We start from the raw sequence: 113,772 nt of genomic DNA on the forward strand, positions 1-113,772 counted from the left end.
TGACCTCATTTATGTACAAAACCTGGATATATTCAAAGGCCAGTACATATAGATAGCTTTAAGGTCATCATTTGGTGGTAGCAGAATTCCTGAGCCTTCAGACTTCCACTCTGGGTTACTTGCCACTGCTCTTGGCTTCCATGTTTGTTAGGCCAGATAGAAAGCACAGAGCCTCATTGTCCTTGTTTCCGGCCCACTCTCTGCTCTTTCAGGGTGGCCCCGCCTGGCATTACAGTAGCAGTAGGGAGTTTTCGCGGTACAGGCTGAGGTGACAGGCAGTGATGGGATAATTTTCTTGCTGATCTCTAATTCTGTTTGCTCACAACATTGGACAATGTGAGGTAGCATCATAGGCATATACCTTGTGCAGCATTGCAGCCCAACTTCTTGCATGAATGAGGCATACAGAATATGTGGCACATGCTTATGTACTCCTGCATCCACACATTCCTGCACATCATCCTCAGGGGGTTTATTTTTCCTTCCATTAAGTCGTACCTGAAATCTCTTTGCCAGGCTTCTCTTCCAGTAAAAAGAATATATCCTTCTTTAAAGGAAAATGGAAAAGGTGATTGAGAATTGAGCATCTGTTGGAACCATTTTTCTCAATTTCCATGTTACCTGATCCAGAGACGATGTAAATGATGCAGAGACACTGAGAGGAAGCTCTCTGTTTGCTCCACGTCATTACAGCTCAAGCCTGAGGTGGTGTGTATTGTGTGGTGGACTTCTAGTACTGCAGTCCTTCCATGACCTCCCTCAATTGTTGACTCATTTTGTGGAGTTGGGAACTGTTGAGACATACCAGACCTAATTCAATGAATTAGCAGGAAATGACACCAAGGAGGCCTAAAGAAAGTCAAAGTACAGGCACAGATAGGTAGGTGCTTATGGCAGAACCAGCCAGGGATCACCAATTGTCCATGAGCTTGTCTACATTTCCCAGTCTCCTTTGCAGTTAAGATGGGACATGTGACTAGTTCTGGCCCACAGACTATGAGCAGAAGTCATGTATGGCACCTCTGGGCTGAGGAACTTAAGAGTGTGGGCTTCCTCCACAATCTCTCTTCTCCTATTCCAATGTACTTGAGGACCACAGGTTCAAAGTGATGAAGCAACAAAATGGATAAACACCATTCAAGCTGCATTAAATATCTTTTCTCTTCCTGCCTTCCTTGGTTCCTAGAGCCTCCTTGAGCTTTCTCTTCTTTGTGCACCCCAACTCCCTCTTCCTCACCTTACATCTTTCCTTGGTAAAGAGGCCAGGAGTAGCACTTTACAAAACAATATATGTGAGTAATATAAGACTCAGAGGCATACCGCCCCATGTGGAATTTGTCTATGCCACAATAATTTCATGTTTGCCTATGTTGCCTGTGTCTCTGTGAGGCTCATGATGTCACAGCAGAACCCCATCATGCATATTTTTATTATTGCTTCTACAACTAATGCTTTAACATGATTCTTTTAACTAGGACTCATCTAATTTTAACTTTTCTCCAGGAGAATGCCCACTTGGTCGGATTTCATACATACTTAGTCTTTACTCTTTATTATCTGCAATTAACAATAGGATATATTTACATGTCAATGATTTTAAGAACAATTTATTTACTCTTGTTTTTTTCAAGCTAATAAAATTTTATTTCCATTTGATGATGTTTATTGTAACTGAGCAAATACTCAATCTTTTCTAAATCAGGATAAAAATAAACACAGTAAGTTACTACATTATATAGGTATCATCAAAAGAGTTACTGTTTAATCCACTGACTATGAAAAATCAGCTTTTCATACTCTTTTATCAATATTCCAGATTGAAATTCTGTCACAGGCTAGCAAAAGTAGAGACCTTTATATATGACATCTGAACAAATAAGAGCCTCAGGGCCCAGCTGCAGATATTCAGTGTTATATAAAATATGGATCTAAGTCCTAGCTCTGTTTCCAACATGAATTCCCTCATGGAGCCTGGTGTATTCTTCTGGCTGCTTCTGCCCCTGCTGACTCCACAACAAGGACATCAGGACTCCAAGGACACCATGCCTCCTGGATTCGACAAAGGACCCTGCAGAGCCTGGCTTCCCCATGGTGTTCACATCAGTCATTGTCCTCTTCTCTCATTCCACCCCACCCCCTTTTCCAGCTGTCATGTATGAATACTTGCCAGCTCCTTGTTATTATTGCTTTTTGGAGTCTTTTCGGTTTAAGGATTGGGCAAGTTTGCAATTTAAACCTTATGGGTTTGAATTTTCAAGTGTGAACTTTGGTGATTACTCTTGTCCAAATGCAGCTTCCTGCCCTCGTGGAAAAAAAAAGTCTCCAGAGACATTTGGACATCTATTGCAAAAGATATTTGGACACCTATTGCAAAAGAACATATTGCTGATGATCTAAGTATAATGGAACCAGAAGTATATGGATTATATTTCCTCTTAAATGAGCATGATTTTCAAAATGAAGGAAGTGAGTGAATTATTTGGCAATATTGAGTTTGGAGATGGTCAATTTTTAAGTATTGGAAAAGTGAGACAGAAAACCAGGCCTGCTTTTAGGATTCTTCCTCCTTGGGTGGCAGGGAGTTACTATATTTGGTTCTGTTGCGGCCACTCCCCAGCTGTGAGAACTGTTGCACAGCCATCTCCTAGCATGGATTGGAGACTGCCACCATTCAAGGGCATTATTAAGTGATGGCCCATCACTCAAATGCATTTAACACTTGTAAATAAGTGGTTCATAATTGTAGGATATAACACTAATGGGAGTATTAAGCAGTTGAAGCCTTTGTAACAGATCAGCTACCAGCCTAGTCTTTTTTTTTTTTTTTAAATAGATTTCATTTTTTGGAACAATTTTAAGTTCATAGCAAAGTTGAGTGGAAGGTATGGAGATTTCTCATATACCCCCTACCTCCATTTGTAGCTTCTATCATTATGAACCTAACATTGACACACCACGATCATCCAAAGTTCATAGTTTATATCAGGGTTCACACTTGGTATGGTCTGTTCCATGGGTTTGGACAAACGTATAATGCTGTGTGTCCACCAATATAGTATCATACAGAGTTGTTTCACTGCCCTAAAATTTTTCTGTGCTCCACCTATTCATCTGTCCCTCCCCACATCCCCTAGAAACCACTGATCTTTTTACTGTCTCCATGGTTTTGCCCTTTCCAGGATGTCATCAAATTGGAATGAGAGTATGTAGCCTTTTCAGATTTAGTCAAGTCTTTGTAAACAGGAAGATCTGGTTTCAAATCCTGGCTAAGTGACCTTGGACAAGTTCTTTTGCTTTTCTGAGACTGTTTCCTTATCTTTGAGAATTAAATAAGACAATGTTTATCAAGTGCCAGGTTCAGACCTTGAAACATTCATTACTGTGCAGATTTACTTGATTCCTCAATAGAGAGAGAGGTGATTTTTTTGATTAAGGAGCACAACTATAGTAGGAAAAATCATTATAGCACTCCTTATGTCGGACCCAATATGACATAGATGTGTGTTTCCAAAATTTACACAATATGTAGAGATTGGTCAATGACCTGATTTAACAAGCATCTTCAGATCACCAAGTGGGGCTTCCCGCCTTTTCTCTTTAGGCACCATTAATTATTGGTTTCCCTTGGAATTTTGTCACAAAGAAGGAAAACCAGATAGAAGAAGGCCAGAAATGCCGCAAACACACAGGATGAAGTCATCCAATATGTGTGATATTGTTCCACAAATATAAATGTCTTAGAATTAACAAGAACAATTATACAGATCGTGCAAAGTCACAAAAAAGCAAGCTAAATGTCTGTGCAGAGTTGTAGGGCAATGCTGATGGGGCTGGGTAGGCATGAGCTGATGGTACAACTATCTTTGTGTTTCAAACATTTGGTAAAATAGTAAAAGTGAAAATCTACATTTGAAATTACTACAAGAATTATTGAGCAGAACTTATGTGCAACACAGGGAGTTAACTCGGTGGGAATGCAGATATTGAGGTGAGCCAGCCGGGACCTGCATTCAACAGACAGAAGCCAAGAAAGTCCTGCAGCAACAAAAACATCATATTATAAATAAACTGCCATTTAGCCCTCTGAGGAAAGTGGAAACTTTCCTTCTACTTCTAAATTTCTGTGGAGTTGTAGCAGCCTCTGAAATCTGGTCCCTGATGTGTTCTGTCATTCTAAAATAAGCCCAGGTCCCCAAGAAGCAGGGACCCCACCTGGCCTTCTGTGGGAAGAGCAGTCTCACATCACTGTTTTCTGATCACTTCATTAAACATGTGTCTCCTTCACTGTCACTAAAGAGACAACACGTTTAAAGCTGCCTTCTCCCACTGGCCCAAATAGGTTGCCTTGGAAATATCTTGGACCCATTCCTTTACTTCATTTCCCATTGCACCAAACTGCCACACCTTGTTAACTTTTTTTTTTTTTTTTTTTTTGAGACAGAGTCTTGCTCCCATCCATGTTGGAATGCAGTGGTGTGATTACAGCTCACTGTAATCACAGTAATCACAGCTCACTGTAATCACAGTAATCACAGCTCAAGAGATCCTCCCACCTCAGCCTCCCAAGAAGCTGAGATTACAGGCACATGCCACCATGCCCAGCTAATTTTTAAATGTTTTGCAGAGACAGTGTCTCATTATGTTGCCCATGCTGGTCTCAAACTCCTGGGCTGAAGAGATTCTCCTGCCTCGGCTTCCCAAAGTGCTGGGATTACAGATGTAAGCCACTGCGCACAGCCCTGTTGACTTAAAAAAAAAAAAAAAACTTTATTGAGATATAATTTATGTATCCTACAACTCCCCCATTTAAGTTATACAGTTTAACAGTTTTTAGTATAATCACAGATAGGTGCGATCATCACCATAGTTAATTTTACAACATTTTCATCACCTCAAAAAAAAACCTCCATATTTTTAGCTCTATGCTCTCCTGTCCCCTATATCCCAGCCTAAGCAACAACTAACCTATGTGCTGTATCTATAATTTGCCTATTCTGAATTTTCATATGAATGTAATTATGCAATGTGTGGTGTTTCATAACTGGCCTCTTTCACTTGGCCTAATGTTTTTGAGGTTCGTCCATGTTATAGAACATATCAGTACTCATTTCTTTCTATGGCCAAATAATATTCCATTGTATAGATACACCACATTTTGTCTATTCATGCATCAGTTGATGGACATTTGGGTTGTTTCCAATTTTTGGCTATCATAAATAATGCTGCCATAAACACTAGTGTACAAATTTGTGTGTGGATATATGTTTTTATTTTTCTTGCGCATATACCTAGGGGTGGCATTGCTGGATCATATAGTAACTCTAAGTTTAATCATTTGAGGAACTACCTGTTTTCCAAGGCAGCTGCACCATTTTACATTCCCATGAATAGTGTATGAGAGTTCCAATTTCTCCACATCTTCTTCAACACTTGTTATTGTTTGATATTTTGATTCTGTCTATGCTGTTGCCTTTTACAAAATTATTTTCCTCTGAAAAAAGGCAACATCTCTCTTACCTAGACAGTTTTCTCCTTTCCTGATGTCGTTACCTCAGTCTAGCTCTTCATCATCTCACACAGAATTCTGAAGTCAAATCTGCTTTTTATTTTTCCCCTTTCCAGGTCATGTTGCAGCCCTGCCAAACTCTATATGAGAAATATATTTTCATCTCCATTTAGTCTTCCTCAGATCTCTCCAGTGGCTTCTAACTTGTTATCACTCCATCACTGAACAACTCTTGTTAGCTTTCCAGGTACCCCTGGAAAATTTGCCCCCACTCATCCTACTCAGCACAGATCCTCCTCCCTGACGAATCTTCCAGATGGCGCTCACCCTCCTCACTTTTTCCTGCTCACTTTTGCAGTGATGCTGCCTGTTTACTTTTGCCTCTTCAGCATTAGACTCCTCAACCATGAATGTCCCGTTTTCTGTTTCCCTTGATCAGAAAACACCACAGCATTCAAGAAGATTTCTCTGACTTTTTGCCCCTTCCTTTCCATGTCCAAGGGGTGGATAGAGCCAATCATGTGTTAAAGGTGTAGGCCAATCTTGTACTTTTTCCCCGGATTGTAAATCTGAGACAAGTGATACAGGATTGAAAAGTGGTGACATTGGTCTCCCAAAGAGACTCCCCATTAATTTTATATATATCTACAAGGACATCTGCCCAGCAACTGCCTGTCCAACCTCAGACTGGCATCACCCTTGTTATTGATCTTCGTAGACAAGGATAATTATTTTAAAACAATTGTGTAATCCTTCTCATTTTTTCCTTTAAAAATCTTTGTCTTCCTTTACCTTCCTAAATATGCACATGGTTTCTTATGGCATGCATATTCCCATTACAACGCTCTATTCCCAAATAAATATCTTTTCTATTAGAAAGCCCCTCTCTGTTATTTGGTTGACAGTACCAATCAATTCCTTTTTATTTGTTTGTTTGCTTATATTAGCCAAAGTCAGTCTCTATTGATTAAACCAGATAATCCTAACAGATACATCAAGCTCAGTAATACTAGTAGGACTATTTCTTTAGCACTGCTGTGGACAAGGCACCATCTAGATTATTTTAGTTAATCTTCATAAGCACCCTGTGAAGTAAGCAGCATTTTGTCTCCCTTTTATGAATGAGGCAATTATATCTTTGAGAAGGCAATAAACCTGTCCCAGACAACACAACTGATTAATGGCAGACAGGTTGAATCCAGGTTTGCCCAGTTCCCAGGTCTACGCGCTTAGCTATTATGCAGTGAGGCCTCCCCTGGCATCTGTCTGACAGCCAGTGAAGGTTCCTTTCTAGAGAGTGCCTCGTACTTCTTGGTATTGTAATTCAATACCGAGAGTTATATTCTTGGTATTGAATATAGCTCACAGTCTTCTGATCACAATTGCATTTCATCATGTATTATAATTATTTGTGTACATGTCTCAACTTCCCTAGCCCAGAATCTGGCATATATATAACAAATATTTTGGAATAGATAATTGTGTCTAAAGAAAACCAAATGAAATTCCAATTATAATTGAAGTAAGTTGCTTTGTCGGAGCAAGTAGAGGGAACTCACGGTGGCAAATATGGCAGCAGGTACCCTTTTCCCATGAATGCTTTTATTGTTTCTTTTTTAAAAAGCTTGTCATGGTTATTAGAAAATACAGATCTCATTTCCAGTGCTTTTCACACAAACATTTAATAGTGGATTGTGGTTTTGGTCAACAAGGCTACTTTAATTAAATTCAGTACTTAGCAAATACTTGCGGCAAAATTTTCCCCAAGCTACATCATTGGCCAGTGTAGCAAACTGCTTTTCACCAGCATCTCTCTGCTGGGAGGTTTTCCTCCTTTGTTTCGTCATTTAATTTTCTTTCTTTTCGTCTTGCTTCTCCTGGACTTTTATGATGACCCAGCTGAACTAGCTGCTTCTGTCTTCATAACTTTAATGTTGAACCCTGGAGGGATTGAAGGAGAAACAGTTCCCCAAGTGACTATTGGTAAACATACTAATAAATGAAGGGGAGTGGCCCTGTTGGAATGAGTGATGCCAGGCTAGCTGGCTAGTCCTAGGTGGAATTAAGCAAGGTGGCACAGGCCAGCACAGATGATGTCAGTAATAACATTGTAATGTTTCCACAAAGTGCATGAGTTGTCTAACTGAGGTGATTTTTTAAAACTTCCATGGAAAACATGCAAAATCTAACTTTTCCTTTTACATTTCCCCAGCTGCTACTATTTATTCTTCAGGCTTTGGTGTTTTAGGGATTTATGTCCCTCTTATTAAGGCCATGGGATACAACATTTGTGTTTCATAACCCCTTTGGTAATATAGAATGCTTTAAACTGCTCCATCAGATTAACTGTGTGATACAAAACCAATATAGAATGCTGCCGTTATGAGAAAGTGGAACTGATAGTGTAACTGGAGATGGAGATTGGCTGAGGCAGAGCCTGGAATCAGGTAACTTCAAGGAAAAAGGAAGCCAGTCAAAGAAGGTCAATAAGAATAATGAAACTTGAAGATATCGAAAAATTTCCTTTCTTTTTTAATAAATATATTCTGCACATTTTAAATGTTTCTTTTTGCTTCATTTAAATGCCATTTTCAAACATTAGTGAATAAACAGAAAGATTCTTAAGATTAGTGAATAAACAGAAAGATTCTAAACATCACACATGCTGAGTGATGGAAGTAGCATGGACTTCAGGCAGGGCTCAGAGACCTGGGTTTAAATGCTGACTCTGCCTGTTATCAGCTCTGTATTTTTAAGCAAATTGCTGAAGCTCATTGAGCCCCAGTTTCCATTCTTGTTCAATGGAGATAAAAACAAAGGCCTGTAGAACTGTTTTAAGGAGTAAATGAAATGCATATACATTAAAGTGCTTGCTAGAGTGAGTGGCACATAAGAGCTCCACATGAGATAGCAATATATATGCTCTTCTGCTACATACATTGGTAGAACCAGCACATTGGTTACAATTTGTCAAGCTGATCACCAGCCTCTTTTTCCATGATTAATGAAGTGGGCACGATAGATTTAGCATTTCTTCTGCAAAGAAAGGAAGAAAGTTAAAAGATTAGGTAGAAACGCTTCTGTAACAAAGAACATTTTTAAGAACATATTTTTCTAGTTTATAATGTTCATGGCACTATAGAAGTGTCCAAACATCTCTTATGTAGCAATTGATGCAATTGCACCTTTCGAGCAGAACTGCAGACTAAGTAGATCAAGTAAAGTGGAGCTGCCTAGTTTGTAGGGACTTTATGACCTCAATATAGTTGTAACAATTATAATTCTTGCTAATTCAAGCCTGTGTGAACACTTAGAAAAGCTAACCTGAGTCCTAGGAAGAAAAAAAATGTATGAAGCAGTGGTGTTGTGCTGAAAATAAAAACAGTGGGGTAAAATTAGCCATATATATATATGGGTATATATATAAATATACATGCTTTAATAACCCGTGATATAAATCAACAATCAGCCTTATGAGTTATAAAGCCATTGGATAATAATTGGAAAATGGATTACATAATCACAGCCAAAAAGCACGGGAAATCATAGACCTTTTGATTTTATCTTCGAAGATAGATTTAATTTGGATTTAAACATTTTAATTATATGCATTAATCTTATCTTCTCCAGTCCTCTAGTTTTTGAAAGTGATTCTTGGCCTTAGTAATAACATTCTTGAAGCTGAATCTATGCTAGTAGATATAACTTCCATGGTAATAAATAGAGTTGGAACAAAGAGGAGAAAGTGGACTGTCAAAACTTGTTCATTGAATTTGTAACTTTTTCCATTAAACAATAACTTGTAGTTTATCAGGTATTCCCAGGAAAAATGAACTGCTCTACCTAAATAAATTTTGTAGGCAAGAACCCTACCCCACCTCCAATTTTTTATGTTAACTATTTCTGTGAGAAAATCTTACATTTTTCATTCTCCTAAAACAGGGTAGGCAGAATATAACCAAATACCTCTGTTGATTTTGTCCTGGACAACTCAGGGTAACCTCATTACTACTCAGTGTGCTAGTTTCTACTCCCACTTCTACCTGTTTATAGCCTGCTGCTCCTGGTGAATGATAGTTATAACCTAGGCAGAATTCCAGGATTTCCAGGGGAAGCTAAATAAAGTTCTTAGGACAGTAAGATTAATTTTGTGTATATTGCTGCATTAATAGGTCCTATCTGTGACAATGAGGGAAAAAGGGACTGGAATGGGAGCGGGAAGCCTGGAGTTCTAGATACTACTCTTCCACCAAACAGCTGTGTGATAGGAGCAAGCAACATGATTTCCCCATCCATATCCCTCCTGTGCTCCAAGGTTCTGAAGATATCTTCATAGGACTGCAGTAATGCAAAGTACATAAATTTGTGACATCTTTTGCTCTCATTATTGGGAAGATTTTTTTCTTGCTTTTGGATTTGGGGCTAAGTAAAAGATGTGTTCGCTTAAAGTGAAATCGTAGTTAATTGGAATTCAGGAATCTTATATTCTTTCCCAAATTTTATAAAAGACTAATTAGGCATATACTATGCCAAGCAGTGTAACAGGAACAGTAAATAAAGTGATGAATAGGACAGCCCTTATCTTTGCCTTCATGGAGTAAACAGTCCTGTTGATAAGATGGGCCTCGAAATTAGCAATCCTATATCAGGAGAAAAGTTAAGAGGCTTCTGCAGGGCACGAAGTCAGGGGTGATGTTAGCGTGGCAGGGGAGTGTGTTGAGGCACTGAGGGGAGAGAATATTAAAGAGATATCTTGGAGGTAAAACTGATAAACTTGGCAATTGATTCCATGTGAGGAGTGAAGAAGAGGGAGGAAACATGGCTAACTCCCAACTTTCTGGCTTGAGCAACTGGGGGTGGGAAGGGAGATACCATTTCCCAAGAAAGAAAATATTGGAGGAATTGGAAGAGCAGCAGATATTGCGGGGTGAAAGGTTGAGAGAAAGAACTGAGTCCAGTTCAGACCGAGGAGCCTGTGACACAGTCAACACCAATGCCAAGGAGCCAGTGGATACAGGGGTTGAGGTTGCAGACATAAACACAGGATTCATCAGCATATGTGTGGTTTCTGAACCTATGGGACAGGATGGCATCACTCAGGGAAAGAGCACAGAGTCAGAAGAAAATATGACCCAAGACCAGGCCTTGAAGAACTCCGATATTTAATGTTTGGGTAGAAGAAAAGGCAAACGAAAGTATCTGAAAAGATGGGCCAGAGAAGAGAGAATCAACCAAGGGGAGATGGTCCCAGAAGTCAAACAGAAGGGAGTGATTCGCTGTGATGAATGCTGCAGAGGCCAAATAAGGTGGGAACTTTGGCTTTAGACATGTGGACATTAGAGTGATCTTAGACTGAGAAGTTTTAAGAGATGATAGGGTTGGAATTTCATTGGGAATAATTTGAAGAGTAACAGGGGAGAAAATAGAGACAACAAAAGCACATACTCTTTAAAGAAGTTTTGCTATACAGGAGATAGAATAATGGATGGGCAGGCATAGGAGATCAAGGAAGCATCTTTTTAAAAACTACAGACGTCAGCATGTTTAAACAAGAAGAGAGAGTGTGACAGAGAGGGAGAGGAAAGAAAGTTGGAGTAAGAGTGAGAAAGAGTAAGATTAATAGATAGCAAAATATAGCTGGGCGAGGTGGCTCATGCCTGTAATCTCAGCACTTTGGGAGGCCGGGCGGGGGGAAAATGTTTCACGAGGTCAGGAGTTCGAGACCACCCTGGCCAACATGGTGAAACCCCGTCTGTACTAAAAATACAAAAATTAGCCGAGTGTGGTGGCTCATGCCTGTAATCTCAGCTACTTGGCTGGCTGAGACAGGAGAAGAATCCCTTGAACCTAGGGAGGCAGAGGTTGTAGTGAGCCAAGATCGTGCCACTGCACTCTAGCCTGGGTGACAGAGAGAGACTCCGTCTCAAAAAAGAAGAAGAAGAAAAAAAGCATAAGATATCCAAGAAAATTAGAGAGAATAAGATTCAGAACCTAAGTGAGTGAACTGACCTTGGACAAGAAGCACATGTTATTTGTTGTGTCCAGAGAGAAGAAAAGATGGGTGTGGATGAAGATAGGTCTGGTATGGAAAGTTGAAGTGGTTCCCAATTACTGACTTCTGTGTGCTCTGTGAAGTAGGAGGCAAGGGGGAAGGAGGAGGAAATTATAAGTGAGGAAGGTGGTGAAGGTGTGAAAATAGTGGCAGATAGTGAAAAAGCAAGACATTAGAGAAAAGTGGTAGGACTGGAGGCACAGCAGGGGCTGGTCACTGGTCATTATGAATCCATGGCGTTACCAGCCTGCCTTCTGGACTTATGGGTTTGAAACTGCAACTGGACTTACTAGTAATTTCACCTTTTGATACTGCCTTTGCAAAAATTATAACAGTGGGAAAATTATGACAGTGAAAGCGATCTGACCTAACCAACTCCATCTTGCTTCTAACCTCCAATCTGTCCTTGTTTATTCCAGAGCATAGGCCAAACTAGCTTTGAGAGAAACTTAGTTTATAGGTTAACATTGAAACAAAGATGATAATAACTCCCTCATGAAATAAACCTCCTTCTTACCTAGAGAGCACACTGTCTTTGTAAGACTAACAAATTAGCCATAATACAAGAAATTCTGGTTTAGGGAGTCATGGAGCTAGAGGCCATAAGATTCTGAACCTCCCCAGTTGCTCCTAGGCATAACATCACTATTGTAACATCTAAAATTGGTGCTTGAGATGTTTTTTGGACCCTGAGTTCTGATATACCAGCTGGTGCCACCCAGACTGATAATCTGGCCTAACCAGTTTTGCAATCCCACCCAGGAAAAGAAGACAGCAAGAAGAAGCCACTTTGAGCCCCTATGATTTCATCTTTGATCCACTCATCCAGCACTCCATACTCCTTGATCCCTACCCACCAAATTCTCCTTAAAAGCCCTGGTCTCCAAATGTTCAAGGCGACCGATTTGAGTAATAAAACTCTAGTCTCCCATTTAGCTGGCTGTCTGTGAATTAAATTCTTTCTCTATAGCAGTTCTCCTGTCTTGATACATTAGCTGTATCTGGGCAGTGGGCAAGGCGAACCCGTTGGGCCATTTCACTATAACGTCTTTCTAGAAAAGATTTCTCTCACAGACATCAGTAGCTCAAGCTGGTGACACAGCATGGCCATTTGTGCAAATAAAGGCTCTTCTTTCTTTGCACATTGGATGTCTCTCTGACCTCCAGTGCTCGCCTGTACTCTCTTTCTCTTGCTATACCATATCCTTTGCCTTTAAGTAAATGCCTATATGAATATACTCTGTGGAATCTGGTGAATCCATGCAAATAACCAAACTGGGGAAGTCTTTGCAATGGTGTAACTATACAATATAATACTATACAGCTGCAGAAAAGTATGTGAAATGTATCTGTGGACTGATATGAAAAGATATCTAGAATATATTGTTAAATGAAAATGCAGGTGAGGAACTGCAATATAGTATACTGTTTTTCTTGTACAAAAGAGAGAAATACAAGGGCATATAATTGTATTCACTTGATTTGCATGAGGAAACACTGGAAGGTTACACACACAAAAAACTATTTAAAATGATTAACTATGGAAGTGATGGAAGCAAGATATCTTAACATATAAATTTTCATATTGAAGATACTTGCACACACATGTTTATAGCAGCACAATTCACAGTTGCAAAATCATGGAAGCAACCCAAATGCCAATCAATCAACGAGTGGATAAAGAAACTGTGGTGTATATATACAATGGAATACTACTCAGCCATAAAAAGGAATGAACTAACAGCATTTGGAATGACCTGGATGAGATTGGAGGCTATTATTCTAGTGAAGGAACTCAGGAATGGAAAACCAAACATCGTATGTTCCCACTGATACGTGGGAGCTAAGCTATGAGGATGCAAAGGCATAAGAACGATATAATGGACTCTGGGAACTTGGGGGGAAGAGTGGGAGGGAGTGAGGCATAAAAGAGTGGAAGGGAGCAAGGAATAAAACAAATATGGTGCAGTGTATACCACTTGGGTGATAGGTGCACCAGGATCTCACAAATCACCACCAAAGAACTATCCATGTAACCAAATACCACCTGTACCCCCAATAATTTATGGAAAAATAATAATTAAAAAGTAAAAAAAAAAATTCATATTGTTTTGATTTTTGAAACAAATTACCCACTCAAAAAATTAAAATTTCAGGGTAAACAAAAAAGAAAAGAAAAATCAAGTTATGTGGTCTAAGAGATATAATAAAATATTATAGGGTTTTATACTAAGTACCAAGAAATTAAGATGGAAAAATAATAGACATGCCAAAGTATAAACATAAACAACAAAAATAAATAGCAGCACAAGATACAAAGCTGAAGTTCTACCTGGGTAGCATGTAAAAAACTGGGATTGTTGCTTTAGTTCAGGATTTCTGAACAGCAGCACTAATGACATTTTTGGCAGGATACTTCTTTGTTGTGGCAGGATACTTCTTTGTTGTGGCAGGATACTTCTTTGTTGTGGCAGGCTGTCCAGTGCATTGTTGGAGGACAGCTTGCCTCTACCCACTTAATACCAGTAGTACTTGCTTCCTTGAGTTGTGACAACCAAAAATATGTCCAAACATTGTCAAATGAGGTGCTGGTCATGGCAAGGGCACAAAAATTATGCCCAGTTGAGAATCACCGCTTCCATTGCTCTGAATAAGCAGATTTTCTGAGCAGCTCTAGAAAATGTTTTCCTAGCAACTGGTCTATATTCCCGAACTACTTTTTCATTGAGATGTCAAATATTTCATATAATACTTTTCCAGTTCTTTATTATTAAAATCTTGACTCAGCCAGTATGTTATTTTGCAACGTCTTTGGAGTGACATTAATGATTTATCAGAAATATTTTCCCTTTAATAAGATACTTAAATTGCTGAATCATTTGGTGTGACTTTATTACTTTGAAACTTTTTGTGTGGAAGCCAATCTCTGTTTCTTTAATCATATTAGAAAAATGGAATTAAATGCTAGTGTCCATATATGTACTTAACTGAGGGGAGGAATACCTTTAATATGTTTGAAATAATCATGTTACTGACTTCCTTTCATTTTTACCTTTCCTTGAGTGTCTGGAAATCCTTCGAAATCCTTCAAGAAATTGCCCACGGGTTGTTAAGGCCAGTAATTAGTTAATTAGTGCCACAGCTGTCCCAATCCCAAGCTGAATATGACCTAAACTGAGATGCCCCTGCTAGCGCAGTAGCTCAAATTCTGACAGCACAACTTGTGGTAGGTATATGGAAATAGACAGAGCTTCTCCCTCAGCTCTATCTATGATCTTCTGAGAGTGATGCATGTGGTCATAATTATTTTTAAATATAATCCTTAAGTTTCTGAACAAAGCAAATCCAGAAAAATAAGTCATATGGTCTTAATGTGGACTGGTTCACAGATTATAGCACAACTATCTGCGTGAGCTTAATATATCTCCTTCCACTTTCCTGTCTTATTCCAGAGGGTGATGGTGGTGGTGTTCATTTGATTCACTTCAGTTCAAGGAACAAGAAAGCACTCATTTCCCAGGAGAATCACCGTGGTCTACCCCATCTCTGAACCCAGGCGAAAGGGTTTCCTCATTGCAAGTGAGATACAGCCAAAGCAGTAGTAAAGCGAACACCGTTTTATAGCTGCTATGGAAAAATTATTATATTTTCGCTGTAACACACACACACACACACACACACACACACACACACGCGCGCGAGTCTCAAGACGGGATAGTTTAAAATCTTCAGCCTGCAGTGGGATCTAACTACCTTCCCTTCCGTCCCCAGTGCCTCCTGATGCTTGCAATCTCATTCCCAATTCACCAGCGTGCGTGAATGCAGACTCCAGATCCAGCGCAGACGCCAAGAATTCGCTCAGGGGCACCAGCTAAATAGCAAACAGATGCCATGTCAAACATGTGAAAGCCTCAGCGACTAGGGTACCGCCGGGAAAACCAGTTCCAGCCCAGGAATTTCTGGGTGGAAACACTGGCCGCCGAATTGTTTTATTCTCTTTGCTTGATTCGAGTCGGTTCTGAAAGCAGGTGTCCCCTCTCCCCCGGCTTCAGGAAGGGAAACCCCGGCCCCAGGCAGTTGCAGAGCTAAGAAAAACCATCCCGCCAGGCCCCTTCTTGTGGTAACGCGGTCCTAACCCTGCTCTGCCCCACAACCCCATTTCACCCGGGAGACGCAGACGCCAGGCTCCCTAGCACTTTGTCGCCTCTTCCTCCAGCCTGGCTTCCTGAGCTCTGGAAAAGTTCCGGGCCTCCGGACGTTGTTTCCATCTTCGCCTTCGCTGCCTGGGCCGCATGCCTCCTGGGCTTATTTAGGAAGCGAAGTTAGCGCCACACATTTGGCTCCAGAAATTTGTTCTGACGGCGCGGCCGACGCCCTGCAGGGTCATTTCTGAACGCATTCCCAAATATCCTGGTCCTCAAGCCCTTACCACCCCCTAGCACACGAAGCCCCAGCTGGCGGTGGAGCAGGTGTGTTGCTGGTAGCTCATCGCTGGCTTGGAGATAGAGGTGCTTGGTACCTGTCCCCTTTCCGACAACACCTGAAACCGTATCGGGGCACACCCCTCATCCAAATATCCACGTTTAAGGTGTCCGGATTCGTTTGGCTTGACCACCCCCTCCCCGCGCCAACCCTGGAGGCATCTTCCGTGGGGTCTGTCTCTTCGAACCCAAAGGGGTACGCGTCTGGGTGAGCCAGGTCCGCCTCTTCCCTGGCGCTGGCCGGGGGCGGGGGTGGGTAGGCTGGGACCTGTGTCTGATTAGCTGGGAGGGGGAAGCCATGGTCCCAACCGCTGTCTGCTGAGCTCCAGTCCGTCCAGGCTCTTCCAGGAGGAAGAGGCACGATACAAGAGAGGAGGGGCAGGGGTCGCAGCACTGAACACCCTGGCCGGGGTTTTGACAGCTGCCACAGTCTCTGAGCTCCAGCCTCGCGCCTGAACCCGGTCCCTGCCATGGGGCCCCCTTCCAGCTCAGGCTTCTATGTGAGCCGCGCAGTGGCCCTGCTGCTGGCTGGGCTGGTAGCCGCCCTCCTGCTGGCGCTGGCCGTACTCGCCGCCTTGTACGGCCACTGCGAGCGCGTCCCACCGTCGGAGCTGCCTGGACTCAGGGACTTGGAAGCCGAGTCTTCCCCTCCCCTCAGGCAGAAGCCGACGCCAACCCCGAAACCCAGCAGTGCACGCGAGCTAGCGGTGACGACCACCCCGAGCAACTGGCGACCCCCGGGGCCCTGGGACCAGCTACGCCTGCCGCCCTGGCTCGTGCCGCTGCACTACGATCTGGAGCTGTGGCCGCAGCTGAGGCCCGACGAGCTTCCGGCCGGGTCTTTGCCCTTCACTGGCCGCGTGAACATCACGGTGCGCTGCACGGTGGCCACCTCTCGACTGCTGCTGCATAGCCTCTTCCAGGACTGCGAGCGCGCCGAGGTGCGGGGACCCCTTTCCCCGGGCACTGGGAACGCCACAGTGGGCCGCGTGCCCGTGGACGACGTGTGGTTCGCGCTGGACACGGAATACATGGTGCTGGAGCTCAGTGAGCCCCTGAAACCTGGTAGCAGCTACGAGCTGCAGCTTAGCTTCTCGGGCCTGGTGAAGGAAGACCTCAGGGAGGGACTCTTCCTCAACGTCTACACCGACCAGGGCGAGCGCAGGTAAGGGCTGTACAGCCCGGGGCCCCTCTCGGCCCCCGCCCCTGCGTCCCGGTGCAGGCTGCGGGTCCAGCTGACTACCGTGTCCAGGTGCGCGTCTGCTGCCCTTTCCAAAGAATCCCCTTGCGACGTTTTCTTTTTTCTTTTTATTTATTTATTTTATTATACTTTAAGTTCTAGGGTACATGTGCACAACGTGCAGGTTTGTTACATATGTATACGTGTGCCATATTGGTGTGCTGCACCCATTAAGAAATATACCCATTAGGTATATCTCCCAATGCAAACTATCGCAAGGACAAAAAACCAAACAGCGCATGTTCTCACCCATAGGTAGGAATTGAACAATGAGAACACTTGGACACAGGAAGGGGAACATCACACACCGCGACGTTTTCTTTCAAAGCCAGACAGAGTGCGAGCGCCTCCTTTCTCCCTTTTCCTATAACCTTGCTCCGAATAAAGAGACGGCGGAGACCGCGGTCCTTCCTCTGGCCAGTTTTCAACCCTGTATCTGCTCATCCCGTTTGTTTCTATTGCTGCCCCTTTTTAGGTCGCTGGTACCCCTGAAGCTTATCGTTCTCTTCAGAAAGCACCTTTCCTCTCTAGCCGGAAATTTCTTCACCCCATTCAACAAACCGCTTGCCCCTCAAAGGTTGGTCCTTGGGCCAGCAGCAGCTGTAACCTGGGCGCTTGTTAGAAATGCAGACATGTGTTCTTTTTACACTCATTTGAGATAATATCTCCTACACGGAATGTTTCCTGCCCCTGCACAAGAATTGTCTCTTTCCACGCTCTGAGACCACAATACTGTCCTCCGGCGAACTCCAGGGAAATAGCTTAAGTGGGAGATATCAAAATTTATTTTTTTTCCAACCGGCGATCTCTTTGTCCACTCACACACTGGTGGAGCATTTGCGCCGTACACAACTGCATGTACTTTGCCCTTTATTATTAGAGAAAATGTTCTCAGATGTTCTCTGAGGGAAAGAATCCCACTAAATTACACCCTGCACCATCTCCTGCACTACTTTCAAAATTTCAAAGGTTTCTAAATAAGTTTAAAGAGTTGCTCTAGTGGATGTATAATCTGTAACTTTTGTTTTTAAGGGCAGCGTGCTTGGTTTTTCTTTAAAAAATACATCAATGCTTGAAAAAATAGTTTTGAAATTTTCTTATTTAGATGATGTGTTACTCAACTTGTGAAGAAATCTTTTGAAATTACTGTGTAGGTCAGGGTGCAAAATATTTCAGAGGAAAAAATAGAAACACTTCACCTACATATCTGACTTTTTTTTTTTTCTTGCTGTAGGTCAGTAAATCCTCCTCTGTTCACCTACCTCTTCCTTGGTCCTGTTTCAGTGGGGCTGTGGCCCAGTCAAGCTTGCAAATGTGGGAAAGGGAAGTCCCGTTCAATTTTTCTATTGTGTTGCTAACTCTAGTGTTAACTAGAAACCATATTTTCAGAACATTAAAATTCAAGCAAGAAGAAATCTTAATAAAGTTCTACAGATGTTCATAAACCAAGGTAGAGCTCCAAAATTGTGATGTTTTGGAAGAGTTGTTACCCTTTGGGTCTCTGCTTCTGAAACCACAAGGAAAAGACACCTAAGGTTAAGCTTGAAGCCAGGGTCATGAAGAACCTGCAACAGAAGGATGGCTTGTGGTACGCCAGATTCTGGGAGCCCAGCAGGCCTGAGTTTGAACCTGAGCTGTGTGAATTGAGCTAGTCTCTTAACCTCTCTGAGTCTGTTTCCTCATTCACGGAATAGATATAATAACTGTCAACTATTAGAGTACTGTGAGAATTAAATGAAAAAGGGAGTACACAGTGACACATACAGCCTGGATAGTGGTAACTGCTATCCTTAGGTTGGATTATCATTATGATCAGCTTCCTTGTTATCTAAACGCAGAACCTGCCAAGTTCCTGGTATATATGAGTCTAAGAAGATTCCCAGAGGAGAAGAAGGCAGAAGCTGGGGAGTGGGGAGTTATTGCTTAATGGGTATAGATTTTAGTTTTGTAAGGTGATAAGAGTTCTGGAGATAGGTTGACAACAATGTGAATGTTCTTAACACTACTGAACTATTATACACTTAAAAATGGTTAAAGTGGTAAACTTTATGTTATGTGTATTTTACTAGAATTAAAAATTTTTAATGAGCAAAAATAAATTATAGATCAGGGAGTTTAGAATGGAGTTTAGAAATTTATACGTTTTGACGATTGTCTCAGATAATTCTGATGCCTACTATTGGCACCTCATATGGTTTTGTTGTGTCCCCACGCAAATCTCATCTTGAATTGTAGTTCCCATAACCCAGTGGGAGGTAATTGGAACATGGGGGTGGTTTCCCCCATGCTGTTCTCCTGATAGTGAGTGAATCTCATGAGATCTGATGGTTTTATGAGCCTCTGGCATTTCCCCTGCTTGCATTCACTCTGTCTTGCTGCCCTGTGAAGAAAGTACCTTTCTTCCCCTTTCTTCCCCTTCATCTCCTGCCATGACTATAAGTTTCCTGAGGCCTTCCCAGCCATGCAGAACTGTGAGTCAATTAAACTCCTTTTCTTTATAAATTACCCAGTCTTGGGTATTTCTTCATAGCAGCATGAGTACGGACTAATATGGTATCTCATACTTTTTTCTAACTTTTTATTTTGAAATAATTATAGATTCACCAGAAGTTGCAAAGATAATATAGAGAGGTCCTAGGTACCCTTCATCTAGTTTATCTTACATAATTATAGTACAATATCAAAATCAAGAATTTGACATTGGTACTATGCATATATATGTCTTTGTGTCATTTATCATATGCGTACATTTGCGCAAAAACTACCACAATAAAGATACAGAACTGTTCCACCTTAAAGATCATTCCCATACTTCTCCTTTTTATGCACTCATACCACTCCTAATCATCTCTAACCCCTGACAACCACTAATCCGTTCCATCTTTGTAATTTTGTCATTTTGAGAATGTTCTATAAATGGAATTATATCCTTTAGACCTTTCTGACTCAGCATAATGCCCTTGCGATCCATCCAAGTATGCATCAATAGTTTGAGTCTTTTTATTGCTAAGTACTATTCCATGGTATGGATGTATGAAAGTTTATTTAGTCATTCATCGATTGAGGGTTATTTTAGTTGTTTCCAGTTTTTGGTTTTACAAATAAATCTTCTATGAATAATTGTGTACAAGTTTTTCTCTTTAAGAGGCGGGGTCCCTCTATGTTGCCCAGGCTAGCCTCATACTTCTGGCCCCAAGGGATCCTCCTACCTTTGCCTCCCAAAGCACTTGTACAGGTTTTTGTGTGAACACAGTATTTATTTCACTGGGACAAATGTTCACAAGTGTCATTGCTGCGTCATATGGTAGTTGCATGTTTAGTCCTTAAGAAATTGCCAAATTGTTTTTCAAAGTGGCTATACCATTTTATACTCCTACCAGCAATATATGAGTGATAGATGTTCTCTGTATCATGGCCATCATTTGGTATTGTCACTATATTTTAGCTGTCCTGATAGGTGTATGGTAATATCTCATTGTGGTTTTAATTTGCATGTCTCCAATGACTAATGATGTTAAACATTTTTTTGTGTGCTTATTTGCCATCTGTATATCAGTCAGTGAAATGTCTCTTCACGTCTTTTCTTATTTTCTAATAGATTTTATTTTTTACTGTTGAATTCTGGAAGTTCTTTATATATTCTAGATCTAAGTCTTTTGTGAGATATATATGGTTTGCAAATATGTTCTCCCAGCCTATAGCTTGTCTTTTCATCATCTTAGTAAGGTCTTTCAGAGAATAAAAGTTTTAAATAAAAGTTTTACTTTAATTTTGATGAAGTCCAATTTGTCTATTTTTTAATGGATCATGCTGTTGGTGTCATGCCTGAGAACTCTTCACCAAGCCCTAGGTTCTGCAGATTTTCTATGTTGTCTTCCGAAAGTGTTTTACATTTAAATCTATAATCCACTTTGAGATGATTTTTTAAGATGTTATGTTTAGGTTGAGGTTAATTCTTTTGCCTATGGATATCCATTTTTTCCAGCATCATTTGTTGAAAAGAGTATCCTCCCACTATTGAATTGCTTTTGCACCTTTGTCAAAAATCAGTTGGCCCCACTATTACTGGATTCTCTATTCTGTTCCATCAACATAGGTGTTGATTCCTGTGCCAGTACTACATAGTCTTGCTTACTGCAGCTATACAATAAGTCTTGAAATTGTCTTTTTTTAGAATTGTTTTAACTATTTTAGTTCCTTTGCCTTTCTTTATATATTTTATGATATTCTTATATATAGCTACTAAAAATCTTATTAGGATTTTGATAGGACCTATGTTAAACCTTTATGTAAATTTAGGGAGAATTGCTAGCTTTGCTATCCTTAATATTCCATTCTATGAGCATTAAATGTCCATTTATTTAGATCTTTGATTTCATCAGAATTTTATCATTTTTAGCATACAAATCCTACACATTTTGTTAGATTCACACTTAAATATTTAAGTTTATTTCAGAAATAGTAAATGGTATTATATGTTTAATTTTGGTTTTCTACATGTCTGTTGCTACTATATAGAAATGCTGCTTTGTATGTTGATCTTGTATCCTGTTCTCTTGCTGAACTCATGAGATCTAGAGCTTTGTGTGTTTTATTTTGTAGAGCCCTTGGAATTGTCTACATAGATCATCATGTTGTCAACAAACGGAGACAGTTTTATTTCTTCAATTTCAATCTATCTGCCATTTATTTTCTTTTCCTGCCTGATTGTGTTGGGTAAAACTTCCAGCACTGTGTTAAACATGAGTGGTAAGAATGAACATTCTTGCTTTTTTCTCCTCATCTTAGTGGGAAAGTTTTTAGCCTTTACAACTGAGCATAATATTAAATGTAGGTTTCTGTATATGTTTTTTATCAAGTTGAGAAAGTTGTCTTCTATTCATATTTTTTTCTGAGAGTTTCTTTTGCATGAATGCATGTTGAATTTTTCTAACACTTTTTCTGCATAAATTGATATAATCATGTGATATTTTTTCTTCTTGAGCCTGTTAATATGGGTATTATATTGATTGATTTTTGAAAATATTGAGCCAGCCTTAGTTCCCCACCCTTTTTTTTTTTTTTTTTCAGAGATGGGATCTCACTCTGTCACTGAGGCTGGAATGCAGGGGCACAATCATAGCTCACTGCAGTCCCAAACTCTCAGGCCCAAGTGATCCTCTTGTCTCAGCCTCCTGACTAGCTAGAAGGACAGTTGCCCATCTGGTCCCCCACCCTTTTTGATAAGAGCCCTTGCTGTATAGTAGAGGAGAGTGGACAGTCCTTCTAATGCAGGGAGGAAGGTGGGGGAAGACAGAGAAAAGAACAAATGGAGAAAGCCAGAGTCTTTACTTTCTACCCTCCTCCTTCTGACGGTATAACCCTCAGACAAATTTTTCTATGAAAGTAATTTTTCAGTAAGTATTCCCAGGAAAAATCAGCTGGAGAATGGGCAAGTGTGACTGAGAAAGGAAGGAGGCTAAGCTGGGATATGCAATTAAACAAAGTCCCATGGAGGAAAGTTCTGTAGAGTGTGAGTGGTTATCCAAGATGTGACTTTGAAAGGAATTGCAGCCGGGCTCAGAGGACTGGCCATTCAAGCAATAGCCCAGATGAGGGCCCCCATCCCCAATGGAAACCACTGAGCCTTGACTGTTATGAAGGAATGGTTTACAAGTCATACCATCTGATGAATTCAAAAAGTCTTCTCCTTTCAAGAGGTCTCCTCTTTCTCTCCTCTTTCTCAATATAGCCTTTGTGTACAGGAGGAAGCGTCTTAGTTCTCATGTCTTAAGGAAATAAAAGAGCCCTGGTTTATCCTGTTTTGGGATTCACTGAGCTTCTTGTATCTGCTGGTTTAAGGTTTTCTTCACATTTGGAAAAACTTTCAACCATTATTAATTTTTTTTTCCTGTTTTGTACTTTTTTTCTCCTCTTCTCTGGGACTCCAATTACCTATTAGGCTGCCTGACATTACAGGCAGGTCCTGAGGTTCTTTTCATTGTTTTTTAGTATGTTTTCTCTGTGTGTTTCATTTTGGATAGTTCCCATTGTTTTGTTTTCAATTTCATTAATTATTTTCATCTGCAGTGTTTAGTTTGCTTTTAGTCTCATCCAGTGAAATTGTCATTTAAGATATTGTAATTTTTGGCCTGGTATGGTGGCTCACGCCTGTAATCCCAGCACTTTGGGAGGCCGAGGCAGGTGGATCACGAGGTCAGGAGATCAAGACCATCCTGGCTAACACAGTGAAACCCCGTCTCTACTAAAAATACGAAAAAAAATTATCCAGGTGTGGTGGCATGCACCTGTAGTCCCAGCTACTCATGAGGCTGAGGCAGAAGAATCGCTTGAACTCGGGAGGCAGAGGTTGCAGTGAGCTGAGATCGTGCCACTGCACTCCAGCCTGGGCAACAGAGCGAGACTCGATCTCAAAAAAAAAAAAAAAAAAGATATTATAATTTTTATCTTTAACATTTCTACATTCTTATATCTTTCATACCATTCTTCGTAATGTTCATTTTTAATATCCTTGAGCATATTAGACATATTTATAATAGCTGTTTTAATGTTCTTCTCTGCTAAGTTTAGCATCTCTGTCATTTTTTGTTTTGTTTCTATTAACTTCTTTTTCCTGGGTTATCATGCACATTTTGTTGCTTCTTTATATTTCTAATGATTTTTAAAACAGCTTTATTAAAGTATAACTGACATACAATATACTGCACATATTTAAAGTACAAAACTTGATAAGTTTTGGCATACATATACATATGTGGTGGTGAAACCATCACTACAATCAATATTAATAAACATATTCATCACATCCAAAAGTTTCTTCTGCTCTTTATAATCTCTCCTTTCTACATCACTGTAACCTTCTTATCTTCAGGCAATTATGGATCTGCTTTCTGTAGATTAATTTGCGTTTTGTAGTGTTTTATATGAATAAAATCATACAATATGTACTCTCATGTCTAACTTCTTTCGTTCAGTAGAATTACTTTGAAATACATTCTTTTTTTTTTTTTTTTTGAGACGGAGTCTTGCTCTGTCACCAGGCTGGAGTACAGTGACACAATCTCAGCTCACTGCAACCTCCACCTCATGGGTTCAAGCGATTCCCCTGCCTCAGCCTCCCAAGTAGCTGGGATTACAGGCACGCGCCACCACACCTGGCTAATTTTTTTTTTGTATTTCAGTAGAGATGGGGTTTCACCATGTTGGCCGAGATGGCCTCGATATTCTGACCTTGTGATCCACTCACCTTGGCCTCCCAAAGTGCTGGGATTACAGGTGTGAGCCACCGCACCCATCTGAAATACATGCTTTTTGTATGTATCAGTTATTTTGTATTACTGATAGCATTTCATTGTATTGATATAACACAATTTGTTTATCCAACAAATTACCAAGACATTTGGGTTGTTTTCAGTTTTGAGCTGTTTACAAATAAAGCTTCCAGGAATACTCATATACAAGTCTTTTTATCAATTCATTTTTCTTGAGTAAATACCTAAGAGTGGAGTGGTTAGATCATATGAATATTTAGTTTTTTAAGAAACTGCAAAACTGTTTTCCAAGGAGTTTGGTCATTTAAAATTTTTATCAACGTATGGCAGAATTCTAGTTGTTCCAAATCCTTACCAGCAGTTGGTATTGCCAGACTTTTTCATTTCAGCCATTCTAATAGGTGTATAGTGTTCTTCATTACAGTTTTAATTTATATTTTCCCAATGACTAAAAATGTTGTGCATCATTTTCTGTAACTATTTGTCATCCATCTATTTTAACAAAATGTCTGATAAAATCTTCAGTCCATTTTTCTCTTGGGCTGTTTGTTTTCCTATTGTTGAATTTAGAGAGGATCTTTTCTCAAATACATGATTTGCAAATAATTTTTCAGTTGTGGCTTGTCTTTGTATTCTTTTAATAGTGTCTTTCAAAGAGCAGAAGTTTTACATTTTAATGAAGTTCAGTTTATCAATGTTTCCTTATATATATCAAGCTTTTGTTGTTGTATCTGTGAAAACATTGTCTATCCTAAGCTCATAAAAACTTTCTTCTATGCCTTCTTTCAGAAGTTTTATAGTTAGGTGTATGATCCATTTTGAGTTAATTTTTGCATATGGTGTGAGGTATGGATTAAAGAGTTTTTTTGCCTATGGACATTCAACTGTACCACTGCCATTTGTTAAAGAGTCTATGCTATCTGTACTGAATTGTGTCTGCACTTCTGTAAAAAAATCAGTTTTTCATATATATATGTGGGTATATTTTTTGATTGTCTAGTCTGTTCTATTGATCCATTTGTGTATTTTTATGCCAATTCTGTATTGTCTTGATTCCTGTAGCTTTGTAATACATCTTGAAACTAGGTGTTATTCATCTACCAACTTTTTTCCAGTTATTTAGGATATTCTAGGTCCTTTGCATTTCCATATTAATTTTAGAATTAGCTTGTTAATATCTATTAAATAAAGAAAAAAAAGCACCTGCTGGGATTTTGACTGAGATTATGTTGACTCTATAGAAAAATTTGAGGAGAATTCAAATGTTAAAAATATTGAAGCTTCTAACCCATAAACATGGTATATATCTCTCTACTTATTTAGGTCTTCTTTACTCAGTTTTGAGCTGTTACAAATAAAGCTTCCAGGAATATTCGTGTATAAGCCTTTTTATGAATTCAGTTGTAAATTCAAGTATTTTTATGAATTCAGTTGAAAATTTGTATGAGCTTGGGATAGACAATGTTTTCACAGATACACCACCAAAAGTTTGATATATATAAGGAAACATTGATAAATGAGCTTCATTAAAATGTAAAACTTCTGCTCTTTGAAAGACACTGTTAAAAGAATACAAAGACAAGCCACAACTGAAAAATAGGTTCGCAACTGTTTTATGAATTCAGGTTTTATATGTTTCACTGTATATATCTTGCACATATTTTGTCAGATTCATTCCTAGGTATTTTATATTTTAAATATCTATTGTTAATGATATTTTTAGAAATTCCAATTTCTAATTGTTGCTAATTAATTTTTGCTTGTTGATCTTGTATGCTACAACTTTGCTAAATCACTTCTTCATTTAGCATCTTTTTATTTAAAAAAAAGCTTTTAATTTTCCATTAAATTCTCTACATAGGTTGTCATACTGTCTTGAATAAAGACAGTTTTACTTCTACTTTAGTTTCAACGCCTTTTATTTATTTTTCTTGCCTTATTTCAATGACTAGAGCTTCTAATACAACACTGAATAGAAAAAGTAAGTAAAGATATTCTAGTCTCATTTCTTATTGTAGGGTGAAAGCATTCAGTCTTCCATCATTAATTATTAATTATGATTTTTCCTATAAGGTTTTTTTTGGTAGATTCTTTTCATTAGGTTGAAAACGTTTCCTTTTATTTATAATTTTCCAAGAGCTATGATCAGGAATGGATGTCATATTTTATCAAATGTGTATTCTGCATCTTTTGAGATGATTATATAGTTTTTATTATTTAATTTGTTAATATGGTAAATTACATTGATTTTCTAATGATAAACTAGCCTTGCATTTTTTTTTTTTTCCAGACAGGGTCTCACTTCTGGTGCCCAGGCTGGAGTGCAGTGGTGCAATCACAGCTCACTACAGCCTTGACTTCCAGGGCTCAGGTGATTCTCCCACCTCAGCCTCCTGAGTAGCTGAGACTACAGACACATGCTGCCATGCCTAGCTGATTTTTTGTATTTTTAGTAGGGATAGGGTTTTGCCATGTTGCCCAGGCTGGTCTCAAACTCCTGAGCTCAAGGAATCCATCTCCCTTGGCCTCCCAAAGTGTTGGAATTACAGGCATGAGCCACTGCACCCAGTCAACCTTGAATTCTTGAAATAAATTCCAGTTGTTCTTGATGCATTAGCCTTTTAATATATTATTAGATTTGATTTGCTCAAATTTTGCTTAGAATTTTTGCTCTATGTTCATGAGAGTTATGGACTTGTAGTTGTAGTTTTCTTGCAATGTATTTGTCCAATTTTGATGTCAAAGTAACACTGGCTTCAAATAATGCATTCAGAAGTATTCCCTTTTCCTTGATTTTCAGAAAAATTTATATAAAATTGGTAATATTTCTTCTTTAACCGTCTGATTGAATTTCACCCATGAGGCTCTCTGGGCCTAGAAATTCTTTGTGGGATGGTTTTTAACTATGACTTAAATTTATCTAATAGATACAGGGCTATTTAGGTTATCTATTTCTTCATGAGTAAACTGTGGCAGTTTGTGTCTTTCTAGGAACTTATCCATTTAATCAAAGTTGCCAAATGTGTAAGTACAAAATTGTTCAAAATATTTCGTTATTATTTTAAACATCTATAAAATCTGTAGTGACATCACCTTTTATTCCTGATATTGGAAATTTGTGTCTTCTCTCTTTGGGAGCTGGAGCCCTTATCTAGTACCACTCTACCACTTACTAGTTGTCTAACCAGTTTCTTCAGCTTTCATAGGTTTCTTCTACTTCTAATATTCAATAAGTTTATTTGGTCTGCCTTGAGATTTATCTTTTTTTGAGGCTGGTAAATATGGACTTTTTATTATGGAAAATTCTTTAAACATTTACAGAATATAATAAGCCCCCATTCATAACCCAGCTTTGGGAACACCTTTTTCAAAAATATTTTATCTAGCATTTCTGTTGAGTTTGAAGTAGGAGGTAAGGTTTCCTGTTTTAGCTCAGTCCACCATCATAGTAGAAAGTTCTTTGCTTTTACTACTTCATCTAGTCTCTTTCTAGACATTTCAGTTAGTCTTTTGATACTACAGATATTGCAGACATAGTTGTAGAATGCATTCCTAGAAGAGAAATTGCCAGATCAAAAGGCTTATGTATTTATAATTTATACATTACCAAGTTGTTCATAGGAGGTCATACCAATCTATACACCTACCAACTCTGAAGGTACATTCACTAGAGTTTAGGTAATAGTAAAAGCGTAACACCTAACAGTTTATGATGTTAAAAACTCTTAGTGGTAATGCTGATTGCAATATAAACACTAACAAAACCTAGTTTATGAAAGCAGGCATTTGAAACTATATATGTTATTAAAGTTTTACGTCTGGTAAGCTAGTAACACTTTTCAATAAAAGATCTTAATAAAACTTCTTGGGCGTTCCTTGAAGTCTTCCCATTTCCTTTTTAGTTGTTGATGTGCCTCGTGTCTCTTAGCCATTGATGCAAACTCCTTTGGAACACTCTGGTTTGCTCTTTCCAAAATATTCATCAATTTGGTGGCAACCCTCAAATCATTTCTAGTCACACGTGTAATTGGCACTCCAGTCCTTCCAGCTCTTCCTGTGCACCCTATTCAGTGTACATATTTTTCAGTGTTCCATGGAAAATTGTAATTATAGATATCTGTAATATCATGGACATCAAGACCTCAGGATGTTATGTCAGTAGCAATTAATATTCACTTGACTTATTTTAACATTCTCTAATGCTCTCTCCCGACCAATCTCTCTGTTCTGTATCACCATGCAGAGACTCTACTGATATATTTCCAAGTATTAGGTCACTTGATAAATGATCTGCAACTGCCTTTTGGGAAATGAAGATAATCACTTTGTCTCTGGGTGAAATAAGATCTAGAAAACTTTGGATATAAATTCATTTTTCTTCCTCTGTGGTGATCATTATATTTGCTTCACTAAACTTAATGGCAACCAGATCCAGTGTACCAGCATAGACAAGCATGGGCTCTTTCAAATAAGATTGTATGAGTCAATGAACTGAATATGGCCAAGTTGCCTGGTCATAATATTCTGCCTGTCTGGGCGCACATCTAACAAAATCTTCATTATCTTGGGTTCACACCCCATGTCCAGCATATTGTCTGCTTTATCTAAAACCAAGTAGGTTACACTTCTCAGGCTGACAAAGTTATTCATTTGCAGATCATCCAGTCTTTTGGGAGTTGCCAATATGATATCAACACCTTTCCTAAGGTCTTCTATTTGTTTGTCTCCATCTCCACCACCGTATAACAAATGCTTCTAAACTTTTATTGCATCACTCAGCTTCCACTTAAAGAGTTAGCTCCTGAGTGGGCATAAGGACTAACATGCGGGTCTATTCCTTTTTTCTCTGTGTGTTGGAAGTCCAGATGAATATATCCAGGCATTAAATAGCATAATGTTTTTCCTGTACCAGTTTGGGCTACCCCTGTAAGATCTTTTCCTTGCAGAGCAATTGGCCATGCCTGTGACCGAATAGGTGTTGGTTTTTGAAAACCTGTCTTTTTAATATTTTCCATAACTTCAGAACAACATTGAAAGGCATCGTCAAATGTGCAACTAGGATTGGGGATAGGACGTTTCTTACCATTTTTCACGTCATCACACATTATATTAAAATTTGCCTTCCTCCGGTTGTCTGCTTGCACTTGGGATATTGAACTTGTTGTTGACTCTTTGTAAAAGGTTTTCTCAATTGGTTTTTAAATCAATTCTGTGTTCTGAATTGTAATTTGTTTTTTAAAAAACACATTTATCTATTACTACTTTTGCTTTTGTTTGCATCGCCTTGCTGCCAAAAATGTTGACTAATGATTCCAGATGTCCTTTTCTTTATCTGGATTTTGATGTTTGTTGTGCTTTGGCTATCCTTTATTTTTGACCCACCGTGACTGATCACCACACCAACTAAGTCGTTCTTCAATCCGAAACAGAGCAGTGGCTCCCAGTGACTAGCGGCCACAGCCTCCGGGGTTTAGAGGGGTCTCTTCGGTCCCCACTTCTGCCACCCCTATATCCTTCACAACCTCTTTGATTCAGTTCCTCTGCCAGTCTCCTCTCTGGTGCTCAGGATACTGTTGAGCTTCGCCAGATAGCAATGACCCAGATAATGGCATTGGCTCCTACTTTTTGGTTAGATGAGAGTAAGTGCATCTGACCAGCTCTGCGCTACCTGACCATGCTGTTGTAGGACTGGTGTCAAGATTTATCTATTTTACTAATCTTCTTGTAGAACCAGTTTTTGGCTTCATTGATTTTCTCTATTGATTTTCTGTTTTTTATTTCACCGATTTATATTTTGATCTTTATTATCCACTTTCTTCTTACTTTGGGCTTTATTTTTACTTTTTCTATACTATGGTTGACACAAACTTATTACTTTAAGACCCTTTTATTTCTCATATAGGCATTTAATATTATAAATTTCCCACTAACTATTGCTTTAATGCCATGCCACAAATGATGTTATGTTGTTTTTATCTTTTTTTTGGAAGTTCAGAATACTTTCTAATTTCCATTTGGATTTTATCTTTGACTCCTGTGTTATTTAGAACTGCATTATTTGCTTTCCAAATGTTTCAGCATCTTCTCATTTTTTATTGAATGCCTGACATTTAAATTTTTATGTTGTTGGATGCTGGATTTGGTTATATTGCTTAGAGAATGCTGGCCCTTTTGGATAGTAACTGAAGTTACTTGGTGATCCTGTTGATCCTTGTTTGATTCTCTTGAGCCATGTTTTTAAGCTCTTTGAGAGTGACTCTAAAGAAGCCTTTACTCTAGGGCTACTTTAGGCCACTACTCAGGCATCACCCATCTAGTCTCCCTCTGTTGAATAATCTATATATTCTGAAGATTTCAATACTCTGGCTTGAGAAAATTCCAACAACTCCAAACAGTATGTGAACTCTGGGAAGTGTTCAGCGTACCCTTCCCTGGTACTTATTCTTTCCCCAGCAGCTTCTCTTTGCCTGACCTCATGATGATTACTATTTGTCCAAAGACTTGAGGGGAATCCTATACAGATTTCTGGAAGTCTTTCTTTGCATAGTTACCTCTTCTCTTATACTCTACTCGGCAAATTCTAGCTGTCTAGGTGTCCCTGAACTCTAACGTCTGTCTCTTCAACTCAGTGAGACCACCGAATTGTTTCAGTTTCCCTTTCCTGTGCTGCAGTTTAGAAACTGCTTCGAGGCAGAAAAACAGGGTAATTGTAGCATTTGCTTTGCTTGTTTCTCTTCTCTTGAGGATCACAGTCCTGTGCTTCTGGTTGTCTTATGTCTGAAATAGTTGTTTTATATATTTTGTCAGGTTTTAAAACTGTTTTCAGCAGAAGGCTGATTTGAGCCTATGTTACTCCCTGTGGTGGCAAACAGAAGTCTCATTATCTTTAGATTTGGGAATGCTATTAATTATAAAGTTAATCTCTAGTCGTCTTCATGACATCTCAGTTTAGTTTAGTTTTAGTATTTATTACGTTATGTACTTCAAAGCAGTCAGTGCATTGGAAAGGACCCCAGGCTTGGGACCTGGAGCCCTGATTCTGGTACCACTGTGCACTTGCTGGTCGTCTAATCAGTTGCATAAACTCCTGGGGAGTCAGTTTTCACATCTGTCAATTAAGATGGTGGGACTCTTTAAGGTCTCTTCACTTTTGTAATTTAATGAGAGAACTCATACACTCCCACTTTTGTTCAAAGATTCCCAGAATACTTCTTGCATTTTTGATTCTAGCATTCCCTTGATTAAAGAAAAGAAGGAACTGAAAGATATTTAAAGAAATGAAAATAGAAAGATCAAGATCAAATAAGGAAAGTGTGAAATAGTTGGTGAAAATTAGGATATTTTGGGGGGCCAAATAAAGGTGAAAGCAGCATGATTAAAATCAATGAATTTGTGCAGGTTTAGACAGAGTGAACAGAGAATAGAAACAGACTTTCTTGCAGTTGCTGTTTATGCTAGGAAATCTGGCATGGTGATTAGGGTATGACACACAAGAGAGAAATTTGAGCAGTATCAGGAAAAGAATTTGTAAGTCTCAAAACGAGGTCAGAGAACTTAAGTGCCAGACACATGATGCTGGTGTCACAGAGGAAAATGTCATTTCATTATCCTATAAAGGTGTCAAACCCATATATTTCATGTGGCTGAGCAGTCCTCTCTGGGAGATGGTTTTGCACAGCAAAGATTCAGATCCTGTGTCTTTTGAAAATACGTATAGCTAGCATATTGAAAAAGCATAGCTTACAGATTAGTAAAAACACAACTTCGTTTTTCCATTGTCCTTTTACAGTGGGAAATTTAGTCTGTGGGGTAACTTTTCTGCTCTGCATGAGGACCCCAGCAGCCTATAAGTTCCTGCTTATTCTTAAGTGACAGGTGATCTACAGTAACTAAGTCACAAGTAAGTTAGATGAGAAAATTAGAAAATCCAGTCCTGTGTAATATTCAAACCTTTGAACTTAATTTACTGTTAAACCTCTTTCTCTCCCACCTCCATTTTTCTCCCATCTTCCACTCCCTACTCTTGGGCTAGTTTTTAGGATGGAAGCCTGCATTAAGGTACAGGGTGGTAGTCCTTCTTCTTTTCTTTACCTCACGTTTCTACTCTTCTTTGCCTATCTTGATAGCTGCTATTTTGATTCCACGGGAGTCCATGGGGCTGGGGGTGACAGGGAGAGGTGACACATAGGACTTCTTACTTGAGCTGGCACTGTTGTCATTTGGTCTCATTCTGGTCTTACAGATGCATTTTCCCCTTGAGATGTCATTTTCCTGGATTCTTCAGTGTTTTTCCTCTTTTTTTCTACAATTTCCTTGACTCAGCAACTTCTATTTCTTTGTTCTGATAGTCATCATGACTTCTTCCTCAGCCCCTAGACACCAAGCAGCGTATCTCAAAGCTCCTCCAGCCTCCTCCAGGTGGCTCTACTGGACTAAATCAAGACAGTCCCCATATTGGCTCACTTTGTATGGTAGGGGACACAGCTCTTGCAAGGAATGCTCATGCTTCCCTGGCCTGGGACTGGCATGAGTCCCAAGGCAGCAGCACTCCAAAGAAGTCAGCCATTCTCATGCCTTTTAGATCCCCACCTGGTAGGAGTTAGACCTTGGCCATACCATCAATTTCATCTTTCTCAAAAGTGAGTTGGGCTTCTAAGCCTCTCAGCCTCAGGAAACACTTTCACTGCTCTCTGAGGGATTCTCTCCTCCAAGCCCATAGTTAGAAGGTTGCCCCTCCTCCCAACTCCCTGAGAGCGTGGAAAGCTTGGCAAAGTAATGCTTCCCCCTCCCCTCCATCAAGAGATAGCTTCTCCAATCTCTTTTGTCTCCATTCTCTGACCCTTCTTCTGGGGCCCTCATGTAGCTGAGAAGCCCAACAGGCATACCCAGGTTCTCAAGGCCATTTATTTTGAAAATCTTCATAACATGTTTTGGCACCTTTCTCTGGAATTTTATATCTATTATGTTTTGTTGCCTGGTGAAAACTTCAGTTTTCAGATTCTATTACACAAGTAATAAACAAACGTGATTCATAAGCCAACCCTTGAACCACAGTCCAGTAGTGTAACATCTGGCTCTACTAAACATTTTGATTTCTGAGTGTGTTATTGTGTAAAAAAACTGTGGGAGGACAACTTGCCTAAGAGTTTTATTTAATACTTGACCGGCTATGCTATTCAGCACTTGTTAAGTAGAGCTGTAGACATACAAAGTTCATAAAATAATTTGGAATGAAATAGCTTACTGAGTGGATGTAGTAGATTTTTGTTTATGTTGTAGTAGGTTTATTCTCCAAGGGTGTCATGTGGTTCTTGACCACAAAGAAAGCAGTGAGTCCATGATCCACTTCCAGCACAAGAAAACAGTGAGTCCATGATTCTCTTTCCAGACAAGAGGGCAGGAAAGTTGCTCTGCAATACTGACCCACAAGGAGACAAATTCTCCCAAATTAACTCCCTCACCAGCTGACCATTCTAAACACAGACTTAATGGACACCATAATAGCATGTTTCAGTGAGATTTGAAGGGAGGAGAGGGTGGTGGATGGTTCTATTTTCTGAAGTCAAAATATCGTTACAGGGTAGCTTGAGTCCAAAGCACAGAGAAAAGGGAAGGAAACACCACTGTGAGGTTCTCAGAGGTGGCATAACTAGATCATATGTGCTGCTGGTTAGACTTGACTTTTGCAGTTAAGGTTGAGAGCCAAAGGCTGTGTGTCGTAGGGATTTTCCCCTAACTTTTGGTTTGTTTGCATAAAACTAGGGAGGGAAATAGTTGAATTAAATTTGAGAGACTTTATTTTACTTATTTGGAGACCTGAATCATGGAATTGGAAGATGCTTGCTTGATGTTTGATTTGCTGAAGTGGTGACTCTTTAAGCTGGCGTCTCCACCTGCTTTTACACTCCAGGTTCACTTTTGGAACCTGTAAAATAAAAGTTTCCCACTTCCTTAAGGAGTATAATTTTCTCTCCGCTCCCCACCTTGCAGTCTCTTTGAGATTCATAAGCTTTGTGAGGTCATGGCAGCTGAGAACGTATGATCAAGCTTTACTTCCTATAGTTTCTGTTACAAAGACAATAGGCATTTGTTGGCTTTTAAAAAATACATGAGCATGTATTTTTTAATATGCCACCAGTTGTACAAAATATCCTATAATTTCAGAGGGCTCAAAGACCTCCTGAAGGCCATGCATGAACCTGGAAGGGGGTTGTTTCTCCCAACTTTAGATGACTCATGGGCTCTTTTTCCATCCTGCTGGATATCTTAATCTCTCTTAGAATCACAGTTTTAGAGTTCTGAGTGGCCTTAGAGATCATCTACATTTCATAGAAAATTTAAGTGGTATATTAAGCAACTTTCCCAAAGTTACACAACAGTCTTTACAGATTCCGAGCAAGAATTCAGGTGGCTGAATTTCCTCTTCACGCCTGTTCTTTCCACTATATTGTCAATGGCTTGAATTTTCTCTACTTTGTCCAATCCCCTTAAAGACAGTAACCAAAACCATAAAACAAATGCCATTATAACAAACTCTGCCAAAGTACTTTATATTCTTTTGCATATACTGATATCATGCTGCTTTTATTTTATATTATTTCTTGGCTAAACAAATACTTATACAATTGCTATGAACCCAGATTTTTGCCAACTATTATAAATGATACAGAAGAAAAAGATACATAACCTCTCATTTCTAGCAGTTTCAAATTTACCAGGGCGACGAATATGACTCATGTTTAATCTGTGGTCAGCTGTAGCCCCTAGAACACTTTTTTTCAATTTTTAATTTTTGTGGGTATAATAGTAGGTGTATATATGTGTGGGGGTACATGAGATACTTTGATATAGGCATGGAATGCATAATAATCACATCATGGAGAATGGGGTATCCATCCCCTCAAGCATTTATCCTTTATGTGACAAACTAATTATACCCTAGTTATTTTTAAAAGTACAATTAAATTATTTTGACTGTAGTCACCCTGTTGTGCTATTAAATACTAGTTATTATTCATTCTTTCTAACTGTTTTTCTTTTGGAACCCATTAACCATCCCCACCTCCCCCAACCCTGGGACTTTTAAAGATGCATCTGTAACTAGTGATTTCCAAGCATCCATTCCATCCTGTAACTTATCCCTCTTTGAGTTCTTCTATAGTTCATCTGTATCAAGAATGATTTGTGAGATCGGAAGGGATATAGGAGAATTCAAAGGTGATTTATTGGTAAATGTAATTACCAATAATTTAAAAGTTCAAACAGCAGTACAAGGTAAATAGTGTCATTATTTTCTAGGTGGGGAAACTGGGGCTTAACAAGATTGTGTGACTGTCCTGCGTTGCTCAGTTGGTAGTAGATGGAGTGGAGTAGGGTCTTACAGAGAAAGTAGCTGGTGCCAGAGCCCACAGGGCTCGTTCCAGTCTATGCCAGTAAGCATATAATAATGTGGGCAAGAGCAAGTAAGCCAAAACAGGCCTTACTATAAATTATTGTTTTTGTCAATACAATGAGGTTATGACACCTCAAAATGGCTGACTGAGAGTTGTTTGCACGTGCCAACCGTCCTATGTGTCCTTCCTAAAGCTGTGTGAATTCTTATGCAAGCAGCAGCCTTATGATGGTGAAGGAGGGATCACAAGGGTAAGTAATGGATGGCATATACTCTTGAGATATCTTTGTTGAATTCACCTCTTATTTATCCAAGAATTGGGCCTGATGCAAAAACAAATGTATCAGAGACTTTAAGTCTCAGGATCTTGGTTGAAAAAGGAATTTAGCATCCACAGTTGTCATCTAAAGACGGGTTCCCAGGTAAGCAAGTCTTGGCAAATGGGATAATGAGACTGCAGGGTTTTTTTGTTTTGTTTGTTTTGAGAAGAAAGTTGTTTGCTGGGACCTGTGCTGTCATCAGACTCAGGCAGTGTTTGCAGGGGGTAAACCTGACGTCTTCTCGTCTGCTCGGGGTATTCTTGTCCCTAAGCTTTTCCCTGTAAGTCACCAGTGTGTGGTGGGATAATGTCACTCTTTGTATTTTGCCATGGAGATGGAGGAAGAATCAGCAGGGATTTGATACCTTTACCCATATATAATTGAAAGTTGTTTTGTTCAATCAGCATGTACCCATATTGTTTACTCCCAAGAGTGTCCAAAATAAAACTTTTTGTAAGTTTTTAGCTAGGAAGAAGAGGAGGCATGTGAGAAAAAGAAAAAAAATAGACATTCTTCCCCTGACTTTTACTTTAGTGGAAGATGAAAGCAATGGACCATTCTCAAAGAAGTAATCCTAGCTTTATAAAGAGCTGGTTCTCAAAAGACTGATGTTGCATATTCGCTATATTTGTTTCTATTCTGTTTGTAAAAGGTTTTAAAGGTTTACGATGTAATAAAACAAATATTATTTTGTGGTTTAAAAGTAAAGGGTGTGCTTGTATTTTAGGTCTTAGGAGAATTCTAAGGTGCCATGATAATTGGAGTGTGTTGGTGTGATGGGATGGGCAGTGAGGAAGATGAGAGGAAATTTCCTCTAACACACCAGGCTAACTTACAAGCCATCATCTCTCAATGTTTTTTTATTCCACTGGGTTGAAATAAAAATAAATAAAAATTTCCCCAAAATGTATTTCAGGGCCCTGTTAGCGTCCCAGCTGGAACCAACATTTGCCAGGTATGTTTTCCCTTGTTTTGATGAGCCAGCTCTGAAGGCAACTTTTAATATTACAATGATTCATCATCCAAGTTATGTGGCCCTTTCCAACATGCCAAAGCTAGGTAAGTAATGCTTTCTGTCTATATCTAGCTGTCTATCTATATAAGCTTTGTAATCACATTTATACCAGTAGCTTTTCTAGGCAGTGTATTATGGTGTATTATAATTACAGTCTACTATAATTAGGTAGAGCAGTCACCTGGGATATGTGTCAGCATCCACACCTTGGAGATGGTAAATCCTGATTCCTTTGGTATAAGAAGCTGAGGATATTACACTGTTCTTATAAATGGGCAGTCTGCCTGCCACTTAGTTTGGGCTTCAACTGTTGATCATTAGTGATAACAAGCTGGTGGGCTTAGTCTGAATCTGGTGCACAGCTGTGTTTCAGTTGGCTCATGTGCCTTTTTTTCTTTTGATTAAATCAGTTTCCAACTTAAAAATATCCAGAGATTTTACATAAAAATTTAAATGTGAAAACTTAGAAGTTCTAACAACACTGGACCTACAGCTCTTACGTGGCAGTGATCAGTGACATTTGAGAAGAGCCTTTAAGTCTCAGGACTTTAGTTGAAAAGGGAATTTAGCCTCCACAATTGTCATCTAAAGGCAGGTTCCCAGGTCAACAAGTCTTGCTGTCTCCAGCAGGAGGTTGGCTGCCTCCTGCAGCCGCTTCTCAGATGATCCTCACCACTCCCTATTAGGTACACCAACCCATTTCACATCGAGTGCCTGGCCCTTGTAGGCATTTGAGTTTGTGATTTCAGCTTTAAAGGCCCCAGATTGCTTCCACTAAAGTCTTAGTTTGAAACCTGAGAGGAGTAGAATTGCACCTTGTTGACCTACCGTGGGGCCTAGGCAGCTCTAGATTAAGTGTTGTGAGAAATGGGCTGGACTAGAAAACAATAGAATTAGGTGGGAGAGAAAGGAGGCAGATTGGGGGCTAAGTTTATAGTGCTCGTGGATTTGGCCCTCAATCAAGTCTATATTATTCAAAATGCTGATTCAGGCCCAAGATGCTGTTCTGAGATTTTCCTAATGTGGTTTTGGATAGCTTAGGAGTAGGTGGAGAAATCTGAACTGCTAGACTATGAGGAATAGCTGGAAAGGAGTAGCTGGGTGACAATTGACTTGACAAATTATTTCAAAGACATGTAATTGCTTAGATTTGCTGTGATTTGAACTAAAATAAAATTCTCTAGGTCAGTCTGAAAAAGAAGATGTGAATGGAAGCAAATGGACTGTTACAACCTTTTCCACTACGCCCCACATGCCAACTTACTTAGTCGCATTTGTTATATGTGACTATGACCACGTCAACAGAACAGAAAGGGGCAAGGAGGTGAGTGAGGAAGATTCTGTAGGTAAGGGAGATTGTACTGGCTGCAGATTATTCATCTATTCTTTCTGCATCCAGTGGTTATGGCTGCATATCCCCAAATCGCTTCCTAGTTCTCTCTCCCAAGCCCTGTAAAAGTTCTTAGTGTGGCTTTGCAGAATGGGACATAACATTTCCTACTGCCATTCTTTGGATAGGTTTTCACGGAAAGAGTCCATATTAAGCCCACTCATCAAGGCAAGGTCTGTGCCCCCTCTTCCCAGTGTGTTTCTGCTTTTGCAGAAGACAGGAGAGAATGGGGAGCACTGCTGCACTGGCACCTTGATGTTTGCGTTTAGTATGTGATGTGTACTTAGCCCAGGGTTAATGGTGTCTTGAAGCTTGGGTGATACTCAAAACAGTTAGCAACCAGCATGGCCAGGCATCAACGAGTCAAAACGGACACCAGCCAGGAACAACTGCTATGGCTGAAATGGTGCATGCAGGTTAAAATATTATCCCTATTGTTCTGTGAAATGGCCATATAAACAAAGCGACCCCCAAATGCAGAAGGAGCTGAGAAACTGAGGAAGGAGGCAGACAAATCTAGTTTGTTGGTTTGGAATGTTTTATTAAGGGAACTTAAAGACAGAAGCATGGTCTTGGGTGGCCACAAGACAAGTAGATCTTTGCTCTGTAACTCTCCAGACCCAGGGCTTATATCTTGGGGGAAAAGCATACGTGCCCCGGAAGGAATTTGTAGTTGGCCACATCACAGCCTATGATTTCCAGAACAACAAGGGTGGTTTTGAAGAAAACTTACAATGAATAGGTGTTTCTACATAATGAGTTAACACATTAACTAGACATTTAGAGGCACTCTCAGACTCAAGGTTAGTCAGAAGTTACATAGTGGATTAGCATTTAAAATAAAGTCACTCTTGTCCCCATACCTATCCAGAAGCTGAACTGCCATGTTCTTCAGTTCTGGAGCATGCAACACTTTTTCTGAGTTGTGTAAAGTCAGCACTCTGTCCTGAAATAGCTGGTTTTCACCCAATTACCCCCTTTATAATAATCCTTTAGGAAAATATGGAGGTCGTGCTGGCAGTGCTTTATATGCTTGTTCACTCCCTATTATAGCGGGCCTTAGGCCCAGTTCTTTCTAGACACGTAGACTTCATCAAGCTGAGAAAAATCAGGCCCTATAGCTCGCTAACATACTCTCCTGGGCCCAAGGGGCCCAAGGTCTTCCAGGCTTGCACCATTGACATGTGGAGAAAAGGAAGCTGTGGGTGAGCCAAGCCCCTCATCAGGGGAGAATTACTCAAAGCTACTCCTCCTTTACAACTCCTAACCTAGTGATGAATTAGTAATATTGTGTTGGCTGAGCGATTCTCAAAGCTCCTCCTAACTTAATGAATTAATAATACCGTTTTAGATGCAAATGGCAGCTTGTTATCTTCCTAGGCTGTTGGCTCCAGTCTGATTTTCCTATTGAATAATTACTAGTAGAACCTTGTCATCTACAAATATAACACTGGCCAAGTTAAACGTGCATGGCTTATATTTTTAAATCTGCTCAGGCATGATTTGGAAGCACGTGCTTTGAGCTTGGTAAGGAGGAATGGGCTCCCATAGGTAATGACAGACCAAAGGTGATTCCTTGGCATCCATTATCTCAAGTGCCTTGCTGTGGTCAGTGCTGCTGCACAGTCAACCATTCTTGTAGCGGGATGATATCGATTTATCTGTGAAAGATCACCCCGAAAAGGATGCCAGCTGCCATAGAAACAACAAGGAAATGGAGCATACCTAAGAAAGTCATGTTCTTAGCCAGCACACTGAAGTTTGGCATGAGTCTATCAGTGGAATGTGAACATTTGGCTACAGCTCAGCTTTACAAAGTTAATGGGTCCATTATATACTCTGCAGAGGAACAAAAATGTACACTTGGAATAGAGTCCAGCCCATTTACAAATTTCTCATTAAGTAACAGATAAAGATTTCATGAAATGGAAAGTGTGGTTAATGTGTGGCATGAGAATAAACATAAGAAACATGTAAGTAGTTCAGAATTTACATAATTCTAGAAATACTTTTAAGCAGAAATAAAAGCAAAGTAAGACGAATATGTTCTTGGAGGGCACAAATCTGTAAATACTGTGATTCTTTCATTTCCTTAGCATTTTCTCTAATGTTTTGCAGAGCGTTCTTTCTTAAATTAACGGCATTCACAACAGGACAAATATTTTAATTATCTCACTTGGTAACTTTCATTCCAAGATCTTTAAGTTTTATGCATGTTCTTTAACATTAATGCTGGCAATTCTATTAAAAATTACTTACTTTTTTTTTTTAGAGTTTACAATACTTTCAATTTATAGTAATAATTAATGTTAAAACAATAGGATATTACTCACAAAATCACACAAATAAGCTCCAATTACACAAACAATAGTGTGGTCACACAAAACGGACAAAACATGGCAGAGATTTCCTTTTACTTGCTAAAGTGGAAGTGTCATTTGGCAATAGAAAAACAAGAGAATTATAATTCACTTGCTTTGACAGTTTTAAAATTATGAGACATTTGATGAACTTTTTTAAATTAGGAGAATTAACCTTATTTCAAATTTTGTAAGTAAAGTAGGACTATTAATGTTCTAACTGCTAAACAATTTTAAATGTGCATGATTTAAATATGCTTAATATGTACCATACTATATAACCCCCACTCACAGTGCAATTCTGTTTTGGATCATTAGTAATATATCCTGAAATGGGAAGCAAGGGCCCAAAGTGCACAAAATGCCTATAGAATCTACACTTACTGTAGGGGTAGATGCTGGTACAACCCATTCCAGGGGTTGTTTTATGATTCCAGATTGTACATGCTATTGTCAAAGATTGAAATAACACACTTTCGGGGGAATCACTGTTCATAACTTAGTGAACAGCCTTCAGGGGTTTTCTCAGGACATGTAAGCATGCAAGCATTTTATTATGCAGCTTCTTCTGGAAAGGTAAGACTTTGGTTCAGCAGCAGGGAATTGGAGCAAGCAGACTACCTCTTTCCAAAATCACTACTGGTTTTCCTAATCACTGCTTAACTGTTTTGATTTAGATACGCATCTGGGCCCGGAAAGATGCAATTGCAAATGGAAGTGCAGACTTTGCTTTGAACATCACAGGTCCCATCTTCTCTTTTCTGGAGGATTTGTTTAATATCAGTTACTCTCTTCCAAAAACAGGTGAGGTAATCTTTTCCTTTCAGTGCATTTGGTTTCCTGTTATTTGGGCCCTTGGTTGAGGCCTCAAGATACACAGACAAACCCATAAGGATTCACCATCACCATTTAGCTGCTGGTTTGGAGTTAGCCTCCTGACCTATGCCTTATACCTTCTGAAACACACAGAGGCTCACCTGCTCTTTCTCTGTACAGAGCCATGTGCTCAGCAGCTGCTGAAGAGCTCTCAGACTTTTTAGGTCTCTCCTGGCTACTCAATGGCAGCCTCCCGTCCTCTAGACCCTACTTTCTCTTTTGAGTTCAGGCCTTTTCTCTCATACTGCAAGTCTGCAGTGCTGAGTCTGGATCACTTTAGCTAGCGGGCTTTCAGAAGTTACTTCAGTTCCCTTTAGTAAGTTTTTTTTTTTTTTAAATATCCATTAGCTGTGAATCATTGAATTAGGACTTAGTGGTCCCAACTATGAATTTTCATCATATAAAATTGGAATCATATGTGAATATAATATGATCCTTAAGGAAATATGTAAATATTTAACCTTTCATAGATCTGTGTGGTATGTTCTTAAAATTGTATGAGCCACTCAGCTCAGAAAGTTGTTCATTGTTTTTTCTCTAAATTGAAAGTATCATGTAAATGTATTTTGTTCTTCTGACATGTTAGTTGAAGACTTGGAAAAAGTATGCGCTGCCTATACTGGCAGATAGTGGAAGAAGGTAGGGAGTAAATATTTGGGAGCTTGAGCCTTCTGAACCCCAGGAAGCCAGGGTCTCTGCAGCTTGAGCATTCTGGCTAAGGAGGAATGGGGAATGAAGGGATGGAAACCAGCCTCGGCCCATTCAGAAATCCTGGAGGAAACACCTATCACTCAGGGAGTTGGAGGCAGCAGGAGCTCAGGCATGGAGACCAAGCTCCTGGCATTTCTGGGGCTGGAGGCTCCCAAGACGCCCCTTGTCTTGGCAAGAAAAGTTCTATTTGTATTTATTTAGATGAGAAGTCCAGAGTCATCCTTGACATCCTGTCCCCTTGAAGCACACCCTCTATCTAATTAGTCACCTTATCGTCCCCTACATCCATCCATCCACTCACTTCTTACTGTCCCCCTAGTTCTCCCTAGTTTTCATCATCATCTCCACCACAGCTGTACTCTCATAGCTTCTCCACATTCCCTCCAAGCCATCCTTTATATGAAACCAGAAGGATCTTTCCAGAGAAAATCTGATCATGTTACTGTTCTCTGTAAAACCTCTGTGTGACCTCCCATTTCCCTGAGGGTTAAGTCCGAAGTCAGTACCGTGTCTTTATAAAGGTGCTTCTCTTACCAACCTCTCAGGGCTTTTGGCAGTTCCTGAGTGGGAAGGATGCTCTAGCACTGTCTCTGCTCACTCCTATGCATTCACCTTCCTCTTGTCTCCTCCAGGCTCTTACACATGCAGTTTGCACATCCTGAAATGGCTTCTATCCACTGGTTAATTCAATTCTGTTTCTCAACTCAGTGCCTCCTCATCCAGGAAGCCTTCCCTGACTTCTTTTCTCACACTTCCACAGTATCCTGCATATTCCACCATCTGAACTCTTGACCAATTGTATTTTAATTATCTCCCTCATTAGACCTCGGAGTTAGGATCTGAAGGGTCTTTTTCTTTGTGCCTCTAGAACCTATGGCAGTCAGGTGGTCAACAGTAAACTTTTTGTGGGATGGAGGAAATAAATACATGTGACTAGTTCAGTAATTCCACGTAAATTCTGACCAGATTATTAATTCCTGGACATCAGGGATACATTTGATACTTTCTTTGTAACCTTCATAGCATCTCAACTGATGTTACCCTATGAGCGCCCATAGGAGGTACTCAATGAAAACCTTATTTTTATTGATAGGTGATTAAGATAAAGAGTTCCTCTATTATTGGGTTTTTGGGAGAAAGATAACTAATGTTTCTTAATTGCTTTAACTCTTTGCTGAGTCACAAACAACAAAACAAAACAAAACAAATGCCTCCCCTACCAGCATTTCCCACATATGCCATACTCTTACCCTCCTCTCTGAGGAGGTGAGTTGGGTGAAAAACGATTTGGTTTATTTCTCCTGTGTTGTTCTCTTAGCTAATTTTCTTGTAGCTTGCTCAATGAATTCTAAACTTTAGAATCAAAGATTATATGAACTGTGTTCATGTACCCCTTATATAGAACAGTATTTTTTCTCATGTTGCTATCATTTTAATTCACTCTCAAGTCAAAAGTTGGACTGAATGTCAAAATATTATAGTGACTGGTAGAGCTAGGTGTTTGGGTTATTATTGTGCCAATTGACACTTTCCCTGTAGGCTATATGCCAGATTTCCTATGCCTATACCAATATTAATTATTAGACTCCTATGTATTTTAAAGATATATCATTTTAATTTTCAATTTTTGATAATTAATGATGAACATTTTAAATAAGATTTTTGGCTGTTTGAAGTATTTCTTTGGTGCATTGTTCACGTTTGGCTTTTTCTCTGTTTTGTCAGAGTTGTTTAAATATTGAAAAGTTGTCTAATCGCTTGTGGTATATGCTTTAAATATTTTTCCCTAGATTATTATTTGCCTTTCAAATTTGTTTATAGTGTATTTTGGTGAACTAAAGTATTTATTTTTATGTATTCATTTTTTGAGACGGCATCTCACTCTATCACCCAGCCTAGAGTGCAGTGGTGCAATCCCCCCCTACTGACACCTCCGCCTCCTAAGTTCAAGTGATTCTCCTGCCTCAGTCTCTCCAGTAGCTGGGATTACAGGTGCGCACCACCATGCCCAGCTAATTTTTCTATTTGTAGTAGAGACAGGGTTTCACTATGTTGGCTAGGCTGGTCTTGAACTCCTGATCTCAAGTGATCCGTCCGCCTAGCCCTCCCAAAGTGCTGAGATTACGCGCATAAGCCACCATGCCTGGCTAAAATGTTTAATATAAATAGACTATTTTTAGAGCAGTTTAAGGTTTACAGGAAGATTGTGCAAAAAATACAGAGAGTTCCCATATATTCTCTCTTTCCTTTCTTCTCCCTCCTTTCTCCTGTTGTCAACATCTTGCATTGGTGTGGTACACTTGTTACAATATTGAAACATTATTATTAACTAACCTCCCTAGTTTATCTTAGGGTTCAGTTTTTGCATTGTACAGCAATATGGGTTTTGGCAACTGTATAATGACCAGTATTGACAATTACAGTATCATACAGAATAGTTTCACTGCCATAAAAATCCCCTGTTCTCCATCTATTTATCCTCCCCTGCTTCCCCCGAATCCCTGACAACCACCAATCTTTTTATTATCTTTAGAGTTTTGCCTGTTCCAGAATGTCATATAGTTGGAATTGCATAGTATGTAGCTTTCCCAGACCAGCTTCTTTCACTTAGCAACATGCACTTAAAATTTCCCATAACTTTTCCTAGCATGATACATCATTTCTCATCACTGAATAATACTCTGTTGTATTGATGTACTGCAGTTTGTTTATCTATTAGCCTATTTAAGGGCATCTTGGTTGCTTCCAACTTTTAGCAATTATGAATAAAGCTTCTATAAACATTTGTGTGCAGGTTTTTGGGTGGGCATAAGATTTCTGGTCATTTGGGTTAATTCCAAGGAATGTAATTGTCAGATCTTATGGTCAACCTATAGTGACTGTACCATTTTGCATCCCCACGAGCAATGAATGAGAGTTCCTGTTGCTCCACATCCTCATCTGCATTTGGTGTTGCCAGTATTTTGGATTTTAGCCATTCTAGTAGGTGTGTGGTAATATCTCATTGTTTTAATTTAAAATTCTCTAATGACAATTGATGTTGAGCATCTTTTCATATGTGTATTTGCCATTTATATATCTTCTTTAGTGAGGTGTATGTTCAGATCTTTTGTCCATTTTGTAGTTGGGTTGTCTGTTTCTTTACTGCTAAGTTGTAAGCATTCTTTGTGTATTTGAATACAAGTCCTTTATCAAGAATATTTTATGTTAACATAGTGAAAATAATTTATTTGCTGGCTTTTGTCTTTGGCATTAGTCTTTAAAAAGCCTTCTCTCCGTTCAGGTTATAAATATTCCCTTGAATTTTTTGGTAATTTTATGATTTCATTTTGAGATATTTAAAAAATCCCATTTTTTGGAAAAGATTATTTTATTTTCTCCTCCATTTAAATCCACTTAGATATAATTGCCTTGCCTAGTTTTGACAACCATGCAATGGAAAACTGGGGACTAATGATATTTGATGAATCAGGATTGTTGTTGGAACCAAAAGATCAACTGACAGAAAAAAAGACTCTGATCTCCTATGTTGTCTCCCACGAGATTGGACACCAGGCATGTGGTAAAATGTTCTTTTTATTTCACTTGAAGTTATTCTCCAGGTGCGCTACCAAAATAGCATAAAAACCCCAGTAAGACCCTGCCATATACCATATTTTAAAAAGAAAAACATCTCAAAGTATGACAGTGAGTAAAAATGGGGAAGACTCAGATTCAGGGTGGATTTGAGCTACTGGTGACAGATCATAGGGAGGAGACCGTACAGTTTGGCTGAGGGCTGGGTATTTACATCTAACAATTAAGTTTGCTCCACAAAGTCCTCTTCAGGAAAAGTTAAACCATGCAGACACAGGAGTATTTTATTTTCATTTCACCTAAAATAAGGGCTATTCAAAAGGATCACTGAAAGATACCCACATTTCATCAGCAGATTGTTATAAATTTCTAGTTGTTGTTGCTGTTGTTGGAGAGAGGTTAAATGGATACAGGTAATAGATTAGCAAGGTGGCAATAATTAACCCTTGAGCTGCATTCCCAATGGTTGTGTAAATGACAATTCATTTAATCAGATCTATTTGCTTTTGCATTGGGATTTTAGAAGTTTAGCTGTTTAATTTGATGAAGATTTTCATATCTGCATTTCAGTGTCTGCACCATTAATACAAGTCTGTTAAGAAAGAAATAATTTCAACGATGTTATCTTCGTAATGTGGCTCCATAAGAAGTTTTGGAAAAGAGCAGTTTACTAGGATTGATTAATACCCTGGTGCACAGTAAAACAAACACAATCACAAGTTTTATTAAGTCACCCGAAGTGTCATTTTCTATTATAGCCTAAGTTACACATTGTTTTGCAATACAGGCTATTAGTAATTATAGCTGTTATAAGAATTTGGTGAAATACCAGGGCTTGCGTTTGTTAGTTTGGAAATCATTGTTTTTCTTTCCTAATTCTGTTCATCATCCATTTGACACTGTTTTTTTTTTTCTGTTCAGTTCAAACAGAAAATAATTAACAGCTGAGCCATATTGCATAACGTATGATTACTTGAGTGATTTGTACATGGCACAGATCAAATTATTTTCTTAAAATATAAACAACTGCTTAAAGTAAAATCCAGTTGCAGCCTACTTAGAGTATAAGGTGCTAGAATTAGTAGGTGGCAAGTCAGCATTCAGGGCTTCTGTTTTATGGAACTAAAAACAACTTTTGGGCCAAGTGGACAGTTTAAGAAATGCTATTCTAGCTGACCTTATGTTTAAACATTGCAGTTTTAAAACAAAAATTGCTTTTAATAATTGAACATGGAATATTTCTGAGAAATGCATGACTAATATCTATTTATGTGAAAACAACAACTTGCTTTTTTGGTGTCCTGTCTTCAAGTTTTGTTATTGATGGCAAATAAATTTTAATTATGTCTTTTGACCTTACATTTACTTAACATGCAATTACAACGAATATAACTTAAAAATTAAATTTAAGAAAGCTCTTTTTTTCTTCTCATTTCCAAAAGTGGTTTGGAAACTTGGTTACCATGAATTGGTGGAACAATATCTGGCTCAACGAGGGTTTTGCATCTTATTTTGAGTTTGAAGTAATTAACTACTTTAATCCTAAACTCCCAAGAGTAAGTATGTTTACTAAGTTTATTTAACATTTTTCTCCTAATTATAAAAGTAATGCATATTCATTCTTGAAAATGTATAAAATACAAGAAAATACAAGAAATAATAAATTACCTATAATACCAAAAATAATTTGTGTTAGCTTTTTGATATTTTTTTTTAATTCCAGGCTTTTTATCTATTGTAAATGTTTTTGAAGGTGGGAATTACATAAAATTTTGTATTGCTTTTTTTACTTCATATTCAACTTCATATTTCTACATATTCATATTTCTACTTCATAATCCTGAGTATTTCTACAAATCATTAGATCTTTTTAAAAAAGATTTTAAATGACTGCCTAAGATTATTTTCACTTATTCCTACTACATATATTTCTTAGTCCTGCTATATAGACTATATATATATAGTCTAGGTCTTGCTCTGTCACCTAGGCTGGAGACATGGTCTCGCTCTGTCACCCAAACTGGAGTGTGGTGGCATGATCTTGACTCAATGCAGTCTCGACCTCCTGGGCTCAAGCAGTCCTCCCACCTCAGCCTTCCAAATAGCTGGGACTACAGGCATGTGCCACCATGCCTAGATCATTTTTGTATTGTTTGTAGAGACGGGGTTTCGCCATGTTGCCCAGACTGGTCTCAAACTCCTGGACTCAAGGGATCCACCAGCCTCGGCCTCCCAAAGTGCTGGGATTACAGGCGTGAGCTACCGCGCCCAACCTAGACTGTATTTTAAAGCAACTGTAACAGCAGTGTGTGACTTTTATGATAAGTAATATGCTACTTCATATTTAATTAATATTATTGCTGATATTGTTTTGCTAATTTGAGTAAATAATAATATTGAAAGATAAATACATCAATGTGAAAATCTAATTCTTTCAACTGTAGGTTTTACTTCTGATATTTAATTTATTTAGAGTAATTATGTAGTGCTTTTAGAATGCCATGATAAAACCAAATTGATTTGATTTAGATATCTAAATGTTTAGACTTAATGTTATCTTTTGATATAAACCTTACTTCTGTTATAAACCAGAGGTTCTTTCTTGGTTTGCATCTTCTTCCCCTCCTCTCTTCTGTCTCCTGTAACCTCTCTGGTCCTCAGGATTGCTCCTTCCTGCCTCTCTTTGCTGGTCCCCGTCTCATCTCAGCTCCCAGTTGTTCCAAGGCTGGATTACTGACCTCTTTTCTCCTCCCTACCTTCACTCATTCAAAGGATTTATTAATATTGAAATGCTATCTCTACTTGCTGGATCTTCTTTACAGGCTAAATCTATTCATTCTGAAGGAGATTCTAAGATGATATTCGTCCTATTATTTTGGAAGTAAGCTTTCCTTTTTTTATGAAAATTGATAATCGATGGTAGGTAGATGGTACTTGTTTTGGTCGATAGTTTGGCAGGAAAAAAAAGTTGACAAGCCTATCTTAGTGCCACAGAAACCTTTTAAAAAATCTCTTTTTATCTGTTTGTGACATCACAGCATCTGGCAAGCACTGATGTAGTGCACGCTTTTAACACCCGAGTTCCATGCCACCTCCCCGCCCTTTACAGACATGCTATAAGGTCCCCAGCCCAGTCACTCCGCAGTGCCTCTCTCTTCCTCCCCATGGACTATACACAGGCCCTGCTTGTCCTGGAGGAAAGTTTGGACGTCATTATATAGATCAGGAGACTGAAGTACTGAAAGGTTAAATGACTTGCCAAAGGTAATTTGCCCAACTGGGACAGGCCTGATTTTATAACCAGCTGTCTGGGTCTAGTCTGATGACAAGGATGACGATAACAACAATAATACTGTATTTACCATTCAGTGAGTACTTAGAACTTAAGTGCCAGGCAGTGTGAGCACTACACATACATCATCTTACTCAGTCCTCAAACCAACCATATGAGTGCTGTTGTTATTTCTATTTTACATGTGAGGAAACTGAGGTATAGAAGCATTAAGTAAGTTGCTCAAGCTCTCATAGTTATTAAATGTCAGAAGTGAGATTCAATTCCAGGTCAGGCCAACTGCGAAGCCCATGCTTTTAACCACTGTGCTCTATAGCAAAAACACACTGGAGTGTTCTTATCCTCAAGAAGCTAATCGTGTGTGTGTGTGTGTGTGTGTGTGTCTTTATCTGCATACAGTATGTGTTTATTGTCTTAGCTCTCTCCAACAGTCCTTTCCACTTACTCTATGCCTACAAAATTGTTTGTATCTCTCTTTCATAACTTTTATTCACTCATGGTTAGTGCCATCTTTAACTTCTTTTGAAAGCAGTTGGGTATGTCCTAAATTAACTCTGTGGATAGAGTAAATAAGGGAAGAAGTTTAATTCCCATAAGACAATGAAATTTACTCTATTTTCTTAAGTAGATAGAATACATCATGAGCATCAATTTCAGTTACCTCTTATAATAACTAAAATGGTTATTATCAATATCTTGCAAAACTTGCCAAAAACATATTCCTCATATTTTTGAAGCTAAGATTACAACGTTAGTCTCTTTTTGTACCTTTTAATTATTTCTTTTTATCATTAGTTTCTTAGCCACTCTTTTCTATACCTCTTAGTTGCTTGTGGAGCTGAGTGAAAGCATCAGATCTTGGCAACTGAGGACATTGCCACGTTCTTTGTTTTTAAAAAGCTTAAGCTCTCCTTTCAATGATTTTTGGAGATCAAGAACTTTAACCTCCTTTTAATCTAGTAATGTGATTGAAATTGAGTAACAGAATCATAGACCCTTATGCAGAAACAGATTTACAATTTTTTCTATTTCGAGGTCTAATTTCAGCTGATATGAATGGATTATGCTCAAGGGGTCAGAACATTAGGGACGAAGGCTTTCTGGAACTCTGAAGCTCTGGCCCTGACATTGCCACTCACTGACTTTCCTCCACCTTCCTGCTGCCTGATCTAAGAAAGCAGCAGTCTTGGTGAAGGGAAAAGGTACATATGGGCACTGCAGCCATCATATGTTGCTCTGCCTTTACTATGATGGTAAGCTGAGGCAGGCAGATGAACACCTCTGAGCTTTAGTTCCTCATTTGTAAAATGGGTTCTTGCAGTCATTCAACAGATGATAATTGCATCTGCTAGGTACTGTTGAGACAACTACCACTAACTAGGCACTAGTTTTATGTACTTAAATAGAATTATTTATATTATCTCATTCAATCCTCAGGGCAATTCTGAAGGATAATAATAAAAATAATGATAAGTAATCACCGCAGTGGTTAACCCTTATTGAGCATGTCCTATTTGCTATCCGTTGTGCTTGGAACATCATGAAAATTAATTTAGTACTCATAATAATCCATTGAGGACATTGTTGTTTTACCCATTTTCGGACGGCAACTGAGTTTCAGAGAGATAAAGTTGGTGGTCTTTGATGAGTCACATAACTCCTAAAGGGCCGAGGAAGGATTCGTACACAGGCACTTTAACTCCAAATCCTGCGTTTTTAATCATCATGATATTCTATACCAATTTATTACAATAAATAATGTTATATTTCTAAGGATAAGAGTAGATTTTATGCTATGTGTGGTGGCTCATGCCTGTGATCCCAACACTTTGGGAGGCCAAGGTGGGAGAATCTCTTAAGCTCAGGAGTTTAAGACCAGCCTGGGCAACATAGTGAAATCTCGTCTCTACTAAAATTTTTTTAATTAGCAGGGCATGGTGCTGCACCCTTGTAGTCCTAGCTACTCAGGAGGCTGCAGTGAGAGGATTGATAGAGCCTAGGAAATTGAAGCTGCGGCGAGCTATGACCACACCAGTGCACTCCAGCCTGGGCAACTGAGTGAGACTCTCCAAAAAAAAAAAGGAAGAAATTTTAATAGGCCTTCTCTGACATATTGCAGCTTGTGGGACAAAGTAATGGTGAATATACAGATTCATATTATCTAATCACTATATGCAGTAGCTAGATAGTTTTTTTTAAAGCTGACATCATGTTTTATGTAGTGTTTCCCTGCAATAGAACTGAAACAGGCTACAGACAGCATCACTTTATGGGAGGCCCAGAATAGAAAGACCTCTAGGGTGTTGAGGAAGAGGTGTTTGCCTCATTCATCAATTACCTTGTATGGTTATAGTGATATCACGAAGATTACATAAAACCTTATACCAGGCAGGCAGAAGAAAGAAAGACAATCTGTTCTGATAGGGTTAGGGGAGACTCACAAAATGTGGAGTAGCAATATGTGCAAAAACGTTCATTAAAACTGGTTAAAACAGCAAAAAGCTGAAAGTAACTTAAATGTCTAGCTAATAAAAGGGAAATGATTAAATCAATTATGGGCCATTGACCTGATGGGTTATTATGCAGCTATGTATTTATATATTTTAAGGTTTTTCTTTTGCAAAAGTTTTATCTGCTGTACTTTGAAAAGAAGAAAATCATCTGTGGTTTGATTACCCTGAGATAATCACTATTAAATTTTGGTTTATTTTCTTTCAATTTATGTTTCTGTTTTCTTTATAATGCAGCAGCCATTATAAGGGATAATTATAAAGATGAGGTAGCAAAATTGTAAAATGCTATAACAAGTAAATGAGCAAGATAAAAAGTTTTTACAACTATGGGAATAAATAGTACATAGGAAAAAGGATGAAAAAGAACTACACTAACATTTTAATGGTGGCGACCTTAGGGTGCGATATTATGGGTGATTTTATTTTCTCTATTTTCTACATTGTGCTTATAGGTCACCAGTGAGACACTCTCAAGAAGCCTTGAGTGTTGAGCTAATAAAATCCATGCTTACTGAGTAGGATCAGACCTATGCAGATGACTCCTCCAAATCCTTGCTACTCGGTGTGATTCTTAAACTAGCAGCATCAGCATCATTGGGTAGTTTATTAGAAATACAGGCTCCAACCCAAACCAACTGAATCAGAACATGATTTTGACAAAATCCCCTGGTGATCCTTCTTCATGTTAAAATTTGAGATGTATTGCTCTAAATGATAGGCTTTCTCATTTCCGGAAAAGCAGAGTTTGATAATGGCCTAATCAATGGTATTACTAGCCTAAAAATAATGTGCTAATAGAAAGGGATTGATGAGAACATTGGCAAATGGAAGTGAAACAGATTTTGAAAATCTGACGCTGTCAAAGGGTGAGAGAGTCAACTTGCAGATCCCAAAGATAGTCAGTAGGGACTTGAGGGTTCCCGTGGATCATGAGGGGTTCACCTGGCTCTCCAGGCTGCGAACGTGTGCCGGTATAACTTCTCCACTGGTCTTTGCTCTAGCTCTTCATCACAAGACTCTCTGGCTATAAACTGATTTTTCTTCTAGCTTTACTTCAGGGAGAAATTGCCCTTATCATGTGTCTGAGAGAGAGCTAGTCTTTTAAAGAGTCCTATGGTTTTTATTAAAATATAATAAATTGCCTTATCTTAATGCATGAGCCATAAACTGTAATATCCATTTTATGGATTTATTTTCAATTTTAAATTATTACATCAGCATCTTTGTGAGTTTGTAGATCTGGCATGCTTTTGGTTTGTAAATATTCATGAAAGAGAGACTGATTAATTTTAAGGAGTTATTGATAAAATTACTGATGAAATTTTAGATAATTAAAACCACCTTAAGGAAGGCCCTCTCAGGATGGCCATGGACCTCCTTGTGGGAAATGTAGGTGGCTTTTGGAAACCACATTAACTTTGTAATTGACTTTTTAAAAACTGAAATGAAAAAGGATACAAATGGGAAGGAAACTATCTTATAGTTTTGTTATTCAAGGAATCCTGACTTTATTTGGCATATTTCAACTCAAAGACACTTCTCAATTACTGAATTTTCTCCCTCTTCAATATCAGTTTTTGAAAGTATTTTAGGGCCATAGAATTTTGGTCTTCTGTGACACCTCAGGAGTTAATGTGCCTCCATCTTTTCCTTTATAGAATGAGATCTTTTTTTCTAACATTTTACATAATATCCTCAGAGAAGATCACGCCCTGGTGACTAGAGCTGTGGCCATGAAGGTGGAAAATTTCAAAACAAGTGAAATACAGGAACTCTTTGACATATTTACTTACAGCAAGGTAAAAGCAGTTAGAAATTTCCTTTGGTTTTGTACTCTGGTAGAAAGTTGCATAAAATGGATTCTAAGGGTCCTATATCATCATACAACTTAAAACATTTTATGAAAATAACCTTATTTTAATTCAATACATAGGTATCAGAAAACATGATTAAATTAATTCTCACCTTGCAAATATCCATCAAGCCAATATTAATGCTTGGGTCCATCAACCATAGACTTTAACAACTTGCTACTTTTAAGGTGAACCCTTTTGCTTGGTGGAAATTTATTCTTGCTATGTAAAGATCTCAATTTTTAAAAATTTTATGTACTCTGTACTCTTTACATGTAGGACATCTGCTTACCTTTTACCTCTGAATTAGTGACAGCCTACTATTTTGTTAGCACATTCCAAAATAATTCAAACATTCAACTAAAATGCAAAATGCAATCAGGAGCACAGCTCAGAATATTGCTTATAAATATGGAATGTGTCAGTATGTGGATATTGAATTTTGTTCAAATAATGGACAGCTTCTTTTGTCCTAGGGAGCGTCTATGGCCCGGATGCTTTCTTGTTTCTTGAATGAGCATTTATTTGTCAGTGCACTCAAGGTGAGTTTGCAAAATAGTCGTTACCTGGATGGCAGTAAACATAAATTCCATTGGCATGCTATTTATTTTAACCTTAACTTTTCTATTTTTACAGTCATATTTGAAGACATTTTCCTACTCAAACGCTGAGCAAGATGATCTATGGAGGCATTTTCAAATGGTAATTGTCCTACTTTCTGACACATTCTTGCTGAGTTGTTTTGTATGATACAGGAAAAGACTGGGAGGCCATGGGTGAATGGCAGTTCCACAGGAAAACAGCTTTGTCTTGTTGTAGAACTCCCTTAGGTCATGGGTAGTGTCTTTAGTCTTCACTATATTCCCAGTGCCCAGAACAGAGCATGGAATATGTTAGATCAATAAATATGTGTTCATATTTATTGAATTAATGAATTAAAGAACCATTCATATATAAACAGAGTTCTAAATTTGCCCCAGAGGATCACCCACTGCAGGACTACTACATAAGTGAGGAAGAGAATAGCTACCGAGTTTCTTTTTGGAGATTGCTACTTCAAAATGTTTCACGGATAACCTTACCTGCCTTTGTGGTGATTTTTTAAAACAGGCCATAGATGACCAGAGTACAGTTATTTTGCCAGCAACAATAAAAAACATAATGGACAGTTGGACACACCAGAGTGGTTTTCCAGTGATCACTTTAAATGTGTCTACTGGCGTCATGAAACAGGAGCCATTTTATCTTGAAAACATTAAAAATCGGACTCTTCTAACCAGCAAGTAGGTAGCTTTGCTCCTCTTTGTCTTCACCTTCCTTGGGGTTGAGCTCTGACCCAATGGAATCCAGCCTGTGGGTGAAGAAGCGTTACCCCCGCTGGGCATACACACTTCTGCAATGTGACTGTGTACTAGGGTGAAGCAGAGCCCTTGTGTCCGGGCAACGCCAGAGACCCGCAGTTAGGGATTCAAGACACAGTGCCCCTACCCTGGGATTTAGGGTTACATCAGCGACCCAAGCTGTGGGCTATTGTGTGTTCCTCTTCATCCCTCAGACAGAGGTAATGAATTACTTGGGATTCTGAGTGAGGGGCAGTAAGACAGAGCCATAGATTGCCATATATTAGTAAAGAGGAAAGGAAGTCTTACTGCAGAGTGGTCTTCTCTTCCTTAGAAATGAAACTGAATGGTAACTATTTCCTTGAGGAATAGTTCTGTGCAGGGGTGTGCACGGATGTGTGTGGATGCGTGCGTTTGTGTATTTGTAGCCATACCCACAACATTAGAATTAAGGCCTTTAGATTCAGTTAGACCTGGGTTCAAATATTGACTTCTCAAAAATTCAAACCTTAGGTATTATTTAAGCTCTGTGAGTTTCAGTTGCCTTATCTATAAAATACATGCAATAGCATGTATCCCAATAGATTGTGTAAAAGTGAAATGAGTATAAAATAGCCTAGCCTTTATCCCTTTCTTCTTCTCTTCCCTTTCTTAATCTATTAGCTGATTTTCAACTGTTTTTGATAGTTTTAATCTTCACATTTCATTGCAGTATCAGCACAAATGAGTAATTAATTTTCAAATACAATCACCAAAATTTTCAGATAGTTCTACTCTTTCTTTAAAGCCTCAGGAAAGAGAAATGGGACGCTCAAAGTTTCCTTCTCCCTGTACTACTCTGTGGTTTTTGAGAAGACCTGTGTGTCTTAGCTATGCAGATAAACACAGACCCACAGTTGACAGTCTTCAAGACACCAGGCTTGTGGGAACTTAACAAGATTGGAAATATTGCCCAAACTCTGAGTAGTGTGTCTCTTGCGATGACGAATGTGCTTCCTGTGATCAGCTACTTCATCCAGGTAGCGTCCAGCAATGTGGGAAGAATGCAGACATTGAATAAATGAATGTCATGGCTGATTCCTGTTGAATAGTTTTCAGATGGGGAGAATGCTTGAGGCTGAAAGTATTTTGAAGTGATTGTCAAGCTTTTCCTTCTAAACTACTTTTCACCTCTCTGGGCATGGACGGATTTAGGTCTGTTTGCAGCATTTGAACTACCCTTGAGTGAAGCCAGGTGTCTATAATTTAACATACACACGCCTTGAAGATTTCAGACACAAGAGTTTAGTAGCTACCTAAGTTATAAAAGGAAGTAAATCCGTAAGACACAACAGGAGAGAGGAGTAAACAATAGCCAAAGTAAAACTGGCTTGTAAAAACAGTGGTGAGTAATCCTAAGAGCAAAGGCCTGCATATCTAGAGAGAATGACCAAAGAAACTGAGTTCTGTGTGCTATTTCATCATCTCTTTAATAGTGGCTCAGAGTGTATGTTTTTATGTGTGAAAAGTAACTAATTTTTTTATTTTCTTCCAATAAGTGACACATGGATTGTCCCTATTCTTTGGATAAAAAATGGAACTACACAACCTTTAGTCTGGCTAGATCAAAGCAGCAGTAAGTAACAAATTTTAAAAACATCTTTATATATATGCATATGTAAAGGCAGGGAATAAAATATTGAAAAGTCTAGCTTTTGAAAAGCCATTTCATTTCAAACTAAAATATCATTCTTGTAGAGCATAGAGTTTTAAAGAAAAGTGTCAAATCAAAAGCCATTATATGTGAAAAATATATAATTACCTGGTAAGAGCAATATATATTTTAGAATTCCTTTAATTTTTTGTTTTGTTGGTTTATTGTTTAGAATCGAGTGTGTAGTATTAATAGGTATTAAGATCTTTTTTAAATGTACCATTTCAAATTATTCCCATATTCCTTTATAGAAGTATTCCCAGAAATGCAAGTTTCAGATTCTGACCATGACTGGGTGATTTTGAATTTGAATATGACTGGATATTATAGAGTTAATTATGATAAATTAGGTTGGAAGAAACTAAATCAACAACTTGAAAAGGATCCTAAGGTAAGGTTACTTTTGATACTTTTAATTAAATATAATTTATAATGCCTTCTCTAGTGTTTTAGAAGTTGAACATTCTGGTGGGAAGAGATTCCACCTTCATTCCCGCCCCTCACCTCCAGGCATGCAAAAGATTTTTTTTTCTTATTCTTAACAAGTGGAGATTTTGATTAAATGTGTTGTCTGTGTGGTTTTTTTTTGTTTTTTTTGTTTTTTTTTTTTGAGACGGAGTCTTGCTCTGTCGCCCAGGCTGGAGTGCAGTGACGCGATCTCGGCTCACTGCAAGCTCCGCCTCCCGGGTTCACGCCATTCTCCTGCCTCAGCCTCCGGAGTAGCTGGGACTACAGGCGCCTGCCACCACGCCCGGCTAATTTTTTGTATTTTTAGTAGAGACGGGGTTTCACCGTGTTAGCCAGGATGATCTCAATCTCCTGACCTGGTGATCCACCTGCCTCGGCCTCTCAAAGTGCTGGGATTACAGGCGTGAGCCACCGCGCCGGCCAAATGTGTTGTGTTTTTGAACATTCATTTTGCTTTTCCAAAACAACCTTTCCAGGTAAGAATCAGGATGCATTTTCCTATTAACCATTAGTTTTGTGAGCTTTGGCAAGTTACTTAAATGTCCTGGTTCCATTTCTTCATTTTAAAACGAGAATATTATTATATTTTATTCATCATGAGGATTAGAGATCATGTAAGTGAAAGTATACTTAAAATTTCTAAACTCATAATAGGTAATCAGTAAATGCTAGAAAATACTAATTTTACTTCTAAAAACATATTTCCACTCTCCTTCAGAAGAGAGAAGTTAATTCACAAAACATCAATAGTCCAATATCACTTTATATTATAAAATAACTATAAGTAACTATGCAGTGTATAAACACTAAAATGTTGGCCAGCTCTAATCAATCAGATTTTAACTGGATTAAACTAAATTTCCATGAGTGGAGCTGGACGCCAGCTTAGGAGTCAGTACAGTTGGCTCTGCTGTGACTTGCTGTGAGCCCGTGGGTGGTTCATTTAGACTCCATTTACAAAACTGGAGTGCTGAACTAAAAGATGTCTCTCTGTTAAGTGTCTCTGTGTTTGAAAGTTCTCTGAGGCACACAGCAATCTCTCTAGCATATTGGTTTAGAGCTTAGGTTCTGGATCAGGAAGACTTGTGTTCCTGTTTTGTTCATTGTTTGCCAGATGTATGGCACATTCGAGCCAAATCTCCCCTTTCTAAGAATATGGGGAAAAAAAACCCCCAAAAAACTCCCTTCAGTATTCCTGGAGGTGAGTGGTGGGAATGGAGGTGGAGTCTCTTCCTAACAGAAAGATCAACCATTAAAAGTCTAGAGAAGGCATCCTGGTTGTACCTCAATTTCTTATTTGTGTAATAATGGGGGTAATATACCAAACTTAAAGGGTTATCGTGAAGATTAAATAAGTTGATATATGTATTATGTTTAACAGAGGCCTGACACAATTCAGGGATTCATAACATGTTCAGTAATTAAAACAAATTAATGGGATTTTGAATAAAACTACAAAGGCCACTTACAATAATATTTTCTTTTCAAATATTTTCAGAGTGTCTAAATTCTTATTACATTTCTAAGGGCATTCTAAGCCATGAAAGCACGAGGTTATGTCATTATAGTAATGATTTATTGAAACCATTGTAGATTTACTTATTGAAAAACAGAGGCAAATTATTTCTACGACATAATTGGTGAGCAAATAAAAGAGAATCTTTATGATTAATATTAATCTAGAAAATGTGTTAGTACTGCCAGAAAAGAAATTAAACTATACCAACTGAAGAATTAAACTTGACTTGCTCGGACCCTTAAAGAAATGCTGTGAAGATAAAGTTTTTGAACCAAACATATCACAGTGCTGAGAGGTGCTGAAGGTATGATGTAGGAGGCCTTGGGCCCCCTTAGGGACTGAGCTGACAGCAGAATCCTGTGGCCTGGCAATGCCAGGGAGTTCAAACAGAAGTCTAAAGAATCACACTGGCAATTGGCCCCTGCCATTCCATGGATGTAAAGGGATCTGTTGGTGGCATTCTGTCACGTTAGTAAAATCTTAAGATAAATACCGTGTGAAAAAATATGGTACCTCAATGTTACCAAAATAGCGCTAAATAATATTTATTTAAGGGCTTCTATGCCAAAAACATCCCTGAAAATAATTTGGATGTTGTAATACAACTTGATGTATACTTGTTTTGGGGAGGCCTTTTAAATTTGGTTGCCTGTTTTATTTTTTAACATGGTATGTTTCAGGAGTATTTTGGCAAAACTTTCTGCCATATTTAAACCTTATGATTGATGTCCAGAGGGTTCATTTATTTCAAAAACATATGTATGATAAATAAATTATGGGGACTGTCCTCAGTAATTGTTGTTTCTCTGCAGATGAGATAAGTCACGTGAAGGTGCTTTATAGGCAGCAGTAATCTTTAAATTGTTGTTATTTTGAAAACTTTGCGGAAAAATGTTCTCATCTTCTTCTGGGCATATTTGGGTCTAATTCTGCAGGCGATTCCTGTTATTCACAGACTGCAGTTGATTGATGATGCCTTTTCCTTGTCTAAGTGAGTATATTTTCTTCTCTCATGGTTTCAGAATATACCTTGAGACCTTTATAAAAATAATAGCTTCATCACTATGAATTTGATTATTTAGTCTATACAGGCCATAACTGATTAAGATTAGGATGAAATTCTGTAGCTGCAATGGAATTTTATAATATAATGAGTTGCTGGAAATAAAAAGACTACCAACTAAGATGTGGCAGTGATTTCTGTTTTCCAAGGGTGATGGCTATAATTTTAATGCAATCTTGCCTGTATTTTAATATATTGCAGAATTATTTATTTTATTTATATTAGATTTACTCAGTGTAAGATATGCTGCTAAGTGTTTAACCAGGTAAATTAATAAATGTTCAGAATTTAAATTTTCAGGCAATAAAATTAAGGAATATATGTAATACATTATCTAGTATTTTTTCTCTTTCTTTAGCCAGCCGTATTGTTTGAATAAATGTCTACTTATTTTATCCTTCTTTCCTCCTTTTTCCCTCTGTGACTTACAGTACATTTCCTTGTCTAATACTTGGCTGAAATTCCTCTCTCTGTCTCTAAGATCACCATGACTTTGCTATTATTGACTACATCCACCTGAAAATGTCATTTTGGCTTCCTGAGACTCTGATATGCAAACCTGGTTCTCCTCATGTATCTGACTCCTCTTCTACTGCTGTGAGCTTCTTAGGACCAATCATGGTTACATTACTTTCTTCTATCTTTTCTTTGATAACTCATTCACTCTAGGGTTTTGGTGACCATTTTATTACGTATCTGTAGAGTGCCAGCAGATGTAAGGTCCTCAGTAAATGTTTGCGGAAGGACATGTTGATGACTTCCAAATCTACATTGCTACTTATCTTTCCCCCTGTCTTAGGTTTATCCTGTGGTCATACAAATACAGTGCCTTAAACACTGAACTTCATTTTTGTCTCCACCTTGCTCTTGCTATCAATTTTTCCCTGCATGTCAAAGTTACTCTTCTTTTCATCACCCAAACTTGAAACCTCAGAGATATCCTTGATTCCTCTCTTTGCTTCATCTTACATGCACAGTCACCAAGTCCTATCTCTTCATTCTTAGAAATGTCTTTTGGAGGCTCACTTTACCACTTTCACTGCTCCCACACTAAGCCAAGCTTTCATCATCTCTTGCCTGGCCTATTAAATTAGCCTCCAGCCTTCGGTCCTTTTGAATTTCATTCTGTCTTCTTTAACACTATTGCAATAAAATTGTTAGACATCAATTTCATTATGCTATTCCAATTGTTTAAATACCCAGAGTACCTTTCCACCTAATCTAAACTCTTCATCCTGACATTCAAGGATCTTCACAGGTTTGAGCCAACTTACCTATTAGGCCCCATTTCTCACTATACAAAAAGGAAATCCCCTGCCTCAGTTAGCTTCATCGGCCCATCACACTAATTCCCACCTTATCTTATTTGTCCTGGACTGCCTTCCTCTTTTTCTACCTATTTTAATCCTATGCATCCTTCACTGCTCTTCTCAAGTTTCTCCTCCATGAAGCCTTCCTTGACTTTTCTATCTTATCCCTGACTTTTATATGTGCATATTTTCCTTCTTTGCTACTTTGTAGTATTCACTGCCTTTGGGACCTTTCATTACTGGTTTCTTATGCATAAGTCTCATCTCTTCATTGAAGCTCCTCAATGGTAGGCAAGTGCAGTGTCATATGTACTACAGGCATACCTCGTTTTATTGTACTTTGCTTTAAGACTTCACAGATATTGCATTTGTTACAAATTGAAGATTTGTGATAACTCTGAGTCAAGCAAGTCTATCAGCATCATTTTCCAGCAGCATGTGCTCATGTTATGTCTCTGGGTCACATTTTGGTAATTCTTACAAAATTTCAAACTTTTTCATGATTGTTATATCTGTTACAGTAATCTGTGAACAGGAATTGATGATGTTATGACTGTAATTGTTTTGGGGTGCAATGAATCATGCCTGTATAAGGCAGCAAACTTAATAATTGTGTGTGTTCTGACTGCTGCACTGGCCAGCCATTCCTCCATCTCTCTCCCTCTTCTTTGGCGTTTCCATTCCCTGAGAATCAGTACTATTGAAATTAGGGCCGGGTGTGGTGGCTCATGCCTGTAATCCCAGCACTTTGGGAGGCCGAGGCGGGTGGATCACGAGATCAGGAGATCAAGACCATCCTGGCTAACACAGTGCAAACCCCATCTCTACTAAAAATACAAAAAAAATCAGCCAGGTGTGGTGGTGGGCACCTGTAATCCCAGCTACTCGGGAGGCTGAGGCAGGAGAATGGCATGAACCCAGGAAGCAGAGCTTGCAGTGAGCAGAGATCATGCCGCTGCACTCCAGCCTGGGTGACAGAGCGAGACTCCGTCTAAAAAAATAATAATAATAAATAAATAAAATTAGGCCAATTAATAACCCTACAATGGCCTTTAGGGGTTCAAGTGAAAGGGGGAGTCCTGAATCTTTCACTTTAAATCAAAAGCTAGAAATGATTAAGTTTAGTGAGGAAGGCATGTTGAAATTGAGATAGGCCGAAACTAGGACTCTTGCTCCACATGGCCAAATTGTAGATGCAAAGGATAAGTTCTTGAAGGAAATTAAAAAGTACTGCTCCAGTGAATACATGAATGATTAAAAAAAAAAAAGTGAAACAGCCTTATTGCTGATATGGAGAAAGTTTCATTGATTAGGATAAAAGATCAAACCAGCCACAATATTCCCTTAAACCAAAGCCTAATCCAGAGCAAGGTCCTAACTCTCTTCAATTCTATTCAGGCTAAGAGAGGTGAGGAAGGTGCAGGAAAAGGTGCTAGTTTAAAGCTAGCAGAGGTTAGTTCATGCAGATTAAGGAAAGAAGCCATCTCCATAACAAAGTACAAGGTGAAACAGCAAATGTTGATGTAGAAGTTATAGTAAGTTATCCAGAAGATCTAGCTAAGATAATTGTTAAAATGGCTGCACCAAACAACAGGTTTTTCCATATGAAACAGTCTTATATTGGAAGAAGATGCCCTCTAGGCCTTTTATAGCTAGAGAGGACAAGTCAATGCCTGGCTTCAAAGTTTCAAAGGACAGGCTGACTCTCTTGTTAGGGGCTAATGCAGCTGGTAGCTTTAAGTTGAAGCCAATGCTCATTTACCATTCTGTAAATCCTAGGGTCCTTAAACATTATGCTAAATCAACTCTGCTTGTGCTCTGTAAGTGGAAAAACAAAGCCTGGATGACAGCACATCTGTTTACAGTATGGTTTGCTGAATATTTTAAGCCCATTGCTTAGATCTACTGCTCAGGAAAAAAAAAGATTCCTTCCAAAATATTACTGCTCATTGATGATGCACTTGGTTACACAAGCACTATGATGGAGATGTACAAGGAGATTAATGTTGTTTTCATGCCCACTAACACAATATCAATTCTTCAGCCCAGGGATCAAGGAGTAATTTCTGCTTTTAACTCTTATTATTTAAGAAATACATTTTGTAAGGCTATAGCTTCCATAGATAATGATCCTTCTGATGAATCTGGCCAAAGTAAATTGAAAATCTTCTGGTAGGGATTCATCATTCCAAATGCCATTACGAACATTTGCAATGCATGAAAGGAGGTAAAAAAAATCAATATAAACAGGAGTTTTGAAGAAGTTTTCAATCCTCATTGGTGACTTTAAGGGGTTAAGATTTCAGTAGAGGAAGTCACTTCAGATACAGTGGAAATAGTGATAGAACTAGAATTAGAAGTGAAGCCTGAAGATGCGACTGAATTGCTGCAATCTCATGATCAAACTAGAATGGATGAGAAGTTGCTTCTTATGGATGAGCAAGGAAAGTGGATTCTTGAGAAAGAATCTAATCCTGGTGAAGAAGCTATGACCATTGCTGAAATGACAACAAAGGATTGAGAATATTACGTATACTTAGTTGTCAAAACAGCAAGCAGGATGTGTGAGGGGATTGACTCCAATTTTGAAAGAAGTTTTGCTGTGGGTAAAATGCTATTAAACAGCATCGCATACTACAGAAAAATCTTTTGTGAAAGGAAATTGAGCAATTTGGCAAACTTTATTGTTGCTTATTTTAAGCAATTGCCATAGCCACCTCAGCTTCAGCAACCACCACCCTGATCAGTTAGCAGCCAAGGTTATGACTTGCTGAAGGCTCAGATTGTTGTTAGCATTCGTTGACAATAAGCTACTTTTAAATTAAGGTGTGCATACTGTTTTTCTTAGACATAATGCCATTGCTACTTAATAGGCTACAGTATAGTGTAAACATAACTTTTATATGCACTGGAAAATCAAAAAAATTGTATGACTTGCTTTATTATGATATTAGCTTTATTGTGGTCTGGAACAGAATCCACAATATCTCTGAGGTATGCCTGTAGTTGGTGTGCACATCAGTAGCTGTCAGAGCATTAGATAGAGAATGACTTCTAATTAATATTTGTTGAATGCAAATTATGCTGTCATAAGAATGCATACAGAATGCATAACTCTTCTATTTCCTAATAATCAGTCCAACATTTGGCCTGAATTTTCTCTAGCCTTCAAGACTTTGGACACTTGAAAGTACCAAATTGAAATGGAAGGACTGTCAACTTTGCTTGGGTTTCATCCTTTCTATAAGATGGGACATTTACCTTCTCGTTTCTTGACTTATTCACATGCCTTATTGAAGTCATGCATTGAAACATGGAACAAATATCGAACGTATGCAAATTACTTAGCAAGTGAAGGTTTTTTGAGTGTGTGTGTTTTTAAATCAAACAGAAACAATTATATTGAGATTGAAACAGCACTTGAGTTAACCAAGTACCTTGCTGAAGAAGATGAAATTATAGTATGGCATACAGTCTTGGTAAACTTGGTAACCAGGGATCTTGTTTCTGAGGTGAACATCTATGATATATACTCATTATTAAAGGTAATTTCATTCTTTCTTATGTAGTTTTTAAATAAATCCTCTCTTCTTCTTTTCATATTTTAGCCAGCATCTGTGAGACAGGTCTTTTCCAAAGTAATAGTCTTAGTTCCATATATATATATATATATATATGGAAGTATATACATTTCCTTAACAAGGGCTGATTGATCTTAGAAGAAAATACCTTAGTCATAGACCTGGTCTAGGAGATGAGTGAGGTTTGGAAGGGTACTTCATTCTTGGTGAAGTGACAGTATGTCCTAAGAAACCAGAAGTGGATGGAAATGGTATGCCTGTTTTTTTTTTTTTAGGGAAAAGGATAGTATTTATTAGCAACTATTTTCCTAAGAGATTGTTAGGCAGCCAGAATGAAATGTAACAACTCTGTGTTTATAATTTCAATATTCTGACTCATAGGAACAGCACTTAAATCCAGAGAGATATATTCCAGAAAATGTAAAAATTTGAAGATGCTTTTGATATTAGGAAAAGAAAGAGAGAAATTAGAATTACTGAACAGAGAAATGACATGCCATAATAAATGAAAAAAAAATTTCCATTTTTAGATCTTAAACAGTAATTATAGGAAAAAATAGCAAAGGTAAAATCAAAGCGAAAGTTAGGTAGCCCTCTTTGGGGAGTTAGGGGTCACACAAACCAAAAAGTATGTTAGGTAATGATTTCAAGTGAATTTCTGGACCATTCAGAGGGTGAGATCACAAATACGTCTAACGGCCCCAGACTTTCTTTTTCCTAGTGGCCGAAGTACCAATGGGAATTAAGCTGAGCTTGGGATGGTGATTAATAAAAGAAGGCACTAAAATTTTGGTGGGATTGAGGAGGCTCGTTGATAACATCTGATGACTTGTTCTGGGTAAAGAAGTAAAACTAATATTTGTTTTCAAAGAATTTCAATGAACAGCAGCTAGTTAATTCTTAGGGATGTATTAGTAAATGTCTAACTTTTATAATTTTATATTTACCAGCTAATAGCTTATATTTATTTCAAAATTAGGGCTTCAGTGTGTCCAGGACATAAACCAGTTCTTTTTTTTTGAGGAATGTATACTTAGCATGGATGTTTTATGGTAGAAAGGCTATTTTATATTTTTACATTTCTTCTCTATTTTGAACATAACTGGAAATGTATGGGATGATGTTAAATGATCATTATAGCCAATATTTTTTGAGTTCTTGCTTTGTGCCAGGCAATGTGCTTGCAATATATTATATTATTTAATCCTCATAATACACTGTAACATTGGTATTATGGTAAACCACATTTTATGAAAAATGGAACTAAACCGAAAGAGGTTAAAAAATAAACCAGTTATATATTTAGTAACAGATAAAGGTAATTTCTGAAGAAATATCTGCCACTTGTCTATCAATGTCTTTTCAGATAAATAAATAGAAACACAGTGAAAATTCAGTGTTTGCAAGCCAGAACTAACAGTGTATTTTCTTTATTGTTTATAGAGGTACCTATTAAAGAGACTTAATTTAATATGGAATATTTATTCAACTATAATTCGTGAAAATGTGTTGGCATTACAAGATGACTACTTAGCTCTGTAAGTATGTTTTCAGAAGTGATAATTGAATAAAATGCATTCATATTAATAGGCTTCCAGAAGTAATAAAATAAAATCTTCATATCTGTTATTCATTGAGAGATTTTATATGCTATTATTATTTGAGAACAATAGCTCAGAGGTTGGTGGGCTACATGTATTCTAACAGAAGTTAATCGTTTGAGATCTTAATTTACCTGCAAAGCACGTGCATGTACACATAGGAGCTTATAGCTCTATATTCTCAAAGCCTAGACTACTGGTTGAAATTATAAATGTGTCCTACTATTGGTGAAGATGTACTAAGCAAAGCTAGCCTATACCAGTGAGTTGAAGGGCGTGGGAAAGCCACAGGGGAAAAGGTCCCATCTGTATTTTATTATTAACAGAAATTCAGTCATTATGCAGGTAAGATGAAGTAGGTTGACAGTGATATAGATCAGTCACTGCTATAGGTCTGTGAGCACAAGTTAGTTTCACAAATGACTTTCATATTACTGGTTTGGTGAGGAGAGTAAGCATATTGTCATGGTGGTCTAGGAAGGAGGCAAGAGGCAAAATGGGGTGGTAGTATTTCTGTCTTCCCTGTGCCCTAAGTTTTGTGTGTAGGATGGTCTCTAGATATAGGGAGGGACTCTGTAGCCAATAACGGTATAGGGATTATACCTACAACTTCTGGTAAACATCAGGTTCAAATCAATTAGACCAAGCAAGAAATACAAAATATACAAAGTATGATTATTCTGTCTCAATAGTACTCTTCTGGGAGGGCAGAAATTTTAGTGCTAAGGGATGTGATTAGAAGGACATAAAATGTAATGCATGAGTAGGTGGACAATGGTAAGGACTAGCTGGGATCAAGAATGGTTAGGCAATCTGTATGAATGAGTGGGAAGGCAAAAGTGTGCTCAATCAGGCAGCACATTTGTTAACCAGACATTTCCTTGGCTCTCCTAAATTGGACTGAAGTAGCCTACTTTTTATAGCATCCCAGGGACAGTTCTCTTCAGAGAAGCTCTAGGGAGTTAGACTGCACTTCCACAGAACTCCAGCTTGTTGCTACCGGCTTGAGATTGGGATGGGTGAGGAGAGGGGGTGAGTAGAGTATGTAAATGAATGCCTAGAACTGTCTCTCAGCGGACCTCCACCCTTGCACATTCCTCTTCAGCTTATCAGAAGGTCAGGCCAGGCTGGGTTGAAACTGGAGGACGGAGTAACAGAGATTTGGCGCTTGCGTTTTCTGGAAACTTATGACCAATTTGGGTTTCTTTACCCTGACCGCAAATCTGGAGTAGGGACCACAAGGCATCACTTACCTGGATTTATTATTGGTCTTCACTGTATTCTTTTGAACTTATTTTGTTTTGAAGTACAGTGTACACCCCTGCTCAGCTGTGAAAACAAATCAAACCAACCAAACACCTTTATTCTTTTCCTGAACATGTATGTAACAGCCAGGAGGAGTAGAAGAAACACACTAAAGCAAAAGAAAACAAATTGTAGAAGGAGAGAAATGAACTATTCCCTTTCCCTTTCTTTTATAGAGAAAGAACTTTATTTTAAAGTCTATTAGATTAGATACTCTGAAATCATTTTTTATCCATAAGGCAATTGCAGTAAAAGACAGGAAAAATAAATTGACAACAGCTGTGGAGAGTGTGTACACCCATGTGTGTTTAAGGGAGATGAAGGATGGCAGTAATTTGTTTCTAACTTTCAAAAAATACTGGCTTTAGGAGCTCTTTTTGGTGCCTAAGAGCCTCTCAGTAAATATTTCTCTGAATCTTAAATACATCTGTCATCCACAAAAACAATTTTTTAAAACAAACCTGATGTCATTGAAAGGATATTTAAAAATACCCATCTTTTTATGAAACACATATTCTTGGAGGCAGAGAAAATGAAGGTGGTAATGCAAAATAAACTGTTTTTCTTTGACTTTTTCTTCAAGAATATCACTGGAAAAACTTTTTGTAACTGCGTGTTGGTTGGGCCTTGAAGACTGCCTTCAGCTGTCAAAAGAACTTTTCGCAAAATGGGTGGATCATCCAGAAAATGAGTAAGAGTAATATCATAATTCCTCTTGTTTTTGTCCTATTTTAGCACCAGCAATTTCCCTTTTTGATGTACTCACTGTGGGAATGAGTGTTTTGCTTTCACTTGGTTAGGCGCTCTCTCCTACTATTCTTTTCAAATACCTTTTTTAAAAAACCAGTGTTTAATGTGGGTCTGTGTATAACGATAGACTAGAATTTATACAATGAATTGTCACCTAGGACCTCTCATTGCCAAAGCACTCTTCCAATAAGCACTTACTTTGAGCTGTCTATGCTTGTTTTGAGTCTTAATAGGTTGTTCTTTATGATTGTTTATGATTGTTATATCTATGAGTGCAGCAGAGCACCTCTCTCTCCATCTCTCTCTTAGTTTGTTGCCTCACTGAGCTCTGAAACTCTCATTTTGGTTTTATTACCTTTGATATAGCACCTCGGATGGACTCTTAGGAAACATGATAATCAGATACAAGACCAACTTGTATTATCAATATACTCTATACTATTCTAATTTACTTCTTTCTTAAAGCCCCTTAGTTTGGAATTTGATGATCTCTTCTCATGGAACTAATGCTAATGACAGTTCTGATAATTGCCTCTCTAGATTCCTACTTTTGACCTTTATATCTGTGACTATAAATATTTTTTCTAGATTCATACTTCTAAAATATGATAACCTGGGTAAACATAACTACTATGAAAAATATCATTTTATGTTATATTTTACAGAATACCTTATCCAATTAAAGATGTGGTTTTATGTTATGGCATTGCCTTGGGAAGTGATAAAGAGTGGGACATCTTGTTAAATACTTACACTAATACAACAAACAAAGAAGAAAAGATTCAACTTGCTTATGCAATGAGCTGCAGCAAAGACCCATGGATACTTAACAGGTGATTATGGTCAACTTACCTTGAAAGTTTCTGTTATAGGAATTAAATTAATAAAGGAAAAAAAATAGAAATGTGCTAATGTAAGTATTAAAACGTTGCGTATTTGTGCTTCACTACCTTAGAACCATGGGATTTTGATTTTGTTTATTTAAATTAACTCTTTATGTTGGATGTTTAAAATGTATTTTTTGAAAATGCACTTTTGCAGATATATGGAGTATGCCATCAGCACATCTCCATTCACTTCTAATGAAACAAATATAATTGAGGTTGTGGCTTCATCTGAAGTTGGCCGGTATGTCGCAAAAGACTTCTTAGTCAACAACTGGCAAGCTGTGAGTAAAAGGTAAGAAGGAAAGTGAGACCTTTCTTTCATTTAGGCCACTGGTTTGGCACTGGAAGCTCAGCTTTAGTCTAGCTTGGAAGCTCAGCTTTAGTCTAGCTAGGCCACAAACGTCCTTTGCATTGACTAGAAAAGTTATCATTTTTCCTTTGTTTAGTCTCACTACAAACTGCCTGTGTTATGGAAGAGCAATACATGAACTTTTAACTATGGCTTGAATATTTTTATCTTTTAGTTGACAACATGCCATACTCATAAAACAGTTGCCTATTCTACTTCTGGTGAATTTGCCTTAGTTCACTTTTCTTGCAATTCTGCTACAAAATGTTTCAGACTCAAATTAATTTGCTTTCTACATCTTATGCATTTATTTTTAGGGCTTAGTTTATATTCAGCAGTTTTGTTCAATTTTGCTAATAGTTTTGTTTGAATAGACTGTTACATTATTTATGGATTGTAAGAAGGAAATAAAAGTTCAACTTAATAACTAAAATTTTATTTATAGTCAAAATGACACAGGAATATTTACTTAGTTCTTTATACATCTGAATATTTAATTATCACTAATTAAACAGACATATTTGACATGATAATATGTATGTCACTAGTCCTCATGTAATGATGAAGGTAGTATAAAATTATAAGTAAAAAATCCTTATGCCAAATTAAATTTTATATTAATGGTGTGGAAAGTATTTATACTGAATTTGCTAAAATGTGACTGATCACTAACAAGTTAGCACTTAGTTTTTCTGACGCACATTCCACTGCATGCTACTTACGAAGATGGGGATGATAAGCCTTCTGGGACAGATGGAGACAATAGCTCAGTCAGTTCTGAAATTGTTTTAACCCTCACTTTTGCAGACTCACAGTGCATTTTAGCCTTATAAAGTCTACAAGAAGCCCTGCAGAAGGAAACCTAGAGTTTTCCATACAGTTTGACTACATAGCGTCTTCTAGGTATAGTTCTTCCAAACTCCAGCTTGGGATATGCTGATGTAAACAAAACGTCATTTTGCCAGTAGACCAGTTGTTCCAGAAGAAAGACTGATGGGAGAAACAAAATTTTCCAACCCTCTCATTTGGTTCTGGAACTGTAAAAAAAAACCCATTAGTTAACATTTAGGCCTTGTTTTCTTCTCTATAGAGTAATAGATGTATTTGATAAATTCTAAGATTCTTTCTAGTAATAAAAAGTTTTAGTCCTTCTACATCAAGGTGCAGTTCAAATTGTTATTGGAGATGTAAAAGGATTAGGACTTGGTATCTGATAAATGCTGTAGAGGAGAGATGGCAAGGGCTTTTGGGGATTTAAGGGGAAGAAAGGGATGTGCATGTGATTTGAACAAGCACAGTTGCAAATCTCCTCCTTCTACCTGGAGGACAGAACACCAGGAAATGCCTGGAGGCAGAGTTGGGAGGCCAACTTGGGACTAGTCACAGTAACTGGCAAGAGCTTAGAGCACTGGAGAGGAGTTAGGAGTGGGAAGGTAAGTTGAGGCTCAGAGAGAAGGACAGGGGTTAACAGGCCTTGAATATCATGTGAAGCAGTTTTATTTTGTGTGCTCTTCATTGGTGATGTCTTGTTTCTAACTGGTGTCGTATGTGAAGCACACACAGGCTGTCCTGATTATGACAATGTGTTAACACTATTGGAGGTCAATTCTAGAATCGGGGCATGGGGATAGACTTAACTAGAGCAGTGTAGCAAAGTGGAGGTTTCTTCCTCTAAGAACTATGGAAAGTGTCTCTTCATTACTGTCCTTTGTCCTTTTATTTATTGTGTTTAGTTTTTCATGTATCCACTAGATATATGGTATGTCAAAGAGTTAAGGCAATAGAATCTAGAATCAGATCAATCTTAGGATGAGGAGAGTGCTAAATATGTAACCTTAAACAAGATTTTTAACCTAAGCTTCAGCTTTCTCATTCATAAAGTGAGGATAATAATGAATAGGCTTTAAGATAATTTAATAATGTGCTATTTAAAGTGATTGGTACATAATAAATGTTTAATGTTCATTATTATTATCTTACTGAGATAATATGATGTATCTGCTTTATTACAAGTCCCTATATCATTCACTTTATTTCTTTTTCTCAATATTGTCAGTTTCTATTTTTATGAAATTTATAACATCCCTCAGCAGTATTAGAGTCTCATGTTTAGAATGAAACACACATTAATGTTGTTCTTTAAAATAACATGTTTAGTCTAGGCATGGTGGCTCGTGCCTGTAATCCCAGCACTTTGGGAGGCCAAGGCAGGACGATCACTTTAGCCCAGGAGTTTGAGACCAGCCTGGGCAATATAGAAAGACTCTATTTCTACCAAAAATTTAAAAATTAAAATAACGTGTTTATATATGCAATAATTACAGTTTTCACAGCCACCCATAAAATAATTGCCAATTAATAACCAAGACTCAGAAGTTAAATTACTTAAAGTCAATACCTAGTAAACAAAAGAACTTGAATTAAACCCGTATCCCCTGGCTCTGATTCCCGGTTCTCTATTTACTTTCTCCTAAGTAAGAAAATGCATACTTCTTAATTATTTATTTTATGAGAGTACTACTGAAAATATTTAATCTTTTAATGTGTTCTTAACTAATGCCTCATCTACATTTCCGGTGGCTCACGCCTGTAATAATCCCAGCACTTTGGGAGGCTGAGGCAGGCAGATCACCTGAGGTCGGGAGTTCGTGACCAGCCTGACCAACGTGGAGAAACCCCGTCACTACTAAAAATACAAAAGTAGCCAGGCATGGTGGCACATGCCTGTAATCCCAGCTACTCAGGAAGCTGAGGCAGGAGAATCGCTTGAACCCGGGAGGTGCAGGTTGCAGTGAGCCGAGATCACACCATTGCCCTCCAGCCTGGGTAGGCAACAAGAACAAAACTCCATCTCCAAAAAAGAAAGATATGCTATATCTTTTAAACATTTTGAGATGCCAAGATTTGTTCAAATATTTTAAATTTGTTTTACTTAGAAAGCTCATCTTATGACGTGATTTATTTATCTCAATTCCAGAAAATGTTTAAATAAATGAAGTGACTTTTCAGTTGATTTTTAAGAAATTAATAAACTTAATTTTTTAGGGTAGTTTTAAGTTCACAGCAAAATTAAGCAGACAGAGTTCCCATATATCCCTCTCCCCACAGAGACACAACCTCCCCCTCTATCAACATCCTGCATCAGAGCCACACATTTACAGTCACGAGTTGATTAACAACAGGAATACATTCTGAGAAATGCATCCTTTGGTGATTTAGTCATTGTGTGAACAGCATAGACTGTACTTACACAAACCTAGATGGTAGAGCCTACTACACACCTGGGCTCTATGGTATAGTCTATTGCTCCTAGGTTACAAACCTGTACAGCATGCTACTGAATACTGGAAGCAGTAGTAACACAGCGACAAGTATTTGTGTATTTAAACATATCTAAACATAGAAAAGATAATGTGCTAAAAGGCATTGTGCTACAATGTTACAATGACTATGACATTGCTAGGGGATAGGAATTTTGTAGCTCCTTTTTAATCTTGTAGGACCTCCCTCATACATATTGTCCATTGTTGACTGAAACATTGTTATGTGGCTCATAGCTGTACTATAATTGATGAATATAAACAGGCACATCATTATCACCCAAAGTCCCCAGTTTACAACAGGGTTCACTCTTGGTGTTGCACATTCTACGGGTGTTGATGTATTAATGTATAATGATGCATATTCACCATTGTAGCATCATACAGAATACTTTCATCCTTCCCTCTGCCCATAGTCAGTTGCTTTTTTATGAAAATGTTTGAATAATCTACTTCTTATTCCAGAAGATTTCATTTTATTTTTGTTTTTGCTTTTTAATGTGTAGAGTTTTTGGTTGCTAGTTTGGTCTTGGCTGTGGGAGCCAGAATCATCATCATGAGTACGAGCAGAGGGGCTTTGCGCCCCTCCCATAAGGTGGTATCTTGCTGGGATCTTGTGCTCCATTTCTACAGGGTGAGAGACAGACTGGCAGAGGCAGCTTGCCTAAATGCAAAAACAAACAAATACCATCTCAGGTCCAGCTTGGCCCTGGGCATGAAGTGACCAGTGCTGTGGTTTTGAGTACATCTCTCCCTTGTCTCAGAGCATTCATGGGCATATGTCTCACAGTGACATGCAGGCAAGCTCACAGACATCGTCTCCACACCAAGGCACATGTTGGAGTTGAGTACATCGCCAATAGCAGTGCAGGAACCGCTGCTCCTTTCAGCCAGGCCCAGAATTCTTCCTAGAAAGCCTAATCTGGAAATACATTTTGGAATATTTGATTAAATAAAACAACTTTTGGCTTGGTCTTGGTCTTGCCCCTCACTCTCATGTACAGGGCATTATACTGGTTGGTGTGGGAAAATTTAGTTAATTATTGGGCCAAAGATGATCTCTTGAATACTCATTCCAATGAGAAAGACTCCATTGGTCATAAAGCTACTTTCAAGTTACAGAAAAGTCAGTAGGTACACATAGCTATGAATAGGTCCTATGAAAGCATGTGAATAGTGATGAAGCAATAGTATTTTTGTGACTTTCCACTGGATGTGGTAGAAGCATTATTTGTTCCGTTATCATCTCTGTTAAATGGGCTTCACAGCATACAGAAAAACCACTTTTATTTGAATATAGAATACAGAGCATGATCAGTTTTAAACTCAACCTGTCCAAAATGAATCTTACCCTCTTCACTAAGCACTTGATTTTTTTTCTCCACATGTTATTATATAGCCTAAAGTCTTAAGCTTAAAAACTTGGAATTGTTTTCACTTCTACTTGGTTGTATTTCATGATGGGGAACACAGCCAAAAAGGCTAAACAGGAGCACAAGCAAAGTGAGAAGTTATCAGAGTGGAGGGTCCAAGCACTGGGGGGCCTGTTCCCATGGCATGGATCAGGCTGGATGCCTTGGTGTTCCCATGCTGGCCTCGTGGGCATCCTTGCCAGAAGGAATCTGACATGGCAGAGGACATGAAGGGAGGGGTAATGTGAGAAGAAGGAGAGGCAGAAAGGTGAGCCAGACTGGAGTACCCAAATCACTGTTCCCACACTAACGTTAGATGTTATCAACTTTTTAGAAAGGATTACTATATTGAGTCGTATTGGCTTTTGACTTCATATTAATTAGAATGTATTTGAACACCGGTGGGGGTAAACTATTCGTAATGCAATTTTGTTGAGTAATATTTGAAAGAGATTGCTCTCTCAACAAGAATGATAAATCATCTCTGTTTCAAAAATAACCCCTGTTGAAGTTGACAAGAGCAGGAAGGGATGAAGTTTGCCAGGTAATCTAATAGGTGCTTCCATATACATTTTCTCATTTATGCACCAGAACAATGCTTCTAAGTATCTGTTATTCTCCATTTTTACAATTTATAAATTGCCCAAGGTAATGTCAAATCCAGCCCTGCCTCCTCGGGTAAACTTTCTCCTGTGTCTGGCAGAAATTCACACATTTAGCACCATAGGTAGGTTTCCTCTGTTTTCCATTTTTATTTTTAAGGTTGGAATTTGGGTTCTTTGGAACTCAAATTTCTTGAGTCATTTTATAGATTTTTGCTGCCTAGCTGGCCAGTTAAAATAGAGAACTAAGAAATGTTTCTTCTTTCTTCATAGAAACAGTTTCGCTTGCCTCAATTATATGCAGAGTTATATTGTCCTTCACGTTGCTCAGGTAGACCCAGTGTAAGTTACAGCTAGAAAGTTAGAAAAACAGCAGCACTATTTTCCCTCACCTTTATTAGTATATTATGCCAGAGTTAACTCTTATCATTTTTAATTTCAAGTACATATTTTTGAAGTAAATCAATTGTATATATTAACTATTCAACTGTCTCTTGGTCAGTCCATTATAATAACCCTATTTTAATTTTTCTTTCCTTTTTAATGCACCCAAAGTCTTTTATTTACTTTTTTAACTACAGCCACACTTTGAGCAGGTAAGTGTCTGCTGTTTTTTCATAGCAATACTTCACAGCTATTTTAAGATTTTTTTTTTTCTAGATATTCAGGGACACTAAACTAGAGGGGAAGTTTCCATGACCACGCCTATTGAAACAAGCACAGGGAGAGCCATGGTGCTCAGCCTTCAGGGTCACCAACATTTAGAGAACATCAGAAGATATTAATCTTCTCTCCAAAAAGCACGCATAAATACAACATTTTTAAATACACGTTCAGGGGGCTTTAGTCAGCAGTTCTGAAATGGATCCTCTATGAACTACTGTTTTTTAAGGGGCATAATTTATATATTTATTTATTCCCTTAGAAATTGTATTGATTTGAGACTTGTGACATGTATTCCAACTACCTCATTTTAAAAGACAATTGTTTTTAAGAAGAGCTTTTTAGATTTAGATAATAGATTTGTGTAACACATATAAGTATTTAACTTCCTTAGTGTTAATAGGATTCTCTATTAAAAGATGAAGCTAAACTAGTTCATACATGTTTTTACTTAGATTTGTGACATAGGAATTAATAGGGGCCATACACTTGACCTTCATCTGCTATATAAAATATAGCTTTATTTTGCAAAATGCTTTCCACCCTTGATTAACATCTTATTGCCTTGTAGGTATGGAACACAATCATTGATTAATCTAATATATACAATAGGGAGAACCGTAACTACAGATTTACAGATTGTGGAGGTAAGTACTTTAAATATTATGAAATACAATGATAATTTGGAAACCACTTTTTATGCAATTTGGACTTGCTAAAATTAAAAATAATATGCTTATCTGAATTATTACATTCTATGCTTCTATTGGTGCTGTATCACTGTGAAAGAAGTGTTTTTAATTGTATCCTCCTCTGAAATAGAGATCACCTGTTCATGGAGGGTGGCACTTCATCCTCTCTCACCTGAATGCAGGGGACTCTGGCCCAGGGTTCCCGTCCCAGACCGGGCTTCCCTCCATCCCACCTTTGCCATCACTGCCAGTCATTGCCCTGTTCCAGAGCTTCAGTAGCTTTTCATAGCTTTTCAAAGCAATTTTGAAATATTGTGATTAGCACATGAGGCCCTTAATGATCTGGCCCCTGCCTTAGTTTGGCTTCATTTTTGCTCACCTCACCACTAAGTGTCAGAGAGCAAGAGAGACGGACAGACACCCCTAAACACATTTCCTCTAGTTATACTGTACCACTTACAAATTTTCTTGAATTATTGCATTGCTTCACATTTTCTGGATTTCAGAAACACTCTACCTTCTGTCTGGAGAACACTCCTCATTCCTGTTCCTGGCTGGATAATTCCTAATCATCCTTTAAGATCCTGCTCCTATTACCTATTCTAGGAACTTTTTAATGAACTGATTTATACCCCCTCCTCGCCTATGCTTTCAGGTCATCCTGTGAATATATTTTTACCACAGTGCTTCCTACATTATAGTGTAATCACTGGTAAATATGTCTACCCCATGAGGCTATAATGAGCTCCCTGAGGACTGAGATAATATCTTAGTTTTGTCTATTCTAGGTTCCTACCATTTCCTGGCTTTTCTTTCCTCTAGGCTGAATTTTTATTAGGCAGTCTTTTTCCTTGTGGAGAGAAGCATAGCTCCCCACTTATATAATCCTCAGCACTCTCAGTTGCAGAAGGAAGGATACTTTCTCACAGCTTCAAGAGTTCCTGCCCCGAAAAAAAGCACTTTGATTGGTCCTACTTGGGTCAGATGTACCAATCACTGTGTCCAGGGAAGATGGAATACTCTAATTGGTCTAACCAGGGTCCTGTGGCCACACTAGGAGACAGCCCCACCCAAGTCACTGGCACTGGGAAGGGGAAGGGGTAGTTCTGGAAGGAAAAAGGGCTGTAACCAGAAAGTAAACAAAGCAGGCAAAAGCAAATGTCTACAAAAAGATACATTCACACAAAGTAAAACAAGAATACAATATAAATACAACCTCTACACACCCAGTAGCATAGGTAAAATTAGAAAGATTTATGGTACCAAATGGTGGCAAAGATAGGGAGCAACTGGAACTCTTTTATCCTACTGGGAGGAATGTAACATGGCACAAGCACATCAGAAAACAGGCAGTTTTTTGAAATGTTAACTGGAAACCATCTAAATGCCCACCCATAGGTAAAAGAATAAGGAAAAGTAATATATCCACATAATGGAATACTATACTGAAATTTTTAAAATTTGTGTAGCAACATGGATGAATATCAAGGTGATTATGTTTAGTAAAAGAAAGCAGTCACATTCTGGGTAATGCAAATGGATCTATAGTGACAAAGGGCAGATCAGTGGTTTCCTGGGACAGAGAGAGATGGACTGCAAGGACCCTTTTTTGGGTAGAAGAAATGTACTTGATCGTGTATATGGTTTCAAAGGGGTACACAGTGGTCAAAATTCATTGACTTTTACAGTTTAAGTAGATCTAGTTTATTGTACATAAATTAAATCCCGATAAAATTGATTAAAATTAAACACCAGGGCCTGAAACTATGTTAATAAGAACAAGAAGAGCCTTTGTAAATAAAGGTAAATCAACTCTCCCTAGGCAAATAAACAAATACATATGTGGGTCATAAAGGCCTGAAATATGATCCTAAGCAAAAAAAAAGGACAAGTAGACAGTGATATCATTGTTATCATGAGAGAAGGAGAACTGCTAATTCCCGAAGAAATTCTCTTTTTTTGAGTTTTGGCCTGCCTAAGGCTGAGCTGTCAGGATCTGATTTATCAGGTATTCCCTGGACAAGGGAAAGAAAAGCACATTACACCCAGAACATGCTGGTACAAAAGCTCCGCGAATCAAGACTCAGTGTGTGTTTCTGTCTTCTAAAATTCGTTAGTTCAATCTTTGCCTCTACTGAATCCAGTGAAGTTTTGTTGTTAATGAATGAATAAATGAGGTTCGTATAAATTTAGCAATCTTTGAAGTTTCAAAACTCTAGTCACTCACAGCTTTTCGAAATTGTAAAAATGGATTTAGCAGTAAATTATTGCAATTTAAAAAAATATATGAATTAGCTAAGATGACTATCCTTGTCAACAACATCTTAAGGTCCAGCGGTCCTGCTATGCTGCATCAGTTCACAGGATAGTATCTAAAATAAATAATAAAAAAGAAAGTGAAAATGAAGTCATTTGTCTCCCTCGTCCCTCTCCAAAGGCACAATTTTCAAACACCTTCTGCATCTCTGGCTCTGGTTTTTATATTCCCCCTCCTAGACATACTCTCAAGCACACGTGAAGCCCACCTACAATCCCAAACACCACCACCACTCCCCTCCCACCACTACAGGAGCCCAATCCTGGGCACACTATCCGTGATGTGGAGTTGTGGGCTGTTGGTTACCACCTCCCGGCAGGTGTGAGAAGGGAAGGAAAGAGTGGGGGAGGATTGTTCCTGGCTCTTTAACTTACTTGTCCCTAAAACATTTCTTTTACATTGTAATTAGGCTTGATAGCACTATTACTGTGCAATTTCGAGTATATTAGGGTTGAAGTGAGCTGTTGTGAGCTGGAATGGGCATTTTCATCTTATGGCTATAAGCGTTCGGAGTTCTAATCCACTGATACAAAAAGAGACTCGGTAAAATGAAAATTGAAAAAACTTATAACTTATTTATATTTTGGAATATAACTTATTATTCACTTGGAGTCTGACTTATACATAATATTGCAACAAATGTTCTGATAACTGAATGCTTGGCCTGACCCAATGAGGTAATTCAGCCAATGTACAAATTCATTATCTAAGTATTCTAAAATAAAGAATGACATTTGTAAAACTGCAAATATTATGTACCAATTTTGAGCTTCGGAAGTTGCAGTTTCTTTTGAGATTTTTAAAAAATTGGGGGGGTTCACTGTATCTCTGTCTGCAAATCTTAGAGAACACTCTATATGCGTTCAGTAAATATTCATTGAGACTCAATATGTGCTTTGGGAATAAGGCATAGTTTCTGCTTCATGCACCTTCCTGTCTACATCTGCTTCTTTGGGGTAGGTGTGGTGTTCATCACATTGTCTCAGTCACAGTCTCCCCAGGGACACACAACCTAGGAGTATACATTTCTACTCATTCCAACCATCATCACCAATTTACAAACTCATGTTGCTACTTAGCATTTAGACATTTACTTTGTCCAAATGGGAAGTTGGATTGCACTGATCATCTGTCTCTCTGTCCTTCCAGCTGCAGCAGTTTTTCAGTAACATGTTGGAGGAACACCAGAGGATCAGAGTTCATGCCAACTTACAGACAATAAAGAATGAAAATCTGAAAAACAAGAAGCTAAGTGCCAGGATAGCTGCGTGGCTAAGGAGAAACACATAGCTTGTGGCTATCTTTCAGCACTCCTCTTGCATATTATAATGTAGTTTGTTCACAGTTTTGTCTTCCAATACTTTGTGAGTCTGGAAAACCACACATTTTATTTGTATTTCAGTCACATTTATTACTCAGAGTGCCATTCTTCTCATATTGTCATGTTTGGCCCTGAGGGTGGGTGATTGCTGACAATTTTGCCAATGCTGCTGTATTTCTGGGAAAGATGTCACTTCATGTTGGGTTATAATCCCACAGAATTTACTTTAAATGTCACGTAAAAACAAATTCACCTAAGATAGTCTTGCTTATTTTGTTGCGAAGGCCAGTGGAATATAAAAATCAATGGCATTAATGAGGAGCACATTCTTTGCTGAGGGAAATAACAGTTTTTCCAGGCCCTAGGGTTTATTTAGTTCAACATTGAAGATTGAAAAGACTAATGAGAAGATAACATGACAATATAAAAAGACAGAAACTCAAAAAGTATATTCACTAGAAGACAGTGGAGCCAAAGAAAAGCAAGTTGAAAAAGAAAGAGGAGACAATTTAACGAGCCCTAAAGGCAAGAAGTGTGTCTTCTCCTGCCCATTTCTCTCTCCCACAGTACATCCTGCATTGAACCACGTGTTGCTGGTTACTAAACTTTATGGTGTCACAAAAAGACAAATGATTGTAGGATCCATGGAAGTGCACTTAGGCTTGCTGTGGTGGAGGCCATAGTGGAGATGAAGGCTCTGCTCTGAAGCTCTTAATTGTGTATTCACCAGTGGGATGGACACCCTTTCAGCCTAAGCGTACGAGTGAAAACAATGATGTCAAAAGACAATAGCAAGTATAGGCTACTATTTAGGGCAAAAGGAATCTTGAAATGAAAGAAACAGAACTAAAAGGCTAACTGGAGCATAATCCTTACAGTTTTGCACTCAGGGGATTAAGTTTGAAACATAGTGTCTTTTGGCCAAATTGAACCTACTTGTAATGTGGACCAACTTACTTTACACATTTTCATCAGTCCCAATGTATGGAATTAGCTTAGTTTTCTCATGCTTGATTAAAACAAGACAACTAAAGCTAATCATTCCTCTTCTAGACTTTGTGTATATGATTTAATCTTTTATTTTTATTTTTGTAGAATGGGGGTAAAACTACAAATCTCCTCCTCAGGGTGATATTTTTAAAGATTAAGGAGTATGACATCAATTAACAGTCTTTAAAGATGTTACATACGCTCAAAGCAATGTGATTAAGACTTTTTGCCTATTTCTTGTATAAGTTAAGGCAGCCATAAATGAAAATACAAAACAAACGTTTGCTTTTGTATTTGATTCACAAGAGGATTCTCCCTGAGTGTCAGGGGAGGCTGTGGGACTTCACCACGTGGACAAACGAAAGCACAGGCTACTCAGACTTGGCCACAGGTCATAGGTCAGAGAATTTTTTCTTCAAATGTAGAAATGTAAATTTTCAGCAATAAAATATCTGCATGCCTACAAAGTGTTGTAGCTGAGATACCTTCCTGTTTTTTTTCTTAAACACTCATTCTATATTTCCCATATTTCCTCTGATAATGAATCTCATCTTTCAATAACTTTGTCTTCACTTGTCCTCTCAACTGCTTTTCTCTTCCTCTTCTTCTTCTGTGTCTTAGTCCATTTTGTGCTGCTGTCATAGAATACCTTAGACTGGGTAATTTATGAAGAACAGAGATGAGTTTCTTACCATTCTGAAGGCTGGAGATTCCAAGGTCGAGGGGCCTGCATCTCACTAGGGCCTTCCTGCTGTATCATCCCATGGTACAAGGCAAGAGGGCAAGAGAAAGAAGAGGGAAGAGGACTGAACTCATCTTTTTTATCAGGAACCCTCTCCCAAGACAACTAGCCAACTCCCATGATAACAGCACTAATCTATTCATGAAGGCAGAACCTTCATGACCTAATCACCTCTTAAAAGTCCCACCTCTCAACATTGCATTGAGGATTAAGTTTCCAACACATGACCTTGGAGGGACACATTCAAGCCATACATAGCTCTCTCCTCTGTTTCCACTCCCGTTCTTTCTCTATCAAGCTGCCTCTTCCCTTCTCCCCTTTTCTCCTTTCTCCTCTTTCCAGTAATCTCTGCCTTACTTCTGCCTGGTTGTTCTTATCCTTGCTCCTTGATCTTCCTACCCAACCATGCTCTCAGTCCACCAAGCGTGCTTTGAGGCTGACACTCAGTGTCAAGAAGGCTCTGATGCCTGGTATTGGGTGATGCCAAGAACTACTGATCTTGCCAAAAGAGCATGTAGGCTGGTCTCTCCAGACTGTTAAAAGTTAAACTGAATCCTATTACATCTTAGCTTCTGTAGTAATTAAATAGTGCTGAAGGCGTTTCTCCAAAATCAAATTCCCAAATATTTAATTAATAGTCTTTCCTCTAAATATGGGGAAAAAATGGATGATATACCATTTTTACTTACTTGGATGAAGCTGGCTACTTAAGCACTGCATTTTATTATGCTTTACCTTATACAAACTATAAAAACAAGTAATTGTTGATTGGTTTCTGTGATAGCAATAATGCAGTAACAAGTCAGGGAGTGGTACCGAGGCTGATTTTCTGTGTGGCATAAATACTTTATTAACCAATAAAAACAGCTTATCTGTTAGCACCCCAACTATAAAATGATTTCCCTGACCCAGTCCATTTATTGTATACCTTTCATCTTGAAAATAATTAACAAAATATACAATATAGTCATGATTTTTTCCAATTTCATAATTCGAAATTAAATTTTTTCTCACAATCTTATGCTTTTTTTTTTTGCCCAACCCCATTCAGTGACTTGCCATTGTTGATTTTAAATGGAAGAACAGATGTCTTAGTGTGATGTTCAGCATTTTTTGTAATTTAGATCCCTGGGACCAATCTGTATAGCAATTTATTCTGGGGAAGGCATGAAGAAGCAAAGTGAGATGAGATTTAAAAGGTAGCTCGTCTTAGTTACTTTTCCTGTTTAATCCATTCTTTGCTCCAATAAAAGCTGTCTTTTTCTCATCCAAACTCTAGCAGGATTACCATGTTCAAAGCAAAGCCTTAGGGGATGCTTACAAGTAAATATAACTGCCTCCCCCACACAAAGAATGATTTAGCACAGTTAGCAGCATTTGAAACCATACATATGTTGCCTTTGGCTCATTCTTCTAATTCAACAAGATTTAGCAAAGGTAATCTGTACAACACATATATTTAGGAGTTATTTGGACTCTTCCTCTTCCCTTCCCTTCATAAATAAGTCAGTCCTAGAGGTGAAATAGAGCAAGGTGGCATCTGAACCAGTGGGAATTGAGGGGGAGCCATGGTGGCCCATGACCTGAAGTGGGCTTAAGAGTTTGAATGGGGTGAAGAAAGAATCCACACAGAGGAGGGGAGATCACAGTGGGATATCAGAACCCAGACAGGGTGAATAAGGTTACCACACGGTGGCGAAGGGAGTTATGACACGGTGACTTAGAGCCCAGATAGGGTGAGAAGAGTATCTAATGGGGGTTGTGTAACCCAGAATGGGTAGTTGAAGTCTTTGTGGGGTAAAGAGGATGCCCATATGTTGGAAGGTGGCCTAGTATGAGGTATCAGAGCCTGGGGAGGGTAAGAAGGGAATCCATATGGGGAAGGACAGAGGCAGATATAGGAGGTGGGTTACCACAGGGTTATGGGTCAAACAAGAAAATATATCCATAATAGGATCCAGGCTTCTCACTGTTGGAGAAGGGAGTTACAGATACTCGAAGGGAACAAGAATGAACTGTTCTGGTATGGAATTGGAAGTATTTGTATGGACTCATGGTTTTCAATATATAGATAGATTTATAAGTATCTGTAAAGTATGTAATAAATAGCTGTAATATGTGTAGATATATTTTGCTCTTTATCTGTATATACATAGATACAGATATATTTTTTTGCCATTACTTTTAGTGGCAAAAACCAGAATTACTTTTGCACCAACCTAATATAGCTATATCTACATCATCTCTATCTCTATTTATATAGAGATAGAGAAAGAGTAAAAGTAATGGCAAAACCTGCAATTACTTTTGCACCAACCTAATGGATTTAGACTCTAGCTTCCCTCCTGAGAGACAGTAGCAGCAGTAACACCTAGTTATGGACTGAATGTATCCCCCAACAATTCATATGTTGAAGCTCTAACCCCCAAGGTAATAGTATTTGGAGGTGAGGACTTTGGGAGGTATTTAGGTTTAGATGAGGTCTTAAGGTTGGAGCCCACATGATGTGATAAGTGCCCTTACAAGAAGAGGAAGAGACACCAGAGCATTCTCTCACCCTCCGTGTGCATGCACCAAAAATGGCATGTGAACACAGAGAGAGGAGGCGGCTGCCTACAAGCCAGGAGGAGTGCTCTCACCAGGAACCGAAGCTGTCGGCACCTTGATACTGGACCTTCCAGCCTCCAGAACTGTGAGAAATAAATGTCTACTGCTTAAACCACCCAGTCTATGGTATATTGTTATGGCAGCTCAAACTAAGACAACCCTAATAATGAGCACAGCTATTGCCCATATCTTGGCTTCTAGATGCCATTCTCCACTAAAGAACCCAAAGTTCCTTGAAGAAATGGCTGATTTCAGGGCCAGGACAGGAAGGGAAAGGGGCAATTAAAAGTGGAACATCTTTTGAAGCAAAAAGCAAGGAAGTACTAAAAAAATAATTGGGACATACCAAATGGGCACAAAAGCCAGCTTGAAGAGAACCCCACTGGCCAAATGTGGGAAAATTTGAGAATCATAATAATAAAGGCAATAAGGGAATAAAATAAGAAATCATGAGCTAAATAACAATTAAAATTTTGATGAGGAAGGGTATTTACATAATTTCAAAGTACTTTCCCACAAAGTACAGTTGAATAATGAAGGCAAAATGAGTAATTTACAGTGGAAAAGCCTGGCAGATGTCACCTTCATCAAGTGATGAATTCCAATGATATTCCATTGCAGTGGAATAAATAGAAATTTTATTCCATTTAATAAGATGAAATGACAAACTACATTGTTACTCTTGTTATACTTCTAACAAAACTGCATAACATGAATCTAATAATGAAGAAAAAACAAACTGAGGGACATGTCACAAAAATAATATCCAAGTCTCAAGGTCATGAAAGTCAAGGAAAGACAGAGGATCTGTTCTAGACTGAAGGAGCTTAGAGACATGACAACTGAATGTAGTGTGTGGTCCTGAACTGGTTCCTTTCGCCATAAAAGACTAACATTACTGGGACAATTGGCAAAACTTGGGTGGAGTCTGAAGATTAGATGCTATCATTGTTAATTTCTCAACTTTGATGGCTTGTTGTATTTATGTAGAAAATATTTTGGTTGTAAGAAATATACATGAAGGAGTGAAGCAGTAACCTATTGATTCAGGAAAAAAAATATTTTTATAGTAACTCCAGCTTTTCTGTAAGTTTCTGAATAAATTAAACTTAAGATAAATAAAGTTTATCATCTATTTGTTACTGGAACTGCAATGCACTTTCATTTCAAGTCACTTTTTTCTTTCAAATTTGGTAATGGCCACAGCCACAATCCTGAAGTTATCTACTAAGCATTTTAATAATTATGCCCAAGTTGGAAATTCAAGTTGTCCGAAAAGACTTAATTTCTTGTTTCAGTCAACGCTTCCCATCTTCAACCAGAGGAACTAAAAACTAAAAATTTTAAAATGTGTTACTCTAAATTAACAAAGCTATATAAATGAAAAATAAATGTAAGTCATTACACTTTTAAATAAAACTTGTTTGAAACTTTTATATAAAAGTCTGTAGTGTTTATACTTCTAAAAATATTAAATCTTACAATTTCACTAAGCCTTTTGGGAAGACTTTTACATATACATGGGTGAATCATGTAACTTGAAATTATTATGCTAACAACTTGACTTAGTCCATGTTACAGTTATAGCTAATAATATTTTACCATTTTGTATAATCAGTACACGTCTAGATGTATAGTAAAGTAGTCTTCCCTTAGCTGCAGTTTCATTTTCCACAGTTTCAGTTACTCGGGGTCAACTATAGTTCAAAAATATTACATCACTACCCTGTGTTTTGGGGCCACTATTAAGTACAATAAGGGTCACTTGAACACAAGCACTGCAATACTGCAACAGTTGCTCTAATCGCCAAGGTGACTACGTGGTGACTCATTGCCATCCAGTGGGCCGAAGCAGGAGGGCAAGAGATTTCATCGCACCACTCAGAACAGTGCACAGTTTGAAACTTAAGAGTTGTTTATTTCTGGAATTTTCCATCTACGTCACAATACCTGTGTTATTGCCCTCACTTCATCCCATCACGTAGCCATTTGACCATTTTACATCATCATAAGAAGCGTGAGTACAGTACAATAAGATATTTTGAAAGAGAAAGATACCATATTTGCATATTTTTAATTACAATGTATTGTTATAATTGTTCTATTTTATTGTTAGTTACTGTTGTTAATTTCTTACTGTGCCTAATTTATAAATTAACTTTATCTTAAGTACATATGTACAGGAAAAACCGTAGTGTATATAGAGTAGGATACTATCCATGGTTTCAGGCATCCACTGGGGACCTTGGAAGGTAGCATATAATTCCTGATACATAGCTGTGTATTCTGAGTTTTTTGTTGTGGTGGTTTTTGTTTTTGTTTTTTTGAAACAGGGTGTCAGTCTGTCAATGCAGGCTGGAGTGCAGTGCTGCCATCTCCGCTCGCCGCAGCCTCGACTTCCTGGGCTCAGGTGATTCTCCCACCTCAGCCTCCTGAGTAGCTGGGACTACAGGTGTGCACCACCATGCCTGGACAATTTTTTGTATTTTTAGTTGAGATGGGGTTTCACCATGTTGCCTGGGCTGGTCTTGAGCTCCTGGGCTCAAGTGATCCACCTGCCTCAGCCTGCCAAAGTGCTGGGATTCCAGGTGTGAGCCCCCACACCCGGCCTATAGCTATGTATTCTTAATTGTTACACTCTAGTAGAAGTGAAATAACAACTCTCTGCTAGGTACATATTACCACCTCCTTTTACTACAGGAAATCCCCGACTTACCGTGGTTTGAGTTACTATTTTCATACTTTCCAGTGGTGCAAAAGTGATACAAATTCAATAGTAACCATACTTTGAGTACCTACAGAGCTATTCTATTTTTTTCACTTTTAGTGTAGTATTCCATTAATTACATGAGATTTTCAACATTTTATTATAAAATAGGCTTTGTGTTAGATGATGTTGCCCAACTGGAGGCTAATGTAAGTGTTCTCAGAACATTTGAGGTAGACTATGCTAAGCTATGATGTTTGGTGCATTAAATGCATTTTCAACTTACTATAGGCTTATGGGGACATAACTTCATCATAAATTAAGATCACCTGTAATTTTTTCACTGAAGAAAATCTAACTAGATGAATAAAATTATCTTGATTTGGGTGGTACAACATGACTTCAAAATTCTAAATGGAATTTAGAGGCACAGAATGAAAAAATGAAAAATACAGGTAGATATTATCTACTCTATTTTAAAAATGTAGATCCTTGGATCAAGATTTTCAAAATAATAAGTTGCAGGCTTTTTAGTACAAACTCTTTCTACCCAAGCTATATTCTTAAAAGTATATTATAACTTATTTTGTTTGCTAAAAAGTTTGTTTCGTGAAAAAAAGGCTGTGTGTGTATTTAAAATAGAGTATATGTTTGTGGGAATAGTGTGTATGTGAACACTTGCCTGTCCTCAGCTGAACTGCGCTTTAATTATTTTGATTGCCATGGAAAAGAAATAGCACGATATAAAGGCTTCCTCACTTTCTTTGCTTTCTCTCACAAACAATGCCAAGCAATGAGATGAGGCTGTCACCTTCTCTGCTCTCAGGTTTCTACTGAAAGTGGACTATTTTGATGACGTGATGAGTCCTAGACTCTCAGGATTCACAGATACACATCAGAGGATTAAAGGGGCTCTAAGCATGGGGTTTGTGAGAGTTTTGGGTTTTCTATCCTCTGTGAAATGATCACCTTGTCTTTGAAAATAGTTCTTTAGTGTTAGCATGTCTTACTTGAGATCAACAAAGGCGGTTAGTCCCATCATTTCCTTTGGGTAGGGACAATCCTTAGTGATGCCAGGGCTCTCAGGGTTCATTTAGGAGATTGTCCTGAGAATGCCCCGTAACAGAGAATACCTATGGTTTCTTCCAGAAAGTGTTCCTTTGACTTGTCAATAGTGAGCAGGAGGCCTTTCTGATCACTTAGCACTAGAGGGTGGCCTCAGTATTTATGAACTCCTGTGAGAGGGCGGCAGGATGAAAGTACTAGTAGTAGCACTAGAAATGAAGTATTATTTATTTCTTCACAAGGTTGATGTTTTCCTTCACTTCCCCCAACACATACCCCCATTTTTAGAGAAATGTTACCTCCTTTTATAAATAAGTTCAGAGAGAAGTTTTGACCTGCTCAACTAGAAGTAGTACAACGAAGTAGGGAAGAGATGTGATCAGCAGGAAAATTCTTCTACCTGCTGAGTGTCTTCTGTGGGTGATATACCATTTGAGCTATGTGCTATATATGCCTTGTCTCAGCCTCAAAATACCCCTATGAGGCAGTGTGTCCAGTAGGCTTCAGTTAGAAAAACAGAAACCAGACTAATTTTGTTTGTTTGTTTTAGCAAAGAGATTTCAATGTTAAGGATTTGTTAAACAAGTATTAGAGAAGTGAAAAAACAAAAGAAGAACCCCAAGTTATAGCTCAGGAACTAGTTCTCAGTCTCAAAACGGGGGAATAATGGGCAAAGGTTAAAGTTACTAGAATGTAGAAGTTTGGATGAAGGAGTATAAGATTTTCATTTTGTTTGATTTCACCCAGATGTCCTTATTCCAAATCTCAGGATCTCTCTCCTTCCCAATCAATGTTCTAATGCTTGCACTTGAGCCTTGGCAAGGCTCTGAATTCAACTTGCATTGTAATGATATATCCCGCAGAGCAGCTAGAAAACTTAAGAGACTCTTTTACAGCTGCCTTAGAAGTTTTCTGGTTCTCTGACCATGTCTCAAGCTGGTCATTTTCATCTCCTAAGCACTCCAGTGCACACAAAATAGCTATCTCACCATATTATCCTCACAATGGTTAAACAAAGCAGCCACTTGGTCCGCGAGGACACTTGCTTCAGTAGGTACTTCATTTGTCATCAACCACAGTGATTGCTCATTAATCGTGGGGGTACTGGGAGTCAGCACTGTATTCAAGGCCAAAGCCATGATCAAGCCTAAGCTCAGAATCTTATCTTGAGAATCTATTTCCTAGAATTCTCTATAGTTGGTCAGGAAATCAGAAACCAAATCGGCTTTTTTGACTGCGAACTGATTACAAGGAATGGGTATTGGAGAACCAAAATGACAAAAGAGTAAGGCTGAGAAAACATCGAGGCAGGAACTACAAGAAACAGCTAGCACTTCTAGGGTAGGGGTAACAAGGGAGGAGGTGGATTTATTAGAACCTAGAAGCTGGTGTGGCTGCTTCAGAATCTCAGAGATAGGGCTCAGCCCAGCCAGGATCCAGACCTCAAGGAGAGGGTCAACTTGACTGGGGCTGCTGCCTCAAAAACTCAGAGGAAAGCCCCTTGGAGCTGGACTCAGACCTCTGAGGAGGAGGCTCTGGCCAGCTGCCGCTGGTATCTCTGTGGGGAACATACTAAGCTGGTCTGGGAGACTGAGGGAAGAATCCTGAGAACTGGAATTCAACAGCCACTGCCGGAAGGAAAAACCATTGCTGGGGTGATACCGACGGAAACTGGAAGCAAACAGGAAGGAGCAAGCAAGCACCTTCTTTCTCTTCCAACCTTCCACGTCCCTCAACACCCCTGTTGGCAGAGCTGGCAAAGCCAAAATGTGGTTTACATAGTCCGAGTCCTAACATCACAAAGCAGAGCATTAAAAGGTGGTTTTGGAATTGAGAGACAATGGCTTACTCACCAACTCAGGTCAGTATAATTGTTCTAACCTCAACACGTGGGGAAATAGGGGCTTAAGGTGCTAGCAGAAGCAGAAGCTAGAATTTGAGACCCATGCTCTCTACTGCTAAACCCCATTCACCTTTGGGTTTTCCTTTTATTTATTAATTTAGGACATGGTTAAGATACCATTACACTCTGAGAAGCCTCTCTGAAAGCTTCTAAAACACATACATCTTCCGTAGACCAGAAATAATACAGTGTCAAGTGGGAAGCTCCTGGAAATAACAGGCAGTGCTTCGTATAGAAATGGATGTCCAAACAAGGAAAATTTCCAAGATAATTATAAGAATAGTTAAATTTGGACTCGTTCTGACAAGAAACTTTAGGTAAATGCATTTAAATAGATTGTTGCATCTACTTTGCAAACATTATTTAGACATGTTTTTAGGGGCTTATAGAAGCTCTAAAATGACTAGCTTCATGCGGTCAAGTCACTGTTTGGGTTTCTACTTGCATTGAAAAATTATAGAATGTGCAGGAATTACAACCTAAGGATATTTTATTGATATAAATAAACTTCATTTGCAAAAATATAACCTAGAAATATGCTTACATGTCTCCTGAAACCTCACATTAGCTGAAATGCTGTTTCCTGTAGTTTCCATAAACCATTGTAACTATAAAACAGATTTAAGTGAATCCAATGTTTAAAATACCAGAAATTTAATATATCATAAATTCCAGTTTCAGATGTCAAATTTGTGAAAACATCAGTACTAAATTTATTGATGCATTTTGAATATTCTTTTTGATGTTTTCCTTTAAAGGCAATTAAAGATTTTTTTTTTTGCTTTTTATATGTTTTTCCATTTTTAATTTGCAACTCTCCTCCTCTGAGCAGCCCTTTTCTCAGCAGTAAAATGAAACCACTGCATTAGGGGTTTTCTCTAGGGACCTCTTGGAAGTATTTTATGGTTTCCATAATTGTTGATTAAGTATAGCCAGTTCTTGACTATGTCAGGTACAAGGGGTGGAGCTACTCTGGGACAAAGAGAAGGCCCAGCATGGCTCTTGCCTCCCATCCCATCCCCTGCTTTAAATAGGAGAGATTCACTTTTTTGGTTTCATACATTGAAGTTTATTTAGAAAAAAATGGTAATAACAATGTTTGAAACACATGGACTATATGGTCTCCAAAGCCCTCTCCAGATGTGACACCGCATTGACACACAGCTTGTCCACTTTTCGAGAATGTTCTGCATAGTCCATCTTGCCCTGAAGCCTCTGCAGGTCCCACACATCCTGCATATCACAGAGGCCCCTTCCTTACCTCTGAAATGACTCACCTTTGACTATAACAGAGATAAACAAATCATACCTAGTGGAGACGAAGATTCTGGAAGCAGTGTCCATTTTGGCTCATTCCTGGTCACTAAGATACATGCCCTTCACATGGCATTCTTCAAGTAACAAGAGTTTTTTTGTTTGTTTGTTTGTTTTTAACTGTTTTAATTCTGGATTAGGGGTTTTGTGCCATCTGCTGGACATAGTTATTTCACACATACAAGAGAGTTCTACATTATTCTTAGAAGTATTTTTAAAATATTAATAACTTTAAAAATTGTGAAATACATGCTTATTACAGGAAATGGGTAAATATAGGAAATGATAAAGTATAAAAAATCCAGAGATACCTATGATTACTATCTAACTGTTTTCTTACCTGCACACAAGAATGTACTTTGTTTGGTTTTAGTTGGTGGTTTTTATTTTAACACCAATTTGAGATAAACACTGCATTGATGTAGGTTATACAATAGCAGGAAGAGGGGATGCATTGCAAATGTAAGGTTCATGGAGAGAAAATGCTCTCAGTCACTGCTGTGTTTGTGAACCTTAAGGTTTGCATTGCCTATCATGCACAGCAGGAATATTATGCTCCAATTTAACAGGGCAAGGTAGGAGGAGAGGTAGGGATGGCGGAGTGGGTTAGAACCTGAAAAAAAAAGTGCCTTATATTGCTCAGACTCCTGGGAAACAGATCACTAAGTTACTATTCACAGTGAAAAATGTGCCATTGATCCTTTCTATTAGTGGGTATGCATGAGTACCAATGTCCTAGTTGCTGTGGCAGATGATGCCATAGAAATGAAGAGTCATATAGATCCTGCCTTGAAGTGGGAGAGGGCTGATACGGGAGACAAGTGTGTAAATAACTATGAACAAGCTTGCAAACATAGAAACAGAGGTGCTTATTCTAACTGGGCAATGGGGATGATTACACAATGGTGATTTTAGACATACACTGGGGAAAGCGTAAGTGGGTCCTGGAAGTGGGAACATTCTTGCACTCTAGCTAGAATTTAGTGTCAGGCTAATGGAAGGATGCGGTGACAACGAGGCTGGGAAGGTAGAATTAGGTCATGTCATGCAAGGCCTAAAATATCATGCTGAGGACCACAAAGGACCACAAAGGTTTTGGAGGAGGAAAGTGACACAATGCAGACAAGAATTTTAAGGAGAATAACTTCAGTAGCGAAGTGTGGAGATTAAAAAGACTCAAGGCAGGGAAACCAGGTTAGGTTAGAAGTTGGCCTGGGAAACATGGGGTGGGGAGGGCGGGTGTGAAAAAGATGAAAATTCAATGCACTGAGGAAATAGAGCACATTCTGAAAAGCACGTTCTATGACTAACTACTTCTAAAAAACAAAATTTGGACCCAGTTGTAAAAGAAATCTGAGAGCAAATACATGTTTCTGTGGATCTTTAATGGGAGGCAGAACCTTCCAAAATTAAGTGGCTCACCATGAGAGGCCAAACCTGTAACACTTTGTAATTACAAGCCCCAGACAGCCTTTCAGGGAGTCCCTGGGGCCCAGGGGTGGCGGAGGAAATGAAGCAGAATGAGGAAATGCACAGACAAACCGCCCTTGCTGTCTGGTAGCAGGGTGGGGGAAGAAGGTGGGTGGCAGTCAGCTCTGCAGTTACTGGTCTTGATCCACAAGAGGACAGGAAACATTTTAGACTCAGTTGTACCCCAGGAGGGAGTGTAAGCCTGGGGCAGAAGGTCAGGTCCCGAACAGGGTTTGGTGGGAAGGCTCCCAAGTCAACACACCTAACCACTTGCTCTCTTAAATTCATCCACTCCTGACCCCAGGCCCTCCTCCTATCATCCTTCAACAAATAGGTGCTTGGAAAGGATGGCCTTCAAGCAAAGATCACAGATTAAACAGAAAGAACCAGAATGGGATCTCTACAAAGGTATCAGGAAAATCAAATAGCTGGTAAGGGACACATAGAAGAACAAATATACTACAAAGCAGAATAAAAGACCAAAAAAACTTCTCCATGAAACAAAAACATTAAGAAAACACTTCTTCTTTGAAACAAGTGATCAAATCAAAGATAGAGATATGATAAAAGGAGAGATGATACAAAGCTGGGCAGGCAGGGAAGAACCTAATGAGATTTATATCCCGAAATGCTCACATTAAGGGGAAAAAAAGAATGAAAACTAATGAGCTAAACATACCTCTTAGAACAACAGAACATGAAAATATACCCAAAGTTCTTAGAAGAATATGACATAGAAAAAAAAACAAGAAAGCTAAAACTTAGTTCTTTGAGAAGATGAGAAATCTCTGAGAGAAAAGGTACAAATAAACAGTATTATGAATACATTAGATAATTACAGATGCTGCAGACATCAATGATAACATGATGATATAATGAACAAATTTATGCCAATAAGGTTGAAAACTTAGAAGAAATGATTACATTCCTAGAAAAATATGATTTACTAAACTGTCTGACAAATTTTAAAACTCTCTACATTCTCAGATCTGCTTTTGTAATAATAATGTGTATTGATCTTCCTTCTTAACAAATATGTTTCCACAACATTATTTTAATGACTACTTCATATCACATTATTTTGTTTTGACTATTAAGTTGCTGCCAAACTTTTTACTCTCCCAACTTAGCAACTCGAAACCTAGGAATTAATACAAGATTTACTCTTGTAGCTAAATTTTTGCGAAGATCTTTGTCTTTCCTTAGAATAAATTTCCCAAAGAGGAATTGCTGGGTCAAAGATAATGTCTATTTTAAAGCTTTTGACATATACCAAATGGCTATATATAATTTCTATTATAGGCATTTGGTTTAATCACTTCTTTAATGCCTTCCCTTCACTCCTGTTATATACCAAATGGCTATAATAGAAATTATAGAATTTATATACAATAATAGAAATTATAGCCATTTGGCTATAATCGAAATTAATAGAAATTATAGCCGTTTGGTATATAACAGGAGTGAAGGGAAGGCATTAAAGGAGTGATTAAAGAGTGACGGGAAGGCATTTCTGGAAAAGAGAATAAAGGCACAGTTAGATACAGCAAGAACAAAATGTGTCCTAGGACTGGGACGTAGTGGACGATATTAGTAAGTCAAAGTAGTAACACAATATTAGCATATAGTTGTGTTAAAAGTAATAGTAAATATAATAGTAATAATAGTAAAATAAGGAAAATAATTTAATTCTTTTAATATAAAACAATTAAACTGAATATTATTTCACTTATACCACTCTCTGTTTCAAATTAGAAATTGTGTAAAGAGTTTTTATGCTGTTTGGGAGGCCAAGGTGGGCGGATCACGAGGTCATATCGAGACCATCCTGGCTAACACGGTGAAACCCCGTCTCTACTAAAAATACAAAAAAAAAAAAAAAAATTAGTCGGGCGTGGTGGCGGGCGCCTGTAGTCCCAGCTACTCGGGAGGCTGAGGCAGGAGAATCGCATGAACCCAGAGGTGGAGCTTGCAGTGAGCTGAAATAGCGCCACTGCACTCCAGCCTGGGAGACAGAACGAGATTCCCTCTCAAAAAAAAAAAAAAGTTTTTATGCTGTGCATCAAAAAACACAATAGAATATTTTTTAGAGAGGTTTTAGTTTTATAGTAAAATTGAACAAAAAGCACAGGGAGTTCTCATGTATTCTCTTGTTATCCCCCAACAGTTTCCCTGATTATTAACATCATGCAGTAGTATGGTACTTTTGTTATAATTCATGAGCCAATATTGACAAAGTTCACAATTTATTTTAGGGTTAGTTCTTTGTCTATTACATTCTATTCTATGGCTTTTGGCAAACGTATAATGGCATATATCCACTGCTGAAGTATCATATAGAATACTTTCACTGCTTTATTATTATTTTTCAATATGTAAAAATATATGTATTTATTTACTGGCATATAAGGCATGCCAGTTCTACAAGGAAGTTTTGGGGGAAAACACTGAAGTAGTTTTATCCTATTTTTTTGTTTTGTTTCTGTTTCTTTGTTTTTTAAATTGCTTTAATGATTTTCCAAAATGGAGCTGCTGGAGGTCCTGAAATTGCATAACTCTGCTTACTCTCCTCTCTGTTGACTTTATTTCACTTACCTGCTAGTCACTCCATTTTTGTCACTGGGAATGATGCTCATTAGAGTCTATATACACACACAGAAGCTACTGGAGTGCACTTTGCAGTTTAGCCATGTCAGAGCCTAGACAACCCCTGACACCCCCACTAGAGCCCTCTGAAATCTGTAGACTTCTCCTACCTTCAACTCTTGCTCACAGCAGCTCCATTCACTTAGAATGTCCTTCTCCCTCCCTCTTTACCTGAGTTTTTCCCCGTGCATTTTTCAGGATTCACTAATTGGCACCTTTTCTAGTCAGTCTTTTTTAAAACAAATTTTTTTTTGAGACAGGGTTTCACTCTGTCATGCAAGCTGGAATGCACTGACTCAATCACGGCTCACTGCAGCCTCAACTTCCCAGGCTCAAGCAATCCTCCTGCCTTGGCCTCCTGAGTAGCTGGGATTACAGGCATGAGCCACTATGCTCGGCTAATTTTTTTATTTTTTGTAAAGACAGGGGGTCTCACCATGTTGTCTAGGCTGGTCTCGAATGTCTGGGTGCAGGCAATCCTCCCACCTTGGCCTCCCAATGTGCTGTGATTACAGGTGTGAGCCACAATGTCTGACCAGGAGTCTTTCTTGACATCTTGATTCCCAGGGACAGCACACTAGTCCCTCCGCCCGCTCTGCCCCTCTCAGCTGCACAGTGCCTTGAGTACTTGTGATGCACATCTTGTGCTTATTTGATTACATATCTTCTTCTTTTAGACCTTTGAGCACTTTGAAGAAAGGAACTGTGTCTTATTTGCCCTTTTATCATTGGCACATTGTCTGGCTCATTAAGAAGTATTTATCTGAAGGGCAGTGTGGATAGATACCCTTGAGTACATCCAGTGAAGGAGCTACTGGTCCTGGCTCAGGTCTGTAGTATTCTATATCAGTGCCATCCACTTCTGGACCCCCATGATGACTCCCACTAGAAAGTGTACCTTTTCAAAAATACAACTCATAACACCTTCACAGTAGAACAGCAGCTTGTTAAAACAGTAACCACAGCAAACCAGAAGTAGTAGTACCCAGACAATAAGGGCTATTCTTCTTGGAGCCTTTCAATTGGAGGATTGGAGCAGCCCAGTGAGAGCTTGTTCAGTAAGTGCTAAGAAAGATGCTAACAGCTTCAGGAAGATAAAGCTAGAGAGTTTCCTACTGTAGCCCCTCCCTGGATACTTATAACTTCCAAAGCCAGCAACTTTTTAATTATTTCATAAACCAGACCCTATATCATATAGAACTTCTTAAAATTACTTGGCTGCAGTAAGAATTTTCTTATAATCCTTCTTCCTTACATGAAGGATAGTATCCTATAAATACTCTTTGTATTCTGCTTTTTAAATTTAACAATATATTTTGGAAATTGTCTTATATAACTCTATAGAGATCTCCCTTACTGTTTTCTATTTTTTTACAGCTGCGTAGTACTACATGTACTATGTACTACGGTACTTGGGGATGTACTATAGTTTTTTCAACCACTCTCCTGTGTATGGGCATTTGAATATTTCACAGCTATAAACAGTGCTGCAATGGATAAGCTTATGAATTGTGTCACTTCTAAGTACAGAGTATACTCCAAATTAATATACAGATAGCTAAAAACTGGTAAAATAAATTTAGTTTGGTGCAAAAGTAATTGCGATTTTGCCATTGAAAGTAATGGCAAAAACTGCAATTACTTTTGCACCAACCTGATAATACCACTCATAACTCATAAGCATGAAGGTTTTACTTTCTGAGAACTAAAGGGTAAACTAAGGAGTGCTTTAGTATGTGAATCCTTCATTTGAAAAAGCAACCAATTTTACATTACATTCAACTTATTCTCTAAGAAACCTGAGAATATCTGAAGATGAAAAAATATAATTTTATAGCAAAAATCATGTCAAAAGGTCAATAATTTCTGGACTTGCAAATTTAATGAGGTATTATTACCTTTGAAAAATACTCTTCAGTCTTTTAAAAGGAAATTATCTTTTAAAAAGTGATATAAAGTTCTCCTGAAGTTTTATTAGTTAAACCATTATTTCAAAAACTATATTAAGTGTTGCTTCAGAAACTTGTAAATAATACAGGATAATTATTTTGTATGACTTAGTTTCTTACTTGAATTAGAAAAATAAAAGGAAGTAAGGTTCAGTGCCGTGGTGCACTGTTATTTCTTGGCACTTTAATTTTAAAAAAACCTCTCAGTTGGGACTTTTCTTGGTTGGTTACAAACCTTATCTTTTGGAAAATTTTCCTCTGTCTAGTTTTAAGAGCATTACTACCTTTGCCTTCGGCCCTTGATGTTTTTGTTGTATTTCAGTGTTGCTGTAGTACATTAGCAAAACTCCCTTCTCCAGCTAATTGTCTAAAAGCAAGGTCAAACATTGGCCAAAGAATTTACTGTGTAGGAAGTGATTGACTGTGGAAAAGTCTGGTAGGATTTTTACAAGCTTTGCATTTTATCAATCTGGAACTGGCAAGATGGAACACATTTTTAATTATGCAAAATTTGCTGTGTAATCTCAAAAATATAGCAGTGGCTTAATACATAAACATTCAGGTCAAATATATTTATTCTGGGACCACCTTAGGATTTTTGCATCATTGCCAGATGGGTTGCAAGCTCTTATAATTGAAGATTTTGTTTCCTTTCCTTGTTCTTTGCGGTAAAAGTAATTAGTAATGAAATAGCAGTGTTTACCCTATAATTCACGAGTGAACAGAGCAAGTATTAACCTGCCAGTGAAGTGGGTTTTAATAACTCACAACATAATATCCAAACCCTGGTGGCAGAGGACAATGTTTAGAGGGTGGTAATTTAGAGATTAGTATACGTCTTAGACACTGTTTATAAACATGCTTTAGTTTTCTCTTGGGAAAACAGCTTTTACTTAAATGGTTTTAACACTGAAGAAAAACATTATATATATATACGTGCGTGTGTATATATGTGTGTGTATATATATATGTATATATATGTAGTGCTATTAGTGCTATTTACACTGAAGTACAAAATAGCAAAGGGGACAATTTGGTATTAGTATTAGTTAAACTTTTGAAGTTGACATATAACAATAGAGTAAAAGCTTAACTCTAGATTAACTGATTATTGTGAATGGAAGATGAGAGAGAAGGAGAACTCTCATAATCCGATTTCATATGATTTTAGAATAGAGTCATGGTGGAAGAGTGAGTTAACATTTACATCCATCCCTTCCTTCATTTTCTACCTCCCCTCGTCCCAGCCATTATTATACAGCATTAAACTGTAGAAGCACCTTTGAGGCCTTCTCATTTTCCCTTGAGGGTTCTATGGTTTCTCAGCAAAACAAAGGAAAGAAGGCAGTACAGTTTTCCTTTCTTTCCAGTATTCTTTCCTTCTTTTTCATCCAACTTAAAGGTATGTGTTCTTTCTCTTTACCACCCTACTAGTTCGTCTTCATGAGGCAACTCACATGAAGAAGCAGGGAGTAATAGAACTGTGAAACTTCATCATTTGAAAGGCGCACCTTTACAAATGATGCATCCTAAACCCGATGCCCTCTGAGGCTAGTAGAGAACGAAGAGGAAAAACAAGCCACATCATGTAGATTCTGAATATATATTGCTATATTCGTGTGTTATGCTTAAGAGTGAAAGATAATTGGAGTTCCTTTAATTCAGTGTAAATGAAAATAAAAATAAAAACTAAGAAATGAGCATAATAGGGCCATTGGGATTTGGAAGAAAGAATCTCCACACTTAAATATTTGAGGTGAGTGCTTTTGAAGGATGTTTATCAGGAAAATGCTGAATATATTTACCAGGTTAATGCTGAAAATGGCACAGTATTCTGGTCTCATAAAAGTTTTCATCCTTTTCCACTCTCCATTGGTGGAGGGGGGTAAACAGAAGGGGTTGGTTTTTCACAAACCTTAAAATTGCAAGAAATAATTTGAATGTATAATCCAACAGATCCATAGTACAAATAAGGTGTAGTAGAGAGGCCCTTTTAGATGCTGATCTGTCAGTGACCCAGACAGGCCGTTTAAGGGAGTTGGTTTTAAAGTGATGCCAGATGGTAGCATTCGTGGCATTAGCAATAGCAACTATGTGGTGGCATTGTGTTCCACAGATGATGAAATTCTCTGCTGAGTGCACTTTCAAATTATTTTAAATATACTGTATGTATTTTCACATTGTTTCATATAGACCCACAGAAGTGTGTGTGTGTGTGTGTGTGTGTGTGTGTGTGTGTATGTGTACGAAAATACAACTACAAAAGTATGGCTAGGAATCTGTGGATACTGTAGATAAAGTTGCTTCTAGAGCATTAACATTGATTATCTAACAACACTCTCAAAGGCTTAAATCAAAGTACTTTTAATTCTAAAGGACAAATGGCAGTGGAGATTTTTTAGAGGTTATTGTCTTGTGGTTTTGAAAACAGCTGAAACAGCTTGGAGAGGGCAGCAAGGGAATGACTTAATTGACCACCTGCACAGGCGTCCTTTCTCTCTACCAGATATGCCCCTGGTGGGATTGACTCACCTGTCAATTATCTCAGCGACCTATAAATTTAGCAAGTATAGGAACTCAGACTAGAGACAGAATGAGATTCAAATAGCTTGACTCTCTTGTCTTGTATATATGTGTGTGTATCTTTCACTTCTAAATATATTCCAAGAGATATCTTACAGATAGTGTCCCTGAATAAGTGGCATTATCTGCTGTGAGTAAGAACAGAGACCAACTTTTAGGCTAGAATTTAAATGGAACGTTTCTTGCTTTGATAATTTGCTAGTGTCCATAGGGGTAATGATGGAAAAATACTCACTCTACCCCATGCAAGACACAATCAACTGATGAAAATTCAACTCTACCTGCCACAGCATCCTAAACATAAATGGAAGTGATAAACGTATGAGTCATTTTGCCTGGAGTGTCGCTCAATGACCTGTGCCTCAGAGTGAGTGTGAAGATAGAGGTATGGACCTGGTGCCATTCCCTCAAGGGATGTGGTTCCTGAGGCCTCCACACCTTGCCAGGGTGTGGTATTCTGAGGCTTAAAAGTAAACATCATGTATCCATCATAGATAATTCAGCCATCATGGCTCCTATGTATAAGCCAGCTGCTTCATCTGATGCTGACCCTAAGGAATGATAATCTGTTCCAGCGCTGAAGAAATGCCTGGCTATGTTGGGTTATTTCATTGTAGCATTTTCTGAAGGGATTTTTAAGGGTAATTTCATCTGTATATGACTGCTATTGACTTAACTGTGTCCTCTCCAAATTCATAATTGAAGTCTGAATTCCAGCATGACTATATTTAGAGATAGGGTCTTTGGGAGGTAATTAAGTTTAAATGAGGTCCTAGGGTGTGGGCCTAATCTGATAGAATTGCTGGTCTTGTAAGAGGAAAACAGCCTGTCTTTCTCTGTGTGCATACCAAGAAAAGGCCCTGTGAGGACTTACTAAGAAGCAGGCAGCCTGCAAGCCAGAAAGAGCCTGACCAAAAGCTGACTCAATTGGCACCTTGATCTTGGACATCCCAGCCTCTAGAGATACGAGAAATAAATGTCTGTTGTTTAAGCCACTCAGTCTGTGATATTTTGTTATAGCAGCCTGAGAAGACTAATATAGTGACTTTCTTCAGAATCCAATCCTGAAGTCAGATGTGGCTCATGTGCCCTAAACGGGAGGCTTTTCTTTCCTAGTATACCCTTTGAGTGTTGCGTTTCTGAAGAAGAGCTGAAGGAGGAAAACTTGAGATTATTTAAAGTGCATGCTTTCCTATTCCTTCCCCAGGCTTCTGTGTAGAGATGGTAATCACCAATAAAATAAATCTTGGAGCAGTGTTGTATCCTTAAAAGGACATAGTACTGGGGGTCACCTAAATCTGACATCCAAACCCATGCATCCTATTAGTATCTTTGTGACTCAAATGACTCTTTCTGAGCCTTGGTTTCCTCAGCTGTAAAATACAGAAAATTGTACTGCTTAGGTTCAACAAGGTATAGACAGCTGTGTAGAACTATGATTGGCCAGAGAATGTATGATCTAATGCTAAAAGGCCGAGTGGGGAAACCCAGCAAGTCCCTTGTCTCTACATTCTCCCTGGACTCTCTGAGCATGTGTTCCTTCCTTCTGGGTATAAGGCAGGACCCTCTCTGGAATGGGTCTTATGACCTACAGTTAAACAAGGTAGGTCAGATATTGATGATTTCTTTATGGTCAGTTTCTACACAGATAGGGTGGAGGAAAAGTTAGAGTAATATTTTAAGGTTTTATGGCTGGCCTTGGAGAAAAGGGGTGCTGGTTTCTGTAACCCACCTTGGGGAAGAGGAATTCTAGTTTCTATGGCCAGCCTCAGAAGAGAATGGGGCTGAGAGATAAGAGGGCAGAAGACAGAGAGAAAGTTTTGCTTCTGAGGCTATTTCCGAAGCCTTCATTTTGAGATATTGCTTTTAAAACCCCAACACTACCCAACGTGCTTAATGAAGCGGTTGATTTCTATTCTGACCCAAGCCTGTTTTCTTTCCCCATACGGGTACTAAACAGTTGCTCCATCTTCAGATCACACTTTGACTAGCTCTGCTCTAGGAGTCTGATGCTTGGGGGAGCCTCTTCTCTTTGTGTTAGAACACTTTATGGGTCTTTCATAGGCAATCTGACACAATGTCAGGACAAATCAGTTTATTAACCTGATTTCACACTTTTTGTATCCCCATCAAATGCAATAGCTTAGCATACATATGGCTTCTAGCCTGCTTGAAGATGAGCATCTTGTATAGTTTAAATGATCCTGAGCTGGGAACTGTTGTTTCTCATCACCATCATCAGTGGAGATGGTGGCAGTAGGTTCTCCCTGCCTTTTGGCAGTTCTTAATCTTATTTTTGTGTCACGGATCCCTTTGGCAGACAGTGATATCTATGGACCATTTCTCAGAATGTTATTTTTAATTTTATAAAATAAAACCTGTAAGCTGAGAAAGGAAACCAATTATACTGAAATACGCTTATCATAATATTGTGACAGTAATACATGTGCCCAACTGTTAACACATCAAGCAAGATCTAGTAGCATGTCTAAGAGCTACTGTTATCTTGAAGAAGTGATGAACATAAGTAAAACTTTGACATCTACGGCAACTCGAGTGGGATCCCTCGACCAAAGTTACTGGGATCAGGTAACTTTGGTCCAAGTGTGGGTATGACAGAAGATGAGCCTATAAAGGTTAGAGATGGCTATGATGAACCTTCACTGATATACCAGAGGGATGGGATATTATTGGCAGAGAGGAGTCATTGAAGTATTTTAATAGGAATGAGATAAAGAGATTCCTGATTTCAGAATATTAACAGGGCTGGAATGTATTAAATGAATTATGATGTCTGGGAGGGGGAGATAATACAATGTTTCTCATTTATGATCAGGTTATGTACTGATAAACCCAAAATATTTTAAAGTAGAAAGTGCATTTTTGGCATATGATATTTTCAATTTACAATGGGTTTGTTTGGACGTAGCCCATGGCAAATCAAGGAGCATGCTTTCACACCATCATAAAGTCAAAAAGTTCTAAGTCAAACCATCTTCAGTCAGGGACCATCTATATGGGCAATAGTTTTACCATCAGATGGAAAGACTACATGGAGAAAATTATACCTACTTTTCCTACCCTAGTATTTCCTTTAATAGCCTAATGATAAGGTTCATCAGAGAGCTTATTAATTATGCAGAATACCAGATTCTTTCCTGCAAATTACAACCTCAGTAGGTCTGAGATTCAGAAGAAAATTAGTGATTTTTGAAACAGCTCCATATGATTTTTATCTTCTACAAGTTGAAAAACTCTTCATAGGAATGTTTGGCTGATCAGGTCTGACATTGCATGTGAGAGTATCAAAGCAAAAACTGATGGAGACAAAGTGTAATTAATTAAATTAAATTAATTATTTTTTCTTTCCAACTTTTATTTTAGAATCAGGAAGTACCTGTGCAGGTTTGTTACAGAAGCATATTGCATGATACTGAGGTTTGGATTATGATGGAACTCATTAGCTTGGTAAAGAGCTAAGTACCCAATGGGCAGTTTTTCAGCCCTTGCCCTCCTTGCCCTTGTGATCTTTTAAATGTGTCCTTTCTTTCATTCATAATATGCTAAGCCAACAAATAGTTTGAAGGACCATAAAAGAGAGATAAGTTGGCTATGAGAGGGCAGTAAGAAACTCCAGCAGTGCTATAAAACACCACATATAAGTCTTTATGGCAGTGTCACTGTATTTTCCAATTAGAAATAACAGTTATTATAAATTACATTTTTTCACAGCCCCAAGTATTTACTTAACGCACCCAAAAAAATAAATTAAAATTCTCCAAAATAATGGCAGTAGAAATTATGGCAGCAAATGCAAAGACTGAAAAGTTAAGATAAACAAAATTAAATTCACCACTGAGCCTTTAATGTGTTTATTTTGTATACATATGTATCTGCTTATGAATTCTATTTATGAATATATGCATTTTAAAATAGCTGTTATTTACTTTTCCTGAGAACCATTGTTTGAATTTTATAAGGAGAAATAACAAGGTGATTTTTAAAAGAATGTGAATATTTTATTTCTTTCAAGTTTTATTTTAGACACATATGCAGGTTTGTTACAGGGGGATAATGCACTTAGGTAATGAGCATCATACCCAATAGGTAGTTTTTCAACCCATTTACCCTCACCCAGTAGCTCCCAGTGTCTATTGTTGCCATCTTTCTGTCCATGTGTAGCCAGCGTTTAGCTCCCACCTAAGTAAGAACATGCAGTATTTGGTTTTCGTTTTCTGTATTTGTTCACTTCAGATAATGGCTTCCAGCTGCATCCATGTTGCTGCAAAAGAGATGATCTAGTTCTTTTTATGGCTGCGTGGTATTCCTTGGTGCATACTTACACACTATTGGTGAGAATGTAAATTAGTCCAGCCACTGTCGAGAGCAGTTTGGAGATTTCCCACTGATAGAATTGGAATTTCCAATTGGTCAGCAGAGAGGTGATGCTAAATGAGTCAAGCCAACATGATAACGCCTAACTCTTAAGTTACTTCAGTAGAAATGGCACCCTGTAGTCAGCAATGGTAGTTGATGAGAATCAGGGAAAACAGCAGGGCCTGTGGAAGCCTCCTCTGGAGAGTGGTGTTTTCTGATAGAACATTGCAGACCAGCCCTGGACTGTCACTCATGATTACCATATTGTATGGGCTCCATCTCTCTCTCTCTCTCTCTCTCTCTCTCTCTCTCTTACACACACACATGCACACACACACACACACACACACACACAGACGCACGCACCCTGTATATATACTACTGAAGTAATTTAGAAGAAGTAAGTTACAGGCATTTTAGCAGTGGGGTTTTATGAAAACCTGATTACCATTTAGCACAAGCTGCATTAGAAATTTATCAGAAAAGTTGAGTGAGGAGATCAAGGCTTTGGGGAGTCACTGTGGGAATGATACATGAAGAGGTGTCAGCTGAAACCATGAGAGTGGATGAGCTTTTCACAACATTACTGTGTACATATGGCATTAACGTATCATACTTTTTCTTTCAAGAGTGTGTGTAAAGAAGGAAGAATGGAGTTCTAAAAACTCAGAGTCTTCTTAATCCTGCTTAAGAGAGGTTTATGATGCTAAGGACTGTCAAAGGTACTATTGATTTTCTCCTGGAACCCCCGGCAGAGGAGAGCCTCAGTAGGGTGGTCTGGGGGAGTCAGAGGCAAGGTTTAACAGTGAGTGGGAGAAAAGGTTCTGGGAGTACAGATACAGTCTGGTTTTGAATAAAGTGAGACGTGTAGGGAGAGTAGAAAAGAATCACCAGATATAGTTACTGGAGATAGATGATATTAATATGTTTTACTTTTTCCAATTACTTTTTAAGTGATCAGAGATGAATGAACAATCAGAGAAAAACAATTCCATTCAAGAGAGACACACAGATCATAGTTTTCCTGAGAAGAACTGTCAAATTGGACAGAAACAACTGGTATGGCACACAGATTCTATGATTCCATGCTACTGGGGAGTGCCCCCTCGAGGATCTCTGAGATGCCCATGGATGTGGGTGGGAAGGTGGGCCCAGGCAGGACCTCACAGGGAGGAGCTCTGCCGCCCAGGCTGATAGAGCTTTCCCTCCTCCCCACTGCTCACTGCGGGCTGCTCTCGCCTCACACATCTCCTCTCCACCTCCTGTGTACCCTGATTTTTAGCCCAGTGTTCTGTACAATAAAATTCTGCTTTTTGTGGAGAATATATACAAACGTTTTTATTTTTATTTTTATTTTTTGATTTAATAAAGTTTTATTTTTCCAAATGTACAGCTGGTTGGACCTATTCATGCATCTTCACCAGCAGCTGGAGCATCTCCACCCTTGGTATTTCTGGTGTAAATTACTTGAGCTCTGTGCTTTGAAACCAGTTTGATAAGTCCTTTACTAAGGAGCTCCTGAAGGGCTGCCCTGGCCAGGGAGCCTCGAATCTTCAGTCTCTCAGAGACCACAGCTGGGGTTATAAGTTTATAGTTGGGAACTTCCTTACAGAGTTTGTCATAGGTAGCTTTGTCAAACAAGACTAAGTTATTGAGCTTGTCCCGAACTTTGCCTTTGGACCACTTCTTCTTTTTGGCCTTGCCCCCGGATTTGTTCACTGGGTCTTTGTTTTTCTTGGCTGACTTTCCAGCGTCCTTCTTCTCGTCGTCCTTGGGCGGCATTGCGAAGCTCGGAGAGTAGCAGCAGACACCGCAGCCTTGCAAAGATGTCGGACAAAAAAGCTACAAATGTTTTTATTTAATGAACCTTTATTTTGTTATTATTATGTCACGTTATGGCTCTAAAACTGTATGTATTAACTCATCTAATCCTTATCACACCATACTATTGTTAACTCCATTTTACAAAGAGAGAAACTGGGGCCTAGAGATGTAGCAATTTGCTCAAGGCCCACCACTAGTACGTGGCAGAGCCAAGGCTTGAGCACAGGCAGGTGACCCTGGGTCTCTGTTCTTAACCTCTTGCTGTGCTACTTAGAATAGTAATCGCTTCGTACTAAGTTGTATGTATATGTCATAACCATATCTAATGCAGAACAGTTTAAGGTTAAGTTTATGAAACAACCATATACACCAAGATGAAATTTAAAAGAAACATTATATTATTTTAGACTTACTAGACTCTTATTAAACTAAATAAACTGCAGAAAAGTCCATGACATTCTGTTACTAATTTGTTACATTGAAATTCCTACATTGAAAGCTTCCCTTTTGTTTCCAGGTGGGGTATTTCATGTATATGTCAGCCTATATGTTTTTGTGCTTCTGAGATTATTTTCTTCTACAATCCTTCAAAAGAGCATTTTCTTCCCTCATGACATGTGCTACATGTTCACAATAAGTTATCAGTACAATATTCGATTGAAGCATTTTGTTGTTTGTCTTCCAGCTCAGGCCCCATTTAATTTCTAATTGTCTTTCAGCTCAGGCCCCATCTAATTTCTAATTACAGTGGCTCACACCTGTAATCCCAGAACTTTGGGAGCCCAAGGCAGATGGTGGATCCTTGGAGCCCAGGAATTCAAGGCCAGCCTGGGCAACATGGTGAAACCCCATCTCTACTGCATATGTACACAAAAATTAGCCAAGCATGGTGGTGCGTGCCTGCAGTCCCACCTACATGGGAGGCTGAGGTGGGAGGATCACTTGAGCCCCGGGGATTGAGGCTGCAGTAAGCCATGATCATGCCATAGCACTGCAGCCTGGGTGACAGAGCGAGACCCTATCTCAAAAAAAAAAAGAAAAGAAAGGAAAAAAAAAAAACCTCCAGAGACTTTTGAAAATGTCCCCGTATGCCCTAGAAAGTCATCCTAGCAATATTTCTCTTGTTCCAATCTGGCTTTGACTGAAAGTCGATCCTTCAGGTGGCTGAGTTCTGAATTGGAGACCCCCCGCGTGGAGGCCAGTCCCGGGTAGGGAGTAGCTCCGAAATGCATCCCAGGGCACTGAAGGGGAGTGCCGGATCTACTTTGGGTTCTCACTGTGGTTTGAGACACTACATGGGCTTCTTTAGCTAACAGCCGAGGAAGGGCCTCTACTCCTTCATCCTTACCCACATCAAATGCTAATTCTGATGTGCATCCCCATCAGATTTGGAAAGCTGAGTGGCGTTTTGCGGTTTTAAAAAGAATTCTTCTATTCCCCTTGATTGTTTTTTACATTTTTATTTTATGAGTGTTATACTATTTCTTTATTCAGAAAGAATGGCCCAACTTGAGAAAATGTACACCATCTTTTGAAACTTAATTAGATTAAATCGTTTATGTCTTTGTGTAAAACATATATACTTTCATGCCTTTATGGTGAAAGTTACAGAAAGTTCATTTTGGGGAAATGTAAAACAGATAAAACTATCTGGTTCTTACTATTAATACATTTATTTGTTTAATAGCAACAAATAGAGCGGCAGTTAAAATGCTTGGCATTTCGAAACCCTGGACCACAGGTAGCAGACTTTAATCCTGAAACAAGGCAGCAGAAAAAGAAAGCCCGGATGTCAAAGATGAATGAATATTTTTCTACCAAATACAAGTAAGATTCTGACTTATTGTATTTGATCTGTGGGATTATGAAATGCATGAATTCTCCTTGACAAAGCAATGAAAGATTCCCTCTTTTTATTATTTATTATTTAAAAATATCTCCTCTGAAATATAATAGTACCCATGTGTCTGGACGTTAGCAACCTTAAGAAACAGAAAAATAGACTATAATCCCGAATTAGGAATCGATTTTTTAAAAAGGCTTCAATAGCCGTGTAATAGAGTAATGGCTTTAGTAGGAAAGATGATTTAAAAGTAACAAAAATGTATCATTAGAAGGATAAATAATATAACCATGGGAATGAACTCAGGATATTAAATGGGCACAGGACTATCATCAAGTACAATGATTGTTAGTGCATCGTAAGTATAAACTAAGTAAACTGGCTGGGCACGGTGGCTCACACCTGTAATTCCAACACTTTGGGAGGCCAAAGTGGGTGGATCACTAGGTCAGGAGATCTAGACCATCCTGGCTAACACGGTGAAACCCCGTCTCTACTAAAAATACAAAAAATTAGCTGGGCGTGGTGGCACGCGCCTGTAGTCCCAGCTACTTGGGAGGCTGAGGCAGGTGAATCGCTTGAACCCAGGAGGCGGAGGTTGCAGTGAGCCGAAACCATGCCACTGCACTCCAGCCTGGATGACAGAGCAAGACTCCATCTCAAAAAATAAATAAATAAATAAATAAAATAAAAAATAATAAACTAAGAAAACTATAAAGGAAAATGATAAATTTAACTACATTAAAATTAATATGCCCATTAAAAACTCCATAAAAACAGTGAAAGACACACCATAAAGTAGGAGAAGTTATTAATAACATAAAAAATCAGTATCCAAAATATATGAAGAATCTTACAAGTCAATAAGAAAAGTGTAAATATCCTAATAGACAAATTAATAAAATGATAAACAGACATTTCATAGAGGAAACAACAAATAAACATTCAGGATACCGAACCTGATCAGCACATACATAGAAGTGCCATACTCCCCAGGGAGTCAGAATTTAGTCTGTTGACATCAAAGCTGATGAAGCTATGAGATATGAATTAAGTGTAAAAAGGTACAACCACTATTTAAAAACAGCTCAGTGTTACCTATGTGCCTTATGACCTAACATCTTCACTCCTGAGTATAAATTAATATCTTGGAAAAAGTCTAATACATGTATAGGGAGATATGTTTAAGAAGTTTCATGGCATCACTGAAATAGCAAAGAAAATAAACTGTTAATAATCCAAATGTCCATCAACAATGGAAAAGATAAATAACTTGTGGTATATTTATACAGTGGAATACATATAGAAGTGAAAATATTTGAACAGCTACATGTACCATCATGGAAGAATCTCAACTCATGATCAGACTAACAAAGCAAATTACAAAAGGAAAATCACAATATGTTTAGGGATACCTACATATGTGTCATAACTAAGACCAAAACAAGGAAGTGACTTTATATATATACATATATATATATAATTTTTTTTATTATACTTTAAGTTCTAGGGTACATGTGCACAATGTGCAGGTTTGTTACACATGTATACATGTGCCATGTTGGTGTACTGCACCCATTAACTCCTCATTTACATTAGGTATGTCTCCTAATGCTATCCCTCCCCACTCCCCCAACCCCACAACAGGCCCCAGTGTGTGATGTTCCCCTTCCTCTGTCCAAGTGTTCTCATTGTTCAATTCTCATCTGTGAGTGAGAACATGCGGTGTTTGGTTTTTAGTCCTTGCGATAGTTTGCTAAGAATGATAGTTTCCAACTTCATCCATGTCCCTACAAAGGACATGAACTCATCCTTTTTTATGGTTGCATAGTATTCCATGGTGTATATGTGCCACATTGTCTTAATCCAGTCTATCATTGTTGGACATTTCGGTTGGTTCCAAGTCTTTGCTATTGTGAGTAGTGCCGCAATAAACATACATGTGCATGTGTCTTTATAGCAGCATGATTTATAGTCCTTTGGGTATATATGCAGTAATGGGATGGCTGGGTCAAATGGTATTTCTAGTTCTAGATCCCTGAGGAATCGCCACACTGACTTCCACAAGGGTTGAAGTAGTTTACTGTCCCACCAACAGTGTAAAAGTGTTCCTGTTTCTCCACATCCTCTCCAGCACCTGTTGTTTCCTGACTTTTTAATGATCGTCATTCTAACTGGTGTGAGATGGTATCTCATTGTGGTTTTGATTTGCATTTCTCTGATGGCCAGTGATAATGAGCATTTTTCATGTGTCTATTGGCTGCATCAATGTCTTCTTTTGAGAAGTGTCTCTTCATATCCTTCGCCCACTTGTTGATGGGGTTGTTTGTTTTTTTCTTGTAAATTTGTTTGTGTTCTTTGTAGATTCTGGATATTAGCCCTTTGTCAGATGAGTAGATTGCAAAAATTTTCTCCCATTCTGTAGGTTGCCTGTTCACTCTGATGGTAGTTTCTTTTGCTGTGCAGAAGCTCTTTAGTTTAATTAGATCCCATTTGTCAATTTTGTCTTTTGTTGCCATTGCTTTTGATGTTTTAGACATGAAGTTCTTGCCCATGCCTATATCCTGAATGGTATTGCCTAGGTTTTCTTCTAGGGTTTTTATGGTTTTAGGTCTAACATTTAAGTCTTTAATCCATCTTGAATTAATTTTTGTATAAGGTGTAAGGAAGGGATCCAATTTCAGCTTTCTACATATGGCTAGCCAGTTTTCCCAGCACCATTTGTTAAATAGGGAATCCTCCCTGACTCATTTTATGAGGCCAGCATCATCCTGATACCAAAGCCTGGCAGAGACACAACAAAAAGAGAGAATTTTAGACGAATATCCCTGATGAACATCAATGCAAATATCCTCAATAAAATACTGGCAAACCAAATCCAGCAGCATATCAAAAAGTTTATCCACCATGATCAAGTGGGCTTCATCCCTGGGATGCAAGGCTGGTTCAACACATGCAAATCAATAAACGTAATCCAGCATATAAACAGAACCAAAGACAAAAACCACATGATTATCTCCGTAGATGCAGAAAAGGCCTTCGGAAGTGACTTTTATAACATCAAGGTACAGTTCCTTTTTGAGGGGAGGGTAGAGGGATGCAATGGGTGGGGATTGAAGAGGACTTCACTGCTGTAACACTCTTTTGTTAAGCTGGACAGTGGGCACACAGAAGTTTGTTTTATTCTTCTTTATCTGTGCATGTAGTGTATATATTTTGCATGATTTGATGTGTATAATTCAGGATTTTACCAAAAAAAAAAGCATCAAATGGGCCGGAAACCATAAAACCTTACCAACACAGGAGAATATTTGAGTTAAGGCAAAGGGAGGACAGAATCTGACCTGTGGTATAGGTTGATTTCAGGACCATCTACTCCATCACTCTTATAATAGATTTAAAATATCCTCTTCCGCTAAATTTCCTGGGGTTGCTTAGGAAGAGTTTCATTCCACAAATAAAGTACTTCAAAAGTGAATCTTCATTAGAAGGCATTCTTGCTAAAGCGTGATCATCAGGCAGCAAGTACACATAATGACTAATCCTTTCCCTTCCCTGCATTCTTAGGAAAAGGAACAGGATGGAACGATATTACTTAGCGAACAGAAGGAGAGGAGGCATTGTGCCTGCTTAGGGACAAAGGGTGCAGGAGTATTATACATAATTTTGCCATACTAGCTTAGGACAACCAGCCTTTTGGACTTCAGTGGTAATAACGGCTATCAGTTATACAGAGGTATTTTTGTTGTTCTCAGGTTTTGAAGCAACTCAGTTTTGAAGGATTTATTTCAAAATGGTTGGGTTTGAGAAGGTAGTAGGATTCCTGTGAAAGTCCTTTGTCCCTGGCCATGTTGTAGAGGCTGACAGAGACAGTCTGGACTCTGGGCTCTCCTCTGGGACAGAGCATCCCACCTTCAGTCAGAGCTTACGATGTATGATCCTCCAGTCTTGGTCACCTCCTTTCTCCCTCCTCACTGGGTAAAAAGCAGAATCAGAAAGGAACAGAAGAAATGGCACTTGGAGACTGTTAGCAAAGGTGCTTTTCTTTCTTCAAATGATTATGGTGTAATAACTGACAGTTCTAATTTTAGGTAACAAAAATGTGGTAGTTGCATTCAGCATAGTGCTTTTAAGAAAAAAATAATCTGTTAGGGAAAAATCTATCAAGAATGGTAATATTTTAAAGAAAACTTTGGGGGCATTTGTAGGAGGAAGCTTTAGTTAGCTATTCCTCATAATTTTCTTAGGTAGATTGCTGCATTTCCCAGCAATGCTGGAAAAATGAAGTGTTACTCTAGATGACAAGCCTGGCTGCACTGGAAGTTGTTTGATCTCATATTGACTGAATTTCCCGTGACGTCACTGCCGTACAATATTCTGGAGTGTTTCTGGTAATCCCTGGAGTTCTGGTCCAGAGTACCAATGTTTCTGGTAATCTCTGGAGTTCTGGGTCAGGGTAAAATGGTCATGTGTATGATGTTGATTGTACATTAATTTATTCTCAATGTTGAGGATGATTGCACTGTCATCTTAATGTCATGCTTTTCCTTTGTAGAATAATGAGGAAGTATGACAAAAGTGGCAGGCTCATCTGTAATGACGCTGATCTGTGTGATTGTCTAGAGAAGAACTGCCTGGGCTGCTTCTACCCATGCCCGAAGTGTAACTCCAACAAGTGTGGGCCCGAGTGCCGCTGCAACCGACGGTGGGTTTACGATGCCATCGTCACTGAGTCAGGAGAGGTCATCAGCACGCTGCCGTTTAATGTTCCTGACTAGGTGCTCTTGTATATGGACTGATTTGTTTCTTCTTCTTACACATTTAAGTTGACCTCTTTCTTTTGGGTGAATTTTAGGGCTTGGGGGAAATATCGAAAAAACATACTGAAGACTCATGTTCTGTCAAGCCCCAGAACAATGTAGAATGGGCAATAATTCTGTAACCTTCTTAACTGTGTCAACAATTTTCAAGTCCCTTAACTTGCAACCAAAGAATGTAACAATGGAGGGATCAGCATTTCTCATCAGCACCCTCATCTCTACTCTGCCTTCAAATTAAAACTCTCTTCCCTCTTTGCTGATATCTGAGAAAATGTAGCTTTAAGATTTTCAAAACTCTGTAGTTGAGAGCTTTTCTTACATAGAACATAGAATCTTAAATTTATAATATCTAGTTGTCCTTAGAATCTTATACATCACTAGCTGTAAATCAGAATTGCCATTTGGATTTTGAAGAAAAACTGTGACTTTGCACTGTATACCCATAGCCTCATTTTTTTATTGTTCATGTTTTAATAACATTAAAATGAAATTTAGTAATACTTGGTAGTATTTTTAATCATTAAAATTTGTATTGTACTTGTAAAATTGAAAAGTTAGGAATTTATTATCCTAAAAGCCAGGAGTTTACATATTTTTGATTTCAGAAGCAGTATTTCAGGATTTGTTTTTCATAGAGAGAAAACAAGTTATACAAAAATGATTTTCTGTATGTTTGCTAATTGAGTGTGTTGATAAGCAATTGACTAGATAAATGATGTAGTCTTTTCAACTTTGATACATCATCAGAGCTATAAAATATTGAATTCAGCTTTCTTTGAATTCATTTTTTTATGACAGTCTTTTTTTTAACCCTAAGTCAATGGTTCTCATTCATGAGAATTGCCTAGAGAACTTGTCAAAACATAGATTTTTGCAGCCCCACATTCAGAA

The 113,772-nt window shown here is 38.3% G+C and overlaps 2 protein-coding genes, 1 long non-coding RNA gene and 2 pseudogenes across 12 annotated transcripts, besides 3 other annotated features; 3 read left to right on the plus strand and 2 right to left on the minus strand.

Annotated features, from left to right (window-relative positions):
• Positions 1–10,462: 10,462 nt before the first annotated feature.
• LINCADL (lincRNA adipogenesis and lipogenesis associated) lies at positions 10,463–12,493 on the plus strand. Its single transcript, NR_157226.1, has 2 exons — positions 10,463–10,812; positions 12,321–12,493. It is a non-coding gene; the product is annotated as a lincRNA adipogenesis and lipogenesis associated (long non-coding RNA).
• Positions 12,494–16,366: 3,873 nt separating this feature from the next.
• LVRN (laeverin) lies at positions 16,367–81,498 on the plus strand. 8 transcript variants are annotated; one of them, NM_173800.5, is made up of 20 exons: positions 16,367–17,204; positions 37,179–37,321; positions 38,462–38,601; positions 41,705–41,831; positions 46,015–46,169; positions 47,633–47,746; positions 53,654–53,794; positions 54,325–54,390; positions 54,485–54,550; positions 54,959–55,131; positions 56,727–56,803; positions 57,133–57,272; positions 59,804–59,859; positions 64,633–64,786; positions 66,266–66,360; positions 68,312–68,419; positions 69,144–69,311; positions 69,520–69,657; positions 76,283–76,358; positions 79,870–81,498. In NM_173800.5, the coding sequence occupies exons 1-20, from the start codon at positions 16,510–16,512 to the stop codon at positions 80,008–80,010; spliced, it is 2,973 nt and encodes a 990-aa protein (NP_776161.3). In that variant the 5' UTR covers positions 16,367–16,509; the 3' UTR covers positions 80,011–81,498. The 8 variants fall into 8 exon arrangements, with proteins under 8 accessions (NP_776161.3, XP_047272871.1, XP_047272869.1 ...); XM_047416915.1 differs by lacking the exon at positions 16,367–17,204 and adding an exon at positions 17,272–17,291; XM_047416913.1 differs by lacking the exon at positions 16,367–17,204 and adding an exon at positions 18,572–18,593.
• Positions 16,589–16,848: an enhancer, noted in NCBI's record as "active region_22940". NCBI's record gives its function as "activates an Ori minimal core promoter by ATAC-STARR-seq in GM12878 lymphoblastoid cells {active_cell/tissue: GM12878}" and the evidence as "EXISTENCE:reporter gene assay evidence [ECO:0000049][PMID:35858748]".
• DDX43P1 (DEAD-box helicase 43 pseudogene 1) lies at positions 28,397–29,746 on the minus strand (annotated as a pseudogene).
• Positions 31,061–31,350: an enhancer, noted in NCBI's record as "active region_22941". NCBI's record gives its function as "activates an Ori minimal core promoter by ATAC-STARR-seq in GM12878 lymphoblastoid cells {active_cell/tissue: GM12878}" and the evidence as "EXISTENCE:reporter gene assay evidence [ECO:0000049][PMID:35858748]".
• Positions 85,959–86,008: an enhancer, noted in NCBI's record as "active region_22942". NCBI's record gives its function as "activates an Ori minimal core promoter by ATAC-STARR-seq in GM12878 lymphoblastoid cells {active_cell/tissue: GM12878}" and the evidence as "EXISTENCE:reporter gene assay evidence [ECO:0000049][PMID:35858748]".
• ARL14EPL (ARF like GTPase 14 effector protein like) lies at positions 86,364–113,381 on the plus strand. 3 transcript variants are annotated; one of them, NM_001393974.1, is made up of 5 exons: positions 86,364–86,397; positions 105,024–105,116; positions 105,349–105,453; positions 107,906–108,045; positions 112,617–113,381. In NM_001393974.1, exons 3-5 carry the CDS (start codon positions 105,358–105,360, stop codon positions 112,837–112,839), a joined length of 459 nt encoding a protein of 152 aa, NP_001380903.1. In that variant the 5' UTR covers positions 86,364–86,397; positions 105,024–105,116; positions 105,349–105,357; the 3' UTR covers positions 112,840–113,381. The 3 variants fall into 3 exon arrangements, with proteins under 3 accessions (NP_001380903.1, NP_001182510.1, NP_001371953.1); NM_001195581.2 differs by lacking the exon at positions 105,024–105,116; NM_001385024.1 differs by lacking the exons at positions 105,024–105,116; positions 105,349–105,453.
• On the minus strand, positions 105,756–106,234 carry RPS25P6 (ribosomal protein S25 pseudogene 6; annotated as a pseudogene).
• Positions 113,382–113,772: the final 391 nt, after the last annotated feature.

Source organism: Homo sapiens, chromosome 5 (genome assembly GCF_000001405.40).
Source record: "Homo sapiens chromosome 5, GRCh38.p14 Primary Assembly".
In the NCBI taxonomy this organism is placed as follows: Eukaryota; Metazoa; Chordata; class Mammalia; order Primates; family Hominidae; genus Homo; species Homo sapiens.

Bases quoted from the DNA above. Each gene is read 5' to 3' on its own strand.
- LVRN (NM_173800.5), top strand. From the start codon at position 16,510: ATGGGGCCCCCTTCCAGCTCAGGCTTCTATGTGAGCCGCGCAGTGGCC. The intron at 54,391-54,484 runs GTGAGTTTGCAA...CTATTTTTACAG, and splicing joins TATTTGTCAGTGCACTCAAG to TCATATTTGAAGACATTTTC. The intron at 55,132-56,726 runs GTAGGTAGCTTT...TCTTCCAATAAG, and splicing joins CGGACTCTTCTAACCAGCAA to TGACACATGGATTGTCCCTA.
- ARL14EPL (NM_001393974.1), top strand. From the start codon at position 105,358: ATGAATGAACAATCAGAGAAAAACAATTCCATTCAAGAGAGACACACA. The intron at 105,454-107,905 runs GTATGGCACACA...TTTGTTTAATAG, and splicing joins AAATTGGACAGAAACAACTG to CAACAAATAGAGCGGCAGTT. The intron at 108,046-112,616 runs GTAAGATTCTGA...TTTCCTTTGTAG, and splicing joins TATTTTTCTACCAAATACAA to AATAATGAGGAAGTATGACA.